The 144,179-nt window shown below is 41.3% G+C and overlaps 2 protein-coding genes and 1 non-coding gene across 29 annotated transcripts in view; 2 read left to right on the top strand and 1 right to left on the bottom strand.

Annotated features, from left to right (window-relative positions):
- Lin54 (lin-54 DREAM MuvB core complex component) overlaps positions 1–54,166 on the top strand; it is a 60,280-nt gene extending 6,114 nt beyond the window's left edge. For 2 of the 10 annotated variants that reach the window (XM_027387618.2, XM_027387619.2), the window contains exons 2-13: positions 12,418–12,470; positions 17,891–18,014; positions 27,121–27,263; positions 35,403–35,619; positions 40,097–40,170; positions 40,507–40,704; positions 42,903–42,994; positions 43,621–43,692; positions 44,956–45,058; positions 45,212–45,349; positions 49,240–49,442; positions 51,488–54,166. In XM_027387618.2, the coding sequence (XP_027243419.1) occupies positions 12,450–12,470; positions 17,891–18,014; positions 27,121–27,263; positions 35,403–35,619; positions 40,097–40,170; positions 40,507–40,704; positions 42,903–42,994; positions 43,621–43,692; positions 44,956–45,058; positions 45,212–45,349; positions 49,240–49,442; positions 51,488–51,689 (1,587 nt within the window). In that variant the 5' untranslated portion in view covers positions 12,418–12,449 and the 3' untranslated portion in view covers positions 51,690–54,166. Of the gene's footprint in view, positions 1–12,417; positions 13,134–17,890; positions 18,015–20,969; positions 21,068–27,120; positions 27,264–35,402; positions 35,620–40,096; positions 40,171–40,506; positions 40,705–42,902; positions 42,995–43,620; positions 43,693–44,955; positions 45,059–45,211; positions 45,350–49,239; positions 49,443–51,487 lie in introns of those variants that run through there. The other 8 variants (XM_027387614.2, XM_027387615.2, XM_035452306.1 and 5 more) reach the window with 7 other exon arrangements.
- Positions 24,530–24,654, bottom strand: LOC113830868. The gene has a single exon (XR_003479591.1). It is a non-coding gene; the product is annotated as a small nucleolar RNA SNORA40 (small nucleolar RNA).
- A 24,672-nt stretch (positions 54,167–78,838) lies between the features above and the next one.
- On the top strand, positions 78,839–138,753 carry Sec31a (SEC31 homolog A, COPII coat complex component). 18 transcript variants are annotated; one of them, XM_035452964.1, is made up of 28 exons: positions 78,839–78,994; positions 91,611–91,693; positions 92,331–92,454; positions 93,449–93,647; positions 95,261–95,356; positions 97,002–97,142; positions 98,866–99,008; positions 102,295–102,394; positions 104,156–104,317; positions 104,514–104,666; positions 104,911–105,147; positions 106,411–106,485; positions 107,998–108,036; positions 108,486–108,563; positions 112,052–112,127; positions 112,908–113,086; positions 114,843–114,969; positions 115,807–115,952; positions 117,453–117,626; positions 118,282–118,455; positions 121,365–121,457; positions 122,115–122,238; positions 123,801–124,139; positions 129,477–129,535; positions 131,437–131,700; positions 133,915–134,034; positions 136,955–137,026; positions 138,193–138,753. In XM_035452964.1, the coding sequence occupies exons 2-28, from the start codon at positions 91,615–91,617 to the stop codon at positions 138,370–138,372; spliced, it is 3,753 nt and encodes a 1,250-aa protein (XP_035308855.1). In that variant the 5' UTR covers positions 78,839–78,994; positions 91,611–91,614; the 3' UTR covers positions 138,373–138,753. The 18 variants fall into 18 exon arrangements, with proteins under 18 accessions (XP_035308855.1, XP_035308856.1, XP_035308852.1 ...); XM_035452965.1 differs by having other exon boundaries at positions 78,843–78,994; positions 91,614–91,693; XM_035452961.1 differs by having other exon boundaries at positions 78,843–79,183; positions 91,614–91,693.
- Positions 138,754–144,179: the final 5,426 nt, after the last annotated feature.

Here is a 144,179-nt window from a genome sequence, read left to right as displayed (position 1 = left end):
GAGAAACGATATACAATGAGTGGCTAAAGAAATGAATATAATTCAAAGGAGATGGTATTTTACTGAGTGTGGTGGCACTCACTTTAAATTCAGCACCTAGGAGATAAAGACAAGTGGATTCCTGTGAGTTTGAGACCAATTTGGTTTATATAATAAGCTGTAGGCCAGCCAGGAGCTACACAGTGAGACCCTATCTAAAATAATAAATTTAAAAAGACATTTGAAGAAAAATTATGTGGAAAATATTGATCAGTGTTATTTTCCTTTTTATTTATTTAGGACACACAGTGATGGCCTTAATGGGTGTCAGGATATGAATATGGGAATCCAAGAGGCTTTGGTTAGCATCTGTCTTAGTTTTGGTTCTGGTTGCTGTGATAGGATATCTGAAGAAACCATGAATTGTAACTCACAGTTCCAGGCTCCAATCTCTCATTGCAGGGAGGTTAAGGTGGTTGGAACCTGAAGCAGCTGCTCTCCTCCTCCAGCATCCTCCATCACAGTCCACTGTGGTGAGAGGAGACAGCAGGAGCAGGGATGAGGCTGCCTCTCACATGGTATCAACAATCTGAAAGCATAGGCAAGTTTTAATGGAATATCAGATGCATAAAAACAGAGCTTAAAGGGAGAAGCTGTTTAGAGAAACAAGAAAGGAATGTGGAGTTACTGTGCACCCTGTCTTCATAGTGACCTTGTGAGTGAGTGTGAGAGTACACGTGTACTGGCTGGTTTTGTGTCAACTTGACAAGAGCTAGAGTCATCAGAGAGGAAGGAGCCTCAGCTGAGGAAAGGCCTCCATGACATCCAACTGTAATGCATTTTCTCAGTTAGTGACCAGTGAGGGAGGACCCAGCCCATGGTGGGTGGTGGTGCCATCCCTGATCTGGTGGTCCTGGATTCCATAAGGAAGCAGGCTGAGCAAGCCAGTAAGCAGCACCCTCTATGGCCTCTGCATCAGCTCCTGCCTCTAGGCTGCTGTCCTGTTTGAGTTCCTGGCCCAACTTCTTCAGTGATGAACAGTGCTGTGGGAGTGTAAGCCAGGTTAACCCTTTCCTCCCCCACTTGCTATTGGTCATGGTGTTTTGTCTCAGCGATAGAAACCCTAAGTAAGACAACATGATAAGCATTGAGTAGAGCTACGATTGGAAAATAGAGCTTCTATGTGAAATCCTAGTAAATAGTTTGCTGTTTGAGATAAGTAAGGTCTTCCCTACATAATCCATGCTGGTGTTGAACTCAGGCTACTCCTGTCTCAGCATTCTGGTGTATTTCTTCTGTAGTAACACTCTATCATAAATTATTTTAAGTTGTAAAAATGGCACCTTTTATTTCCAGCTATATTATTTAAAAATTATAGATACAATTAATAAAGGATAGAGGATATTGTTGAAAAGTTTACTTGAATAGTTTCTCATCTTGTTTAACATGTGGATTTCTTATTTAAAGTGCTACAAAGTCCCAGAGTATTATATAAACCCACCTGACATAGACAGTTATTTGCAAAGCTCACTATAAATATAAATATTTCTTTGGTTTTTTGAGACATAGTTTCTCTGTGGCTTTGGAGGCTGTTCTGAAACTAGCTCCTGTAGACTAGGCTGCTCTGGAACTCACAGAGATCCACCTGCCTCTACCTCCTGAGTGCTGGGATTAAAGGCATGCACCACCACCTCCCTGCCTAATAGTAGAAATTTTTTTATGATATTTCTTCTCCATGGTTAGTTTATTCATTCTTCAAATTTCTACCAATAGGCTATTATTTGCTAGCTCTGTTAGACCCTAGGATGGGAGGGGATTTTGGTTAGGAAGGCCAACAGGTCCCTTTTCCCCCTGGGACTCACATTCCTAACAAATAGGGTAATCAAGTTACAGACAAATAGACAAGAATTTTCTGATGGCAGTAGCTGCTATGACGAAAATGAGGGTATAGGATATAGTGCCTGGTGGAAATGAAGGTTGTATTTAACAAAGGACATTGAGACAGAGTTAGAAATCAGTAGACTTTTTGAATTGAGTGACTCTAATTGAACTTAAATTATTCAGTCATTTTCAACTGTGAGGAAGTAAAAATTGACTGACTTCCAGGTGTGTATTTTGCCTTTAGATGCTTAGAACATTCGTGCTATGAACTGTGAAGCTGCATGGGGATTGCATTTTATGCTCTGGTTTCTTCCCCTCCATACACTGACTGGTAGTTAACTCTTGTACAGGTGAGCAAACCGAAGCTCCTTAACCTCCTTGGCCTGTGAAGATCCTCTTTCCTTGGAATTGACTTCAACAGTGATAAGGACATATGTTAGCACATAGCTTCCATTCCTAAGGGATAAAATTAGGGTGATGACACATAACTAAAGGGCCAAACCCTTTTCTTGCTGTGCTCACAAGTTTTGGGGAATTTGTTTAGTGAAGGTTAGTATGCGCTGAGTGTGCATACTAATTGAAGTATATAAGAAGAGAAGACACTCTATAGCCTTGTGAATGGCTCTAGAACTTTGCACAGTCCACATTACTTACAGCCTGGCCAAATCAGTTGAACTGTTTCTTATTAGGAGTTTGAACTCTCAGTTCAAAAAGGCATACATAGGCTTCTAGTCCTATAACTAAGTATTGCATGTGGGTCCTCTGCTTATCCCACTCTGAAAGCAGTCTTGCTATGTGACTCAGACTGGCTTTGGAATTTGTCTCAAAAATCCTCTTGCCTCCCAAGTATTGGGATTTCTAGCATGCACTACCATCCTGTGCTATTCCAGGTCTCTTAACAGGATGAATGTGGACTTAGGTTTTTTAATAGCAGAGCTTTAAAGGATCGGACTACAATCATATTTAGGAACTTTAATACTTCTCTTAGTGGTTGTTAAAACAATAGAACAGTTGGTTTTGTTTGTTTTTTATTTAATAAGTTGCTTTTCTTTTTTCCTTGATATACATACAAGGGTAGCCTGAGATTCAGCAGGCTCTAGAGTTCTGGGGTTACAGGAGTAAGTGTACCACTACACCTGACTAAGCATGAGTAAGAATATGGACTATGCAAATAATATTCAAAATCAACTTGACCTAACATTTTAGAACACTATCTTCAATGTATAGAACATGTATTCCAGTGCACAAGGTGAAACATTCACCAAGATAGATCATAACAGACTCACAAATCTCGTACTTCAAAGTATGGAAATGCTAGTTTCTGTAGACAATAGAAGAGTTAAGCTAGACATTGATATAAGATACACAGAAAATCTCAAATGTTTAGATAGTAAATGCTATCTACTATCTGTGTGTCAAAGATGAAATCACAAGGACTATTAGAAAATATTTTGAAGTGAATAAATGATAGTAGGAATTGACCTTAATGGAATGCATTTAAAGTAGCATTGGTATTCTTTGGTTTGTTAGTTTGTTTTTTATGTCTTGATGCCTTATTGTAGGTATAAAAGGCTTGAAAATCAAGCATCTTGCTCTTGAGAACTGTAACTCTGGGAGCCAGTGTGGTCTTCAGTATATCTTGGCTGCACTGTCCCTTTGCTTTTTAGTAATGTTTTCTTGCCACTTTGGGGAAGAAATAAAACAAAGCTGTGTCAGTGATCTGAACCACAGCTTGAAAAATTATGTTTTTCTGGAGAAGGACAGATAGCAAACATTTAAAGTTTTGCAGGCATAAAATTGTTCTTGTATGTTCTCTCCCAACCATCTAGAAATGTAACAAAGAATAACAAAAATACCCTTAGGGTGTGAGCAATGTAGAATAACATGTGGGCCTCCAGGCTGGGCTTACTAAGCCCTTACCCTTGTTGCCATTTTAAGATTCTGGAAAATGAAGGTCATATTACGCCTAAAGCACCCAGAAGGAAGAAGGTAAGCATTTAAGATAGAATTTAACTAGGTTAAAAATGACAATTGAAATCTCCAACCAGATTAATCATGAAAAAGGAGAGAGAAAACAAATACCAGTGGGAGGAATGAAAAGAGAACATTTCTACAGATATTGAAAGGAAAGAATATTATATATAACTTTAATTACATATAATTAAGTATAATTATATAGTGCTAATAAATTTCACAACTTAGAGGAAATAGACAAATTCCTTCAAAGACAAACTATCAGATATCAAAGTGACACATGAAGAGTTTATCAAAGATATTAAATTTATAGATTTAACAAAACCCCTTTTTGTAAGCTAGGTGCAATGGTTCCTTTCTATAGATGCTTGACAGATTGAAGCAGGATCACTTGAAGCCAGCCAGTGTGCATGTAAGACCTTGTCTCTAGAACAAAAACAGAAGAAAGCTTCCTATAAGCTAAGTGTCTCCACTGATGAATTCTAAGCAACATGTAAGAATGAAACAGATAATTGTGTGCAAACTTTTCATGAAGCTCCATTTCATTTTGTCAGGCTAGCATTATTCCCAGGCAGATGCTGCAAGAAAACTACAAACTAATATCTATCATGAATATAGAAAAAAATGTTTAGAAAAATATTAACAGGATAGAATTCAGCAGTTTTTACAAAATGTGATACACAATAAAGTAGTGTTTGAGAATGTAAAACTGGATTGGTAGTAAAAGTCAGTTTAGCTTGCAGGCTAAAGTAGAAAACCATCTGATTTTTTGGATAGTTGTAGAAAAAGCATATGTTAGAATTAAATATCTCTCTCCTCTCTCTCTCTCTCTCTCTCTCTCTCTCTCTCTCTCTCTCTCTCTCTCTCTGTGTGTGTGTGTGTGTGTGTGTGTGTGTGTGTGTGTGTGTGTTGCTGGAAATTGAAACATTGGGCCTTATACTTAGCAGGGCAGTGTTCTATCAATAAGTTCTATTTCCATCCCTCATCCTTCTTCTGTGACTGCATCTTGATAAAGATATGAGTGTCCTAGTTACTTTTCTGTGCTGTGATACAATACCACGACCAAAGAGCAACTTTTGAGAGTCAATTGTGACAGGGAAGGTATGACATAGGAGTGGGAAGCTGGTTGAACACATTTCCCCCCCATATACAGGAAGTGCAGAGAGCAAACAGGAAGTAGATGACGCTGTTAACTCCCAGAGTCCTCTCAGTGATGTACTTCCTCCAGCCAGGCTGTACCTATAAAAGTTTCTATAACTTCCCCCAAACAGCCCAACAGCTGGGGATTCATTGTTCATACATGAGCCTATGGGGGACATTGCTCATTCAAGCCAATACCCAGGTTAGCCCTGAACTCAAAGTCTTCCTGCCTCATCCTCCCAAGTCCTTGGATTATACACAAGAACCACCATTCTTGACTTCATTTAAATTTTTTATAGATTTATTACTTTTACTTCATATGTATGGATGTCTTGCCTGTGTGGATGTCCATGTACCACATATGTACAGTGCCCTCAATCCAGAAGAGGGTATTGGATCCCCTGGAACTAGAGTTACAAATGGTTGTGACCTGCCAAATGGGTGCTGGGAGTCCAGCCCCCATCTTCTGCAAGAGCAGCCAGTACTTATAACTGCTGAACCATCTCTATAGGCCGAGGGTTTTTTTTTTTTTTTTTTTTTTTTTTTTTTAAATCTTTCAGGTAGGCAAAGTGGCTTAGCTGATAGTGGTGCTTTTGCCAAGCCTAATAATTTCATCTAGTCCTAGGGGTTCACATAGTGGAAGGAGATAATCAACTCCCCCACTTTGTCCTCTGATCTCCATACTTGCACCATGGTACTTGTGTGCTCACCTCACCGCCACACAAATAATATAATAATACTAAAAAAGATCTTTTGAAAAAGTCAGAAAACAGAATGGAAGCTAACTTTTTCAACTTGATAAAGGAAATCTGAGAAACCTACAGAAAAACAAATGAGATTAGAAAGCAGGCAAGGATGTCTTTTCATTCCCTTAAGTCATTATTTTGTGTGATGTTACAGCAAATGTTTCACTGCAAAAGATATAAAAGGTGTGCAGACTAGAAAGGAAAAATTGCAGTTGTTACTTGAAGACAAGTATTGAACATTTTAAGTAATTACATTAAAAAGCTACTACAGGGAGTAAGTGGTCTTAGGATGCAGGATACATGGACAGCAGAGAGAAAACAATTGTATCTCTGTATTAATGGCAAACATATGGAAAGCAGGGGGAAACCATGTACAGTAACTAAAAAGCACAGAGTATTTAGGGCTAGAGTAAACAGTTATCAGGTACATACACTTGGTTTGTAGAAGGTTGCTGAGATAGATACCCTGTTGAGAGACGACTCTATGGGTCTTGGTTTTTCTGTACAAACTGCAAAGAAGTCATCAGCAACTGCTGTTTTTTTTTTCTTTTAAATTTGTTTTTTGTATTTAAAAAATTTTAGTTTTCATTTTACGTACCAACCCCAGTTCACCTTCCCTCCCCTTTTCCTACAGCCCTTCCCATCCCCCATCCACTCCTCAGAGGGGGTAAGGCCTTCTTTGGGGAGTCAACAAAGTGTGGTGTACCAAGTTTTTGCAGGACCAAGACCCTTCTCCTTGTATCAAGGCTCAGCAAGGTATCCCACCTTTGGGAATGGGCTCCAAAAAGTAGCTCATGCCCTTGGGATAGGTCCTGGTGCCACTGCCAGGCACCCCTGCCCCCAACAGATCAAGTCACATTACTGCCATCCACATTCAGAGGGTCTAGTTCTGTCCCATTCAGGTTTCCCAGCTGTCAGTCCATAGTCTGTGAGCTCCCACTAGCTCTGGTCAGCTGTCTCTGTGGTTTTCCCCATCTTGGTCTTCACCTCACTTGTTTATATGCTCTCTCTTCCCTCTCTTCTGAACTCCAGGAGCTTAGTGCTTGACTGTTACTTGATTTTTTGAGACAAGGTTTCTCTGTGTAATAGTCCTGGCTGTCTTGGAACTGCCTCTGCTTCTTGATGTGCTATCACTGCCAGTGTCAGCTCTTATTTTAAAAGATCTTTTTTATGGTGGTGCATGCCTGTGATCTCAGCTATTGGGTGTCTTAGGTAGAAGGATCCCAACTTTCAGGTTAGCTTGAGCGACTTAATCAAACCCAGTCCAAAATAAAATAGAGCTAGAAATTTAGCTGAGAGGCAGAACATTAGCTTGTCATGCACGTGAATCTGGGTTGTGTCCACCAAAACCAAAAGGGGGTTATATAGCAAATAGCCTTGGATGAGTATCCCTTGCTGTAGTGAAGGTAGTTTTGCTTATTATCCAGCTAAGAAAAACACTAACTGAGCTGTTGGGATGCCAACTTCTTGTATGTTGGGCGGCAGCCTTGACAACCTCTTGGTGTTCTCTGTGGGACTTGGGGTCTAGAGGAAGTGGCCTACATGATTCTCATGCTTTTCCTGTTACTACTAACACAAACAAACAGTCACAGACTCAGAACTTTGTCTTTTCTGCCTCTGAATCAGTAGCTGGTTACTTTGTTTCCTTGCTTGAAAATAGTCTATTAAAAAAAAAAAAATTCTTCCACCTCAGTTTGGACCATGGCTCCTGGAAAGGAAGGGGAAGATGGGTCCTTGTGGGCTAGGCTAAAGGATGTGTCTGGTAGTGAATGATGTCATCTGTGGGAACAGCTTAGACCTCCGGAGAGGGTTTTGCTTGTTAAGTAATAATTAGAGGCTCAGCTGAGGAATGGAAGCCCACTAGATGATCCTTAAGTCACTGTGCACTCAACTCCACGTCCTTAGCTGAGGAATGGAAGGAAGCCCACAGGATAACGCTTTAGTTGTACATACTCAACTCCATGTGAGTTAGGAGCCCTCAAATAATTGTGTAGAGACTTGGGCAGGTTGGCAGTGAGAACATGGAGCCTTTTGTTAACTGAAAATTGCAGGAGTTTGGTTAGACCGAAAGAGTGAATTCTTAGAATTGAAAGAAATGCCAACCTTTGCTTATAAATGTGCTGGCATAAGCTCCATCTGTGTCTTGATCTTAAGGAAAAAGGGGAGTGAAGGTTGGCATGAGGTGTCTCTGTCCCTAAGAAAGACCAAAGTCATGTGTCTATGCCCTGTTTTACACATTGTAAAGAAGGGAGAAAAAAAAATCAGAGTTGAACTGCTGTAAGTCAGGGACCTTCTGTGCTATGCACCTGAGGCATACACAGAATTGAATACCATGCCTTTCCTCACAGCAGGGTTTTGAGATTGATCTCACTGTTGCACTCAATACTAGTTCTCCTCCTTTTGACTGTTAAATAGTACTCTACTGCACAGATCTCCCACTTCATATGTCCATCCAACTTAAGACTGGGCATTTGAACTTTCTCAGTTTGAAACTGTTGTGGATAACCCTGCTGTATACATTAGGTTCAAGGTTTTATGGCCTTGTCTTTCCATTTCTTTTGAATAAAAACTTTTATGGCTCTGCTGGATGCAGGCACTCAGATGACCTCATTCAGTAGTGGTAGAGCAGCCAGAGCATGGGCACGATTTGTAGTGAGATAATGAAGAGCCTGTGTGGCTGCGGGTGGGGCCCTTTGTTGTGTGTGGTAGAGCCTGTGTGACTGCAGGTGGGGCCCTTTGTTGTGCATGGTTAGGATTTTCACTGAAACATGTCATTGGTGTTGGTATTTTGTGAGCCTGTACTGTGAGTGCCTGTAAACCTCAGTATCCATGGAGCTGTGTTCAATACTCAGAGTGTTTATGGCTCTGGCTATATTCAGTACCCAGTTCGTGTGCCATGCCCCACTTCTCTTCTTTCCCCAAAGTCTGCAAACCCTCATAAGTACTTTCAGCTACAAATTACTGTGACTGATGATTTGCCAGCATATGTAAAGAACTCATTCAGTACAATAAGAATCCTAAAAGCTAGGATTCCCCCAAAAAGATCTTAAGCCTGGTGTTGCTGAAATTACAGGCATGTGCCACCATGTCCCAGCTACTAATAAGCACTCAAGTTTGAGTACACACACACACACACACACACACACACTATCATTTATTGTAGTTGTCGGTGTTAGAGTATACACTGAGCAAGCATAGAAAAAAAACCCCTAGATTCCTCATTTGCAAGAAATATCTTTGTTTTTCTGTTTCAATGACTTATTTCATTTAACATGGTGATTTCTAATTACTGAATTTTCACCTATTGAACAGGAAACAGCACTTTAGAAAAATGTGCTTAAGGGATTGGAGATGTAACTCTGTGCTAATAATTTTTGTATAGCATGTGCAAGTTGCTACGTTCAATCCCAGGTTCTATTTTTAAAAAGAAGATAAAACAGTATCAGTATGTTGTTTAAAAATATGTAGGTTAGGGCTGGGTGTGGTGGTGTATGGCTTTAATCCCAGCACTCAGGAGGCAGAAGCAGGTGGATCTCTGAGTTTGAGGCCAGTCTGGTCTATAGAGCAAGTTCCAGGACAGCCAGGACTACACAGAGAAACCGTGTCTTAAAATAAATAAAATATGGAGGTTGGCCTGATGTGCTAGCCCACACCTCAAGCCAGGCACTTGGTAAGCTCGTGGGTATGTAAAGGACATACCCAACTTTCTTGCATAATTATTATACCCCAGGTGCAGGGGAAGTAGCTCAGATGACAGAGTGCTTGCTCTGGATTCAGTCCTTAGAGCCACGTCAATCCAGGCAGAGAGGCAGTGCCTGGAATCCCAGTACTTGGGAGGTAGAGGCCGTTCTTGTCTACAAAGGGAGTTCAAGGCCACCCTTGCCTACATTCGAGCCTTTCTCAAAAACAAACAAAAAAACCCTCTACCTTTTTAAACAATACAGGCTTTTAATATAACTAACATGAGTGCTTTCCTAACTTTACGAAGCCCTGGTGTAAATATAACTAATATGAGTGCTTTCCTAGCTTCATGAAGCCCTGGTTTGATGCCCAGTACTGCACAAACCAACATGGTGGCACAAACCTGTAATCTTAAAATTTAGGAGATGGAGGCAGGAGGATTAGAAGTTCAAGGTTATCCTTGGCTTCAGAATGAAGGTAACCTGAACTGCATTCTCATGTCTCAGAAAACAAGCCCCCCACTCCTGCCTCAGTGTGGCTGGAGAGATGGCTCAATAGTTAAGAGCTACTGCTGCTCTCTCAAAGGAGGTGGATTCAGTTCCCAGCACTTATATGTTGCTCATAACCATCTCCAACATTGTCTTCTGGCCTTCACACAGGCACTGTATGTACATGATGCAATTACATACATATAGGCAAAATACTCATACACATATAGATAAATAATCTTTAAAAAAAAAACCTAGCAATTCTATATCTAGGTATTTATTCAAAAGAAATGGAAAGACATAGCCATAGAATCTTGAACCTAATGTTTATGACAGGGTTGTCTGTAACAATTCCAAACTGAGGAAGTTCAAATGCCCAGTATTAAGTGGATGATGTACGAAGTGGGAGATCTGTGCAGTAGAGTACTATTTAACAGTCAAAAGGAGGAGAACTAGTATTGAGTGCAACAGTGAGATCAATCTCAAAACCCTGCTGTGAGGAAGGCATGGTATTCAATTCTGTGTATGCCTCAGGTGCATAGCACAGAAGGTCCGGACTCAACAGTAAGTAGTCTAACTGTGTTGGGTTTTTTACTTTACAACAGTGTTCTCAACCTTCCTAATGCTGTGTCCCTTTAACACAGTTCCTCATGTTGTGGTGACCCCCCCAAACCATAAAATTATGTTCATTGCTACTTGATAACTATAATTTTGCTTCTGTTATGAATATTAATGTAGATATCTGATATGCAGGATATCTGATATTCAACAACTGTGTCAGGGCCGTTAGACTCACTAAGGCGTTGAGACCCACAGGTTGAGAAGCACTGCTTTACAACATGCTAAGGTAGAGCTGGAAGGAGGCTTAGCCATTAAGGTTAAGAGTACCTATTGTTCTTCCAGAGAACTGGAGTTCATTCCAACACCCATATGGGGTGGCCCACAAGAGCCTGTGTTTTCCTCTGATACTCTGTCATCTAGTTGTTTGGTAGGTGCATTATATATTTGACTTAGGCATTTTATGACTGTTTTCTGGGTCAGTATCTTACAACAAGTAACATCTGTCCATGATTAAACCCTGTACATGAAGTTCTAGTATGAGCAAAAATGCAGAGCTGTTCTGATAGACAGCACTTATGTAGTGTGGGCTTTTAGGACAGGGAGTTGACTGTGAAGGGTTAGGCTTATTTTAGTCTCCACTTAAAAACACCAGTGGAACAATGTTTATGATAGTATAAGTTTGCATTTAAAATGACTAACTTTGAATCCTGTCTCTACCATTCATTAATTGTCTTGGGCAATTATTTAAGCTTTCTACATTTTTTATATGTAAAATAGGGGTGGTAATGCTACACACATCAGAGGTTTGGGGAGGAAAATTATGCCATCTTTGCCATAGTAAGTTCTCTATACTGATGACTTATTTTGGCAGCAGTGATATTTGCCATGGCTACTAAGTACAATTTGCTGTTTATATGTGTTCCTTTTCTTTTGTGTGACACAGGCTTCCTTGGAACCTGCTGTGGTGTGGTCCTTTTCTTAGGGCTGAGAGGGTCATTATCCACGCCAGCTATGTGTGTTTGTGTGTTTTCAATGCTTGTTATATTACAGACAATGGGGTGGGTGTGGTGATGGCACCTGCAATGTTAGCACCCAGGAGGCTGAAGGATTAAGACAGCCTGATCCAAGCGGTGAGCTGACATCACTGCCTCTAAGAGGAGGAAGAAATGCCAATTGGGTTTTAAAGAGTTTTGAAGTTCTCTGAGCAAACACATTGGCTCTGTCTTTAAATACATGCTGATTCACTGGAATTCACTGGTTTATTAGAAGTTCTAAATGACTTTTTAGCTAAAGGCATTACAGCTGATTGTCTGGACCTACTTTTTTTTTCCTTGATGAGGACTAGCTGTATATGTTTTCTATATTATTTATTTTTATTTTATATGTATGTATGGTTTACATGTATATATGTGTACCATGTGCATGCCCAGTGCCTGTCGAAGTCAGAAGAGGGCATGGGATGATCAGGAATTGGAGTTCCAGAATGTTGTGAGCCACCATGTGAGGGCTGGAAACTGAACACTGCCTTCTGCAGTAGCAACAGTTGTTCTTGATTGCTGAGACAGCTTTCTAGACTTGTAAATGGCAGAGGATTTGAAGATCTTTTCAAAGAAAAATTCCCTTAGTATGAATTTAATTGATAAGACTTGGGCCACATAGTCCATTTGATCTCCATTCATGAAGTGGATACATCTAGAAACTCCTTTAACATTTAATGAATGTTTATAAACAGGGTAGTGCCATATGTAGGACCTAGGTAGATTATTGAAGATTTAAAGATATTTCCATATCTTAGATGCTTAAAAGCTACAATTTGTGAAAATGGCAAAATCTAGATAAGTATCTGGAATGTCCTTCATTTATTATTTATCAATTTCAACACTATTGGTTTTGTCATTTATATTTTTCTTGAATGTATTTTTAAAATATGCTTAAAAACCTGGTAACAGGCTTCCCTTTTCTTCCAGCACCTGGGCATCTTCTTAGAAGCAGAGCGATCATGGAGGTGGTGCCGGCTGAGGTGAATAGTTTGCTTCCAGAGGAGATAATGGACACTGCTATAACTTTAGTGGATGAGGATAGTATTGAGGCTGTAATTGTGTCATCCCCAATTCCCATGGAGACAGAACTGGAAGAAATTGTCAACATAAATTCTACTGGTGACTCTGCAGCCACGCCCATCTCCACGGAACCAATCACAGTGTACAGTACCCACACTAACCAAGTTGCAGTGAATACCACAGTTACTAAAGCAGAGTCTAATACCACAGTGAAACCAGCATTTCCAAGTGGCCTTCAAAAGCTTGGTGCTCAGACTCCTGTGACTATATCAGCCAATCAGATTATTTTAAACAAAGTCTCACAGACATCTGATCTTAAACTTGGCAATCAGACCCTTAAACCAGATGGACAGAAGTTAATTTTAACAACTTTGGGCAAGTCTGGCTCACCAATTGTTTTAGCACTACCCCATAGCCAGCTACCCCAGGCTCAGAAAGTTACAGCTCAGGCCCAGCCAGGAGATGCTAAGTTACCACCGCAACAAATTAAAGTAGTTACCATTGGAGGGAGGCCAGAGGTGAAACCTGTCATTGGTGTCTCAGCATTGACCCCAGGAAGTCAACTGATTAATACTACAACTCAGCCCTCTGTGTTACAGACCCAACAGTTAAAAACAGTACAGGTAAAAACAAAAAGGGGGCGTATTACTTAAAGTGCATGTTAAAAAAATTAAACTGACTCAAAGTTATGTTTATAGGGTTGTTAATTGCATAGCTTTTAATGAATTCTTCTGAATGTTTTAAAGTAACTGTGGATTTGGTTTGTTTTTAAATTTGATATGTCTAATGCTCACAAAAATTTTTGCCAGAAAACTTGCAGCAAACTAAATTTTGGTTAAATTGCCCAATTGTTTGTTTATAACCTTTTAAGCATTTTATACATAGTGGTAGTTTGGCTACAAGGGTATTATTTTGCTGGCATAAAGATGCCCAACTTAGTGCAAAGCCATCAAATAATCAGTCTTTCTTTTTTTTTTGGTTCATTACTGAGTAAAGGCTGGGAAAACTTTGCTGTTCTGAGAACCCTTGGGGGCAGCAATAGCTGATCCTCACCTGTGTTTGTCTCTTACTTGGAACTTATTGTTCATCACCATCGTTCATGTTTGCATTATGAGAAAGACAGTGAATATAACGGAGCAGATCATAGGACTGAGTCATCCTCCATGCCATCCTACTGGCTGTAGGTAGCTTGCTCTCTGAAGTTTTTAACCTTAGCTTAAGATGGCTATTTGATCATTTAACAAAACAAAGCAATGTAGCACTGCGCAGTTCTCAAAACAGTGAGGATCCTTCAAAATAGTACTTAATAGTGTGAATAGTGCCCTAAATAGTAGATTACCAAGACATACATTAAACATACATAACATACATGCACAACATGTTTTTCAGGTTTTTTATGGCTAAAAAAGCCTCTTTAGGCTACCAGAATGCTTAGAAATACATGTAGAAAGGCATGTAGAAATACAGTGATTCATGTATAAGAAGGAAACCACAGTACATTCCATGTTTGGAAGAGTTGTCTTTTAAAAGAAGCCAGAAGGCAGTCAGTTGTTTGTTGTGACTCCCACCTTTAATCACAGCACTTGGGAGGCAGAGGCAGGTGGACAGCCTGGTCTTCAGAGCAAGTTCCAGGACAGCCAGAACTACACAGGGAAACCAAAAGGAAAAAAAAAAGAAAGAAAGAAAGAAAGAAAGAAAGAAAGAAAGAAAGAAAGAAAGAAAGAAAGAAAGAAAGAAGAAACTGAGGCAGAGTTCCTCACGAAGCTTTCAAAGGTGATTTATGCTTCTTCATCATGAATATATTCTTGAGTGACATAGCCTAGCCATTGTGAAGTATCCTGTTGTAATGCCTGTTTAATTGGCTTTGGCATTTATGATATATGTCACTATAATGATAGAAATCAAAGTGTCATTCAAAATCAGATTTGCACAAAATTGTTACAGATTAGTTTGAGCTATAACTTTAATTTTTAAGTTTGAAAAAAGATTCTCTTACTCACTTGTTTTATAGCAAATGGTTTTTTATAAAAAAAATTCCATTTGTTTTAAAATAAGCATGTTTGTTTGTTTCAAAAAGAAGCCATTAGAAGTAGGTTTGTGGCGATCCTGTGATCCCCGTGCTTGGGAGGTAGAGGCAGAGGATAAGGAGTTCAGGCAGCCTAGGTGTGAGTCCAAAGCCAGCTTGTGTCAAGACTAACACATGTTACAATAAATCTTTTCACAATTGAATTCTGCCAGCCATTTGGGTGACCAAAATAATACACAGAGACTTATATTAGGTACAAATGCTGCTCTGGCCAATGACTAGGATTTCTCATCTGCTAGCTCAGTCTTAATTATCATAAATCTATGTAAGACTTATCTTATTGGACTCCAGTGGCAAGTGTCCTGCCTTCCCAGGCTCACATGGTGACTCTGGAGGAAGAGAGAAGGCGCCCACTTCCTTCTTGCCCTTGAATATATTAGTCTCCTTGCTATGTCACTTCCCGCCTGGATCACCACAAGTATTACATTCCCAGAATTTTAGAGAGACTAGTCTTGCCTAACTTACTGCCAGGTTCCAAACATACTTTCATTCAATAAGACAAACACATACACAGAAGCACTTCCCCATTACACATTTATAGTTGTCTACATTAGGTTCCATAATAGTGAGGCTATTTCAAGGCATATGGGTATACAAATTTGATTTTCCCCAGATAGTCCACAGCATCTTTTTAACTTTAGTCAGAGTGGTGAGGTTGTTGAAAGTGGACATCAGGCAAGAATGAAGGAGACCCATGTACAGAAGTAATGAAGGTAGCAACTGTAGCACAGTTGATGATAGGTATAATTCCAGAGAAGTAACTGTTGTCCCATATTTGTGGTGTCTAGTGTGTGTGAGAACAATAAGCAGTTAGCAGTGTGGGACAGCATAGCCCCTTAGTGGCTTCTAGATGTGTCCATCATGATGCTGAAAGTTATTTGCATGAGTTATTGATTTACTTTTCTACCTTACTTGTTAATTATTTTTCATTTTTATCTTGGTTTGCTAATTTCATAAATTTATTGAAACTAATTATTTAAAACATTGTAAGGTTTTTAAAAACTTATGTGAATGAATTGCTTGAATGTGTGCATGTATGTGTACGTATGTATGTATGTATATATGTATACTATGTGTGTGCCTAGTTTCTGCAAATTCCAAAAGGCATCAGATCTTTTGAAATTGGAGTTACAGATAGTTGTGAGCCTTCATGAGGGTGCTGGGAATGGAACCTAGGTCCTCTGCAAGAGTAATAAGTTCTCTAAACCACTAATGAGCTTTGTGCATGTCAGTCAAGGACTCTAGCAAATGAACCCAGGCCAGGAACGATCCCTTTTTCACCTTGATTCCTAAACTTCTCTGGAACAAAAGTGTAAGTAAAATAGAGCATAAAGAATCATTTTCAAGAGCATACATGAAGCTCTGCATTCCATATACGAAAGGTAAAGCCAGGTGTGGTGGCTCATGTCTGTGATCCCCGTGCTTGGGAGGTAGAGGCAGAGGATAAGGAGTTCAAGGCCAGCCTAGACAATGTGAGGGCTTGTGTCAAGACTAACCATGGTTCCTTAATGGATCTGGAATTGTTATCTTGAGCAGTGCTCCACTAAAGGAAGACAATCACAAGAGCAAGATGAGATCGTAATGTGCTTTTGGTTCCATTGTTTAGATTTTTTCCTGTTTGGTAAGCATATAGCATATAATGGTGAAAATCAGGAAAGGGGGAAATAATTTGAATAGCTAAGGTTATGTGTTTCTAAGATGGTGTACCTCTGTGGTCACTGATTAATGAGACTCCCTTTTGCATTAAAGCTTAGTAAGCACTTGGGGAGTGGGGGAGTGCTTCCCTTCATGTCTCTGGACAGCATCAACTTTCCAAAGTAGAGTTGATTTACTCAGCTATGTCATGGTTTGCAAGCTGGGTATATTGTTATACACTAATGTATATCCTTTTTTGAAAATATGATTTTTCTCTCCAAAGTATTTGTGTCACTGATATGATCTGAATATAAGAAAGTAAACATTGTGAGTGTAAGATAGCATGCTGTTTGTGATTTGAGCACATAGAACTGATATTTATCTGTGGTCAATACTATTTCTGATATATTGCTATTCATGTTGGTCATGTTTATTCATTTGAGTCACCTCCAGTAATAAATAATACTTTAGGGTCTCAGTATACACATCTGCCAAAAGAAAATATTTAGTGTTCTTCACACACTGAACTTTGAGTTTTATGCCAGGTAAGTTTCTGCTCCTTCCTTTAGCAGCTATGTCTTTGCATTTTATGACAATTTCAACATAAAAACATTGATCTTGGGTATGGTGGCTCACACCTGTAATCTCAACATTTGGGAGTTTGAGGCCAGCCTGGCCCTCTTAGTTAGCTTTACAAGAATGACTCTGTCTCAAAAAATGAACAAAAAATAACTGTACCGTATTGGTGCATCTGTCTTCTTTGACTTGTGGCAAATTTTAGTTCAGGTCAACTTTATATTGGAAATGAATTAAGTAATGTGCAATTAGTCCCTTAAAAGGAGTTTAAAACACAATAAGTATTATTTCAGTAAACATGTTTTAGAGACTTTTACAAATCCTTGTTCTACTAAACAGGTCTCTTTGCAATTGGGTTCAGTTTTTCCTTTACTCCTGGTGTGTGTGTGTGGTGTGTGTGTGTGTGTGTGTGTGTGTGTGTGTGTGTGTGTGTGTGTGTGTGTGTAGCTGAAAGTCTGCTAGGTGTGGTGGCTTATGCCTATAATTCTCAGTACTTGGGAGGGTGAGGCAGGGAGATTGCCATGAGCTCAAGGTCAGCCTGGGTAACAGTGAGTTCCAGGCCAGCCTGAGCGGCTGAATGAGAAACAAGTGAAAAAGAGAAAGTGAAAAGAAAGAAAATGTAGTTGTAAATCTGTAATATGTAATAATTTACATCTTGGATCATAGGCAAATGTGGTCATACATAGTGGGCATCGATGCCTCATTGCATTGTATGTTTTGAACCCCGTCTTTTTGTTACAGAATAGCTTATTTGAAAAACTAACATTGTGCATAGTGTTTCACTATTAAACATTATTATTATGGTTATCATTATTAAACTTTACTATTGTTTTCACCATTTGCATATTTCATAGAGATTAGGGATTATCATGAAATTGGAGGCATTAGGACACATGTGTTTATAGATATGATCATATTAATTTTTGGTGAATGGATTATTTTAAATTTTTTATATATTAATACATAGATAGATTTGCTAAATGACCTAGCTTTATATATACTACTGTTGTATGAATCTTGTCTAACTTCTGTTGCACAGATTTTTATGGAAACTATGTCTTCATAATTATTTATATGTTTCAGATTGCTAAGAAGCCTCGAACACCAACCTCTGGTCCAGTGATCACGAAGCTCATCTTTGCAAAACCAATTAATAGTAAAGCAGTCACCGGACAGACAACTCAAGTGTCACCACCAGTCATCACAGGTTATATTCCTTTATAGTCTATCAAGTTAAATGTATGTCTTTTTTTTTTTGTTTAGATTTAGCAAAGGCTATTCTGCTGCCTTGAAATGTTTTCAGTGCAGCAATCATAGCTTATTTATTAGTATTTTTGCACTCTTTTGTTAAACATAATTTTTTAATATAATGTATTCTGATTACGGTTCCTCTGCCCCAACTCCTCCTGAATCCTTACTTCCCAGAACTCCTCCCAGATCATCCACACTCCCCTCAGGTTATCCCCACTCCTGCCCCTTCCAGTTTTCTTTCTCTCTTTCTTTAGAAAACAAATAGGCTAACAAAAAAGCAAATAAACCAGAATAAAAAACAATACAAAATAACAAAAAGCACAAGAAAACACACAGAGAGATACATACACACAAAAAACAAAATCTATATAAACACAAGATGGGAAATTATAACCCAGTTCTTCTGGCTGAACTATCTCCCACATACAATTCTTTATGAACAGAAAATTGTCATGTTATCAAATAATAGTTGCTTAAATAATAATAGCAGAATTTAAGCTATATTCCATTTACCACTAGTCTCCTTATTGTGTCCCAGTTCCTTTTTATTATATACTTTAAAATGTGTCATCACCAGTAATTGTGTCATTTTGGATATTTAAACTTCAAGTGTTCTGTTAGTAATGTAGTTCAGTTAGTAGAAAGGTTGACTATGCCTGAGACTTGGTATCAATTCACAGTAATACAAAACAGCACCAACAAGATCCCAAACAATACAGCTCTCCCTGGTTAGCATGATTACATCTATGCATGCCATTGTTCAGTCTTTGGGTCATTTATAATATGTTGCAACTTAATCACAGGTTTACCTTGTAATTGCGGACAGAATGCATAGAGGTAGATATCTGTTGTGTCACTAGAATTATTGGTGCTAAGTTTAGTTTGCAGAGATAATTTTGTCTTTTTTGGTGGGTAGAGGTAGGATTTTGCTCTATTGCCCTGTAGCCCAGGCTGGCTTTTGAATTCACAGTAGTCTTCCTCCCTAGCACTGGGATTATGAGTATCCATATTATGCCCATCTTAATTCCTTCTTTTGACTAGTTCTTTATAGTCTTTAAATTTTTGTATATTGCACATCTTAATCTACCAAAGTAGTTGTCCTGTATTATAAGTAGTAGGTTAAATCATTTTTATATTGTATCTAACGCTGTTTCAAAATATGCTAAGATTGTTTTTAAATGGTGGGGGTTCTCATTAAAGATGGATTTACCTATGTACAGCTGGTTTCTCTAAATACAAATTTGATCTTGTCACATCCATGCTTAAAATATTCTTTGCTTTATTCATTTCTTGGCCTTGACATATTCAAATGTCAGTGTTGTTGTAGCTGTTAGGATCTAATGTATAATATAATAGCCTTTCACTTGGCCACCTGTTAGCCCAAACCTATTAAACTTATAAGAGATAGCAACTAGATTGTGCTCTCTCGGCACTAAGGGTCTTAGCAGTATTTCTCTTGCCTGGAGTGACTTTCTTTGTGACTAACTTGCTCATCTCACCTCTTGACCAGTCCTCTTAGAAGTTTCCTGGGGTTTAATCAGGCACCTTCATGTAATTGTTTTCATATGTGTTTACATTGAGTTTGATTATTTCTATCATATATTTACCTTTCTGGTGTAGTTTGTTTTCTAGGTCTCACTATGTAGCCTTGACTGACCTGAACCTCACTCACTATGTAGACCAAGCTGGCCTCTAACTCACCTCCCAAGTGCTGGGATTAAATGCGTGCACCACCCACCTGGCATATCCTTATCTTTAATAATTTTTTTTTAAACTAGCTTATAACTTGCCCCTAGTTATACTCTATTATGGTACCTGGTTCCTTATTTGTCCCCCCTAATGCAGTTAAGATTTTCTTGATAGTAATTTTTTTCTTTTTGTTTTTCGAAACGGGATATCTTTGTGTAGCCTTGGCTGTCCTGGAACTTGCTCTATAGACCAGACTGGCCTCAAACTCACAGAGATCTGCCTGCCTTTGCTCCCAAGTGCTGGGACTAAAGGCAAGTGCCACCACTGCCTGGAGATAGTGATTATTTTGTTTCTTTACCGTTTAGTTTTTAAGAATTACTTTATTTAAAAACATTTCTCATTAAGGTCCCAGTGAGATGGCTTAGCAGGTAAAGGCACTTGCTGCTAAGCCCAGCAACCTGAGATTAATATTGCTGAAGGAGACAACCAATTCTCAAAGTTGTTCTCTGACCTCCAGATGTGCACCATAGCACATACCTGCAGGTTTGTGTACATACCCACAATAAGTAAATATTAAAAATTTCCCACATAAGTGGCTAGCTCAGTGGCATTCAGTATATTCATATTATTGTTCAATGTGCTGTCATCCTTTTTTTTATCTCCAGAACTTTTCAACTTGTGAAACTTTAAACTCATTAAACTCCTATTCCTCATTCCTCCCTGTCATGCATTGTCCTGCTTCATGGGATTCTGAGTATCCTATATGCCTATCCAGGTAAAATCATTAACACTGATCATTTGTCACTGGCTTCTTTCATGTACTGTAACGTCTTCAAATCCATCTGTGTTCCAGCGTGTTTAAATTTATTTCCTTTTAAAAGGCAGAATAGTTTCATTGTGTGTATGTACAAGATTGATGGTGGTTCTTTTATTTTGGCTGTGAAACTGTTTAGGTCAGTGGGTATTATTGAATGAGTATGTGTATCTTAAAGACAGTATAATAATGTAGTGTAAAAGCTGTTGGAAGATTGGTCTTTTATTCATGGCTCTTGAATTGATTTTCTCCATGATCATGGATCAATGTATTATTTGTTCATCTTGTGGGAAAGGGGTGTTCACACATAGTCTTATTTAACCCAGGTGGGGCTCAAAGCTTATTGTGTGGTTGAGGCCAACCTTGAACTCCTGATTCTTATGCCTCCTGTCTTCCAGGTGCTGGGATTACAGGTGTATGATACCACACCCACTTTTGTTTGTCTTCTTTAAAATATGAATACCATCACCTCACATGACTATTGGGATGGTTAAATGAGATTAGAGGTTTGTATTATGAGAGCTTCTAAGATGCAGGGTTACTTCATGGTCCCAAACTTTATTGTTGTGTGAAAATATTTACTAATGAATTGATCTCTCTTAGAATTTAGCCTTAGCTGGGCATGGTGCCATATGCCTATGTTCTCATTTGGAATGCTGAGACAGGAGGATTACTGTGGGTTTGAGACCAGAAGGTTCCAGAACAACCTGGGTTACAGACAGACCTTGTCTCAAAAAATCAAACAAACCAAAAACATACAAAAAAGTCTTATAACTTAATTTCAAGGCAAAATTACATTACTTGTATATTTCCTTAATTTGCAGTTTGAGATGAATAGGATTAAGGGTTAGGTTAGAAAATCATAAATGCCCTGAATATGGTGGCTCATGTCTCTAATCCCAACATTCGGAGGCTGACACCACAGGATGGTTGCTAGGCCAGCCAGAACTCAACAGCATGATCCTGTCTCAAAGGGAAAGAAAATGGCATAAGTGGGCATGATGCCCAGTGGGCAAAGGCTGCTGCCACCAAGTCTCCCTACCTGGGATGGATCTCTACGTGGTGAAGGAGAGAGCTGACACATCCAGGGTGTCCTCTGACTCACCACTAAATGAATTAATTTTTTAAAAGAAGAGGAAAATCATAAATGCTAATTGGAGGAAAATCTAGTAGATTCCTAAAAAAGAATAACTTGAATTTTAAAATATATCATGAAATATTCAAATATTTGCAAGTTATGCGTCAAGCTGAATTTGCTCTTGTGCTGTATCCTACAGGGTTTCAGAGGGGACCTCTCCCCAACCACGGCATTAGCAGCTCATTTGTTTTGTTTATCCTAAGAGGGTGGGAATTCCCCCACCCCCAAGAGAATATAAAGGCTTTATTGGCCAGTTATGTGTCATTCCAAGCAGCCTGTGATCTCTGCTTGAGACCAAGAACCAGAGTCGTTCTTGGGTGTAAGTTTGATGTCCATGGCCCCTGGGAGCCAGTATGAGCACCTGGGGAGTATCTAGGCAAACCTGCATTTTTGTACCAGGTGGAGAAGGATGCGGGGCTCAAGGTCATCCTTGGCTATACTGTGTAATATTCTAGGCCAGCCTGGGCTACCCAAGGGCCTGTCTTGAACTCAAACCCCAAACTGGAAAGTTCCCTTTGTAGCTCAGGGTGTTTTTTATGAGTTGTCCCCATTTAATGTTCGTTCAGAAATTGCACAGGAGTAGGAAGGATAGTATTCCCTCTGTTCCATCCTGCCCCACATAAGGGAAGGTGGTACACCAGGACCCTTGCTATAGCACATGTACTGACCTCACCTTGGATTGCCTGTGAAACCAAGCTCCTGGAAGGCTTGTTGGGAGGGAAGTGTGCTTCCAGGGCCCCCAGAGAGACAAAACACAGATCTTCATGCTCACATTGTGGCATGTGCATAATACAATAATAAATCTTATTTTAAAAACAAAATTATACACTTAAATTGTGTGTGTGTGTGTGTGTGTGTGTGTGTGTGTGTGTGTGTGTGTGTGTACATGCAAGCTGAGTGCAAGCCCTTGTGTACCTTAGCATATGTGTGGAGGTCACAGCACAACTTGAGGCAGTCCCTTCTCTTCCACCATGTGGAGTCAGGGATCATACTCAAGTGCTCCCCCGGGCTCAGTGGCAGGGGCCTTATTCACTGAGCCATCTCACCATCTCACCAGCTATAATAAACTTAAGGGAAAAAGTGAAGGAATTATAGATACTTAGTTGGGGTATCCAAAATCCAGATAGGGCTCTCGGGGACTTACAAAATGGAGTCACTTTCCACCAAGGCAGAAGAGGATTCACCCCTTCCTCAAGCACGTGAGGTCATCACTCATAGCTTACATTAATATTGTAAGTAGTAGCCAATTAATATAGTTTGTAGGTTGGGGTGTATGTAACTTGGTGATAGAACTTGCCTGAAGTGTTAGACCCTAGGTTTGCTCTATAGTAACCCATGCCTCTATCCCAGGGGTGAAATCTGTGAGCAGGAGCATTGAGGGCTACTTGTTCTTAATTGGTACCCTGAGACAAGGTTACAGCTGTTGAGGCAGTCTGGCCATGTGGCTGTCTTGCCCAACCCGAGTTCAGGGAGCTGTTCACATGCCTGCCTGTGCTGCCTTCTGGGTAACTCACTGTACCCAGCTGCTGTCAGGAACTCTGCTCTCACTTCCTAGCCCCCTCCTGCACTTGTTATTTCATCATTGTCTCCCAGTGCCAGGGGATGACCTCCAGTTGGTTGTGAAGAGGCCCTATATTACTCTCAACAGCTTAATTTCTCAGGGGAGCCCTGGCCCCCAGCAAGCCCAGCAGAACACTGGAGTAGATGTCTTAAGGGCCAGGGATCTGTGAATGGCACAGTGGACTGCAGGGGGAAAAAGTAAACTTTTGCTTTTAATTTTCTTCCTTTTCTACAGTTTGCTTTAAATCTTAAATTATTATTGTGTAGGTAGTGTGGGTGAGTGGAAATCAAGAACAACTTTCAGGATATGGTTTTCAGATTCTTTCTTTCCAAAATAAAATGAGGATTGAATTCAGGTCTTCAGGTTTGTGTGGGAAAGGCCTTTACCCACTGAGCCATCTTGCCAGCCCCTTGCAGCATAATTTTTGCCCTTTTTAAAATGAGTTCACTTTAAATGATTTTTCTTTCCCCTAGTATTGTTTATCTTTAAAAATTGGGATTGTCTATAAGAGGGCTGGAGGGGTGGCTCAGGGCATATTGCTCCAGTTTGGCTCTCAGTATCCGCATATAATGTCCACACTTGCTACCCACTCTAGCTCTTCTGGACTCTAGGGGCATTCACTCACATGCACAAACACATACTTACTTAGACACATGCAAGACTGGAGATCTGCCCCCGCCCCCATGCATGTGGTTTTTTGTTTTTTAGAGAAAATAGCTTGGTGAAATTTGATTATACTCTTCAATCAGCTTAAGCAATCATTAGATCTTGACCAATCTTATTTCATAAGCCCACTATTCCTTCTATCCATATATTGCTTTAAAAGCAATTTCAGATAGTAAATTTTTACCTGTAAATATTTCAGCTTTAATCTATAATCTTTATATGTATGTTTATAAAATCAACCATAACAATATCAATACTCATAAAAACTAGTAACCTTAATGGTAGTTTCTAAATATCATAAAATACCACTCTCAACTTCAGTTAACTGAAATCACTTTAATGTTAATATTTTCAAATACATAAAGAAATAGTGTTTTATTTCAATTTTCTTAAGTTTTTTTTTTTTGTTTTTTTTTTTTTTTTTTTTTTCGAGACAGGGTTTCTATGTGGCTTTGGAGGCTGTCCTGGAACTAGCTCTTGTAGACCTGGCTGGTCTCGAATTCACAGAGGTCCGCCTGCCTCTGCCTCCTGAGTGCTGGGATTAAAGGCGTGTGCCACCACCGCCCAGCTCAATTTTCTTAAGTTTTAAAAAGATTTTTTTACCACATTCTTTATCATGCATATCAAAACTCATGCTGAGTAGTGAGTTCTGTGTTACAAAGGAAGATTTGTTTTTGTACCCAACTTTAAGGCTTTGGTAACAAGTTAAACAAAAACTCACACAAACTGGGTGGTGACGGCTGCATATGCCTTTAATCCCAGCACTCAGGAGGCAGAGAAAGGCAAATCTGAGTTCCAGACCAGCCTGGTCTACAGAGTTAGTTCCAGGACAGCCAGGGCTAAATAGGGAAACCACACAAATGCAACAATACATACAATTGTTAAAAAATAATAAAAATAAAATCCTTTTAAAAAATGAATGTTTCCTGAAAGATAATGCCCATTAATATGAAATATAAATACCTGAAGCAATGAGCATTTTAATGAAACTATTACTTATAATAACTTCATAATGATGGTTATTAGAACTTTACACTTGTTTCTCAGGCATTTGCTTTGCAAAGTACATACACATAAAAACCATTTAAAGATTACTGTAATTTTTAAAATTTTAAAATCACATTGATTGGTGGATGGATGGATGGATGGATGGATGGATGGATGGATGTGTGGAGGTTAGAGGACACCTTGTGGGAATTGGTTCTCTTCTCCCCATGTGGGTTCCAGGAGTCAAACTCAGTGTCTTTTCCCACTGAGCCATTTCACAGGTCCTAAAATGTTTTTAAGTTAATAAATTAAGATAAAAGTTGATTCCCTTTTAAAAACTCTTTCTACTTTGGCCTTTTTACCAAAGGAGGCAGGAGACTGCTCAGTGCTGTTGGTTACTCTTGTGTAAAGGAATAGTCCTTATGGCCCCCTTTCTCTGCATCTTCTCTCAGCCCTTGCTAGCTGAGGTTTGACCCTAGCAACTAGTGCCTTAACCATCTCCTGCTTCTTAAATACTTAGACCTTTCTTCCCTCTTTGGCAGTGGGTTTGAGCATCCCGTCCTCAGTGACTACAGCTCATTTGTGTTGAGAGAGTGTTCTTTCTAGGAAACTTTGGTCAGAGTTCTTTCATAGAGTTGGGCTTGATGCTTTCTTTCTTTCTTTCCTGCTTCTGTACATTCAATGTGGCCAGTTGATTTTGATTCTTTAACCTGGCAGCCTGGGTCAATCAGGATAATCTTGGTTTTTCCCTGCCAAAATAATCTCCAAATTGTTGCAAAGAAGAGTTTTTTGTTTATTATTCATACTTCAGAATTATGTGAATGGCCATTCGCAGTTCAGAAGATTCTTTTCATTGCTACCACCCCAGACACAGTAGAGGAAAGGGCTCTAGAAGGGCTTTTGTCAGGCCATTCTGGCCCAGAAATGACATTCATGTCTTAGTTGCCAGTGGTAGTCACATGACCCTAATTAACATCAAGACTGGGAAGGGCATCAGATCAGAGGTACAAGTACAGTGCTACCATGTGCCCCAAACAGGGGTAATCAGAATTCTTGGTGAACAGCAATAAGTTCTATGTACTCCTTTGAGAATTTAGGTCAAGGGCTGGGGCTGACCATAGGTAAAGGTAGGTGAAGGAAAGAGGATCAGACCTGTGGAATTTAGAGGTCTAGAATGACTTTGTATTCTTTTCTCACCCAGGATAAAACTTCCTGATTATTTCACCTATTGAAATATGGTTTCCAGATCCCTAAGTAGTACAGATGCCCTGCATTTCCCCAGGGTTGTTTCAGAGGTGTTATTTAATGTCTAAGGCAGAGTGAAGTGTGGGCTCTGGCCAGGGAGCTAGATGAAGTCTTTCCTTCCTTTTGGGTGCTTTAAAATCAGTGTTCAGGTTTGTCCATTCGGTTACAGCTTTTATTTTTGCTTATGTGTGTGTATGTATGTGTATTGTTATATTTGTGTTGGTGCCTTCAGAGGCCAGGGAAGTTACAGGGAATTGTGAGCCACCTGATGTGGGTATTGGGCTCTGAGTCTGGTTCTCTGGAAGAGTAGCAAGTGCTCTTAACTACTGAGTCATCTCTTTGGCCCCCACTAGCTGTTTTTATAAGTGTATGAACTTTGGTTTTGTTTGTGTGAGTCAAAGCCTGATGTATTCCTGACTAGCTGATTGCTATGTAGCTGAGAATGACTTTGGATTCTCAGGTCTCTACCTTCCCAATGGTGTCCCATCTTAACCAGGTTCTAGGGAGAGATTCATAGCTCCCTGAATACTGGGCAAGCACTCTGCCAACCAAACTGCATCTCAGCAGAACTGTGGGTTTTCATTCTGTCCTGTGTGGTTTAAGTTCAAATAGGAAGACAGCCATAGAGTAGGTAAAGTACAAATAGGAAGATAGCCATAGGACAAGTAAGGAACAAATGGGAAGACAGCCATAGGACAGGTAAGGAACAAATAGGAAGAAAGCTGTAGGACAGGAAAGGAACAGAGGCTGAAGCAAACTCGGGGCAAAAGTCCTGGGGTGTCCCAAGCTCTCTGATAGATATAGCTTAACTGTGTTTGGGACCATATTCTTAGGTAATTCTTAGGTTCACTATAGTGCATTAGGGTCCCACTAATGTCTCTGAAGTCCTTGCATATGTAGGCCATCATCATGTAAGCTTTTTAAAGTGTTACTAAAAACAGTCACCTGCCTCTCATTTGCAGGTAGGGTTCTTTCACAGTCTACTCCTGGAACTCCATCAAAGACCATAACAATATCGGAAAGTGGTGTTATTGGATCAACTTTAAATTCTACAACACAGACACCAAATAAGATAGCCATCTCACCTTTGAAGTCACCAAATAAGGTAAAAAAGAAAATCAGCCACAAATGCCAAATACTGTGGTTGTTGCCTTTATTGTCTTACAAGTAACTTCAAATACTTTAGTTCTCATAATTTCCCAAGCAGATAATAGGCACTCAGTGAATACAGGATTAATTTAGTAATCAAACTGTTTTCTCTCTCTCTCTCTCTCTCTCTCTCTCTCTCTCTCTCTCTCTCTCTCTCTCTCTCTCTCTGCTAGTTTAAGACTTGGTCTATTCTGCAGCCTGGGTGGCTGGCCTAGGGTTCAAAATCCTCCTGCTTCTGCTTCCCAGGTGGGATTTTAGGTGTCCCGATCAAGGATTCATTCTCTTCCCCCTCCCCCCCTCTCTCCTCTTTCGTCTTTCCTCTCCTCTCTCTTTGCTACACCCTCATCCACAAGCAAGAAGTCTTTGCTAGTAAAGATTTTACCTTATACACTTGGTAACAGTAATCACTGGTGATTTTTATGGCCCATATAGATACAAGTCTTTTTTAATGAAGTATATGATGTGGAGCTATTATTCAGCTACTATTTAGCAAAATTTCTCTTGGGTAATAATAGACACATGTGAGTTTGTAGTTATAAGATGCTAAAGTAACCACTGTTTTATGGAAAATAAGTTTTTGCTGGTTAACATTCAGTCCTAGAAAAGGACATTGCTGTTGCTAAGCATATTATCAAACATTTGAAGTGTAACTGCATTTTAGTCGAAGTGTTTGAGAACTTTTCATGGTTTGTTTTCATCCTGAGAAGGCAAGTATCTAGCTTACTCCCTAAGACATACTGGTGTCATTGTACCAATGTGAAGAGACAGACAAGGCAGGTATATTTTAAAAGTCACTTGGGTGGAAAGCATTTTTTTTTTTCCTGTGAGATGCCACCCTATGATTCTGGAATACATTTTCTTTTGTCCCTGACTTCCTCCTTGATTTGTAGCTATTCACAAATTAAGCAACATTGAATGTTTGCTCTATACAGTATGTAAATATGATCTCTCATACAACTAATTATAATAGACACCATAAATAAATTACTATAGTACAATAGACAAAGTTTTCTGTAATAGAATGGAGTCAGCTTATGGTTTCATGCATAATGATAAGCACTGGGCTAAAACATAAATAAGGGTTTTAATTTCAAGGAGTTTAATAAGAACATTAGACGGAAACATTAAAAATTGTCTACAAAGCCTTGTGGTGGTGGCGCATGCCTTTAATCCTAGCACTTGGAAGGCAGAGGCAGGTGGATCTTTGTCTGCACAGTGAATTCCAGGACAGGCTCCAAAGCTACACAGGGAAACCCTGTCTCAAAAAACAAAAACAAAACAAAAGTTGTCACAGAATTTTAATGATTATAGGTAGACTGATGTGTGTGTGTGTGTGTGTGTGTGTGTGTGTGTGTTCTTGACTGAGATTTATACAGAGAAAACTATTCTTGTTTTGTCTTTAGAGTCTTTCTATGTAGCCTAGGCTGGCCTTGAACTCAAGGCAATCCTTCTGCCTCAGCCTTTTGAGTACTGGGATTACTGGCATGCTCCATACACCTGTCTATGAAGGTTATTCTTCAAGATTTTTAAAGTGAAAGGTAAGTGGGACTGAGCTGTGACTGAGAAGAGGTGTTCCTGAATTTGCAGATGTGTGGTATGGTCCAGGAGCTACGTTGTATTGGTAGTAAGATCCTGAGGTACTGTGCTTGCATGGAAGAATTGCTGTCTTCAGGTACTTCCTGTTCTTCGCAGTGCATATACATCAGTGGTTCTCACTCTTGTCACTTGGGTGGAAAGTGACATTAAATTTAGACATTAAATCTAAAGCACATTAGAATTACATGGGGAATTTTAATTACCCATGCCTAATTCTCATTCCAGACTCTCTCGAGTTTGAAGTCAAGATTTTGAAACTGTCCCAAATGGGTGCTTAGACCAAGAGCCACTATTCTGAATAATAAGAGATTTGCATATTGATAAAGGAGACGTGCTGAGTTTTAAGAGGCAGTTTGGGAGAAGATAATGTAGATCCTGAGAGAGATCAGCTAGAGTCAGTTTTGCTGTACTTCAGAAGCACCTGGGCCTCTTTAAAAACAAAGCAAAACAAAACAAATGTCTGACATCTTGCCGTACCCCATTTAAATTACAGTCTGTAGGCAGGTTAGATATTAGGTTTAATATTTTCATTCTACATTGTAGGTAAGAATAGAGAGTCACTAAGTTGGATCATGAAAAGTAGCTAAATAAGTAGCTAACTGGCATTCAGCAGAACAGTCCATTTTGCTACCAGCCCAGGCCAGTGTCACTTGTCAGAATGAGATGAGTTGGGACTCTTTTATTCTTTTCTCTTCCTCCCTCTCCCCTCCCTCCCCCTCTTTCTTCCTCTCTCTCTTTCTTTGAGACAGGTTTTCACCATGTAGCCAAGATCCTGCTGCCTCAGTCTCCTAAGTGTTTAGATTACAAGTATGTGCCCAAATGCCTAGCTATTTTGGCTTTTATTATTATAATCATTTTTATTTTATATGTATGGGGATTTTGCCTGCATGTATATCTGTGCACCCTCAGAATCCAGAAAAAGGTTTTGGATCCTCTGGAACTGCAGTTTCAGGCAGCTGTAAGCTGCTATGTGGGCTCAGGGATCCAAATCTGGACCATCTAGAACAGCATTTGATGCTTTTAGCCAATATGACATCTCCCCAGCATCCTCTCCCCCTTTTCTAAGTAGACAAGAGGTAATTGCTAGGGTGCTGCCTTTTAGAAAGTCTCTTGTGGATTTCACATCTGTGGAGTTGATCAACATGTAGTTCACACCTTGAGCAAGTAACTAACAGTATATTGGGCTGATAGAAAACACTGTGGAAGAAATTGCTGATTTGAGTGAATGAGTATTTAGTTCTTTGTTAATGTTTGTTGTTGATGTCCTCATTAGTTACCTAGAGGCAGATGCCAATTGGGAAGTTTAACAGAGGCATTAACTAAAGCTATAGACCTCTTCTGGAACATTAGGCTGTATAGAGAGTGGGGAAAGCAGGACTGATCCAAAGAGGACTGTTAAAATAACAAGACTCCGTGGAAGAGAGTGAGTAAGAGTTAGCATGAAAACCAGAGTGTGGCGAGAATAATTTCAGTAATAATCCTGGGGAAGTCAATTAAGAAAAAGACTAAGGGGGCTGGAGAGATGGCTTGGAGGTTAAGAGCACTGACTGCTCTTCCAGAGATCCTGAGTTCAATTCCCAGCCACCACATGGTGGCTTACAACTATCTATAATGAGATCTGGTGCCCTCTTTGGGCCTGCAGGCAGAACAATGTATACATAATAATAAAAAATTCTTTAATTAAAAAAAAAAAAACAAAAGAAAAAAAACAAAAGGATTTTAGCTAGGTATGGTAGCATACATATTTATAGCCTTAGCACCCAGAAGGCACCCCAAGTTAAAGGACATCCTGTTCTATACATGACTCTCTCTCCAAAAGCCAACTGAAGAGTAAGAATTTCCCCTGTCCTGTTGTCCCACTGATGGGGTCAGGAAGAAACTCGGGGTGTGTTGCTGTCTTCCCAGCTGTACCACAGCCTGGACACCAATATCCGCCTTGAGTCTTCTGAGACTTGTGTTTGTCCCCATTTATAGTGGGCATCCTTTCCTCGAATCACCTTTCCTCATCCACATCTAATCTCCATAAAGCTCACAGTTTGTTTTGTATGTTCCCTTTCCATCCACCTCTCTTGAAATTCTCTCTTGAAATTCTTCTACTGTGTTCCCTCCGGAAGTAATCCTCTAGAATCTCAACCCTTTCACTGGATGCTTCCTGTGTTCTTGCTCATGATGAATACCTGATGTTTCCTGAGGATATCTACTCTGCACACACTTCAGTGATGAATCTTCTCTCCTTGAGGATTCATCTATCTATCACCAAGTCTGGCATAGGGACGACCTTGTTAACATTTCAGACAGTTCCCACGCTCTTCCTCGTCTCTGAGGCTCTCACTGTAGAGCATGAAGATGCCAGTGCTTTCTCAACTTCCATGAAAACTGCAGTTGTTTCTCACTGTAGGACAGATTTCTGTTGTATAGTCTAAATAATCGTGAAATTTCATAGGTATTTATTAGACATGCAAACATTGAATTAATGAAATGTTCTGTTTTATTTATTTCTCTGTGCTTTAAGTCACTGGATCTCAACCTGTGGGTCTGGACCCCGCCACACACTCACACACGTAGGAGTCCACACATCAGATATCATACATATCAGATATTACATAATGATCCTGTTATGAAATAGCAGTGAAATACTTTTATGGTTGGGGGGTCACCACGACATGAGGAACTGTATTAGAGGGTTGAAGCATTAGAAAGGTTGAGGAACCACTGCTTTTTTAGTTTTGCTAAATTTTTTTCATGTTTCAAGACAGGATTTCTCTGTAACAGCCCTGTCCTGGAACTCACTCTGTAGACCAGACTGCCTTCAAACTCAGAGATCCACCTGCCTTTGCCTCCCAAGTGCTGGGATTAAAGGCGTGTGCCACTACTTCCTGGCACATAACACATATTTATGTATAATGCAAAATAATTGTTTTGGTGCTGGGAATTGAACCAAAGAAATCACACATTCTGAGCCTGTGCTTTATCACTGAACTGTGTGCTTCAGCTCCATTTCACCAGTGCTTTACAGTTTTTACTGTGGAACGAACTCACTTTTCTGGTAAAATATATGCATCAATATTGTGGGGTTTGTTTTGGTGACTATTTTAAATGTCATGGCTTTCCTGATTTCAGACTCAGTTTGCTGCTGTTGGCCTCTAGCAGTACTGGTGGGTTTATCTGTTGATGGCATGTCCTGAAACTGTTGAATTTGTTATTTAGTATTAGTTAGGTTTACAGATTTTCTGGCAAAGCCATTGGGGTTTTCTATGTCTAAGACTGTCATATGACAGTGACAATTTGACTTCCTCTTTTCTGGTGTGAATAGTGTTTCTTTCTCTTACTTGATTGTTCTCTATAGTACTTCTAGCTATATTGAGTAAAAATAGTGAAAGTGAACTTTTTTTTTTTTGTTTGAGGTTTTTAGAGAGAAGGCTCTCAGTTCTTCTTCACTTCCAGAACTAGCTGTTGGACTTTTGGATGTGGCTTCATATGTTTAAGTATGTTCCTTTTGTTCCTTGAAAGCTGTCTCTGAGGGTTGCTAAGTCTAATAAAATTCTTCCTTTGTGTCTGTTGAGATGATCACATGATTGGTTGCATTACATTTATTGATTCATATGCTGCTGTTGCTGCTTCTGTCTTTCTTTGTTGTCCAGGCTGTCCTGGAGCTCTCTGTGTAGCCTAGACTTGGCGTTCCCCAGCTCTGCCTGAGTGCTGTGTGTTGTAGTTACTGTTTCATGGCATTGGGGGCCTAACTTAGGGCTTCACACTTGCTAGGCAAACAATAACCTATACCCCTTGCTCACCTGGCTAGTAGTTTGTTGAGGAATTTTGCATGTTTGTTTGTCAAAGATACTTGCTTATAGTTCTCTTTTTTTGGTTGTATTCTTATTTGCTTTTGGTGGTGGAATAATACTGGCCACATAGAATACCTTTGGAAGACTTTTTTTTTTTTTTTTGTACGAATGTAGCAAAATTGGTATATGCTGTAAATGTTTTAGTGGAATTCAGCAGGGAAGCTATTTGGCCTTGGCCTTATCTTTGGGAGGATAAAAGAAATGATTCAGTACTGATAGGGAAACTGATTTAATCTCCTTGCTTGTTATTGGTCTCTTCAGGTTTTCTGTTTCCTCAGGATCCTCTCACAGTAATGTACCTGTGTTCAGGATTCTGTTTCCTAACAGTGTTGTGTAGTTGTTCTTGGTCATTCCTAATGATTATTGTATTCCTGTGATAGCAGTTGTAACATCTCCCCTTTTTCTGTTATTTTTATTTTCTTTTTAAGATGAGCTCTTACTGAGTAACTAAGGCTGGCCTCAGCTTACTCTAATAGCTAGCTTAACCAGAAGTGGGCAGTCCTCTTACCTCAGCTTCTTAAGTGCTGGGGTATGCAATCCAGAGCTTAATAAGGCACTCCCCACACATCACACTTGCATATGTGAGCAAATCAGGAATTGCTTCTCTCCTGCCACAGGTCCTGGGAATTGAACTCAGGCCATCATGTTTGTGGTAAGCACCCTACGCATTGAGCCATCTCACTCATTGCCTTCTGCTTTTTGCTCATTCTGTAGCCCAGGCTAGCCGGGAACTCTTTCCAAATGTTGGGATTACAAGTATGAGGCACTGTTCCTAGAAGTACCTTTTTTTTTTTTTTTTTGTTATCAGACAGGGTCCCTCTATTATGTAACCCTGTCTGTGTCACAACTTGATATGTAGACCAGACTGGTCTCAGTCATTAGTCACAAGAGCGCAGGACTGGCGATGAGGAACATGTGTACAGCCACTGTGATTCTAGTTGGTAAGGGCTTAAAAGGAATGGAGAGAAAATAAACTGGGTCAGATTATAAATAATCTACAAAACAAAGCAAACTTAGGATTAATTGTATTGCTGATTAAAAGGTGACATGTTCCTGCAGTGAGGTGATAAAGTCAGAGAATGCTAGTCATGTACCGTCTGACAGGCAGTCCCTGGGTAGCTGTAGGCTCATGAAACCACTTCTGAATGTTGTATAAACATCTGGCAAGAAGTGATCTGAGCGGTGATGGTGCAGCAAAGCTGAATATGAACACAGATTTTTAGAAGTGGCCTCAAAGTTGGTTGCTTATGAAGCCTCTATATAAATGAGTGATGGTAATGATTGTAATAAGACTTAAAACACCAACAAAAAACAAAATTAAAATTCAGACAACAGACTCACTGGATCTCACTTCAGTCCACTCTTACTAGTTTTATAGCAGTTAACCTTTGCCATGTGGTCTCTGTGAGGACTTTCTGTAGACTAAGTGGGGGTATATGTAATCTTTTATGAAATATTGTAGAAGAGATTAAGCTTCTTAGTTATGGTTTTAAGTAGGGTTCACTGTGTCACCCACAGCATCCTTGACAAACTCACCATCCGCCTCAGCTTCTGCACTGCTGAGATTGCCAGGTGTCCACCACCCACACCCAGTTGGCCTTAGCTTGTGTTGATAGTGTGTTAACATGAGTCATATATAAAATAGGGACATCTCATGAGACTAGTTGCTTTCTGGGCTGCTTCTGAAGCTTCATTAGCTCCCTTGGAAGTCTCAACTTACTATCTGGTGGAGAAAATTATTGAAATGGTTTTTAAAATGTAACTCAGATTTGTTACACCCAAAATTGGTCAATTTCTCTAGATAACCATTAATTGGAATAATTTTGAATAGTATTTGACATCATGTCCATAGGTTTGTGTAGCAGGGTTGTGGGTGTTACAACCCTTCAAAGAAGGAACAGAATAGTCCTTCTTCAGAACATGTTCAGTAAAAACAATATAGCTTATTTGGTGAAAACATCTGTACTCTTTTTAATTCGGAGAGTCAAAAAATGAATCTTCTCTCATAAATTTTACCTAATAGATGCAAAATTGTGAACATTCTTGCATTTTTCAGTTTTTAAATTTTTTTATTTGAGATTATAGTATAATACAATATTTTTCTCCCTTTCCTTTCCTCCAAGTCCTCCCATATCCCCCTCCCTGCTCTTCAAATTCTCCTGAGTTTTTTTTTTTTTTTTGGGGGGGGGTGTTCAAGACAGGGTTTCTCTGTGACTTTGGAGGCTGTCCTGGAACTAGCTCTGGTAGACCAGGCTGGTCTCAGACTCACAGAGATCTGCCTGCCTCTGCCTCTTGAGTGCTGGGATTAAAGGCGTGCGCCACCACTGCCCGGTAGTGATTTATTTTTTATTTTTAAGTGTGTGTGTGGTTTTGTGCATATGAGTGCAGGTGCCTGTGGAGTCTAGAAGAGTACATTGGGTCCCCCGGAAATTGAATTGCAGATGGTTGTGAGCTGCCTCATATTGATGTTGGGGACCAAATCTGGGTTCTCTGTAGAGTGCTTTCTCCTTGAGCCATCAACTCTCCAGCTCCAGCAGAATTTCGGTTCTCATTTTCTTCTGAACAAGTTGATGAGACTTAAGAGCACACTCTGTTACCTTAGTGACTGTCCTGAGTTAACAGATTAATGGTGGGATGTTGTCTGTATTATTTGACAGGCAGTGAAATCAGCTGTGCAGACCATCACTGTTGGAGGAATGAGCACATCACAGTTTAAGACCATCATTCCTCTGGCAACTGCTCCCAATGTCCAGCAAATCCAAGTGCCTGGAAGCAAGTTTCATTATGTCCGACTTGTTACCGCCACAACAGCCAGTAGCTCAGCCCAGCCAGCTAGTCAGAATCCCAGTGTAAATACTCAGCCTCTTCAGCAAGGTTTGTGACCATATTTCTTTTAACAACAATGAATGCTTTTAACATTGTTGAAGAACATTGCTTCCACTTTTTAAATCTGGCATTTCCTCTGACAGTATGAATGAGCATCGATTACTACAGCAGACAGTGAAGTGAGAGCATAGCTGTATGTCACTACTATTTCATTCTGTGAGAAGTTCATTGTTGGAATGCCAGATATCATGAGTATTAGTTAATTGAGTAGCTATTTATTTTACTGCTAGCTTAAACCCCTACTATTTATGTCAGTGGGATAGTTTTATTTATTTTCTGAACTATGTAGCTCTTTACTATAAAGCTTGGGTCAGTTGAAATGACAAGTGGTCAGTATATAAATAAAAATGTAACAGTTTAATCTTTTTAAAAAAATACTTACTTTATAATTGGCACTGTACCAATCAGTTGGTAGAGTGCTTGCTTTGCATGCACAGAGCCATAGGTCTGCTAAGCACCAAGAATGGGTGTGGTTGTGCACGCCTTGTAAACCCAGCACTTGGGAGGTGGACGCAAAAGGAGCAGAAGTTCAAGGTCCTCATTTATATTGCAGTTTCAGGGCCAGCCTTCAATGAGACTCTGCCAGCAAACAAGCCTTCTTATTACCTGAGACATATGCACAGGCATGGAACTGTTCTCATACTGGCTACTTTTTAAAAATTGCGCAGAATGAAAGCTTATAGCTTAGAGCCTGTTTTTGTGGAGGGGGGCACTGCTTCATGTTCCAACGTGTCAGATTGAAGACATAAGTGTGTGGTTAAGTGGTGGGGTGCTTGCCTGATGTGTGTAAGGAAGGCCTGATGCTTGATCCCCAATACCACAAATCTAAGTGCAGAAACACCTGGAAGAATCAATCACCAGACAGCTATTTTTAGTTCCCTTTGGAGGGTGGGTCAAGTGTCATTTACTCATGTGGAGGTTCTCGTGTGGAAGCTGGTTCTGTCTCCTTCTGTTATGTGGGTCCTGGGGATCAAACTCATGTCTTTAAGTTTGGTAGCAAGTGCTGTGCCCACTGAGCTATCTCCCTGGCCCTATCATAGCATTCCTCTTCATCTATCTGTCTGTCTGTCTGTCTGTCTGTCTATAATGACTATAAGAGTATGAGTACTCTGTCTGCATGTATACCTGCAGGCTAGAAGAGGGCACCAGAATCCATTACAGATGGTTGTGAGCCACCATGTGGTTGCTAGGAATTGAACCCAGGTCCTCTGGAAGAGCAGTCAGTGCTCTTAACCTCTGAGTCATCTCTTCTGCCCCCATCATAACATTCTTAATGAAAGGAAAATGAAACTTACATATCATGAACTAAAAGAGTCAAATTTTGTTTTCTCAGTACTTAAACTTAGTAGGAACTGATCCAATCTACTTGTGATATAAAGCATTTGCTAGCTACTGTCAGGTGTAATTTGTGAGTGTTTGTATGTGTGTAGTATGCCATGACTCCATTCCCAGTGTAACGCTAACACTGTCTTATTCATTGGTAGAGTAAAATCAGTGAACTGAAAATGCAGGAAGGGAGAGGAGTGTACTTGCACATCCCACAATTCAATATATTTATTCTTTCCATCTTACAGTCTCTTTCTGCATTTTTCTATTCCATTTATTTTCCTTTTGTATTCCTACAGTCTCTAGATTGATTCCTGCTTCCTAACTTCTTTGCCTCCCTGTTGCCTCTTCTGTCCCTTTGCATCCTCCACCCTACTCTGCCCTCTTCCAACCCTTTTACATACATACTCTGTGTATGTTGTTTCTCTCACAGGCACCTATATTTTTCCTTTCTGTCCTTTCCATAAAAGATCTACATATTTATATTATGTATTATTTTACAGGAATAGCAAGTTGACATTACAGTTTTAACAGATGAGCTAAGAAGGTGCTCTGACTCAGTAGATAAATTATTGTAAATACGGGTGCCTCAGTTTTCCAGGGGGATGTGTGCAACACATAGTTGTGCATGCATGAGGGGAGGAGATGAAGACAACCCCATATTGATGTGACTGGGCAGGTCACAATCCTTTGGTATTGTGTTTCTGAGCACCAGGGATTTCTCCTGTCCATGCTGCTTGCTCTGTGTGCTTGTAGGGGGTGACCATCCTCTCCTCTCTCCAAAGAGCAGGTGCTAGGGGGTCAAGTGTCCATTTGAATTTTGTTTTTAAATCCAGTGTTGCTAGTGCTAGTCTGTAATGGTGTTTTATAACTTTATTCATCCTTTGGTGTAACAGGAAAATCAAACTCAATGTCACTTCACTGTGTCTTAGTCACTGTTCTATTGCTGTGAAGAGACACCATGACCATGGCAACTCTTGTAAAAGAAAATATTTAATTGGGACTGGCTTACAGTTTCAGTCCATTATCATCATGGTGGTAAGTGTGGCAGCAGGTATGGCAGGCATAGTTCAAAGAGCTCCATACCCTGGTGGCTAAGCATTCAACTGTATGAGCCTGTGGGGGTCATCCTTATTCAAACTACTACATCCTGCTTATGCATTTTTTGTATTATAACTTTATTGAAGTTATAATACTTCAGGTGTTGGTGGTGCATGTCTTTAATACCAGCACTCGGGAGGCAGAGGCAGGCAGATCTCTGTGAGTTCGAGGCCAGCCTGGTCTACAGAGTGAGTGCCAGGATAGGCTCCAAAGCTACACAGAGAAACAAACAATATATATATTATATATATATATATATATAATATATATATATATCCTCAAATTCACTTTAATTTTGTCTGTGTGCATGCACACACATGAATGAGTTTAGGCATACACTGGTCACAGCACATCTGGGGGTCAGAAGACAGCCATGGTGTCATTTCTCACCTTGTGGGGAGCTCCTATTGTCTACTATTTGGTACATCAGGCTAGGCAGCTCCTTGAGCTTCCAGGATTCCCCTGCCTTAGCTCCCATCTCCCTATAGGAATGCTGGATAAGGCACTGTACAGCATCTGACTTTTTGTGGGTCTCCAGTGCTCATGGCTTACGAGGCCAAGTGCTTTCCCCCACTAAGCCAGCCATCTCCAGCCCAGTGAGAGCTGTGCTGCCATCCTCACTGGTAGCACTCCTTGCTTCTACCACTGTGTCCTCCCTAATTAGTACCTTGTTAGCAGCCGGCTTTCCTGGAAAAAAGGGTATCCTCTCTGTAGAGCTGTCATCTAGGGCCATCCATGTTTTCTGCCTTTAACTACTAGCCTGCCAATCTCCATCAAAAGTTGAAGAAGAAAGAAGTCCATTGATATCATGATGGCCTTTTTATACAAAGAAGGCTTTTTCATTTATTGTTTAGAACACATGTTTCCCTAATACTGTCTTTGAGACTAGGCTCCCAGCTTTACTCTTGCATAAATAAAACCCCACGTGATATCTTTCCTGTCTTCTTCCTTCAAGGCTATGGAAATAGCAGTAAACAGTTTTCATAATTACACCTAATTGGCTCTAGACCAAGTTCTTTCATCTGTTGCCAACCTGTTTTCCTGAGTTTGTCCATTGTTTCTCCATATCAGGTCCTCTGTAAGACAATTCACCTGAAGTTTTTAGTTTAACAGCCATCCTTGTTTGGATAGCTCTGCAATGACTGGCGTTTTCTCCCTTATACCTGCTGTTCCTAGCACCAGGGATGGGGTGGGGAACATTTCCTTTCACCTCTGCAAGGTATCTGACACCCACTCCTTCATGTTTGTGCTCTCCTGCTTTGTCTTGTTTCTTGCAACTTGAGTTGGGTTGTTTTGTTTTTACACTGCTACCAAGTAAATTTTCCTTTGTGCTGTTTTAATAATATTTAGGTATCTCAGACTCCCTAGAAACTTCTCATTGTGTGTAGAATTAAAAATACAGAGTAAGAATGGGCATGATGGTACACCTCTGTAATCTCAGCACTGGGGTAGGCAGAGGCAGGCACATTTCTGTGAATTCAAGGCTATCCTGGTCTATATAGCAAGTTCCAGACCAACCAGAGCTACATAGTGAGAAAATTAGTGTCTCAAAAATTAAAAATTAAAGAATACAAGCTGTTTCCAGGTGGTGGTGGTACACGCCTTAATTTCTAGCACTTGGGAAACAGAGACAGGTGGATGGATCTCTGTAAGTTCAATACCAGCCTGCTCTACATAATAGCAAGGTCCAGGACAGCTAGGGCTACATAGAGAGACCCTCTTTCAAAACAAAACCAACAAAAACAGATAAGTATACACATTTCTACCTTAACATTCCAGGTTCCTCAGCAACCTCCCTTGTGTTCTGTTGTCTGTGTCAACCCTAAGGTCCGCCTAGACTGGTGTGTGTTCTGACATGTGAGTGCTTAGCAGCCTTGAGTAAAGATTGCTCAAAATGAGAACCAGGAGGAATGCTTTAAATGTTTCTTGAACATGTCTTAAAGGATGAGTATTTCCAAGAGTTTTGAGTACTGTTTTCTGTAAATAAACTGTTCTTTTTTTTTTTTTTTTTTTTTTTTCCCATTCTCCTTTTAAAAAGCAAAACCAGTGGTCGTTAATACAACCCCCGTACGGATGTCAGTTCCATTTGTCCCAACTCAGGCCGTTAAACAAGTGAGTATTACATAGTTTCTCAGTTTTCCCCAAAGGGTAATTGGTTTTTTAAGCTCAAAGGTAAGATTTAGTTATAAGAAGCCGGACATGGTGGCACATTCTTTTAATCCCAGCATGCAGGAGGCAGAGGCAGGTGGATCTCTGCCTGCTCAAAACCAGCCTGGTCTACAGAGTGAGTTCCAAGGCTACACAGAGAAACCCTGTTTTGAAAAAACAAAAACACAAACAACAAAAAAAAAGGATTTATGTATAAATTTATACTGAACTAAGCAGCTTAATTGATGTTTTTTATTATTTAGTCACAAATGTTTCTTTTTAAAATTTTTTATTTTTTAGGTTGTTCCAAAACCAATCAATTCAACTTCACAAATTGTAACTACTAGCCAGCCACAGCAACGGCTCATCATGCCTGCCACACCACTGCCTCAGATCCAGCCCAACCTCACTAACCTGCCTCCAGGTACTGTGCTGGCCCCAGCTCCAGGAACAGGGAATGTGGGATATGCAGTACTTCCTGCTCAGTATGTCACTCAGGTACGTGGGGGTGAAGGGCTAAAGCTTCGAAACTGCTGTTTGGCATTGCAATGTCTAGCTTTACTGAATTCTAACGCTAATATAAGCATCAGCTTTATATTGAAATAGCTCTTTCTGAAAGCTGAAATAGTAATCAAACATTTGAGTTTATTTCTTTGTTTAGAATTTAGAAATATACATTACAAATAAGATTTAAAAGTTGGGCAATTTGGAATAGATTGGTGATAGGGCAAGACTATACATAAGAGCTTTTAAAAAGTTGACATTAAGCTGGGCGATGGTGGGTGGTGATGCACACCTTGAGTCTCAACACTTGAGAGGCAGAGGCAGGCAGATCTCTGTGAGTTCAAGGCCAGCCTGGTCTATAGGGCAAGTTCTAGTATAGCCAGGGCTGTTAACAGAGAAACCCTGTCTGGAAACCCTCCCTCCCCCCAAAAAGTTGACATTTAAAGTCAGAATTGCAGTGAATGTAGGAAAACCCGTGCCCACACTAATGTTTATCTCTATACACAAATATGACACCATTGGCTTATGCTTGAAAATAAACTGTAAGTTACATTTCTCATTCTAGCCTAGACTGGCCTGGAATTCACCATGCCTCCACCTTCAGAGTGCTGGGAGAATAGGCCTGAACTAACATTTTCAGCCAAGGTGTCATATCTTACAGAGAGAGAGAGCATGCATATGAGCATGCATGAGGGGCACATGTCTGCAGGTGAATATGCACATCACATGTGTCCGCTCACTTGTTCAAGCCAGAGGCTAGTGTCTTCCTCTATTCCTCTCCACTTTATAAATTGAGGCATGGTCTTTGACTTGAACTCAGAAGGAGGCGAATTAGCTAATCTAGCTAGCCAGCTTGCCCTTGTGGTCCCACTTCCACATTCCAAGCACTAGGGTTTTGGTTGGATCACTACAACTACTGAGCATTTACATGGGTGCTGGGGATCTAAACCTGGTTCTCTTTTCTTGTTTGGTTTTTTGTTTTGTTTTGTTTGAGACAGGGTTTGTCTTAGTTAGGGTTTCTATTGCTATGAAGAGACACCATGACCATGGCAACGCTTACAAAGGAAAACATTTAGTTGGGAGGCTTACAGTTTAGTGGTTCAGTCCATTATCATCATAGTGGGACATGGCAGAGTGTAGACAGCCATGATGCTGGAGAAGGAGCCAAGAGTTCTATAACTTGATCCAGAGGCAACAGGAAGTGCACTGAGGGAAGCTTAAGTAAAGGAGACCTCAAAGCCTACCCCCATAGTGACACATTTCCTCCAACAAAGCGATACCTCCTAATAATGTCACCCCCTATGACCTTATGGGGGCCAATTACATTCAAATTACCACAGATTTTCTCTATGTAACTCTGCCTGTCCTGGAACTCTCTCTGTAGAGCAGACTGGTCTAGAACTCACAGAGATCCACCTGCCTCTGCTTCCTGAGTGCTGGGATTAAAGGTGTGCCTGGCTTAACCCTCTCTCTTCTATGGCAAGCACTTTGCCCACTGAGCTATCTCTACCCCCTAAGATGTCATATTTTTAGTGAGTTGTTCCTACTATTTGGCCATCTTTAGAACAGAAGGCACATATTACCTCCTGTCAAGTTGGATTGGGAGTGCTGATAATATGAAGCAGATGAAGATGGAAGTTTCCTTTGTTGTATAAGGGCCAAGCCAGTGAGCACTATGTTCCAAGCTGTTGGATGAGCTCTGATTACAAGAGAACAAAACCCCACATGTGTTCTTTGCTATATACAGTATCTTATATGGCTGTGTATGAGTTTAAAATTTTTACCAGAACATTTCATATGCTTATACAGCAATGCAGAACAGAAGCTATGTGTGGACTGCCCTCTTTTTTATTCTTTGTAATTGTGATAAATAATACAGTGCCTATTTTACAAATGGGCACATTGCATTTATTAGTTAGAGATGTTATTTCAGTACTTGCAGGATGTTCACCTAGAATTTCTTATAATCCTGACAGTTCTTTGTGAAGTATTTTTTTTATATATCTGTAACAGTCAATGCTGTAAAACATTCATGCTGTTTTACTAGTGTCTTTGGAAACATACCATGAGGTTTATGTGAAATTCTCATTGTTTTTCACTTTTTGAATAGACAATACTTCTTACTCATAGTAATGTCTGAGAGTGCTATCCATTTTTGCAAGTATTATATGAATTTATTTCTTTATCAATAGTTACAGCAGTCTTCATATGTGTCTATAGCAAGCAACTCTAATTTTACTGGAACATCCGGTATCCAGACACAGGCAAGGCTTCCATTCAATGGGTGAGTATGTTTTAAAATATGTAAACTAAATTATTAATCAGTTTAAGTGCAACATTAAATAGATTTATTCCAAATTTATTGCATTTGGTTTTCTCTTTAAAGCTGTGCATTTGTCTAAAGTACTCTTGTTTTGAAATATTTCAAATGGACAAGTTTGGAGACCATCAGTGAGACTCCCTCATGTTCTTTGCTAGTTTTGCCATGTTTGCCCACTCATTCTGAACATTGTAAAACGATGTTAACGGTTGTTTGTAACTGTGTTAAGCTTTGTCCTTTTGTCATTATTTAGTTGTTGCTGCCTGTGTTCTACCAGTTTGTGAGCAGTATGGAGTTAGAGGGTGCCAGTCTATCCCCACTGCCCCATCCTTCACACACCAATCTCTCCTTCCTGCTTTCCTTTCATAAGTAATCCCTAGGAGTTTTGAAGCTATTTTCAACTTGTGTTCTTTTAGAGTGAAGAGTGTGTGTTGATGATACTTCTTAAAATGTAAATGGAACAATCTAGTAAAATTTTGCTAGAAATGGATGCATCTATTTTACTTTAGGAGAAATTTATAGATTGAAGTTGTTTCTATTTTTAAGTAATTATTTTTTAATTGAAATTATTTTTTGTATGTGTTGGATAGCATAATTCCATCAGAGTCTGCCAGTCGGCCCAGAAAACCCTGCAATTGTACAAAGTCACTGTGCTTGAAATTGTGAGTAGCTTATTATTCTTTGCTTATTTGATACACCTAGAAACATTCTTAAAATTAAATGAAACTAGTTGGGCATGGTTGTACATGCCACATAATGTAGCATAATCCGTTGACTCAGAAGAAAGTAATCTGGGCATGGTGGCCCATGTCTATGATCCTGGCACTGAGGAGATTGAGACAGGAGGACTGACAGGAGTTCAGGATCATCCTGGACTGTCTATGAAAGTGAGTTTGGGATATCCTACGCCATAGTGTAAGACCCTGTCTGTAAAAACAACAACAAACAAAAACAGAAGAAGAAAATTTTAGAGTCAGTCCTCCATACACCAGTAGAGCCTAGGGACCCAGCAAACTGAGACGTAGGTTATATCTCATTATCAACACGTTTGCTCTTGTTTATGGCCTTATGGAGTCCCCAAGCCTGGAAATACTGGTGGTTTGGGTTTTTCAGTACAGAGTTTCTCTGTGCAGCTTTGGAACCTGTCCTAGAACTCACTCTGTAGACCAGGCTGGCTTTGAACTCACAGATACCCTCCTGCCTCTGCCTCTTGAGTGCTGGTATTAAAGGTGTTTGCTACCACCTCCCAGCCTACTTGTAGTTTTGAAGTCATTGAATGAGGGCTGGAGAGTTGGGTCAGTAGTTAAGAGCACTAGTTGCTCTTGCTCAGGGACAGGGTTCAATTCACAACACCCAATGGTTGTTTACAATCACCTGTAACTTCAATGACAGGGCATTTTTCGCCCTCTTCTGACATCCAGGGCACCAGGCACATACATACATGTGGACAATACACTCATATACACAAAGTAAATAAACTTAAAAAAAAAGTTAATTGGATGGTTAATTTTCTCATTAGAATTAAATTAAAAGATTTGACAGGAAGTGAAAAGTACTGGTCCTATTGGAGATTTGGGATCTCAGGCAGCACTATTCCAGTGTCTGGGAGTCTGTAATAAGAATGAACCAGTCCCTTCTTCTCAGGATTTTGAAATAACACACTTAAGGGCACGTCAAGTCACATAGCTCCTGTGTTGGCATCTGGTAGTTTGACTAAGTTTGAAATTCCAGGAGGTGGTGGCTCAGATTTTGAGCCCTCATGTGTGATTGACAATCTGTTTGTGCTGCTGTTAATTCTGTGTCTTAGGAGCTCTGAGCACATTTATAAAATGCACTACATTTGTAGTATAGTGTAGTGCATTCATAGGTGTAGAAGGTGTATGTATGTGTATAATCAGGTAATTGCTATTTTATTTTATCTTCAGGTACTGTGATTGCTTTGCAAATGGAGAGTTTTGCAACAACTGTAATTGTACCAATTGTTACAACAATTTGGAACATGAAAATGAAAGACAAAAAGCAATAAAGGTGATTCTTTTTTTAAATTTACAAAAATCTCCCTTTTCTTATGTTTAAAGAACTTAGTTGCTTTGCAAAGATAAATACTAATTTTTTTACCTTTGAAGTGTTTAAGTTGAATCTATGATCTAACCTCAGTTGGCATCTGATTTGTTCCAAAAGGCATGCCTTGATAGGAATCCAGAAGCTTTTAAGCCGAAAATAGGGAAAGGAAAGGAGGGGGAGTCGGACCGTCGGCACAGCAAAGGGTGTAATTGCAAACGGTCAGGATGTCTTAAGAACTACTGTGAATGCTATGAGGTAAGATGCTGGCTGTGGAAGATCTCTCCACCTTTGAAAACATCACTTCACAATTGACCCAAGTCACTGTGCTGTTACAGTTGAAAATATGCAGTTAGTTCGGGATCCTTGTTTGAGGCAAGCTGGGGACCCTCCAAGCAGGGCTTGAGAAGAGCGTTCCTCGGGCTCCTCATTCCCCATGGGGTCATTTGCTTTCATTAGCTGAGCTACAAGTCTATGACTTAATGTAAATCAGAACACTAGTCTTCTAATTTGTCACGTAGAATAGTGACAGAGCTACATAGCAACTACAGCAGAGCTTCTGCGCAAGCCACAGTTCTACTCAGCTAGCTCCACGGGCTCTTTAGACTTGGAGGACTGCTTGCAGGAGGGAGCACGTGGACTGCTGAAGTTGAGTTACTGTGGCTTGCTGTGAGCTCACTGAATCCTTTCTTCCTGCTTCCCTGACACTGGGCCTGCTGTTTCCTCTGGAGAATGGACTTGCTGCTCTCTTTACAGATCACGTGTAAAATCATCTGCTTCTTGCTTCAGACAAGGTCTTTTTTTTTTTTTTTAAAAGACATTATTTATTTATTTATTTATTTATTATGTATACAACATTCTGCTTCCATGTATATCTGCACACCAGAAGAGGGCACCAGATCTCATAACGGATGGTTGTGAGCCACCATGTGGTTGCTGGGAATTGAACTCAGGACCTCTGGAAGAGCAGTCAGTGCTCTTAAGCCATCTCTCCAGCCCCAGACAAGGTCTTAAACTTGTTATTTTTTATTTTTTTATTTTGCTTGTTTGTTTTTTGAGACAGGGTTTCTCTGTAGCTTTGGAGCCTGTCCTGGAATTTGCTCTATAGACAAGGTTGGCCTTGAACTCATAGAGATCTGCCTGCCTCTGTCTCCCAAGAGCTGGGATTAAAGGCATGTGCCACCACTGCCTGACATTTTCAAAGCTTAAATGTAACAATCTGCCAGTGCCTGATATTAACCCTTTGGGTTGAGTCATTCCTATAGTCAGGTCTTCTAAAATTTCATTCTTTCAAATGTCATTTTCAGAGGGGAGCCCCCCACCCCCAATTTTGACAGAAAACCTCTCCGTTCACTAAGCAAAGTAACACTGCTAATGGTGTGCTCTTCCTGGAAACTATCTCCTGCATTTCCATTACCTTCTCTGATATGAAACCAGTCACATTAAGGTTTTGTGTGCCATCTTCTTTGTGAATTTACTATTTAAAAAGTCAAGTGCTGGTTGATACAACTCAGAGGTCAAGCACTTGCCCGGAGTGTACAAGCCCAGCTCGTATGTATTTATTGAAAATAGATAATGTAGTTGAAAAATCAGCTTCTCTTAAAGTAGGAACCAATGTGTTAGTTCCATGGCAATAGAAGTGGAAAATACATCAACTTTTTAATTCTGTGACTTCTTGAAATTCGGCAAGCCGGTTTTTCAGTCAATGCTAGAATACTTTTGCTTTTTTGTTGGAATAACTCATAAAACATTTGGCTTGTGTTTGTAGCCCATGTCATAGAAACTTGGGAGTGAACATGTAAGAAAAAGTCTACAGTTTGTATCTGAAAGCCATTGGAGTGCATCTGCAGTAAGGAGAAGACAGGCTTTGCTCTGTCGTAAGCTAAGTCAGAGGGCACAGTCAGTTTGTGTGTGGCACAGAGCAGCTAGGACCTCAGACATATGTAAACCAGATCATTCAGTTGAGCTGTTAATAGTCTATAGGTTAGTAGAAGTAGAAAATATAGTGGGATGGTTAGAAAGTGTTAGATGTTATATCTGAATAGACATACTACCTAACAATTGACTTGTCATTGTAAAACTCACTTACAAAAAGGAAAGAAAAGAAAAATGAAAAGCTAGAGCTATATCAAGCCATGAATTGTGGTGGTTAATTTGATCAGTTGCATTGACAATGATTTCTAACAGTTGGAGGTTTTTGTTGCTACCTTGACATGCAGTTAAATTGGCTTTTGGTCCTGTTGGTGTACCTCTGGACAACACATTCAAGTTTATTTCACCTATCCTCACCTATTATTTGATTATGTATGGCTCTACACACTGTTTAAATGTTTCTGCCCTTTTTTATGTTACCATAACTCTGATTTGACTTCTGGGGAGGGTGAATTAGCAAAGCTAAGTAGATAACATATTGTTTTCCCATCACACAGTGGCTGCACCTGAATCTACTGCTGTTTCAGCCAGTACTGTGGGCACTGCAGTTAATGGCCTGCTTCTCGAGCAGTGACCTGCTGGACCTGCCTCCTGACACTGCCACCAAATGTAGTTTTTAACTAAATCTCTATCGTTCTTTTTTCAGTAAGACTCAGGAGTCTGCGGCTGGGGTGGAAACCTAGCTCAGAGAGGTTGAGGAGCAACTAGCTGACCTTCCCTCTTCAGCAGTATCTCAGAGAGAATCCTAGTGCTCCACCAAACCAGAAAACACTGACACACTCTAAGCCCCTCTCTACTACTTCCTGTGTGTCTCTCTGTTGTCTTACAGACTCCCTCTGACTCTCTGTGATTACTTTTTGTCACCTAGTTGCTAGCTTTCTGTCTTTCCTCATCACATTGGAAGCCCAGCATGGTGGGGCACGTCTTAAGCCCAATACTCGGGAGAGAGAGGCAGGTAGATCTCTGTGGATTCAAGAAAAACTTGGTCTACAGAGTGAGTTCCAGGACACCCAGAACTATGTAGAGAGACCCTGTCTCAAAAATAATAATAATAAAAAAAATTGGGAAAATAGTAAATAGTTATAGTGCCCATGTTGGTGGAAATATAGGCAAGCCGTAAAGTATACATTGTTGGTGAGGTGTGCATTGTTAGGACTGGAAAATCATCCAAACCACATCACTTAAAGTACACATATGCTTTGACCAAGAGTCTGTTCTAAAAAATCTAGTTCAGAAACATAGAAGTTGTATTTGGACACTCCTTCCTCGAAAAAACAAAAAAATAAGAAACCAAAAAACAAAACAAAACAAAACAAAAACCCTATTTATGAATGGCTTTGTTTCCCAAGAACTCTAAAGAAAATCAACACCCATTATTAGGGTAACGAATGACCCAGAAAACATGGCAGGTCATGCCAGGGGCCCAGCTCTGCTGGGTGGCTGGGAGTTGTGAAGCGTAAGGAAAGGAGGTGCTCCACAGGTGTCAGATGATTTTGTAAAACAAGCTCATGCAACATAGGCTGGCCTTGACCCACTAATCTTCCTACTTCCACTTTCCAAGTGCTAGGATTATAGATATGGCTGCCATACCTAGCTTTAGTCTGTGTTTTCATGTAAATATACTTTCTGTTTTTACATAGGAGAACACACTGGCTTATGGATTTGATTATTGGAGGACTCGGTAATCTGATTCAGTGAAGGAGGAGAAAGCAATTCTTGAAATCCCCTTTTTTTCTTTGTCCTTCTGAGATAAGGCTCACACTTTGTATCCTAGGCTGATTTCAAATTCATGACAGTCAGTCTTTCTGCCTCATCTGACCAAGCTCAGGCATGAAATCCCTTTAATGTGAAATTGTGAGTTTTTCTGCATAAGGGTGAGGTCACTGGTGTGTTAGGGGTGATTTGATTGGGGCTGGATTCTTAGTGACTGTTTTAAAATATCTTCATGTTTTATTTATATTCATTCTGAAGTAAATGTTAGTCCTATCTGGGTGAGACTCTGAAGTCAGAGTGGAAGAGAGATGAAAGACCTGAGTGAAGCACGGTTCTCAAGTACTCCTTGCTCTACCCACAGGCACAGCCTCTGTCAGCAGAGTATGCTTCCATCCAAGCTTACCTTGGTTGACAAGATAACACTATTATTTCTGTTGTGGAACCTACTTACAATCATATTTTCTGCTTTTGATTTGGAAACTTCCCTTTTGTCAATCTTACAGGCAAAAATAATGTGTTCCTCCATCTGCAAATGCATTGGCTGTAAGAATTTTGAAGAAAGCCCGGAACGAAAGACCTTGATGCACTTAGCAGATGCAGCTGAAGTGAGGGTCCAGCAACAGACAGCAGCCAAGACCAAGCTGTCCTCTCAGATCTCAGACTTGCTGACGAGGCCAACCCCAGCCCTGAACAGTGGAGGAGGAAAGTGAGTCAGTTCTTCTCAAAGCCTTTTTATCTGTGCCTCAGACGTTCACTTTTAGTAAGGCTTCTTTTTAGGGAGACAATGCTAACTCCAGACTCTCCACTGTTGCCAACCTGAATTTTCCATTTTCCTTCTACCTTACTTACCTTTTAAGTGAGTTGGGAGGGGGGAGAACACTGTCAGATCCTACAATGCACAGAAGTCCTTTAGTTTGCTATGTATATTAACAGGATTTCTGTCTGCTAACTTGGGTAGATGTACTGTGAGAAACTTTTAAGAAAGCCTGGGTTTATTGTGCTTTCAGTGGTGCTCCTCATTTCTTTAGCACTTTTGACTGTGACTAGTCCTGTTCGTGGCCTCCACATTGCACTGTGGTAGTGTAGTCTCCTATTTCCTGCCTCACTAGACTGCAGAGCTCTGGAGTGCAGAAGTTTGACTTAAGTCATGCATTGGTACAGTGGTGGCTGCTGTTAGCTGCTCAGGAGCTGAGGCAGGAATCATTTGGAATTCCAGGCCAGCCTGCACAATAAAGCACTACCCCATCTCAAAACAAAATAAAAAATAAACAACTGAGTATGTTGGTGCACTCCTTTAATCTCAGCACTCAGGAGGCAGAGACAGGTGGATTCAAGGTTGAGTTCGAGACCAGCCTGGTCTACAGAGCAAGTTCCTAGACAGCAAGGGCTACACAGAGAAACCCTGTCTTGAAAAAAGAAATCAGTAAGTAAAAACAAATTAATAAAAATAAGCAAGGGTATTATATCTTAAGAATTATATATAAAATATATAAAGGAATTATATATAAATACATAACTTAATTACCTGAAAAGAATATATGCCTACAAAAGTAGGTAGCCTGTGTTTTCTGTCTGAGTTAATTCCTAGTCTGGAAAAAACACACTCCGTCTCCCGTCTCAGCTTTCTGGGAACTGCATGAAGCATTTCTGTTGCCAGTATTTTTCAAGGTCTGCTGTTAACACAGTAAATTGGACTTGGATTTATTTATATTAGTGTATTATAGATTAATTTGAGAAATTAAGAGACTGAACCTTGTAAATGATCTATTACAGAGGTTCTCAACAAGAAGGTTGTGACCCCTTTGAGGGTCAAATGACCTTTTCACAGGGGTCAAGTTATACCATTCTGCATATCAGATATTTAAATTATAATTCATAACAGTAGCAAGTTACAGTTAACGATGTAGCAACAAAAATAATGTTATGTTCCAGGGTGACCACAGCATGAGGAACTATGTTAAAGTGTCACAGCATTAGGAAAGCTGAGAACAACTGGCTTACAGGGTGTTCTTAGTCCTTCAAGTTGTTAGTTGCCTGAATTAATTAATCTCTCTCAGGCTTTGAAACTACTTGGCTACACTGTAGGACCTTTGTAGAACATGTCTGTTTACTCCTTTGTTATTTATTGTGATGGAATAAGGTGGGGATTTAGTGGGGTTTTTGTTGTTGTTTTGTTTGTTTGAGACAGGGTCTCTATGTAGTCACAGCTGTCCTGAAACTTACTATGTATACCAGGCTGGCCTCAAACTTGAAGAAATCTGTCTGCCTCTGCCTCTCGAGTGCTGGGGTTTAAGGTGTGTGCCACACATCCATCAGGCTTTTGTTCTTTTTAACAATTAATATGAGGGAGTGTGGTAGAACTTTGTTTTCAGTAGTTCTTTTGGTTCCCAGTAGTGTTCATGGAATTCCTCTGTGTGTCAGGAAAGAGGCCCTCAAGCCAGGGCAGCACTCAAAGAGCATTCACACACTGGGAAGATCTGTGTGAAAGAATGCACAGTATAGGTGGAGAGGTACAGATTTTATTGAGCCAGATAGCATTGTCTGGGAAGTAAGTCATGTGTTTTATGTTAAATGTGTTTCCTGATAAATATTTTTAGATGTGCTTACTGAGACCAAACTTGTGTCTTAGAGCTCTTGAGGCTGTGTTTGACTCAAACTGATGTCCCTTTTGCTGGTGCAGCACGAAGGTACCAGTAGAATCCCAGGTCAACTTCATGATCACCTGTGTTTCTCTCTCAAACATCATTTCAGATTGCCATTTACATTTGTAACTAAGGAAGTAGCTGAAGCCACGTGTAACTGCCTCCTTGCCCAGGCAGAGCAGGCAGACAAGAAGGGGAAGTCAAAGGCTGCGGCAGAGCGGATGATACTTGAGGAGTTTGGACGGTGTCTGATGAGCGTCATCAACTCTGCAGGGAAAGCAAAAAGTGACCCTTGTGCCATGCACTGCTAACTCCTGCACAAAAGCTGCACGTGGACTGTACAGAAAACTTAAGGTTCCGGAACACTTGACTTTCTAGAAGATAGTTTAACAATTACTGTATTTTAATTCAGCCCTTGTTTTAAGAGACCTGAAACTATAATATTGAATGAGAAGAATCTTTAAATGAAGAAATTAGTACATTTTAAATCTTAGTTAATTCTGCCTATGTCCCTTCTAAATTTTTTCTTTAAATATTTTTCCTTTATTGTATTACATATTTTTTAATTTGCTTGGGTTTCTTAAGAATTAGATGTTCTGTCCTTCTGATTCCATTGACAAAGTACATTCATAAATTATTGTAATATCATTTATAATGTATGGTGTTGTATGACTTTGTTCAGTAGAAAAAGCCAAAGCAGCTACCCATTCTTTGGCTCCAGACCCAGAGCATTCACAGGTAGAATGTCCACATACCCAGATTCTTAATGAAACATATAACATTTTGTCTAGAAAAACACCATCCTTTTAAAGAAAAATCAGCTTTTTTGGGTGGATTCTGGAATACTATCTGTTGTCTCTGGGAAATCAGAAGGGGAAACAATCCCAATCACACTTTTCAGATATTCAAGTTGTCTTTTCTTTAATGAAAACAAAATATTAAGGGACAGACGGATGGGCAGTGTGTCTCTGTGATGAGGAATGGCTAACATGTTCTGGGATGTCTTTATTTTCTTTGAAGGAGGTGGTATGTTTTACAATAATTGTCAAAGTCATTATGGATAAGTACTTTAAAATGAGAGATGGTGTGAACTGAAGTAAACGTTTTATGGCAAGATAATGTAGGACTCATGAGCATCAAGTACAAAATTTGACTTGGATGGAGAAGCAAGGATACAAAGCTTTGAGATTATGTATGATGAAGTTTTTATCCACACAGTTCTCTGTATCTAGACTTTTGGAACTAAGTTTGAATCAATATGTGTTACCTGATTTATTGAACGGGCCTCCTAGCAGCTTTCACAATTGTCGTGAGCTATCTTCTTATAAAGGCAGTTTAATTCAGCAATGCTAAAGCCAGTGATTTGGTAGGCTGAAGTATGTGTGTTCTCATAATTGCACAAATTAACCTAAATCATTTTCAGTAATTAAAAACTGTATGCTCTTAGGAACCTATTGTAATAGGACTCTTGAGTTTATAACAAGGGAAAACTGTGTTGGAATTGAGGCATTTTGTAAGGTACCTTAATCCTTGCTAACTAATAGCATATGCTTATTACCCTCCTACAAGGATTCTATAGTTGTATGTAGTAAGTGTGTATATATGTTCATATGAACATGAAAGGTATAGGCACTAGAAATTAATGCAAAGAGGATTCCGTTATTTATTAAAGTATCCTCTTTTTAAAATGTGGATTTATAAATTATAGTGCAGTAACTTTAAATGTAGATAGTGCAGACATTCTTAGCACCTCAGTCTAGTGTGTCAAAGTAAACTTTGTATAAATGTAAATTAGTCTAAAAGGACAAAATAATATTCATCAAGTTATTTTTCAAAAGACTGCAATAAGTTTTTGGTCTAAACCTAAACTTTGTTCATTTTGTATATATTATGTGTTAATTCTAATTGCACCATTGTGATGTGTATTTATATACAGTGTGCACAAATGTTTGTGAATTTTTGATTACAATTGTAGATTATGTATGATGGCATTGCTTAAGAATGTTTTGCTTGTAAAAATTTGAAGGTGCAATCAAATGCTACTAGTTTTGATTTTTCAGAAGCTCTCTGAAGCATCAAGCCCTCCTCCCTGTCTGGTACTCACTAAACAACCTTTTGTATTAGGCGTTTGCATCAAATCGCTGAACAAAGTTAATAGCTACATGAGCTCACCAATTTTAAAAGATTATTTGGGGAGGGTTCGGTACATAATTTTTAAGCCCTATTTACATCCCAAAGTAGAAAGATTATATTACTAGAGCTATTCAAAAAGTACACTTTTCTATATTGTAAAAACAGGGCAGAAGAATAAATCATACAGAAAATAAACATTTATACTATTCTGTAAGAAAAAAAAGATTTTGCATTTTTTCTTTAGTTCAATAATACCAGTTTTAACCATTTACCATGCAACAAGACTTTTTAGTTACCTGATTTTCAAGTACATTTGACGTTACTTCTGAAAAAACTTGAAAGCTCTCATCTTTGCACAGCTCATTAGCATGAATTGCATTGAAATGAGATTATGTCTGCTATTTCACTTCTATGGCAGAAATGCTATCTACTCTCTTAGATGCATGATGCTGTTACGACGGCCTTCATTAGTTCTTGTGTCTCTGAAGCAGTAGCCTAGACCTTATCTTTGAGATGGAGGCTTGGTGTCCTAAAGTAAACAGGGCACTGCTTGAGGGAGGAGGATGGGCTGGCTTAGCATCCCCATTCTTTTGATACTTCATAACTGGCAGTTTGCAATCTTGTAAAATGTGAATAAAAATAGCTTCAGAAAGTTTTTCTATTTTTGTTCTGTAATGCTGATTAGAAAAGGAATACTCCTTCAGCTCTACCTGTGGGCAGATCAAATCCCTTAAGCATTCTGGTTTGTTGGTGTATTGTGAACTCTGGGCCTTGGTTAGGCCAAGCAAACACTGTATCACTGGGCTGCACCCATAGCCCTATCTTAAGCACCTTATGTAGTGTTTCTGGAGGATCTATCTACTCAAAGCCTCGAAACCAACAAATGAGAGATTTTACTATTGAAGTCCTTCCTGTTGTTTACTATTGAAGTCCTTCTTATTAATTAGTTTGCTTCTGTTAGGGGGTTGAATTTAGGCCTCATGAATGTTGGTCAAGTGTTCTGCTACTGAACTACATCCCCTAGTTTTGAAGCTATTTTCTATTTATTATGTACATTATTTAAGTTTACCTCCTAGTTCTTTTACACTTTATTTAATACTTCATTTGTAGATCAGATGTGAGGGTCTTTTGTGTTTATTTGGTTTTGGGTTCCCTCCCTCCCACCCTCCCTCCTTCTCCCCTCTTTCCTTCCTTTCTTTTTTTTTTTTTTTTTTTTTTTTTGACATTCTCTCCCTCTTTAGCCTAGGCTGGCCACAAATTCAAGACTGGCTTCCTGCCTCAGCTTTCCAGGACACTGGGAAGAACTACAGATGTGCTTTTCTGTTTGGTTGATTGGTATTTTTGAGGCATTGTCTCATGTAGCTCAGGCAGGCTCCAGTAAGTAAGGGTTATTATGCTGAAGGCCTAGTTGTCGTCTCCTCCACCTCCCATTCTGTGACGTGTGCCACCACACTCATTGTGTTGTGTGGGTTGCTTTTTGTTTGCAAAGGTTTATTTTTAATTGTGTATATATGGCTGGGGATTTGGGGTGAAATATGTGGATGAGTACGGGTGCCCCCCAAAACAAGAGTTGTCAGGTCCCCTGAATCTGGAGTTAGAGGTGCTTGTCATCTGCCCTGATCTGGGTGCTGGGACCAGAATTCAAGTTCTCTGCAAGAGTGGTATGAGCTCCCAACCAATGAATGAGTCTCTCTGCCCATAGCTGTGTGTGGTTTTGTTTTTCCTCTGTGTTTTTAGAGCCTTGATTGAATCCAGGGCCTTCCACATGCAAAGCAAGCATTCTACCATCTGAGGTAGACTCCAAGATCTAGCCATGTGATTTTCTTTTTTGAGAAATGGTTTCACTATGTATACCTTGTCACCTGCAGGCAGCTCAGCTATGTAGCCCAGGCTGGCCTTGAACTCACAGACCTCTGCCTGCTTCTGCCCCTGCAATTTTAAGGATTAAAAATGTGTACCACCATGCTGGCCAAAGCTTTTTAAAAAGATTAAATATTTCTTAAATGATAAATTTTTGTGGCAACATTTAAGACATTGTTAACTGCTAAGTAGTAAGTATTCATGGTATTGTTATAACATCATTTCGGTTTTTGAAATTCTGTAATAAGCAAATAAAAACTGACAGTATATAAAAAGAAAACATCATACCAGGAATAAAAGGGTAAGTCAGTATTTTTTTAACCAATGCAACTGGATATATATATATATAATATATATATATATATATATATATATATATATTATATATAAAAATATCCATCCATCTATCCATCCATCCATCCATCCATCCATCCATCCATCCATCCATCCATATCCATAGCATCCTAAAAGTTGCAGGAAGTGATGGTGAATATAGAAGGATTCTCCCGGGCATTGGTGGTGCACACCTTTAATCCCAGCACTCAGGAGGCAGAGGTAGGAGGATCTCTGTAAGTTCCAGGCCAACCTGGTCTATAGAGCAAGTTCCAGGACAGCCTTCAAAGCTACAGAGAAACCCTGTCTTGAAAAACAAACAAAAAAATGAGTGTTATGGCATATGAATTATATTTCATAAAAATTTGACATAAATGCAGAAAAAAGAAAATTCAGCACCCATTTATAATAAAAAAAAAACCTCCTAAGAAAACTAAGAATAACCAGATAAAGAGGGTTGACAGAATGCCACAGTCATGGTGAAGTCAAGGTGTTTTCTCTGTGTGACTGGGAATAAGGCATTACTATTCATTACTTTGTAAAGGACCTTTATAAATAAGGTAATGGGAGAAACAGACCCACAGACTAGAAATGTTTGCCTGCATAGAAAAAACATCAAAGAATTTAATGAAAGCTATTACTGAGTTTGGCAAGTAAGCAAGAGACAATTGCATTTCTACATACTAGAAATAAGCATTTAGAAGTGGAAGTTTTAGCCAGGTGGTGGGTGGTGCATGCCCTTAATCTCAGCACTTGGGAGGCAGAAGCAGGCAGATCTCTTTGAGTTCAAAGCCAGCCTGGTCTACAGATTGAGTTCTAGGACAACCAGAGCTATGCAGAAACCCTGTCTTGAAAAAAGAAAGAAAGAATTTTAAAATTACCCACTTATAATAGCACAAAAATATGTATGTTTGTGCAATAGTCTATATGCTAAAAATTAGAAAACATTTATTTTTTAAAAAAGAAGAAAAATATGCCATGCCTTATAAAGTTTAGTGTTATGCCAGTTCTTCTCAAATTTATCTATAGATTGAGTGGAACTCTGATCAAATTCCCTGCAGGATTCATGTAGATATTAGCAAGTAGCTGGAAAACAAAACAACAGAATCCAAAACAGATGTCTAAACAGTCAGTAGGAGGACTCACATCTGATTTCAAAACTGATATATAGCTGCAGTGCTCAGGGCAGGCTTTGGTGATACACAGCTGCAGTGCTCAGGGCTGGCTTTGGTGAAATGACACACTAGTAGATGGGTAGAACATAGTGGACATGTTTATGTTGTTTGACAGAGCACAGTAAGTTTCATGTGGAAAACAGTCTAAAATGATTAGTGCTAGGATATATGCTCTTTAAAACAACCATGTCAACCCACTGTTCACATCTAAGTTACCCAAAAGTGGATTGTAACTGTGTGAGTTTTTGCTTTCTATTGCCATAAAACACGGACCAAAACCAACTTTTGGAGGAAGGGCTTTATTTCAATTTACATTTCCAGGCAACAGCAGTCTGCCACTGAGCGGGAACTGAAACAGGCCAAGGAGGAAAGCTGGCTTACTCGCTACACTCTTGGGTTAGCCATCTTTCTTTTACCTCTCAGGACTACCTGTCCAGGAGTCCTTCCACCCAGAGGAGGCTGGGCCCTCCCACGTCAATCATCAATCAAGAAAATGCTCCCAGATACTTGTCTATAGGTCAATCTGATGGATGTGTTTTCTCATTTGAGGTTCCCTCTTCCCAGATGACTCTAGCTGTGTCAAACTGACAAAAACAAATGAAACACAGTAGCTTAAATGCAAAACCTGAAGTACTAAATAATAAGAAAAATCCCTGGTCCCCTGACATGAGAAAGTATTCTTAGTTTGAAAATAGTAGAATAATCAAAAAAATTTTTTTTTGTTTTTTTGAGACAGAATCTAATGTTGGCCATGCTGGCCTGGAGCACACTATGTAGCCAAGCATGACTGTGAACTTGAGTGTGTGTGTGAACATGTAGAGGTCAGAGGACCATGTCGGGGAAGCTGGCTTTCTCCTTCCACAGTGTAGGCCCCAGGGATTGAACTCAGGTTGTCAGTTTGAGGGCAAATGCCCTTGAATCATCTCACCAACTCATGCCTTGAATTTCTTGCCCCCACCTCCCAAGTGCTGAGATTAGACGTATATATCACCATGACCATTTATTCACATAAAAATTATTTGTTTATTTATTATGTGTATATATATGGAGGTCACAGGACTTGGTTCTCTCCTTTTATCATGTGTGTCCCAGGAATTGAGCTCAGGTATCAAACTTGGCAGCAAATGAATTTAACTGCTCTTGCGGAAAGGCTTGCCCCTCTTACATGGTGCTGGAGATCAGACCTAGGGCGCTGTGCACTCAGCAAGCACTGCACAAACTCAGCTACATCCCCAGGCCTCACAAAAAATTTTATATGCTTTCAAATGACATTTTCATGAAAATAGAAAGCCAAAATCTTAGATTATAAAACACATGAAATTTCATGTATATCTAGAATATATAATGTTCAGTAAGAAAGCAGCCTTCCAAAAGAGTGAGCAGATACTGCACCCAAAGAGCTGGATGTTAAGCACAGGAGAAAAGCTGTCAGCATTATTAACCATTAGGAAAATGAAAATGAATGGCCACAGACAGATTGCTGTAGGGCCCAGCCCATAATCCCAGCATTTGCAAGTTGGAACATGAGTTGATGGCCGTGAACTTTGGGCCACCTCATTTACATATCTATTTCTGTGAAGCCAGTTCTGCATAACAAGACTATGCCTTAAAAGAGGGGAGGAGTGGGGTGGGGTAGTGCCATCACTGCAGCTGAAACCTATAATCTCAGAATTTGGTATATAGAAACAGGAAGATCAGGAGTTAAGGTTAGCCTGGGCTACCTGAGTCCCTGTTTCAAAATAAAAGAGAATTAAAAAGTAAAGAATAAGAATCTAGGGCAGGTGGTGGTAGTGGCAGCCCACGTCTTTAATCCCAGCACTCCGGAGGCAGAGGCAGGTGGATCTCTGTGAGTCCAAACAGACAAACAAAAATATGACTAGAATTATGAGCTTTATTTTGGGTGGTATTTTGCTTGTCATTGTTTACTTTTTAAAAACTATAAAATTTTGAATCATTTGTGAGGTAATCACTATAGAATTTGTGTTAGGCTACATATTAAACTAACATTAAATCTTATTGGTCACTGCACACCCAATAAATACTTCAGCCAGAATAAAGGCTAACTAACAGAAATAGAATAGTAGAAACTTCGTACGTTGCTGGTTCAAATGCAGAGTAAGTATGGTCATCACAAAAACATGTTGACAGTTACAAATCCAGTGTGGCCTGACCCATCACATTGGCACAGTGCATTTTCATCCTTCCATGATTAGTTTTGCTTTCCTAATTTCTGGTTGTTAACTTTTGTCATTGAGTTTGGTTTTTCAAGACAGGGTTTCTCTGTGTAGCTTTGGTGCCTATACTGACACTCGCTCTGTAGACCAGGCTGGCCTCAAACTCACAGAGATCCACCTACCTCTGCCTCTCGAGTGTGCTTTTGTTTTTAAATGAAGTTTGTGAATAATCTTTTTGTTTGTGTTTTCACTTCTCAATTTTATGCCTAGGAAAATGGCCAGGTGGGAAGTAATTGTTTAACCTTTGGAAGAACTGCTAACCTGTTTGCCAAAGCACATGTGTCATCTCTACCATTTCCTGTTTTGAACAGTGAGGGAGGCTCCCAATTCACATTCAGGATTCACATGTGTGTGAGTCCATGTGGAGACCAAAGGTTGATGCTGGTGTCTTCCTCTAGCACTCTCCACTTAAAAGATATATATATATATATATCTTTTGAGGCAGGGTCTCTTACTGAATCACGACTCACTGTCTAGCCAGAAGACCCCAGAGATACTCTCCTGTCTACTTCCTTGGGGTTGGGACTGAAGATTGTGGATAAATTTTAAAAGAGAATGTTTGGGGCTGGAAATATGGCTCAGGCAGTAAAGTGTCTGCCATTGCATCAGGACCCGAGTTTTGGTCCCCTGTGTCCACAAAAGCTAGGTGAGCATGGGCACACACCTGTTACTCCCTGGGTCACCGGTGAGGTGGGGACAGACAGGTCCCTAGAGTCACTCATTAGCTCGTCTAGGCTATGGAGAGAGCCTATTTTAACACATAAGATTTAGAATAACTAGAAAGACACTTGATACTGATCTCTGACCTCCACATGCACATGCATTTACACTGACATTCACAAGGACATGCAAGCTATGTGTACATACACCACATGAACATTTATGTACACCACACACACACACACACAATGCACATACACATGCAGCTTATTTGAAAGGGAAAGAATAAGATGCAGAATAGAAATTATAACCAATTCCTCTAACCAAATCTGAATGTTTATATCACTGTGAGTCATATTAACTAAATATGATACGGCTCTGAAGCCATTCAGATTTGCAAGAGTTAACAGGGCTAAAAGCAAAAATGGCAATATTCTCATCTCTAGCCTTTGTCTACACAGTTCATCCAGTGTTTAAAGGAATAATGTAAAACACCTTTTCAAATACAGAATATGTAAGTATGTAGTCAAATGTTCCAGAGCAATAAACATAGATGTGAACCTTGCTTTTAAACAGCATGCACAAAACTTGGATTTATCTAGGCAATAAATTAAAGGTATCATATAGAAATCCAGTAAACCCCACAGGTTTAAACTTTGGCAGTATGTCACATCTAAAATGGAACATGACACTGATTTCATCTTTCAAAGCATAAACCCTAGTGGGGTGGAATAAATAAATAACGAACATATATTTTAAGGGGAATTTCAATTAAAATAGTCAGCTTTTACATAATTTATTTGCATTTTAAACTTTTCATATTGGGATTTGCTGTACTCTACTAATTAATATCCATCCAGTGACAGGGACCTTTCATACAATACACACTGTATTGTATGTTTCTTCCTTATCCCTTAGCACACTCCCCTTTGAGAAAGTGTGCGTATGTGTGCCCTTCTCTATCCCTTCAAATGTGAGTGTGAGAGAACAGAGTACAGCCCACCTTCAGATTTAAACTTTCAAACTCCTGGTGGGCTGGGGGGGGGGGTTCTAATCCATTCTCACTATCTTTTTCTAGTTTATTAAACACCTGGTATGGCTTTATATGGATATATAATCTATTTACCAAATGTTTCTCCATCTTAACCTACAACACGAGTAGACCTCAGATGTGGCAGAACTTGCTCTGTAGACCAGGCTGGCCTTGAACTCACTTAGATCCACCTACCTCTGCCTCCAGAGTGCTGAGATCAAAGGCATGTGCCACCATTACCTGGCATAATTAAAATTCTTAACTATTTAAAAGAAAAGTGAACTTTAAGAACAGTTGATGGGGTACTCTGAGAAATCTTAAACCAGTCTTCGAGAACACTTCTGTTGTTACTGACTTAGCAAATGCCCAAATTACTTGGTATTACCAAACTTGAACTTTGTAGTTCGAGAAAGAAAACTAGTGTTTTCCTGTCAAAAGCTTTTAATTCTGAATGATTTTCCGCCCATTTTAAGACAGGGTTTCATGAAGTCCCCACTGATCTCAAATTCACTGTGCAGTTAAAGACGACTTTGAACAGGCTGGGCGTTGGTGGCGCACGCCTTTAATCCCAGCACTCAGGAGACAGAGGCAGGTGGATCTCTGTGAGTTCGAGGCCAGCCTGGTCTCCAGAGCGAGTGCCAGGATAGGCTCCAAAGCTACACAGAGAAACCTGTCTCAAAAAACCAAAAAAAAAAAAAATGACTTTGAACTTCCAATTCTGCTTCTGCCTCCTGAGAGCTGGTATTACAGGTGTGTGCCACATGCTGTACTCTGAATGATGTTTTAAGGGATTAGCAAACTAGTTTTAGCTCTGATATTTAGGAAACTGATTTCCAGATACATTAGCAACTTTACAGTGATCGATGGCACACATTTCTCTACCACAGATGTCCATTTCAATCTATGAAAGATAAATGTGCCAAAGCTCATGGGATATTTATAACATTATGTGTGGTGTGTGTGTTACCTGGCACGTGTAGTTAGTTGGTCAGATGGTAATACCTAAGAGTCAGCTTTTTTCTTGGTCAAACTCAGATCATCGGTCATGTGTATGAGGTTGGCATGCATGTCTGTTTGCACTTGTGTGGGTGAGTGCTCCTGTGTGGAGAACCAGAATTGATAGGGGCTATCTTCCTTGATTGCTCTCCACTTCTTGAGGCAGAGTCTTGGTGTACACAGAGTTTGCTAATGTAGTAGCTAGCCAATTAGCTCTGGGGATCCCCTGGCCCTCTCTGTGCTCAGATTACAGGTGACTGCCACTCTGTCCAGTTCTTAGGTAAGTTCTGGGGACCTGAACTCCAGGCCTTATTCTTTGTAGGGTCACTGAGCCATCTCCCAGTTGATTCCTCATTTCTTTGCTGTCACCAAAACTCCACAATCTTTATGCTCGGTAGCTGGTCAGAAATTCACAGGCGTGGAGGTCACAATTAGTAACATGTAAAACCATGGATTGAAATTGCAGGGCTCTAGTGACTGTCAATACTGCTGTGAGGAAACACCATGACTGAAGAAAGTTAGAAGGAAATGGTTTATTTGTCTTACACTTCCACATGGTGGTCCATCAGTGGAGGAAGTCAGGACAGGAATTCAAACAAAGCAGGAACCTGAAGGCAGGGACTAATGCAGAGGCCATGGAGGAGGATGCCTCCTGGCTTGCTCTCCATGGCTTGTTCAGCCTGCTTTTTTTTTTTTTTTTTTTTTATAGAAACCAGGATCACCAGTACAGTGATAGCTCACCTACAATGGACTGAGCCCTCTCCTGTCAATCACTAATTAAGATTCTAGAGGCATTTTCTCAGTTGAGGCTCCCTCCTCTCTGATGATTCTAGTTTGTGTCAAGTGGACATAAAATTAGCCAGCACACAGGGTCTGTCTACATAGCCCTGGCTATCTTGGAACTCACTGGGTAGACCAAGCTGGTCTTGAATTTATTTGAAGATCCACCTGCCTCTGCCTCCTGAGTCTGGGACTAAAGGCATGCACCACCATGCCTTGTGTTGTCATTGTCCCCACCCTTTTAAAAGTTACTCCAAGTGGGCTTGTCAATCACCTGAGCAGGAACAAAAATAACCTATCTGCTGTAAGGATTTTTGTGTTTTAATGTGTTCCTAAAAGTGTAGGCACAATAATCAAAGTGGGTATGAGGATATGACATAATTTATAACTCTCCTGGGCTATTTTGGATATTGATAAGTTGAAGCTTGTATTGATTTTACACAAAAGCCAGGAGTTTATTGCACATAAAGGAAAGGAATAAATGCAGTTTGTCAAGAAAATACAGGATAATTAGAAATGCTGCAATCAGCTAGGTATAATGGTACAAGCATATAATTCCAGCACTCAGGAGGCTGAAACATGTGGATCCAGAGTTCTAGGTGACCAACACTTGGGAGGCAAAAGACAGGCAGACCTCTGTAAGTTCAACCTTGAACAGTTTCAGGGCAGCCAAGGCTACACAGAGAAATTCTGTGTTGAAGATGAACACACAAAAGGCCAGCTTGAGATACAAGAGACCTTGTGTCAACAATAACAGCAACAAACATCAAAATCAAACAAACTGAAGTCCACAGGGGGAAAAACAGCCCCACCTGTCTTAGAGATTCCACAAGGCTGACTGAATTTCCATGATTGCAGATAGATGGAATGTTATAGGTCCCGAGCCAAATTAACTTGTGCTATCTTAAGAGCCAAGGAAACTACTTCCCAAAGCACAGATCTGGTCTAATGCACACGTCCCAGGAGTAGCTTTAGCTTGGAGAAGCTTGAGATCTTCGCGGGTGAGGGGGGGAGGAGAAGCAGAGTCAAGAGGGAAATGCTCAGGAAAAAAAGCTTACATTTCGTACTTGATGGTCAGTTGTGTTTGTTGTCATTTGACAAAATTAGAATCAACTAGAGGATGGGCCTGAGTATGTCTGTGAGAGATTACAGTGACTGGCAAGATGCACCTGCTGTGGGAATGGAATCCTGAACAGTATAAACACGGAGACAATGAGCTGAGCACATTAAAAACTTGGTGATGTGTGTAATCCCAGTGCTGGGAGGCAGGAAAGGTGGAACTTGAGGGCTTTCTTGTCTGCCCACTTAGCCTAGTTGGTTGGTCATCATTAAGATTTAAAAAAAAAAAAAAAAAAAAAAAAAGGGAAGGTAGTTTTGCTCCTGGGGAGTGACAGCTGAGGCTATTAAACCCTGGCCTCCGCAGGGAGCTGACACACACCTGTGCTCACACATACCTACACATACACATGCACACACGAAGACTGAAGTCAAAGCAGCCTTGATTGTCAGTAACAGGCTTCCAATTATCTACTTGGAAAACCACGCCCAATGAAACGAGCATCGCATGAGAATTTACTGTTATTCAACCAGTTTTAACATCGTAGTGAGACAAAATGCGTCCACGTTTCGGAGATAGTTTCGCTCTACAAAGGATGATGCAGGAAGGTTTGAGGCCGGCTTGGGCTACCTGTATGATCTCGGGTCAGTCTGATGTACATAGGGAGACGCTACCCAGAAACTCAAAAGGTTCTCCTTGAAGTTTGTGTTTGTAAGGATTTAGTTTACCTACTTTTCTCCTCGGTATGCCCTCAACATGGCATGAAAGACTTTAGAAACTGGGATTCACCATAATGCTCACCAACTCGGGAATTTCCTACCACGCCTCTGAAAGGCTGGGATTGTTGGCGTCCACCACCTCGTCAGTCGCCTACTGCATCACTTTACATTAAAAACTAGCAATAGAAAGTCTTTGCAGTAACCTCACTCAGTCCTGAAAGTCGGCGCAGAGCTCCGGACAGGTCGCTCCCCGCCCACTTCTGGTTGCACGCTTCCGGTGGCGCTACGCGTTGTGCCGCCCCGGCACCCTTTCGGTCCCGCAGCATCGCTGAGGTTCGGCGGCTACGGTCGCTCAAGCGGCCGCAGGACCGGTCGCGATGCTCCACGGGACTCCAGGGGACAGCGGGCCTCTTCAGAGCAACTTCCGGACATCCTGCTCCGTGGAGCTCCCGCGAAACTCGGTTCCGCCTGCGTACTGGGTGACGTGACCGGAAGGGCGGGCTTTGGCTACGGAGCCTCCAACTCGGCCTTCCGTAGGCGCGCTCTCGACTTGCTGAGCCAATCGAAAGCCACGTTTTGTCGTAACAGCCAATCTGAGAGGCCCGGAGCCTTTAAGGCCCTCCGTGGGCTGCACTTCGGCCTCTGTCTTGCTCGGAAGTTCTTTTGTTCGCCGTCTCTGGTGTTTCTACCGTGTGTACCTGCTCGCGTGCAATCCGCCGCCATCGCGCTTTGGGCGAGCATTGTAATGGGTAGTAGAGAGGCGGCAGCCGAGCGGAGGCCGACCTGGCTTTGGCGATGGTGGCGCGCGCTCTGGAGGACCGATCGGAGACCAGCGCCCGGAGGCGGGTAGGGACTGGACGCGATGTCCGATGAGTGTTGCCGACCACCCAGGGACAAAAGAGTGATTTCAGCTCTTGCCTCGTGCCTTTTTTTGTAGCTCACTGATGTGGAGGTGACGGAGGAGCTTTTGGTGTGACCTGGCGCCATGTGTGTGATACCACACGAGCTTGACCGAGCGTGCCACGCAATCATAATTCAGCGAACCTTTTGCTTCGATGAGGTAAGGTCTCTCGGGCCCTTGCAAGTGGACTCTCCTCAGGAGCGGAAGCATGGAGAAAGGGCAAGTGGACATTGTTAGGGGTTGGGAGTCGGCCATCGTGGACAGCTTTCGTTACAGAGAAGATTTTAGAGCAAAAGATTTTTACATACCTTAACAATTTATGCTTTTACCTCATTTGGATGAAATGGACAGCTTTTGCAGTGTTTTTTTTTTCCCCCCCGATACAGGGTTTCTCTGGGTAGCCTTGGCTGCCCTGGAACTCGCAAAATGTAGACCAGGCTGGACTCGAACTCCCAGAGATCCGCTTGCCTCTACATTCCATTGCTAGGATTAAAGACGTGCACCACCACTGTTCTGGCTCTCTTACTACTTTTTAAAAGAGCCCATGAACCGGGTGTTGGCGGCAGACATGGTGCATACATTTGCTTGTCCGGTTATTATGTATCAGGTTGTTATTTTTTAAGTGAGTTGTTTCCCTCACGGTTAACAGTCTGTGCAATCTCACAGAAGCAGTTTTCAGCACATCTGTTCCAATATGGCAGTGCGGGGATTCAAGCCCAGGTATTTTATGGACACTATCACCAATCTGCACTTGTTCTAAGAACATTTAACAGTTTTATTATCTTTCTGAATGGGTCTCCCAAAAGGCTGGGAGTAAAGGTACATCACCGTAAAGAGACACCGTTCTTTTTTTCTTTAAAGATAGTGTCTCGTAGCCCTAGCTACCATTAGACTTGCTTTGTTGCTTAGGACGACTGCCCACCCCCCAGTGAAGTGCCTTGATTAAACACAGTTAATGTGGTTGGTTCTGTAGATTGAATTCAGGACTTCATGCACACTAAGACTACCAACTCTAGCCCAAAGGAACTCCATTCTTGTCAACTGTCCCTTTGTCCTTTGAAGCAACTCTGTCTATACAGATTACATGTTCTGTATGTTCCAGAAATATGGTACATGGGATTTTTTGGCTAGCTTTTCCTGTAATGTTGAGTTCACCCTTCTTATTTATTTACTAATTTGTTTCTTTTGGGGGGGTGGTTTCCAGACAGGGTTTCTCTGTGTAGCTTTGGACCCTATTCTGGCACTCGCGCTGGAGACCAGGCTGGCCTTGAACTCACAAGAGATCCTCCTGCCTCTGCCTCCCGAGTACTGGGATTAAAGGCATGCGCCACCAACTCCCGGCTTCACCCTTTTTATTGCGGAAGTGTAACCTTGTTTGCTTCTCAAGTCCCTGTCCCTATTTTCCACCAACCGAGGGTAAAAGGTCCATTTTTGTCACATGTTTATAGGTGTGAAGTGGTGCGTCCACCTCTTGCCCCTACAGAAACTTGCAAGAAAGAAGCCTATGGGAAGCAACTTGAGGCAGAGGCAGGTAAATGCAAGTTCCAGGCCAACCTGCATTACACAGCCAGACCCTGTCTAACAAACAACCAAAAATGAATTTCTTGGCACGTGCTATAATGTATGTTTCAGAAAAAAAAACCTTTATATAGCCAGTGGGAAAGCATTTGACCATCTGTTGTTGCACAAAGCATTGGGTTTAGTTTGTAACACAGTGAACAAACAAAAGCCATTCTCAGTAAACAAGGGCTAGAGAGATGGCTCTGGTGTAAACACTGGCACAGGCGTGACATCATGAATCAGTCTCAACCCATCCACATAAAGGAGAACTGTAGCTGGACCCCCAGCTTACAAGTAATGGCACTTATTAGTTATGAAAGCTTGGCCAATACCTTAGGCTTGTTTCTAATTTGTGGGTTCATTACCTTTAGTCTGTGCTGCCTCTGTTGCTTCCTCTGATTCCTGGCGTTGCCTAGAGACTGCACCCTTCCCAGCATTCTCTGTCCTGAAAATCCTTCCTAGGTTTTGGCTATTCTGGAGTTACAATTCCCAGTGTACAAAAGGATTATTTGACCATGGAGAACTGATTCAACATATGAATCGTGGGACATATTCTCCCCCTCCCTGCCTCCAAGATAATAGAGTAATTTTTAAAGCCATAGTGATAACAAAATCCTCATTTCAGGAAGATGAAGCATTTGCCCAAGGATTTATGGAGGGTGGTGAGGTTGGAGTGGACTTTAGAACATGTAGAGTTCCAAACTAGTCTGGGCTACATAATTAAACTTTGTCTCAAAAATAATGCCTACTGGTTGTGTTACTGGTCTTGCAAAGGTTTTGTTTCCAGCATCTATATGGCAGTTCACAATCAACCTGTAACTTTAGTTCCGGGGGATCCAACACCTAGCCCAGACCTCTGGTCATTGGGCATGCAGGTGGTACAGACACACGCAGATAAAAGAGCTATACATGAAAACAAAAAAGGTTTTAGTGTACAGGTTACAATTGAAAATTTTGTGAAATCAGTACTTGAATGCCTTTGTTGATTGTACTGAGACCATGAGGTACTGGTGAGAGCTGTGACAGTACCATAGAAGTGGGATTCCAGGCTGTCTAATGAAAGAAACCGTTTAATTGGGGCTTGCTTACAGACAGGGTTGGTCTATTTTGTCGGGCAGCCAGGCAGGTGTGGAACAGTTGCTGAGAGCTGTACATCCTGATGTGCCAACAGACAGCAGGAGGATACTGCCAGGGCTGCCAACAAGGGTATGGCTCAATCCTGACAGTTCATCTTCGGACAAAGCATGCAAGTAGATAGACCTGTGGGGGCCAATCTCATTCAAACCTCAGAGGCTATAGGGTTGCAGAAGTATAACATAGGATACTAAATGAAAGAAGGGGATTCAGCTGAGCAGAAAGCCAAGTTAGCATCTGCAGGGCTTAATTCAGCGTGTGCTGCTTTGGGTCTCCTAGGATAGGTCTGACACTGCTAAATGTTTCTGGTTTCATCTCAGTATTTTGATTACATTCCGGTTATTGATTACAAGCGGGGAACTGCAAAACACATTTACTTCCATGTCATAGACATGGAAGGTCTATGTCATACGTGTCTGCCCCAGATGCTTGATTACTTGCAGCTTTACATCAAGTGAGTTTGGTCTCTCCCTTTTCCTCTAATAGCTTCATATCCAATGATTAAACCTTTCACTGCTGTTCACATCATGAGACGCTGTGATTACTGAGGAATTAATGAGGATATGTAAGCTCTGTTAAATGCTGTTGCAACAGGCATTATCCCTTGCATGGTGAGTTGAAAAAGAAATCTCTTTTTTAGGCATCGTGTTGGTGATGACTAGAAGACATACGTGGCTTGGAAGATGACGTGAAATACACAGGAAAGGTATAGTCATCTGTTTTGTGTATATTAAACACAACTGATACAACTGACCTGAAATTGTGCAAGTAAAACTAGAATTCTAAAGGCGTGGTGAAATCTTACCAATTTTTGAAGGGGTGACAATTTTTATTGTGTACATGCTGGTGTGTGGAGGTTAAAATGACTTAGTGTTTTCTTCTGTGACCTTGGCTTTTAGTGACTGGTGTCTTTGCCTTCGTGTATGTCTGCACCATGTATAAGCATGGTACCTGCAGAGGCTGTAAGGGCACCAGATGCCTTGCAACTACAGTTGCAAACAGTTGTGGTCCTCTTAATGGTTGAGCCATCTACAGCAGATCCCTCTGTGTGCTCGTGTCAGGCATTTGCTAGTTTGCGCTTTTATCTTTGCACGATTTCTCACAATGGCCCTATGGGATACTGCTTGCTTTCTTGGAGTGTTAATGCTGTGCTGTGCCTGTTTAGTGTCTGCTCTGTGGTCAGATTACTGGCTAGTTCTGCTAGCACCTTCCATGTGTCCTGCTGTAACTCAAATAGTCACAAGCTTTCCTGCTTCTATTCTTTGCTCTAGAAAGTGTTGGAGTTCTGGGGTTTCTGGTACCAAACTTGTCCTAATCTAAAGATTGTCCTAATCTAAAGTTTTACATTTCCTCTTTGGATATGAGGATGAATTGAGTCAGTGTTTCCAAGTGACAAACATTACTTTCTCTCTGTGTCAGCGACTCAGGGATAGATCTAGGCATTCTCTTGGGCTTGTTGATTATCTCAAGTCCTGACTTGAGAAGAGAGAGCATCAGCTTCTAAACTCACTTGCTGACTTAGCTGGAGTGTCCACTTCCTGTTCCCATGAACCTCTTTATGGCTGTAGCTGCTGGCTTCCCCTGCGGAAAAGGCCAAGGTAGAAGACTGTCTTTTAAAATGTGGTTTAGAAAGTCTGCTGTACCTGATTATTACAGAGAGGCTGTAAGAATGGGGGTTTAGCGGTCAGGGCAGTATATTGCTTCTTTAAAGTCATACAGTTAAGCATTTGTTTGTAGTATTTGAATCTAGTAAATGAATATAAGAGCAAGTAACTGGTTCCTTTCTTTTTTAATATTTCTTTTATTATGTATACAACATTCTGCTTCCATGTATATCTGTACACCAGAAGGGGGTACCAGGTCTCATAACAGATGGTTGTGAGCCACCATGTGGTTGCTGGGAATTGAACTCAGGAGCTCTGAAAGGGCAGCTAGTGCTCTTAACCTCTGAGCCATCTCTCCAGCCCGATTCCTTTTTTTTTTTACCTAAAAAATTTTTTTTCTGTGTGTACCAAATTCATGTGTGGTGCCTGAGGCTGAAAGGGGCCATTAGATAACCTGGAACTGGAGTTAGAGGTTGTGGGTCGTGTGGCTGCTGAGGGCAGCTGTCACTGAGTCAGCTCTCCTGCCCAGTGGTCCCGCACCCCACACCCTTCTCTGCCCTGGCTGTCCCAGAACTCGATATGTAGACCAGGCTGGCCTCAAGTTCATAGACCTTAAGGTCCATGCTTTTTTTTTTTTTTTTTTTTTTTTTTTTTTTTTTTTTTTTGCCTACATTTACACACAATTCATATACCTTGGTTGACCGCCCCTACCCTCATTTACTCCTAATTCTGGGGGTAGCTGGTAGGAACTAGACTATAATAAAAAATGAGCTGTCCTCATGCTTAGTGTATTTTGGGGTGGGATATTAACATTACTGAAGTGTGTTGACATTTTCCTTAAGGCTTAATGTATGTACAGTGTGGTACTTGTCTTCCCTTGCTGCTCATTTGCCCCTTAGTGGGCACTGGCTTCTCTTCATGAGCAAGATGGACTAATGGGGACTCAGGTTATCCCTGCTCTGTAGAATACTCTATTAGTTGGGGTTCTTTAAAGGAACAGAACTGATGGGATAGATAGATGGCACAGTGGGGTTTTTAGGGGGACTCTAGGACTAGTCATGTACCTTGTATGCATGTGTACAGGCAAACCACTTACATATAATGTAAGATAATAAATATGTCTTAAGTAAATACATTACACTTAAGCACAATAGGTAGTTTTATTCCGTGGTAAGGTAGGTTTTTCCATGTCAGGCTTGCTTGGTGATGAGAAGACAAGCCTGTGAATGTGAGGGTGTTTTGCAAAATCGTGATATTAAAATATACAGCGTGGTTTCTGTATTTATTTGTCTATTTTAATTTTTTTGTAGGAAAGAAGTAAAAGGATGTTTTGCTTAAGAGTATGCCATTTGCAAATTCATTCAATAATTTGGAGATTTATATAAGGTAAGGGATTTTAAATTATTAGTTAGACTCAGGAACTTCTAAGTTTCTAGGCTGCCTTCAGCTCTAAAGCTGCCTCAGCCTTTCAGGTACCTGTGATTTTGATGATTGCAGGCTCGGTTTTTCCTTTGATGCATACAAAAAAACTTTGAGAGGATACAGTCAGTAGGTAGAACATTACTAGTAATCAGTGTAACCAAACCTTTGGCTGTGTAAGGGCTAGTAAGTTCTGCTCTGATGTCATCCATGTTGTAATTTAAGAAAAGTAGAAAGACCCCGTGCAGAGGGTTTCTTTGGGGGGGGGGATGATGATAAAATGGAGGAGTTGAGAGGAGGATGGAGGTAGGCGGAGCTCTTTTAAAAGGGAAAGTAGTGAATATGCGCAGGTGGTTCTCTTAGTGGCTGCAGCTGGGGGCGTATTCTGTCAGGACCCCGAGTTCAGGCCAGTATAGATGCCTGAATACTAACAACCCATACCTGGGCATCTTTTCCTCCAATAAGAACAGACCTCTGGTGATTAGATTAGGAAACGTTGCTGGAATGGGTATGGGTGTAGAGCCAGAGCCTCTTCAGCCTCTTAGCGTTAGTTTGCTAATGGCTATGCAGGACCAAATGAACTGGTTGTTTTACAAAATGGGGGATGAGGAAGAGGTTGCTAGACCTGCTGACTGCTGAAGGGGGACTCTGTCTTTCTAAATGAAGAATGTCATTTCTGTGTAAACCAGGAATAATCAGAGATGGCCTAGGAGTTCAGAGGGGAGACAGGAGCAAACTATTTGGAGTTTGGTGCTCTTGCTTCTTCTAAAACCCCTTTCCTGATGCCACTCCTGTTTGCCTGCATCCTTAGCATGCCATCCTGATTTGTCCCTTCTCACCTAGAAGCCATAAAACTCCAGGTCCTTCTCAAATGATCAGTGAATATGTAAGAAAATGATGCCTTAGAAGAGTTAAGAGGGCACACGGGGGTTGGTAAGAAAGAACACTAGAGTCAATTGGGAAGCAAAACCATAAAATCTATTAAACAACTTTTGTTTCTACCAGTGATAGAAAAGTAAACAAGACTGCAGCCCAGACTCTTGGAGATGCTTTCGAGAGGCAGTGTCAGTGCAAGTAAATACTTCTTCATTCACTCTGCAGGGCCTGTTCAGACAGTGGTGTTTCTGATTCCTGCTAAGGAAAGTGCTCCACACAAGCCTGATGACCTGAGCTAATTCCTGAGGCCCACAGGGTGGAAGATGAGAGTTGACTCCTGAAAGTATCTTCAAACCACACATACACAATAAGAAAAAACAATATAGTAAAGCTGAAACATTAGAGTGTTGCTGTTTTATTGAAATGTAAAATGGTACAAGTAATTATGGAACAAATGTATTCCATACCTTGTGACAGTTTTGTGTAAAACCTTACCCTCTTCTAAATGAGAAAGGGATTAAAGTTGTCAAAAGAATTTAACTTTTAAGTCTTTCATTTTCTTTTATAAAGGTTTATTTCTGATGGTATGTTGTATGTTTGTGTGCCCTCATACAGCTGGAGTTACAGACAGTTGTGAGCTGCCTGAGGTGGGTACTGTGAGCAACATGCTCTCACAAGTACCAAGTCATCTCTCCAGCCCAACTTTTTGTGAATGAATTTGAAAGTTTTTGCATTTTGGAGAAAAAGCAAAAGGGAGGTGTGCTGTTGTAATGTGGCAGTTGCCAATCAAAATGAACTGTAACTTCTTGTCAGTTGCTGCCTGGTAAGAGGGCTAGCCCAGACACAACCTACTAGAAGTGTCCTTATTACATTTCAGGAACCATGCCAAATAGGGTGGCTGCCCAATACAACCAGGTAGTTTGTCTTCAGATCCAATTGTACTGCTGTCTGTCCGGTTCATTTGTAGTATACTTAATAAACATAGTTTTCTACTATTCTGACTTGGGTGAGTTCTTTTACTGTCTGCTACTCCAAACCACAGCATTTGGTGGCTCAAGGGGAGTGGAGAACGCAAAACTCTTAGGACTCTCCTTCAATTAAGGAAATAACGTCAGAGCAACATTGGCTTTGAAAGTTGTCCAGATGTTCAGTTACATTCACTCTTAAGAGTAGAGGGCCAGCAGGGTGTTGGTGGCACACTCCTTTAATCCCAGCACACAGGAGGCAGAGGCAGGCAGATCTCTAAGTTTGAGGCCAGCCTGGTCTCCAGATCCAGTGCCAGGATAGGCTCCAAAGCTACACAGAGAAACCCTGTCTCAAGAAAACTAAAAAGAAAAAAAAAGTTGAGGGCCAATGCCCCTGGTTTTAGTAGGAGAATGAATGTTCCTGGTAAAATCTGTGGTTATGTCCAAGGGTTAAACTGCCTTGCCTTGTCTGATAGAAGACCTTAATTGTCAGGCAGCTTATCCAGAGAAAATCTGCACATTGGCCCATCTTTATCTACTTTTTCAGGCTTATCAGGAGTTGGCAGCCACTGAGAAGCAGTAGTATATCTGGTTACCCGACTGAGGCCATACCTTAGAAACCTCAGTTTTTGTTATTCCTTTTATGTCTTCCCTTCTGGCCTTCATTCTGACACTAATGTCATCTGAGGATTTCATGACATCTGATCTGAGAACTGGGAAACCTTAGGTTTCTTGCCATTTAGCTGTCTGCCCTTGTCAGTAGTTTTCAGTAAGATAAAACTAGCTGACCTGTTGGACCTGCCTGAAAAGGCACGAGAACTGAGAAAGACAAAAGGTAGTAGAGTCCAGAGGTTTGGACCCTTATTATCTTGGAGACACCTTATTAGTAATTAGGGTCGCTGATCCCCTTTTATCAGGTGTCAGGCCTCTATTATTGTAGACTCATCATTGAGATGTTAGTTTCTGGAGCTTCCTTAAAACACCACCATGTCACCACTGGGAGATGGTGCACACAGGCCTTTAATACCAGCACTGCAGAGGCAGGTGGGTCTCCAAGTTCCAGGCCAGCCTGGTCTACATAGCAAATTCTAAGACCCTGTCTCAAAAAAACAAAAATAAAGTAAAACAAAAGCTATCAGCTGGGCGTTGGTGGCACACGCCTTTAATCCTAGCACTCAGGAGGCAGAGGCAGGCGGATCTCTGAGTTCGAGGACAGTGATTGCCTGGCTCCAAAGCTACACAGAGAAACCCAGTCTCCAGAAAAAAAAAGCTATCATGTCTTTCCCCACAGGACAAACTTAGGTTCTTGGTCTGGTTATTTTCCTATTAACTGTAGGCTTATGTTCCTTAGCTCATTGAAGGGTACTATAAAGACTTTCTTGAAAGAATCTCAGCCCAGGCTGGCCTCAAACTCACCATCTAGCAGCTGAAAATGATTTCAAACTGGTCTTTGTGCCCTACCTCCTAGGTACTGGCATAGGCCTGTGCCACCATGCCCATCTCTTAAAAATTTTAAGACTCCTGTTTTGCCCTTTTTTTTTTTTGGTTTTTCAAGACAGGGTTTCTCTGTGGCTTTGAAGGCTGTCCTGGAACTAGCTCTTGTAGACCACGCTGGTCTTGAACTCACAGAGATCCACCTGCGTCTGCCTCCTGAGTGCTGGAATTAAAGACGTGTGCTACCACCGCCCAGCCTGTTTAGCCTCTTTACTCATCGTTACTTAACAAAAAATCAGCGAAACCTTAGGGTTCAACAAAACAACCAGCTGTAGAATTTGTGCTTCCTAAGGTGTCATCTTTTTTGTCACACTTGGCCCCTGAAGTCAAGTTGCATAATGAACCAACAGTGTCAATCTGAGGGAATTTAACTATTGACGTCCAATCAAACCTCTGGGAAGAGTAGTTCTCACTAGTAGTCAAACACTCTAACTGTACATCATATACTTGGACTTACACTCTGATATCTGTGCTATAGACATGATGTCTGGCCCAGTGAAAATCTCCAAACCTGAAAACTGGGCACCCCAGCTTGCCCAAACCCAAACAGGCTCGGTCCTTTAGCATGTATGTTCATTGGGGATCTAGGTTAGGACCCCCCCATTCAACCTCCACTGGGCTCTATCTTTGGCCCCTAGGAGCTGTCATGCACTCCTTTCCAGACATTCCTGGAAATGTTTCTCATACAATCTATCTGTTTAAATCCTGAGTACCCTGTGTTCTTCCTTTGCCAGACTTGCGCCTATCTTTACTCCTAACCCACAGGACACAAATGGTCTGGCACCTGTCCTTCCCAGAATTCAAGACAGGAAAATGTTCCCTTATTCCTATGTACCCCTGTCTGAGTGGAAGGTGATCCTGTTTTATTGTTGGGACCTCAACCTTACCATAGGCACAGAAGTGGGCTTCTGGACGGAACTATTACTGCCCCCAATCTCCCTGGGACTTAGAAATAGTCATTCTACTCCAAGAACTTTTAGCAATATAGCAAATCCAATTGAAAGCAACATTTACAGCAGAAGGACATTCCCCATCATAGCTGTGGTTTCCTAAGGTCTGCTCAAGATCAAGCCAGCCAACATTCTAGCATGATTTGGGGGGGAAGTCTTAACAAGCCTCCAGCCTAGCTGAGTAACTGTGGACAATTGAGGACTTGCTGAGGGAGTCAGTTTTAAGAGTTTGGCCCTTGGTAGGTTGACCACTCCCCAGTGAATGGCCCCACACCTGTTCCTGCCTTGCCTTACCATGATAATGAATTGTGACCTGTGAACCAAATAAATCCTTTCCTCATCCAAAAAAAAAAAAAAAAAAAAAAAAAAAGGAACAGTTTCATTGCACAGCTTAACTGCAGTGATCCTACTCTGTTACAGGAAGAATATTGCTCATGTATCAGCAAATCTTAAATACAACTGAAACATCAAATGCACAAGTTCAGTGGAAATGGACATGTTCAGAGACAGGACAAGTGGGTTTTGAAGTGTCTGGTCACAGCCATCCTAGGTACCTTTCTGTCAAGGACCACTTATGGCTGTTTGCATCTTCTATTCTTTTTTTTTTGGGGGGGGGGTTTCGAGACAGGGTTTCTCTGTGGCTTTGGAGGAGGCTGTCCTGGAACTTGCTCTTGTAGACTAGGCCGGTCTCCAACTCACAGAGATCCACTTGCCTCTGCCTTCCAAGTGCTGGGGTTAAAGGCATGCACCACCAATGCCCGGCTGCATCTTATATTTGATCTTTATTATTATTTTAAGTTAGCACACAAAGTAATAGGTTCCATTTTGGTGTTTTCAGGTTCTTATATTTTTTAACCTATTTGTCATGTTCATCTCTAGGATTCAGCAGTTTTAGGCCCAGGTGATTTTCAGCATGGATTCCAGCCAGTACCCTTAAAGAATGGATTACCAGGAGGCCCTTTAAAATGGGGCACCAGGATTTTCCTGACAGTCATTCTCAGCTGTCCCTTCATGACTGCTGTCATCCCTTGACAAGTCAACAGGAAATTAGGGCAGCATTAAAATTTCATTCAGGGGCTGGAGGCATGGCCTGTGAGTTAAGACCTAATGTTCATTCAGAAGAACCAATTTCTGTTCCCAGCACCCACAAGGATGAACTGACACCTGGCCTCTGCAAATGCCTATATTCTATGTCCACTCCCCTCCCCAAAATGCATCTTTTGAAAAGAAAAAAAAAAGAATTTGTGCTGCCCAAAACTCCAGAAGAGACCTCCTAAACTGCCCCATTTGGCCTAGACCAGGTCTCTAGGTGTGTAGGACAAGTGGCAGCAATGGCAGGGAGACCAGCCTTTGTTCGGAGAATGTGAACCAGTCAGACTTGCTCTATTTACACCACAGGATCCAAAAAGAGCCGTGTGCACTAGGCATTTCTGCTACTGCTCCTGCTCCCAGAGAATTTTACTACCTGTGACTCCACATGCCATATGGGGGTGGGCTACTATTTCCTCAGGCGGTAAACTTGCTTTTTTTGTTGTTGTTGTTTGAGATAGGGTTTCTCTGTATTGTTTTGGAGGCTGTCCTGGAACTCACTCTGTAGACCACACTGGCCTCGAACTCACAGAGATCTGCTTGCCTCTGTCTCCTGAGTGCTGGGATCAAAGGCACTTCTTTATTGAACACAAACTATAAGTGAGCCGGAATTGGAGGCGGAAGCAGGAAGATTGTGTGAAGTCAGCCTGAACTACATGGTGATACCTGTCTCTACAGGCTGAGGATATGCTTATAATGAGAGCTTCTTCGTAGCATACACAAGGTTCTGTTTTCCCTGTCTTGGAAAAACAAAAACAAAAAAAAACAAAGAATAAAAAAACCCATTATTTTAAGGAAGCCAAGAAAAGAGTTGGTGTGGTTAATACGTATAATATAGTTAGGGGCCCTCAATCTAGTCTAGTCCAGGTTCTGTGTTATAGGAAGTGGTTTTCCTGTTACTTGATTTCACTGATAAAATAATTCCTCCTTAATTAAAAAGCAGAGCGAGACAACACATCTATAAAGATTGCAAGGTCTAAGGAAGATAGTAACATCCCTTTATTTGAAGTGTTTGGGACCACATGAACCCAGCCTTGTTTGTTAAAACTTACAGAAATATACTAGAGCTAGCTTAAGCTGAGAGATAGGGTTCATTAATTATTTAGTTAATAGGGAATTTCAGCACCCATTTTCTGTCTCACTCATTTTATGTGTTGAGTTCCCATATGTATATAGGTGCCCTATAACATTGCTGGAGGCCAGAAGAGAGTGTAGGATCCTCAGGAACTGAAGTTACAAATGGTTGTGCATCGCCATGCGGGTGCTGGAAAATAAACTCACATCATCTGCAAAAGCAGCAAGTGCTCTTAAAGGCTAAGCCATGTCTCCGGCCTTTGCTGTCATTATATTTTGCTTTGCTTTTTGAGCAGGCTCTCTTGCAGTGTAGGGTGATCTGCCAGAACTATGTAGCCTTGAATTCCTCCTCTACCTCCTGAGTGTGGCCTTATATCCAATGAAGCCCAGCTCAACGTCCACTTCTTTCTTCTCTTTTGCTTCATAGACCGGCTTCTGTTACACTTTTCAGCTACTAGTTTATACTCGATTGAAAATATCAAATGCTCGAGCGTCTCTCTTTCTCTCTCTCTCTACACACACACACACACACACACACACACACACACACACACGGCAGCTTCACTTTCCAGTTACTAGTTTATACCCTTAACTGAATCTCATTGCTCGAGCGTCTCTCTCTCTCTCTCTCTCTCTCTCTCTCTCTCTCTCTCTCTCTCTCTCTCTCTCTCTCTCGCACGCGGAGTTTCAAATTAGGGTGCTCACTTTGTCGCAGTGGCCTAGGGCGAATGCTAATAGGTCTGAATGCCACGGACAGATACTGAAATTTTAAGGCTACCGACTGCATTTTATATAACTCACAGGATCTAAGACTCTGGAGTACAAGTAATAGCCTTTGGGTGTGTGCGACAAATTCACATACATTCTCAAAAGAACGCAGGCCGCACGCCTTTAATTCCAGCACTCGGGAGGTAGAGGCAGGAGGATCTGTGTGTACGAGGCCAGCCTGGTTCACAAACGAGTTCCAGGGCAGCCGCGCTACACGAAGAAACCCTGTCTCTAAAATCAAAAATCAACGATAAGAACAAGAAAAAGGCCAACGCAGAACCAATAGACAGCCGAGCCACAGACTGAACCAGCTTGCCCAGCTTTCGCGCTGTCGGTCGGGCGTGGCGAGCGAGTGTGGCCAGCGGCTGCTGACGCCTCTCACAGGAAAGCTACGTGGCGCCCCGCGGTCACCGCTGCTCTTCCCTGATGGAGACGCCCAGCGGAACTTGCCCTTGATCCACCGCCAAGCGGACGCATCCCTACACAACACGCCTCCTCCAGAAGCACGTCCAAATCCCAGCCTCCAGCTCGACGGCCCTTCAGAGGCACATTGCTCCCGGAAGTGCCGTCCCGCCGGGTGGGAGGAGCGAAACGCGGCTCCCGGAAGTTACGGTCGGCAGGGTGGGCGTGGCGACTCGCCGCACCCGGAAGTGGCGGCCCGCAGGCGGGGCTGCGGCTGCCACGTTGGAGCGGAGCGTGGAGGTGGCCCTCGGCCGCGGAGGAGGGGCTGCAGCGGCGGATGCGGGGAGAGTCCGACGGTCGCTGGCTAACGCAGGACAGACAGGTCGCCGAGGTCCGCCAGGTGTGTCTGCCGTTTGTTTCCTGCCCCTCGCCAGGTTCGGAGTCCGCTGCCGAGGCCCGAGGCCCGCTCTCCGCTGACGGCGCGCCCCTGTCTCGTTTTGGCCCCGCCGGGACAACGCCTGGAGTCGCCACAGCCGGGTGATCGCGCCCGTCATCCTCCGCCAACGTTTCCAGGCTGCCCTGCTCCCGAGTGAGTTTGAGGTTAGGACCCTTCAGAGCCTGTGCACAAAGAGGTGCGATCCCCAAGGGCGAGGAAGGGAAACAGACCTCAGGATTGTTTCTATGACTTCAGTTAGGTAGAGATTTATTTAAAAAAAATTGTGTTTGAACTGTTGCCAAATTTGAGGGTTTACCGATTGTAAACGAAGACTACTGTCATTTAACTACGATTGTATTATTTAGGTAGGGTCAGCAGTCGCCAATCACAGCCTATACCTTCAAAAGTGTATGATTTTGCTGCTGTTGTTACACTGAATTAAATTGTGAGGCACTTGTAAAATAATTGCCTGGACTTGTGGGCGTATAAACTTTTTCTGTGAGCTCGTAGAACTAATTCTGCAGGGTTTTGTCGTTTTGTCTTTTGGAAGTTGCAAGAGGTTTTTTTTGGTTTTCTTGGTTTTTTGTTTTTTTGGTAGTTTCTCCAAATTGTTAAACTATAGAAAGCTGGCACTTGCTGCTTTTGTTTACAATTGTAACTGTTAAATAGATGATTAGAAGCTTGCTCTTTTCCCTTAAATCCTGATTATCCAGAAGGTAGCTAAATTTACTGCCCTTTTGAGTAGTTCTGTCCTTGTTTCTCTATTAATTATATCTCCTAGAAAGATTTGTAGGGAATGAAAACCTTTGGATAATTGCTGTCTAATTGTGAATAAGTTACACGTTTATGGAGTTTGCAAATGTAAGATTTGAGATGAGTTTTGGATTTTACTGATTAATTTATGTAAACAGGTTCTTTCCTGGAACATGTTAAGAGTAGAAAGACATTTGTAAACTGCAAAAAGCAGTGACTGTCAATCTTTTGGCGTTTTTATTCCTCTTTGAAAGCATTGGGCTATCTTCCTAGAAAAAAACGTGTTTACACTGTAAGCTCATGCCTGGATAGAATTTTCTATGTAATTTCATGGGGTTCGAAAATTCCATATTAAAAACTTGTAAAGTGATACTGTTAAATTAATTTCTTTGTCTTTCTTCCTCTCTTCTTCCCTCCATCCTACATTCTTTGAGATAGGGTCTCATGTGACCCAGCATGGCCTCAGACTCACAGAATAGCCAAGGATGACCTTGAATTCTGACGGTCCTACTCTTAGCTCCCAAATTCTGGGATTTCATGCATGCACCACCACACTAGACGTGTTTCCTTTTTTGTAGGTTAATTTTACCTCCTAAGGTTTAATCTTGTATATTAATTAGTGTGATATCATTTAGTTCAGCAACCAAGATATGGTTGATTTTTGCAGTTGGTTGAATGAGGTGAGCCTGGAACAGTTGATAGTGCTAACTCACTCCTGAAGCATAGACATTCCTACACTTAGTGAGATATGTTGATAGTGCTAAGTGCCCTGAAGAACAGATATCCCTGTCCTTAGTGAGATGTGTTGTTGCTCACATGCACTTTTACTGAAAATAGTGCCAGTAAAGGATTTGCATTCCTCATTAAGAGTCAAAGGTGTGGAGGCCATTACCTCTGACTTCTCACTTTCCTATGTGTGGGGTGGCTCTATAGTGTTGCAGTGTTGCTACTTTTGACAGAATAGTACTGTTGGGTTTTCATATTGCTTCATAAAACTTGCAATTTGAAAATCAGTTTAGGCCTACCCTTCCTAGTACCCACATCTAGTGGCTCACAGTCACCTCCAGTTCCAGGGCCATGGCATCTGCAGGTATCTGTAGGTACACAGACACAAACACACATGAGTATAATTTTAAAAATAAGAATACCAGTGGAAAGAAAAAAGCTTTCACTTAAAATAAGTTCTTGTCTAGAACATCATGTTCCTCAGATGTTAGGTTTTGGTCTTTTTTGTTGAGGGAAGTAAAGAAACACAGGGCTTTGATTATTCTAGGTATGTATTGTGGGCTGTAGCCCTAACTCTTGGGTTTTGGTTTTTTGGTTTTTTTTGTTTGTTTGTTTGTTTTTTAGTTTTTTTTTGAGACAGGGTTTCTTTGTGTAGCTTTGGAGCCTGTCCTGGAACTAGCGCTTGTAGACCAGGCTGGTCTTGAACTCATAGAGATCCACCTGCCTTTGCTTTCAGAGTGCTGGGATTAAAGGTGTTCGCTACCACTGTCCGGCTCTTGGTTTTGTTTTTTTTGTTTTTTTTTTGTTTTGGAACAGACTCTTATCATTGTAGCTCAGTCTGGCCTAAAGCTACTGCTCTCCTGCCTCTTAGTCTCCAAGGATTACATACCTCTGGGTGCCACCTTGCCTAGCACTAGATGTATTCTTGAAGACGTGTTGGGAAAGAACTTTTAAGTTTCGAATTGAGAGCAAGAGGCATTCTCAATAGGTGTGCCTTTTCTCCAGGCCCTTCAAATTGTGGTTTTGAAATAGCTGTTGTCAGTGAGTTTTTATTTACTATGGGCTAAGCAAAGTTCTAAATACTCTAAAACCTTTTTTAATTCTCCCAACATGTGATGTGACTAGCTTTGTGGGAGAGGAACAAAAACACATATATGCAGTGACATGAGACGTAGAGCTGAGACTTAGGCTGAAGTTGAAGCATAAGGTGTGTGTTCCAGGCCTCAGTCTACCTGCTGTGCTGTAGGTACTGTCTGGTGGGTGATAGATACGAACAAACCGCTGTCCTCATAGTGCTCATTTCCTATTTTTGTTATGTTCTGGGTAAAGTGGTCTTGAATGAAACAGTGATGTACAATGAGAATACAGTCACAATATCAAAAAGCTACACAAACTATTGTAATTGGGAAGCATCGACAACTTCATTTAATCCCTCATATTCTAAGGAAGTCATTTGTAATTAAATAAACATGTCTGAGAGGGAAATACTGTATTTTTGTAGCATTCTTATACAGATTATGGTAGTCTTGTTTAATTTGATTCAGAACTTATTGCAAACATGTTGTATTGTAACACAGGGTTTTCTTTTCATAGCTGGCACTGAAACTGTATTCACAGTTTAACTGGCACAGGTTAATAAGAGGAACTACTTTTGACCAGAACCTTGAGTCAGACACGAGTAGGAATGCTTTGCGTTCCTACTTAGCTGTCTTATGCCCCTGTGGTTATCTCTGTGTTACACATTAACTAAACACTTTGGAATTAGGTAGCCCTTGTACTTTTGCTGTCAGAGATAGTATAATTCTAACCAGGATTTTTTTTGGGTGGGGTGGGAGGTTGTTTGAGACAGGGTTTCTCTGTATAGCTTTAGCTGTCCTGGAACTCACTCTGTAAAACTCACGGAGATCCACCTCCCCCTGCCTCTGTGTGCTGGGATTAAAGACTCCCACCACCTGACCTAAACTCCACCTTTAAAAAAAAGTACATATATGCATACATATATACATATATATATATATATATATGTTTATATGTATGTGTGTGTATATATATGTGTATATATATTATTTGTTTTTCTTTTTAGAAATCACTCTGAAATTAACCACTCCCTACCTTGAATTTTTTTTAAGAAATCACTCTGAAATACTTGCTAGTATTTTTATTCCTATTTTTAAGCATAAAGAGATCCTCTACGTAGTTTAAAATTTTAAAAAAAGTTTTATCCAACTCTAGTCGTTTTAGCTTATCTTACCAAGTACATTAGTTTTCTTTGACTGTAAATATTAAAAATTGAAACAAAACTTTTGTATATTTTATACATACCTCAGGCCACCCTAAGCAAATTTGGATTGTTTATTTGTTTTTATGGGTATGTGCATATGCTTTTGTAAGTTTATTTATATCACATGCATATAGGAAACCCTTGGAGGCCAGAAGAAGGCATCACATCTTCTGGACTTGAAGTTACAGACAGTTGTGAGCTGCTATGTGGGTGCTGGGAATTGAACCTGGGTCTTCTGCATGAGCAGTAAGCACTTTGAATCACTGAGCCATCTCTCTGGACCCACCCTAAGCAGTTGTGAATCCCAAAAGAATAAGACTTAATACATGATTGAAAACTGATGATACATAAAGAAGTTTGTAAAAAGGCAGATTGGAATATGTACTAACAGGATATAATGAGGTATCTAGATAAAATAGGATGATAGTGTATTATAAAATGCCTAAAGTGTGACCCTGCTGGATGTGAACAGACATGAGCTTATTGAGATCCCTGTGAATTGGATTTTCATAAATGAATTGGAACTTGAATCTTCTATTAAAGATTAAGTCGTTGGCTTAGAGGAGAAGAGGACTCATAAAAAGAAAATAGGTCCTGTTTTTGTTTTTTTCCTACAAAACCAGAATCTTTTTTTCACCTTGAGTGATCTTATGTATGGTATTTTCTCAGTCTTAGATAATGGTAATCTTATTTTAAGACCTGCTCTCTGGGGTTCAATTCTCCGCACCCACATGGCAGCTTACATCTGTCTGTAACTCCTGTTCCAGGGGATCTGACAGCCTCACAACAGACATAAATGCAGGGAAAACACCAATGTACATAAAATACAAATAAATGAATAATTAAAAAAAATACTGGGTTTCATTATATATCCCTGCCTGGCCTGCAATTTACTGTGTAGTCCAAACTGGCCTCAGACTAGCAGAGTTCCGTCTGCCTCTGCCATCAGTACTAGACTTAAAGGTATGAGTCACCATGTCCAGGACACGGACACACACACACACCTGCTTTGATTTGGAGGCATGAATCCAGGGCCTTGCATAGGCTAACCACTGGTACTCTACCAGTGAACTGATTCCCTCTGCCTACCTTTGTGTGTATGTGTGTGGGTACATATGTGTGGGCTGGCTGATGAGTGCTCCTGTCTCCTGTGTGTGTGTGTACAAGTGTGTACAAGTGGAGGCTAGAGGTCAGTGTTGGGTTTCTCTCTCTTTCCCTCCCTCTCTCTCTTTCTCTTGGTTTTTCGAGACAGGGTTTCATAGCTTTGGAGGCTGTCCTGGAACTTGCTTTGTAGATCAGTTTGGCCTCGAACTCTCAGATAACCACCTGCCTTTACCTCCCAAGTGCTGGGATTAAAGGTGTGCGCCACCACTGCTGGGTTTCTTTCTCTATTGCTCTTCATATTGATTCCTTTGTTTTTTGTTTTTTTGTTTTGTTTTGTTTTGTTTTTGTTTTTCGAGACAGGGTTTCTCTGTGTAGCTTTGGACCCTATCCTGGCACTCTCTCTGGAGACCAGGCTGGCCTCGAACTCACAGAGATCCGAGTGCCTCTGCCTCCCGAGTGCCGGGATTAAAGGCGGGGGCCACCAACGCTTGGCTCCATGTGTGAATCTTATACTATCCCAAGAGGTCACTTTCAGTTTTTTTATTTATTTACTTACTTACTTTCGGATTTTGAGACAGAGTTTCTCTGTGTAGCCCTGGCTGTCCTAGAACATGCTCAGTAGACCAAGCTGACCTTGAAATCAGAGATCCGCCTGCCTCTGCCTGCCCAATGCTGTGATTAAAGGTGTGCACCACCACCTCCTAGCTGAGGTACTCACTTTTCACAAGTGTAGAAGCCAGAGCTCAGGAAAGCTGAACAATATCTAACATATCATGTCTAGTAGTGGCAGAGCCAGTGTCCAAGCACAGGGATGACTGTTAGTCACAGTTCTAACTATGTAGTACAAGCATAGAGCCCTGATTTACCTACCATACATGTGTTTTGTTTTTTTGAGAGAGGGTCTCACTAGGTAGCTCTGGCTGTCCTAGAACTCACTATGTAGACCAGGGTAAACCTCCAGCTTTTTTTTTTTTTTTTTTTTTTAAGGCAGGGCCTCTTGTAGTAGCTAGACTGGCCTGGAACTCCTGATCCTTCTGCTTCTAGCCACCAAGTGCAGAGATTGCAGGCATGTGCCACTGTGCCCAGCTTACCTAGTACACTTTCTAAAGTGAATTTCATTCCTCTTTTGGTTCTTATGAGAGGGTCTCATATATAGCTAAGTTGGCCTCACACTTGCTGTGTAGTGGAAGACGACTTTGAACTTGTCATCTTCTTGCTTCGACCTCTGTTGTGCCGATCTTACAGGTGTGTGCCATCATGCCTATCTTCTAAAATGAATTTCTTCTCCACTTAACTTCATTATGCATGATAGGTGCATTGTCATTGTTTCTTCTAAATATTAATACTTTTAAGTTAAAAGTTATGTGTATGCGTGTGAGTGCACGTGTGCAGATAGAGTCAGAGGACAACGGGGGTGGGGGGTGGGGGGGTGGGAGAGTCAGTTCTACCATGTGTGTCACAAGATCAAACTCAGGTTGTCGGGTTTGGCATTAGGCACCTTTATCCACTGAGCTGTCTTGCCAACCCTTCCTTAGTATTTCTTTTTTAATCTAAAACTTTTTTGTTGTTGTTGATTTGAAACAGGGTCCCATATGCCTAGTCTCAGCAGGAAGTAGCTGAAAGAGACTGTCCATGTGCTCTTGATTGTCCCACTTCCTCTGGAGTGCTAAGGCTATAGGACAGTGTGTGCTACCACCCACATCATGTGTATAGGTTGATCCCAGGGCCTCTGGCGTGCTAGCTTGGCACTCTACCCACTCAGCTATATCCCATTAATGATGATAGAAAAATTGAATATCCGACTTACAGGCAGTTACAAACAAGCTTGGATTTTGGAGTTCAACTTCTGAGGTCAGTCTTGGCTGTGTCTTTGGAGTTTGTACAAATTATCCAACTTCTTGCACCTCAATTTTGTCATTTGTAAAATCATCTTGTGGACACAGTTTGAATGTATAAAATTCAAATCTGAAGCCTTTCTCTGGAGACTAATAAAAGGAACTTGATCCTCAGCTGACAGACATGGTGTAGAGCATTGGTAAACCTGACAGTGAAGCAGAAGTGGGGGTGGTCCTAAGGAGACAGTGTGAGTGTAAAAGTCCAGTATTGTAGGGATTTAGTTACTCAAGCATGAGCGAAGACGTGCAAAGTAGGAGATGGGAAAGTTTGTGGATTTCTGCATCTGTAATGACTCGGAGTCAAATCAGTCAGTAGAAGTCTCAGCACATTTAGTGGCTTAAAGGTGAAAACTAGAGCTAATGCTGTTGACTTTAACTAGGGGTGCAAGAGCAGTGAGATTATGTGAGCGGGACTGGAGAGCACTTGCTGCTTTCGCAGAGTTCCTCACTACCACCTCCTCCTGCAGTTCCAGTGGATCTGACACAGCCTTCTGGCCCCTAAGGACACTGTGCTCACATGGCACACAGACATATGTGCAGGCAAAACACTGTACACATAAAAGTAAATTTAGAAAAGATTATATGAGCTAACTTCATTTGTGCAGCTCACAGTTGATGGATAAAGAAATGGGGATTAATGTCACTAAATAAAATTATTTAAAATTACAAAGGTAGAACCAGAAATGTGTTGAAATGAAAATAAAAAAAAAGATCTCAATTACAAGAGAAATAATCACTATACAAAAGATAAAGAAACAATAGCAGAATACAAGTTACAAAACCAAATAACAAAGTGGTCACAATGGCCTGCACTTAATACCCTGGTGCTGGGGAGGTGGAGACGTCCTTGGGCTCACCAGCCACACAGCTGAGCTGTATGGACAAGGTCTAGGTGATTGAGACACCCTGTCTTAAAAAAGAAGGTAGATAGCTTCTGGGGTGGATTGCTGGCATGCACACACACACACACACACACATACACACATATATGCACACATAAATATATAATACACTTATATACACAATATTATAGATATTTGTATTTTATAGACATGCACAAACAATATATAATATACACAATATATATTTTTATACACATGCACAGACAATATGTACATATATTATGTGTGCATGTGTATATGAAATCTCAAAATATGATAGACTAAGCCAACCACATCTTTGGTATCTATAACTTTTAAATGATTTAAGTTAGCCAAACAAAACAACTTCAGATCCATTCACCATGCACAATCTAAGTTTTCTACTGTTTCCAGAATGGTTAATGAAATCACAGTGATTTAAAAGTGCACTTGTAATTGTACATGTAAAGGAAATTTTTATTTTTTGTTTTTGATACAGGATCTCTCTATGTAGCCCTGGCTGTCCTAGACCTCTGTGTGGGCCAGGCTGGCCTCGAACTCAGATCTCCATCAGCCTCTGCTCCCCTGAGTACTGGGGTTAAAGGCAGAGCACTGCTGGCATCTGTAAAGGATTTTTTTGTTTTGTGTTTCAAGACAGGGTTTCTCTGTGTAGTTTTGGAGCCTGTCCTGGAACTAGCTCTTGTAGACCAGGCTGGTCTTGAACTCAACAGAGATCCTCCTGCCTCTGCCTCCTGAGTGCTGGGATTAAAGGCGTGCGCCACCACTACCCAGCTTGTAAATGAATTTTTTTAAAGGTAGAAAACTTGGTGTGATACTACATCCCTATAGTTCCAGCATGTGGGAGGCTGAGACAAGAGGATTACTTGAGCTTGGGAGTTTAAAACTAGTCTGGGCAGCATAGGGAGTCCCACTCTCAAATATCAACAACGCAATAAAGATACTGATCTCAGTGTAAGACATATATGCATCCATGCTAGAAGGTATTAAGGCTAGACTCCTTATAAAGCCAAAGGATGTATTGACATAGACTACTGTAACTATATGCTAAGTAGCTGTGTGATAAGAAGGTGACTTCCATGAAGCTGAGGAGATACCAGGAGGAACAAACAAACACATGAATCCCTTCCTGGTAGGAGGCTGGAGAATCTTTGTTGTGGTCCAGGATACACAAGAAGACAAAAATAGGGACACAAAAGACACTGAGATACAGTCGTGAAAGAGTGTAACAGTTTAGACAAGAAAGTGTTGATTAAGGTGTTACTCTGAACCCTGAAAAACAGATCATGTCTTCTTTAGGACCATGTACAGTTCAGAAAAAGCCATTGTGTAAGTTCCATGTATATTGGGCAGAATACGGATTTAGGTTAGGGAAGCTACTTTGAAGAATACTATAGTGATACACCTAATTGTACACTTGACAGAGCTATGAAGTATACCCTTGAGTGTGACCCCTAATGTAAACTGTGAACTGGGTGATGATGGTAAGTCAGTGTTGGCTCATGGATTGAAATGAGTGTACTAGATGTTAGGGGAAGCAGGCAGCTGTGGTAATGGTACTTACTAATGCAGTTTTTTTTTTTTTTTTTTTTTTTTTTTGAGACAGGGTTTCTCTGTGGCTTTGGAGGCTGTCCTGGAACTAGCTCTTGTAGACCAGACTGGTCTCGAACTCACAGAGATCCGCCTGCCTCTGCCTCCCAAGTGCTGGGATTAAAGGCATGCACCACCACCGCCCAGCTCCAAGTTTTTTTTTTTTTTTAAATGAACCTAAAACTGTTCTAAAGTATAAAGCCTATTTCTTTCTTTCTTTTTTAAAGATTTTATTTATTTATTTATTTATTATGTATACAACATTCTGCTTCCATGTATATCTGCATACCAGAAGAGGGTACCAGATCTCATAACGGATGGTTTTGAGCCACCATGTGGTTGCTGGGAATTGAACTCAGGACCTCTGGAAGAGCAGCCGGTGATCTTAACCTCTGAGCTATCTCTCCAGCCCAAGCCTGTTTCTTAAACAAATATTATTACTAGGTTTTATTTGTTTTTGCTGTTGTTTTTTTTGTGAGACACTGTCTCGCTATATAGCCTTGGCTTGCTTGGAGCTGGATATATAGACCAAGCTGGCCTCAAACTCACAGAGGGCATATCCTCCCCCCCCCCGCAAGTGATGGAATTAAAAGCATGTAACACCACACCCAGCTATTATATTTTAGTTTATAGGTGTATGTATGTCTAAATGTATATGCACTATGTGCATATGGAGGTCAGAAGAATAAGTTGGAGCCCCTGGAACTAGACTTAGAGGTGATTTGTAACCACTGTATAGATGCTAGATGCTGGGAACTGAACTTGGAGCCTCTGCAAGAGCAGCAAGTGGTCTTAACCACTGAGCCGTCTCTTCAGCTTAGTCAGAAGATTAAATTTACAGCCTAACTTTTATCATTGGTGTTGTGCTAATGGAAGGCCTTGGTTCAGTCTCTACCCCAAAAGGAAAGTAAAATCAGAAAAGAAAGGAAAATGGGTAAGTATGTATGACCCACAACTATATTGTGAGATAGCAGGCATCATTTATACATAGAGAAAAGTATACAGAGCTAACTTTTTTTTTTCCTATTAAATGGACAAAAATCTAAAATTGTGGCATTTCACTCCAGTCAGGCTTAAGAGCAGGGGTTGGCCATGGTACTTAGAATGTAAAAAGATTCATTTGTTATAGAAGGCAACTAGTGATATTTATAAAAATTAAAATGGAACATATCTTTTTTTTTTTATTTTTGATGTGTATAGGTGAGGTGTGTGTTTATCTGTGTGTAGGTTCGGGTAGCCAGAGGAGGGCATTGGATGCCCCAGGGCTGGAGTTACACTGTAGGTGGCTGTGTGCTGCCTGATATGGCTGGGAACCAAACTCGCCTCTGAACTGCTAAACCATCTCTCCAGTCCTGGCATTTATCTTTTATCCTAGCAGTTTAACTTCCAGACATTTATGACCATTCTTGTCCATAAATAGCATGTGTGTATGACTGTTTGAGTTTTGTGACGATAGTGAACTACATAGTTAAATCTACATAATTAAATCATGGTTACCTTACAATAAGACAACATTCCCTGAAAATTTACTTATGGAAAGGTAACAGACATGAAAAAATATGACTTTAATGAGAATATGTAAACAAGTGGCATATGGCTTTAAATCTTGAAGTGGCAAATTTTCTAAAAATTTCTGCTTTAATCTTAAATCTATAGTACACCTGTGTCATTTTAAAATTAGTATTATCTTATTTTTCTTTACCTATTTATTATTCTGTGTATGGATATTGTGCCTGCATCTACATCTGTGTGCCCATTGTGCGCCTAGTGTCCGTGTAAGGCAGAAGAGGGTGTTGGATTCTCTGGAACTTGTTTCAGATGATCATGAGCTGCTTTGTCGGGGCTGAGAATTGAACCTGTGCCCTCTAGGAGCACAGTCAGTGCTCTTAACCACTGAGCTAGATCTCCAGCCCTGTTATTACTGTAGACAGGATCTTATATGATCCATGTTTAACTTAAAGTTCCAGTCCTCCTGCTTTGGTCTCTGTAGTTGTCCCGACCCCCAGGACAGCAACCTAGAGCTAGAAGTCCAGGGAGGGGAATGGGGACAAGAGACACGAGAGAATGACCACAAGACAGGATTCTGATCAAGTGGCGAATTTTATTTTTTCCAGGCTAGTTTATATAGTCAGTAGTATGGGGTATAGGGGAGGGGGAGAAAAGGCCAAGAGCCAGGTGTTAGTTTAAGCAGGATGTTAGAAAACTATTGAAAGAGGATATTGGCAGGGTAAAAAGTTCATGGGTGGTGGGGAGAGGGAGGGTTACCTAGGTAAGTGGGCCTGTGGTTGGAACAAAGGATTGACGTCTGGGTCATGTTGTTCCTTATGGGTGCTCATGCTTCTAGAAACCATTTATAATCAGAAGACAGTTCTATAACCCTGTGGCTTACCAAATTTGGCCTAAAGGTTCATGCCAAGCTGTATGGCTCCCAACAGGTCTCCCATGTGTGGAAATTGCAGGTGTGTGTTATTTCACCTGGTCTGAAGTTACTGAATTTGTTTGTTTTTTTGGGGGTCTCACTCTGTAACACAGGCTGTACTGGAACTCACTATGTGGCCCGTGCTGGCATTGAACGCTGTATGATTCTCCTTCAGCTGCCTGAGTGCTGGGGTTATAGGCATACAATACCATATCTGACTGTGAGAAGTTTTTAAAACCATTTTTTATCATTGAGTAGTCCTACCCCAGAGAGATCCACCTCGTTTATTCCCTACTGATAGTCTGTATCCTGTCATTTTGAAAGGGGCACATACAACCTTGGTTAATTGCTTGTATTTTTATTTTTTTAAGTTTTGAGACAGGGTTTGTTTGTGTAATAGTCCTGGTTTTCCTAGAATTCGATTTATTGACTGGGCTGGCCTCGAACTCTCAGAGATCTGCCTGCCTGTGCCTCCCCAGTGCTGGGATTAAAGGCATGCACCACCATGTCCGTCACTTATATTTTCTTGCAGGGTATTTCACAGGCTGACTTTTTAGCTAAAGGACTGTACACTGAGCATCCCTCATTGAAGCATCTGAAGAGTTTCATATTTTGAAGCATCTTAGATTTTATACTTAGGCATGCTCTGCCGTAAGATCTAGAAAATATTCCAGTATCAGAAAAACTCTGAAATCTGAAGCGTGTCTGGTCCCTGTCATTTCAGATAATGGACACTCAGCTGTATGATCTGTAAAGAATTAGAACAACACAATATTTGTCCCAAAATAGTCTCACAGTTTATGTCTAATATTGAACATTTCCAACAAACAATACATTTGTGTTATTAGTACTGGGGTATTAACTAATGTTTTAGTGATTTTTAATATTCTGTGTTATATGCTCAATATATCTCTCTGTAAAATGTTCATTTTAGCAGAATGAAGTTAAAGGAAATAGATCGTACAGCTATGCAGGCATGGAGCCCTGCCCAGAGCCATCCCATTTACTTAGCCACAGGTAAGTTCAAAAAAGAAGACAGTATGGTTGGCCTACCTGTATGTCTGCCTTCTTCATACTTGTATCTTACATTTTAGTTCAAGCTTCATCTTCTCTGAAAAGCTTCTCATTCTCCAGTAAGATACCTCCATCCTCCTTATCACTTAATTTGATGACCTTCCTGTGTACAATGCAGAACTTCATAGCATTGGTCAAGTATGACATATGTAGTATCTTTTCCAGTGCACAGGAATCTAGTTTATCTTTACCCCACCGGAAGTTGAATAGCAAATGACATAACAGAGTTTCAGTGAATTATGAACAAACTCAGCAGAAATACTCTTTAAATAAAGAGAGCTTTGTGCAGGGCTTAAAGCAGATACAGTATATCGTGAGGCTGTTTCTCCAGAGAGATTGTAAGCTATCTGCAGCCTTTAAAAATTTACCTGTAACTCCCCACTCTCAGAGATGTCATCTCCCAGCCCTGTGCCAGAATCTTACTGCTGTAGTAACATGCTCAGTGGCATACATACTGTGGATTCAGCTGCAGATGTGTTCATAACAAGACAATTAAAAGCATGCTTCTTCTTTCTCTTTCATGCCACTTTCCGAGTCTTTTATTGTGCACATGTAGTTACCATACTTGTATTTTCTGTAGGAACATCTGCTCAGCAGTTGGATGCCACGTTTAGTACCAGTGCTTCCCTGGAGATATTTGAACTAGACCTTTCAGACCCATCCTTGGACATGAAGTCTTGTGCTACTTTCTCCTCCTCTCACAGGTATGGCATTCATTTTATTTTTTGAGGCAGGGTTCCTGTAGCCCAGGCTGACCTGGAAGTCACTAGTAGCCAAGAATGCCCTGAACCTCTGTTCTGTACTGTGTGTGTTAGGATTATGGGCAAGTGCCACCACTGCTCGCTTGTGCAGTGCCTGTGACTGAACCCAGGGCTTTGTGCAGGCTGGGTGAGCACTCTACCAAATGAGCTACACCCCGGTCCTGTGCTCTACCTCTGTCTGTAATTATGTTTATTAGAAACTTCAAGGAATAATGGCGGTGACATGAAGCACGTGTGAAAAATTGTATCAGTGCATTTTTATGAAGTAAAGTACTTATATGTCCTATTGAACGTTCCATTGTTGTTCTGTGTAGTATGGCTGTAAGGCTCCTAACTCCTTTCTTTCTCACTGCAGTAGTTTTGTCTGTCTCTTTTTATCTTATAAAATATAGGTATGAGTAAAGAAGGGAGTATATGTACATTTTTATACACACACATAATTTGTTTTGTTTTTAAGACAGGATCTCTCTCTATGTAGTCTTGGCTGTCCTGTGTAGATTGGGATGGCCTTGAGCTCACAGAGATCCTCTTGCCTCTGCCTCCTGAGTGTTCGGATTAAAGGCATGCACCACCACCATCTGGCCCAATGTTTTGTTTTCTAAGAAAGCAGTTGATTAGCTCTGTTTTGCAGGTGAACAAAATAAATTTTGGGAATATTAAGTAACTTGTTCAGGATTGCACAGATAAACTAATTTTTAAGTTCAAGTAAACTTTCTATACTGTATTACTCTGCCGAGTCTTAACTGTTTAGAGGTCGGGAAATCAAATATAAATACATAAGTAAATATTAAGATTCTGTTTTACTGAGGATACAGTCAGTGGGAGTTAAAGAGAAACTACAGCTTGTATTACATGGAAAGATCAGATAAAAATATAATTTAAAAGTATTTGGCCACTTGCTTAATTCTAAGAATGAGCTATTTATTTTCTCCTTAAGGTACCACAAGTTGATCTGGGGACCTCATAAGATGGATTCCAAAGGAAATATTTCTGGAGTTCTGATTGCAGGTGGAGAAAATGGAAACATTATTCTTTATGATCCTTCTAAAATCATAGCTGGAGACGAGGAAGTCGTGATTGCACAGAAGGACAAGCATACTGGGCCTGTGAGAGCCTTGGATGTAAACATTTTCCAGGTTTGCTTTTATTTGACATTCATTCATGGTTCTTCTTTTGAAATAACTACTAGCTGGGCGGTGGTGGCACACACCTTTAATCCCAGCACTTGGGAGGCAGAGGCAGGTGTATCTCTCAGTTCGAGGTCAGCCTGGACTACAGTGCGAGTTCCAGGACAGCCAGGGCTACACAGAGAAACCCTGTCTAGAAAAACAAACAAACAAACAAAAACCAAAAAACAAAAAAAAAAAAAAGAAGAAGAAAGAACTACTAGGCTTCATCATTAGGAATGAAAGGTACCGACTTACTCCTGTACAGTTTAGAGTACAGATTAGGAGCTGGGCATAGACATGGAGGCACATGCCTGTAACCTCAGCACTTGGGGGATGCAGGCAGAAGGATCAGGAGTTTGAGGCTAGCCCCAGCTACATGGTAAGTTCAAGGCTATCCTAACCACATGAGACCCTGTCTCAAACAACAGCAACAACAAAAGCGCAGGGGGCTGAGGAGATAGCTCAGTTGGTGAAGTGCTTGCATTCAGTCCCCAGGACCCTGTGGAAGTGCTGGGGGTGGCAGCATGCACCTGTGATCTCAGTCCTGGGGAGGTGGAGACAGGAGGACCCCTGGGGCTTGCTGGCCAGCTAGTCTAGTCCATTTGGTGAGTTCCATGCCAGTGAGAGGTGGACAGTGTTTTTGAGGGTGACATCTGAGTTGTTCTCTGACCTCTGTATGCACATGGACACAGATGCATGAACATGCACGTTTCACATGCTGGCTCACTTACCCAACCAAACACGCATAAACAAGTAAAATCTGCCTGAGCAAAACTAAGGCAAAGACATTCAGCAATAGGCTTGCTTGTATTAGACATCTAAAATGTCATGCCATCTGCCTGGACACCTTTAGACGTTAGGAGACCCAGAGTTTGGAAACTAAAGCTTATGCTAGTCCAGCTCATAGAACCCGTTGGTAGAAGTTTATGAGCATGAAAAGTAACCAGTGAGGTCAGTTTGTGAAGCCTGTTAGTTATTCTTGTTCTTCTTACCAGTTTTAGCATTGTTTTAGCCCAATGGGCTTGACGTAGAAATCAACCAGAAATACTGATCCCTCCAACAAAACCATGTGCCCATGAGCTAGGCATATGTGAAAACAGTGGCAGGCTTTAGCTCATGAACTAGATGTGTGTGTATGAACAGCGGCAGGCTTTACTAGCTCTGGGTGCGGGCTGTGAGGTTCCCTGAGAAAGACGCAACAGCTATAGGAAGTAACTGTAGGTGTATCTGAGAGCAGTAATTGGCGACTGCTTTTGTTCCATAGTCATATTTTCTCCCAGAGATGCAGAACCACGAACACTAGTCCCTATGTGGTCAACGTGCTTGTCTTTAACATTTTAACGACAGACTGCTCTTTTTTGTGACGTATTGCTTTAAAATAGTTTCATTGTCAGTAGACATACTTCATTTGGAAAGTTATACTGTTTCTGTAAAAAAGTTAACTTTGATGAAGAATTAATTAGGAAAACACACACATGATTGTTTTGAATCAATGGAAAAGCTATGTATTAAAGTCAACATTTCAGTTTTTAGTTATTCTGAGTTTTCAGTTATTATTTGATTATTGTTTCTATTTGCAGACCAATTTGGTGGCCTCTGGTGCTAATGAATCTGAAATCTACATTTGGGATCTAAACAATTTTGCAACTCCAATGACACCAGGAGCCAAAACACAGGTATATTAATTGTTGATCAGTGTAATCAAAGGAACCAAAAGCTGATCTTTTAAATGTATTCATGTTGGCTTTAAGTTTTTTTAAGAGCAAATCAGTAATTCAATATCATTAATTTCCTGTGGCATAGTAAAGTATTAATAAATAGGTTTCTCTTGTAAGGCGGTGCCAGGAGGATTACCTTCAGTATGAAGGTAGCTTGGAATATAGAGTGAGACTTTATCTAAAATAAAATGTTGCTGGGTGTGGTGACACAGGCCTTTAACCCTACCACTCAGCAGGCAGAGGCAGGCAGGTCTTTATGAGTTCAAGGCCAACCAGGTCTATACAGTGAGTTCCAGACCAACTAGAGCTATATAGTGAGATCCTGTCTCAAAAAATCAAATATAGCCTTTCTACAAGGTATCTCATTGTGTGGATTCCCAGTTTTATTGGCTGTTGTAACTGCTTCTACCATTTTGAAGTCTTGAAAAGTGGCTTAATAATAGCGTATTGTCTACTACTTATAAAGGCATTTTTTTCCTGGAAGTCCAGCCTGCCATTTTTGTTCTGCCTAATTATAGGTCACATTCACCAGCCATCATTTTTGTAGTTTATGGTCTATCTTGCAACATCTGCAAATAAAGAAACGGCTTGGTTTATAGCAAGAACTCAACAAATGCCTGTTTGATGGGACAATATTAGACAATATAAAGTATTTGAAGCTATGTAGATCTGTGTTTTAAACAATATGGTACATATTATGATTGTATGAATAGAAAGGAAATTTGTGGAATAGATGGATCTAATTTTAAGTAATAGATTTTTTTAAAAAGCTAAAGGAGAGGCAGGCATGATGGTATACACCTTTAACCCCAACACTGGGGGAGCAGAGACTCTGTTTGTCTTAAAAAAAGAAATGAAAGAAGGAAATAAAGAAGCTGGATTTATGATTAAATTTAATTTTTAGTTCTTTTGAGAACTCAGTGTATAGACTCAGGCTGGCCTCGAACTAAGAAATTAGCCTGGCTCCAGAGTACTGGAATTAAAGGTGTGTGCCACCACACCTGGCTTTATAATTAAATTTGAAAATAGTAATGTTGGGGCCTTGGAGAGATGGCTCAGTGGTGAAGAGCACTGACTGCTCTTCCAGAGGACCCAGGTTCAATTCCCAGCAACCACATGGCAGCTCACAACTGTCTGTAACTACAAGTCTGACACCCTCACACAAACATACATGCCCAAAAAACACCAATGCAAATAAAATAAAAATAAATTATAAAAAAAAGGAAAGAAAAAATAGTAATGTCCTAGTTGCTTTCTGTTGCTGTGATCAAACTGCCCAAAACCAACTTGGGGAAGGAAGGGCTTGTGGCGCTTGCATGTCTGATCACAGTCTGTCGTCTAGGAAGGTTGAGTGGATGGCTTCTCCTGGCTTGATCACTTACTTTCCTCCTATAACCATGACCCACCTGCCCAGGTATGTTACCTCCCACAGTGGGCTGGGCACCCCCATATCAGCCAGCAATCAGAAAGTATCCAGACACGCCCTCAGAGCCAGCTGATGCAGGCAGCTCCTCGGTTGAGGCTCTCTCTAGGTACTCCAGTATGTCCACTTGACAAGACTAACCAGCATGGAAATGGTTTCTAATGGCTTGTTCCTCAATAGCCACCCGAAGACATCAGCTGCATTGCGTGGAACAGACAAGTTCAGCATATTTTAGCATCAGCCAGTCCTAGTGGCCGGGCAACTGTGTGGGATCTTAGAAAAAACGAGCCGATCATCAAAGTCAGTGACCACAGTAACAGGGTAAGTGTTGGGTTGACTTGTGATGAACATGGGCACTTTTGCTGTAAGTGCCCTGGGGCTTCCTTCAATAAATCAGATTTTTGTAAAATTAAAACCCTGTTTTTTGTTTTTTTTTTATCATCAGTTGGTCAATGGTCAATAGTGGGAAGAATGCTCCCTCCCCCTTATGATAATAATTAAATACCCAATAAACCCTGTTGGATATGTTTTGTTTTGTTTAATTTTTAAAAATTTTTTTGAGGGGAGTTTTTAGACAGGGTTTCTCTGTAGCTTTGGAGGCTGTCCTGGAACCAGCTCTTATAGACCAGGCTGGTCTCAAACTCACAGAGATCCTCCTGCCTCTGCCTCCCGAGTGCTGGGATTAAAGGCGTGCGCCACCAATGCCCTGCATGCTTTTTCTTTTGTTTCTTTTTTTTTTTTAATATATTTTTTAAAGATTTTATTTATTTATTATGCATACAACATTCTGCTTCCATGTTACATGTGCACACCAGAAGAGGGCACCAGATCTCATAACGGATGGTTGTGAGCCACCATGTGGTTGCTGGGAATTGAACTCAGGACCCCTGGAAGAACAGTCGGTGCTCTTAACCGCTGAGCCATCTCTCCAGCCCGCTTTTTATTTTCTAATCACTTTATTTAGTAATTTGTGTGTGTGTGTGGGGGGGTGCATGTGTGCCATGAAGCACATGTTGAATTCAGAGGACAACTTTCCATCAGGTGGGTCCCACAGATCAAACTCAGGTTGAGGCAGACTTAGTGGCAGGCACCTTTGTCCTGTGAGACATCTTGGTGGCCTGATTTCCTTCCTTGTTTCTTCCCTCCCTCCCTCCCTTTCTCCCTTCCCTATTAAAACTTTAAAGATACTTTTTATTACATTTATAGGTTTTTTTTTTTTTTTTTTTTTGTGAGTGTATGAGCATTTACTCTCCATTGTGCACTTTTGTGCTGATTCACAGACAACTTGCAGAATTTGGCTCTAGCCTTCTACCATGTGGGTTTCTCCCAGAGATTAAAGTTAGTTCTGTCAGGTTTGGCAGCAAGTGCCTTTATGTGCTCAGCCATTTTTCCCACCTTGGTTAAAGACTGTCTAAAACAAGAGTGCCTAAGTCAGAATGTGTAGATCATTTTAAACATCACAGAACTGTTGAAAAGAGCCTTCCTCCAGATTACTATCGTTTTAAGTGGACCGGAAATTTTAAAATACAAGTTTTAGTGGAAGAAAGCATGCAAAAATAATTTTAGTCACTATGTAGAATATTTGTTAGAAACTAAAACTTCTGGATCATTCCCAATACATGTCCCATGAAACGTTGGATGGTAGTTGTTGCTTAAGATATTAGGTTTGATTTTCTTTGTTTTTTTGAGGAAAGATAGAAGGCTTTTTAGTTTTTAATTGAGAATTTTTATTTTCATTTTTGAAAGTGTTATATTTTAAGTTAGTATAAAACTCTTCTCTGAGTTACAGTATTAACAATGAAATTCATTTTAGGTAATAGAATTATTTTGACCTGAATTGCTTTATATGCATCAAGTAGATGAATAGAAACCACCCAAAGGCTATACTTGCTTAAGACTTGTCTCATAATATTCAAAAGGTTTGGAAGTAGTCTGAGTGGATACTTTTTCCTGTTCATTTCAGTAGTGACATAGACCTCAAACTTTAATTCTGCTCTTCTTAGAGTAACCTGGTTACTAAGATGTGGGCCTTACCTGTCTGCAGATGCACTGCTCTGGGCTGGCGTGGCACCCTGATGTGGCTACGCAGATGGTCCTGGCCTCTGAGGATGACCGGTTACCAGTGATCCAGATGTGGGATCTCCGATTTGCCTCCTCTCCTCTTCGAGTTCTGGAAAACCATGCTAGGTATCATGCTGCTCTTTCAAAGAACTATATTGCTTCATATTTTAGTTAATTAGACAGGTAATTAGATAATTATATTGATCATATCATGCAAACATGAATCCTTTGTTAAAACATTTTCCACCACTTATTTCAAATAATTAAGCCAGGCATAGAGATGTGTATCTGTAATCCCAGCATGTGGCACTTAGAGGCAAGGAGGGTCAGGAATTCAAGGCTATCCTCAACTACATAGTGCATTCAAGAAACTAAAATCACCTAAAATAGTTGGTAAAAATTTGAGTATGTCAGTTCTTGACATTGATTATACATTTAGATCCGTATTAATCATTAGACTTAAGAAAATTTAATGCCATATAGCAACAGTTTAGTAACTGGTTCATTCTGTTTTCATTTTTTACTTTCAAAGCAAACGGTTTTGAGAAAGGTGATCTGCTTCCAGTTTCCATTAATATGTTGAGTAGATATTCTGAAAAATGGGAATTTTCTCATGTTTTAGTGTCTTTGTATTTCATTAATTTGGCAAATTTCCCACCATTGATACTTAGGTAGTAGCAAATTTATGTAAATGTGTTTAAATAAGAAAATATTGTACTAGTTTCTAGCCTGGTGCTGGTGGCACACGCCTTTAATCTCAGCACTCGGGAGGCAGAGGCAGAGGCAGAGGCAGAGGCAGAGGCAGAGGCAGAGGCAGAGGCAGATGGATCTCTGTGAGTTTCAGGCCAGCCTGGTCTACAGAGCAAGTTCTAGGACAGTCAGGACTGTTACACAGATTAACTATGTCTCAGGGGGAAAAAAAAATACTAGCTTCTAAGTACTCTAGGGACTTCTTTTCATTCCTGTCTAGTGACATGTGACTGAAGTTCTAAGTCCTTCTCCCCTTCTCCTACATAAGAGTTTCTGAAGGAGAAAGTCTTGAAGTTTGTGATCTGTCTGTAAATAAGGGAGAAGAACCTGGTCAGGATGTATTCCTCATTAAGTATTATATTTTGGTCTAATTTATAGTTAAAACAAAAAAAGATGCTTCTGAGAACCCTACTATTTTTCTTATTTTATTTAAGATTGAGTGTTTTTAATGTATTCAGTAAAATAGAAAAAATTCCCACCTGTTTTAGTTGCTTTCTTATTGCTGGGAAGAGACACTACAACCAAGGCAATCTGTAAAAGAAAGCATTTAACTGGGGCCTTGTTTGTAGTTTCAGAGGGTTATTAGTCCATGACCATCATGATGAGGAGCATGGCAACAGGTATGGTGGGTGCTGGAGCAGTAGCTGATAGCTCACATCTGGTCTATACGCAAGACACTGGGCCTGTCATGAACTTTTGAAACCTCAGCCTATCCTGGTGTTATACCTTCTCCAACAAGGCCACACCTCCTAATCTTTCCCAAATGATTCCAACCATTGGGTTCAAACACATGGACCTATGAAGGCCTTTTTCATTCAAGCCACCACACTAACTTCAGGGAAACTGCGTTGTAGCTCTTCCATAACACAGACCATGTGCAAGCATAGGCAGCTAGCTCTTCCATAACACAGACCATGTGCAAGCATAGACAGCTAGCTCTTCCATAACACAGACCATGTACAAGCATTGTACATGGTACCATATCAATCCTCATAACAAAAATAACTGGAGAAACTGCTGTTGCATGTTTCACAGGCCAGAAATTGAAGCTCAGCAAGGGTAAACTTGTCCAAGGTCATATATAACAAGTCAAGTGCTGGCTTCAACACAAACAGTGGCCTCAGAGTGCTATGACACCACACTCTGCCACAGAGCTTAGGAATGGGCCATCAGAATTTAGCAAAGCCCAGTGCTGGATGACAGTCTCTGGTTGGCAGTTTTCGCATGCTAATAAATGGTAGAATACTTGATCTCTTGGTCTCGTCCAGCCATGGCTCTCTGTTTATTTAATATATATATTATATATAATAATACATATTGTTATTATATATTAATAATAGTATAATATATAATGTATTGGGCTGGAGAGATGACCCAGTATTCGAGAGCGCTTGTTGCTCTTGCAGAGGACCTGGGTTTAGTTCCCAGCACCCACATTGGCAGCTCACAACCACCTGTAACTCTACCTCCAAGGGGTCTGACGGCTCTGGCTTACTTGGGCACCTGCACTCTTTTTTTTCTTTTCTTTTTTTCTTTTGGTCTTTTTGAGACAGGGTTTCACTGTTTAGCCCTGGCTGGCCTGGAACTCACTTTGTAGACCAGGCTAGCCTGGAACTCACAGAGATCCTTCTGCCTCTGCCTCTGCCTCTGCCTCTGCCTCTGCCTCCCAGTGCTGGGATTAAAGGCATGGCATTTGCACTCTGTGTGCATGTGTTCATGTGTACACACACACACACACACACACACACCACACACACACACACACACACACTTAAAAAAAAAAAAACTTTGAACATACTTTGGCTGCTTATTATTGTGTTGTTTCTGTATCAGAGGTCAAACCCAGGGCCTTGTATATACTAAGCAAGTGCTTAACCACTGAGCAAAATACTCAGACCTCCAATTGTGTGCTATTTCCCCCCCCCTTTTAAAATTTAAATTAGAAACAAGCTTGTTTTACATGTCAGTCCCAGTTCCCTCTCCATCCGCTCCTCTGCCCCCCACTAACCCCCATCTCATTCCCTTGTGTGCTCTTAAGAAGTAACCAAACATAATTCTGGTTTCTCGTAGAATCTGAGGTATGCATATAGAAAAGAGAAAATAACTAATGCTGAGTTTCTCTAAATAAAAGAGTACAGAGATTTTGTGGGGCAGTATGTGTGCATGTGTGTGTGTGTGTTGGGGGGTGGCGTGTACTTATGTTTGTGCAGTCGGAAGTCAATGCCTGATGCCTTTCCCAGCATTCCTCAACCATTGAGTTTTGAGACACTGTCTTTTCCTGAACCTGGAGTCACCATTGAATATACATGTAGTTGGCAGGTTAGCTCTGTGGATCTCACCCCCTTCTCCGACCACTAGCTGGGATTACAAGTGTATGCCACCATACCTGGCTTTGTGTGTGTGTGTGTGTGTGTGTGTGTGTGTGTGTGTGTGTGTGTGTGTGTGTGTGTGCTCGCGCACGCACACACACACACACACACACACACACACACACACACGCACATGCACATGTACACCACTCCACATGCTGTGGAAGTCAGAGTAGCCTGTGGTACTCAGTGTCTCTCACAGGACCCAGGGATTGAACTTACGTCATAGGGCCTATATGTGACTATGCTTTGTTCTCATTTGTTCCTCTCTCCTGCCCGTGTTTTTTTAATAGGGGAATTTTGGCAATTGCTTGGAGCATGGCAGATCCTGAATTGTTGCTGAGTTGTGGAAAAGATGCTAAGATTCTGTGCTCTAACCCTAACACAGGAGAGGTAGGAGGAGAAGTGCTCCAACCTTTCAACACTCTTAATACTTTATTCTACCTAAGTAAGACATTTCTGTATGGTTTTAAGCCCTTGATTATAATCAAGACCATTGGAGGAGGATCGGAGGTGCTAATCCATCAGATTTCTGATGGGAACATTGCCTAGGCTTATTTCCTTCTATCTTTAAAAGTAGTTTTTCTTTATTGGAACATAGATTTACCTACTATCTTTAAAAAATGATGTATTTTATGTGCATTGGTGTTTTTGCTTGTATGTGTGCCTGTGTGGGGGTGTTGGGTCCTGGTGTTACAGACAGTTGTGAGCTGCCATGTGGGTGCTGGGAATTGGACCCGGGTCCTCTGGAAGAGCAGCCAGCCAGTGCTCTTAACTGCAGCGCCATCTCCCCAGACCCTACTTACAGCCTTATGCCTTTACCTTGTCTCTACTGCAGTGCATCATTGCAGGTTCTTTTGTACTTATTTTGATGGAAACTAATGAGTAGCTGAGGCTGGGAGCGTGGCTCAGAAGTCAAGCACTTGTTCGGCACATAAGAGTCCTATGCTTGATTTCTAGCACCATTAAAAAGAGTCTTCCAACTGGCAAGATGGCTCAGCAGTTAAGTTTGGAAACCTGGATTTGCAAGATGAGGTGGCTACATGTGTAACCTTAGCACTCCTACAGTGAGATAGGAAGCAGGACCACCTGGATGCTCATGAGACAGCCAACTTGGATGGATATACAACATGGCAGAAACAACAATATGCCTCAACAAGATGGAAGGGGAGAACTGACTTCTGAAAGTTGTCCTCTGTATGTGCAATGTAACATGCCCCTCATAGTTAGCCATAACACACACACACACACACACACACACACACACACACACACACACACACACACACACACACAGGAATAAATGGATAAACAAAAAAATGTTTTAATACCTGTTTGTTGAGCATTGAACTTAGGGCCTCAAGTGCAACAATTCTGATAACTTTTTATTTATTTTTAATTTCCTCTGTGTGTGTGTGTGTGTATGTTCATGTATGTACAAGTACATGGGCAGTTATGTGTGTATGCACCTGGCTGCCAGAATTAATATCGTGTCTTTGTCAGTTGCATATCTATCTATTTTTTGAGACAGGAATCTTCCTGTCTCTGCCTCCCCTTCTGTGTGACCTGGCTTTTTCTGTGAGTGTAGGGACTTGAGCTGCAGTCCTCGTGCTTGCATGGCAAGTATTTACACATGGAGCAATCTCCCTGGCCCTGTCAAAGTGTTTTTAAAGTTTTCCCATGTCCTTTCCCTTCTATAGAAAACTTAAGAGGCAAGTTTTATTTTTAGGATTCTTCAGCAATAAGAATGAGATAGATGTGTTTTCTCTTTTGGCTAAAAGCCAGATTTGTCAGTGCGATATTTCTAAGAGTAGTTTAAAGTTTGGTTTTCAAATGACCTCACTATGGTTCTTGGGATCTTGCTAGGCAGAAACAGTTGAAACTAATAGCACTAGAATTTAATAAAATGTTCTGACCTTTCCAGCTTGTCTACTACTGCCATTTTAGGAAAAGGAATATTAAGTAGCATCCCTGTTAATGGACCATTCCAGAGCCACTGTACTGTAGGAAGAACTTACAATTACCATTGGTTTTTCTTGGCTAAAGACTCTTAAAGTAAATGTTCAACTGTACTTATTACCAACATTCCTTATTTTGATTATGATCTGGCTTTCTTTTTTCTAACTTTTGCTTATTTTATTTATGTTGGGCTAGGTATTATATGAACTTCCCACCAACACACAGTGGTGCTTTGATATCCAGTGGTGTCCTCGAAATCCTGCTGTTCTATCAGCTGCTTCCTTTGATGGACGGATCAATGTTTATTCTATCATGGGAGGGAGCATAGACGGTTTAAGGCAGAAACAAGTTGACAAGGTAATAGACAGTGTTAAGGCTTTTGATAATTACAACTGAGAAAAATCACCATGTTGTGTAAATTTTTACAGTGATTTTTACCAACCAGGAATTCATTTTACTGGATCATTGTTATTAGACATTTTTTGTATATGATTTGAAAAATTGTAACATAGTTTATATAAGTTACTGACTCATACTTTTTTTTAAAAAATAGCTTTCATCATCTTTTGGGAATCTTGATCCCTTTGGCACAGGACAGCCCCTTCCTCCACTACAAATTCCACAGCAGACTGCTCAGCACAGCATAGTGCTACCCCTGAAGAAGCCACCCAAGTGGATCCGAAGGCCTGTTGGTGCTTCCTTCTCAGTAGGTGGATTTTATTTTTATATTTCAGTGTAACATTTTAATGGAGAAATTATGGGACAGCACAAGGTACATTTCATCCAGGGTGACTTGTGGAAACTGAAAAGGACAGCTGGAGGCTAGGGTAAAATTTGGAAGCCTGGTAGGGTGTGTGTATCTACATACAGTTCTTTATTTTCACAGGCTTACAGTTTGTTCACTTTGGGACACAGCTTAGTGGCTAACAAGTTCATTTATTCTTTCACAGTTTGGAGGGAAACTGGTGACTTTTGAGAATGTTAAAGTGCAGCCTCAGCATGCCGCTGAGCAGCAGCAACAGCGGCAGCATGTGTTCATCAGTCAGGTGGTGACAGAAAAGGACTTTCTCAGCCGCTCGGAGCAGCTGCAGCAGGTTGTGCAGTCCCAGGGCTTTGTCAGTTACTGCCAGAGAAAGATTGATGCTTCTCAGACTGAGTTTGAGAAAAACGTCTGGTCCTTTTTGAAGGTAAAGTTGGGTTTATTTCATTATCGATAATTGTTTCTATTGTAATCAAAGTCTGTCTTCCTTTCGAAGAAACATTTGGCATAGTATGATTTCAGGAAGGCATGACGAAATTGAAGAAACCCAAGCTTGGCACAGTAACACACATCTGTAATGCCAGCACTCAGGGAGCTGAGACAGCAAGACCTCAAGTTCAAGGCCAGAAACAATCTTGAGTATGATTAGGTTAAATTCTACAATTGTAGAAATTGTGGTTGGTTAGTTAGGGGTAAAATTTTGTTTCCATTTGAGAAAGGGCCTCTCACTTTGTAGTTCTGGCTCACCTGAAATGCACTCTGTTGATCAGGCAGGCCCAGAGGTCCACCTGTCTGCCTCCCTAGTACTGCAGTTGAAGGTGTGTGCCACCCCACCCAGCTTAGGTGGGAAATATTTTTAAAATTGTGGGGTATTGAATACTGCATACACTATTTACTTTTTCATAGATCCTTTGAACATGAATTCCTTTGTATTTAACAAAATTATAGTTAGAAACAAGCCTCACTTATCCGGAACGATGAGTTACTCAACATCCACACATTTAGAAAACAGCCAGTTTAATCCATGGATGCTTGTGCATACCTGTGATCCGAAGGTGAGCAGCAGAGGGACTTCAGAGTTCATCATCTGCTACAGAGAGTCTGGATTTGAGGCCTGGGCTGGGGGAGACCTAGTCTCAAACAAACACAAGAGTAGTTTTTTAAAACTATCGTTTCAAAAGCCAAGCAATGCTAACACATGCCTCTAATCCCAGCACTTGGGAGGCAGAGGCAGAGGCAGAGGCAGTTGAATCTTTGAGTTGGAGGCCAGCCTGGTCTATAGAGCAAGTTCCAGGCCAACCAAAGTTCTATAGTGAAACCCAGTCTCAATTAAACCAGCAGTACAGGAGAGCTGGCTCCCTGGTTAAGGGCATGGACTGCTTTTTCAGCCCTAAGTGGGGTCCCCAGTACCGATTTTGGGGAGCTCACAACCATCTGTAATGCCAACTGTAGGAACTGGACACCCCCTCTATCCTGCCAGTACTCTACTCAATGGGCATAAACTAGCTCTCAGGCATATGCATACTTATATACTTAAATAGTTTCTAAGGTTATTTAAATTCTTTTTGAACAGTGAAATTTCAGGATTTTATAGACTTGATTTTTTAGTAATTTGAGTTGGAATTTGGTCAATTCTTAGAACAACCAGGTTTTAAACGTAGGTCTTTGAAGATTATGTCTCTTTTCAAAGGTCAACTTTGAGGAGGATTCTCGAGGGAAATACCTGGAGCTTCTCGGATACAGAAGAGAAGACCTGGGGAAAAAGGTAAAGTGTTGAGAAGATCAAATGACTGCCTTACACAGATGCTCGTGTGCTGTGCAGACTGTGTGCTTTATAAAGTCTCTACAGACTTCCTCAGAACAGTCAACAAACAGTTAATAACAGCTGGTGTGTGTTACCAAAGTTTGCAAATGTGAAACTCCACTTTCTGCCTGGATTTAGAAGCTGCCAGAATAAGTCACACACATTGAGGTGTTTATTGAAGTGCATTCCAGTGGCCTGGAAAGGAGGACAGCAGCCGTAAGGTGTCTTCCTGCTGCACAGCTTGTGGGACATAGAGAGCACTGGGGGGCAGCTGTGGTTTCCCACCCTAGTTAGACCAGTGGCTTAGTATGAAATTCTTTTTTTTTTCCGAGGTAGGGTTTCTCTGTGTAGCCCTGCCTGTCCTGGAAATCATTCTGTAGTCAATGGACTCAAACTTAGAGATCTGCCTGCCTCTGCCTCCTGAGTGCCGGAATTAAAGGCATGTGCCACCACCGCCCAGCTAGCACAAAATTTTTAAATGGCTTATTGTTGAACAGGTAGCTAACATGCAGCTGGTACAGGATGGAATTTTCATGAGCCTAAGTAAACAAAGTCCCAAGTAGTTTGCTTTGTAGTTTAACTTTTGAAAAAATTCCCTTTTTGAAAGAGAAAAACACATAGTTTTGTAGTCTTCTCAGAAAGGCTCTTAATTATGCTGGTGTTGACATCAGTAGCAGTAAAAATTATGGGAACCTTGAAAACTGTTTTGTTCTAACCCTTCACCTCTGTTGGTGGTAACTGAAGTTTTCTGTAGAATTACATAGCTGCCTAAGTGGTGTGGCTGCATTTGGTGCTGTCCAGGTGTGGGCTTCTCTGAGGGCAGCCACACTTCTAGTGTCTTTGCTTACTCCTTTAAAGTGTTAGTATTTATTTGATTTCCTTGCTAGCTGTAGCTCTTTGATGTTCTGATTTTTCTAAGTTTTCAGGAGATTAAAGTTTTACTTGTATGCCTGAAAGCAAAATATTAGGAAATGCAATCACTATCAAAATACTTGTAAGGCAATTCGTTCTTTATTGAGTACCTGAAGATATCTTTTAAAAAACTATTTGTAAGCCAGGTGTGGTGGTGCAGCCCTTAAACCTCAGCACTCAGGAGGCAGAGGCAGTAGATCTCTATGAGTTCCAGGCTAGCCAGGGCTACATGGAGAGACCCAGTCTTAAAAAAACAAAATAAAACAATAAGAAAGAAAAGACTTAACAAAACAGTGATTTATAGTTATTTTACAACAACAAAGGTCAAGGAAGCATGTTTCTTCAAGGTTGATTTTGTGGTTAGACAGCAGAGCTGAAAATCATCTGAACCAAGAACTCTGTGTAAATGAAAGTAGAACCAGTAGGAACCAGTTGTATACAGATGTTCAAATGAAACTAGAACCAGTAGGAACAGTGTGGCTGAGAATGGAGTACAGCTAACTTTGCTGTACACACGGATTAGAATTGTAGGTAGTAGGTGAGTTGTTGTTTTCATTTCAGATTGCTCTGGCCTTGGACAGAGTGGATGGATCCGACGTGGTAAGAAAGCCTCTAAAAGCAGCTGCTGTCTCCCAAGAGTTTGGTTAGATCATGACGAGAAGTGTAACTTGGGAAGTTGATCTGTTTTGTGTTTCCTGGTTTAGAAAATACCAATTCTAAGTGTTTTTGTAAGTTCATGATCCTCACCTTAAGTTTGGCTGGTAAAGCATGTGCTTTGGTATATTTGAACTTCATAAAAGGAAAAACTGAACCAATGTCTGCTTAGATAAGGTAAACCACTTGAATGCCACATGACATTTGGTAACCAAAAGGGGAGATGGTGGTAGTGATCATTCCTGCTATCCTTTTAATGTTGTTTCTGGAATGAATTTGCCCAGTTGCTTCTCATGATCAAGCTCTGGGTGCGGTTGGTTGGGTCTTTTGTCTCTTGTTACTAATACCTTTAATGCTGCGCTCTTCATCCCCTCTGATTGTTTTCTGTACCAAAGGCTCTTAAAGACCCTGACCAAGTAGCACAGAGTGATGGGGAGGAGAGCCCTGCTGCTGAGGAGCAGCTCTTGGGAGAGGTACTTATTTTTATATTATGTCGGACAATTGTGTGATAATTGTGTATCTCACTTGAAAACACAGACTTTTTTTTTTTTTTGACTACTTGTTGCCAATTATGTTTGATGTACTGTTTCCTCAGGTGTGCTAAGGGTAAGCATCTATTTACCTCATCTAAGAAGTATCTTTGCATGCTAGTTCATTGGCCAAGCTTCTTGATTGTATGATTTAAAATTAGCAGTAGATGTGAGATTTCCTTAATTGGCTCAGATGGCTGCCTGTATGCTAAACTGACAGTTTTATTCACAAATGCAATTGCCTTGCATGTCAAGTTCATGCTTTTTTCTTGGCACATTAATTTGTATAGCCCAATGTCAGTGATAGAAGCTTCTAAATTGGTCCTGAACTGGAACACAGCAAAGAGTATTTTATAAAGCTAAACTAATTTTGATGACTTACTACTAGTATGTCCTTAGCTATGCTTAGTAATTTCTGTAACTAACTGAAGAGAGACCTTGAATACAGAGTTGTGTCATTAATTTATTTCCTTGTGACTCTTTTTCCCCTCAACTAACAACGAATTCTATAGCTTACTTTTCTTTCTGATTTTATTTCATCAAGTTCTTATTAATCAAGTTCTTATTTCTTATCTAATCTTTGACTTTTTCATTACCTTTTATGGTAGGGGTATATCTTAACTATGGAATGCTTATAAATATAATTCATGAGTATCTTGGGCTGCTATAAAGTGATTATGAAATATATTTTCTATTAAAATCAATCACCTAGAATTTAAGAAAGAAGTAGGGGACATTACACAATCTTATTAAAAATTTGAACTTGTTTTGGGGATATCTAGGGAAAATTATAGATACCTACAAGTATATTCATTTGTGTATAAATAGTTAATTGTATTATCAAATGCAAGTCTGTTTGGTCATGCACTCATGAATAGTAGCTGATAAAAATACTTCACCAGATAGTAGTCATCATTGACTTTGAAGGCTTGAAACAAATTATCCATAAGGGGGTAAGATCTTCCCTTTTGTCTTTTTTGATACTATTTGCTTTTCAGATATAGTACCTTGTACATTCAAGGTTTTCAGTACATAAGAAATTAATCATTTGGAAGCCGGGGGATGGTGGCGCACGCCTTTAATCCCAACATTTGGGAGGCAGAGTTTGAGACCAGCCTGGTCTACAAGAGCTAGTTCCAGGACAGCCTCCAAAACTACACAGAGAAGCCCTGTTTCAAAAAAAAAAAAAAAAAAAAAAAAAAAAAAAAAGACAAAGGGAAGAAAGAGGAAAAAAAAGAAATTAAGCATAAGGTTTGTTAGTTGTTTCTAGAAAGCATGTTTGAAAACTGGTGAGTTAGAAAATGGGAAGATTGTGCTGTTTGTATAGTCCTGGGGATTGAGCCCAGGTCTTATGTATTTGTACCACTGATGTGCATCTCAGCTCTCAGAGTATTGTTCTGTAAATTTGTGTATATTTTCTGTAAATGCAGTTAGGATTGCTGTAATTTTAAAAGCTGCTCCAGAGAGGAAGATACAGTGGGACAGAGCTCATGTGGAGGGTTTTTTGTTTTTGTTTTATTAGGGGAAAGGGAGGGGAGACCAGCCTCTTGGATAGGAGCAGCAGAAGAGAAGGGGGAGAGGGAGAGAGAGAGAGAGAGAGAGTGCGAAACAGAAAGATGGGGGTGGCAGGGCCCTTTTAAAGGGTAATGTAGTGAATGTTCACAGGTGGTGCTCTTAGTGACTGCAGCTGAGGGTGTGTCCTGTCAGGACCCCAAGGACAGGCCAGTGCAGATGCCTGAATACTAACAAGGGTGGGTATTGGATTAATGTAAACTCAGTGGGATTAATGTAAACTGCCAGCACTACTCTAAACTTTTAGATGCTAAGGAGAGAAGGAAGAAGGTCTGGCCTCCTTCTGTAAGGATCAGTTAATTAAGTTCTTTAGATGGGCTGGTGCTGTCTTCTGCAGAAAAATGACTCCACTCTAAAGTGGGAGGCAGTCACAATCAGATGTGCAGGCTGCACAGATGTCTGTGTGAACATTTGATTTCATGTAGGATAATGTTCTTTTCATTTCAGAAGAAAATCTTGGGACGTCTGTGGGTCTTTACAAGTTCATTGTCTCTAATCTGAAAATCTAAGCTCTGAATTTCAGATCATATTGTGTACCAGGCTTTTTCCATTAGGCCAACAACCTGCTCCTAAATCACGACACAGAAACTTAATAGTTATGAATGCTCAGCCTACCTTAGGCTTCTTTCTGGCTACCTCTTCTACATTAGATTAACCTGTTTCTCTTTATCTACCTTTTGCCTTGGGACTTTTTTTACTGCAAAGCAAAAACAATATAACCCATCTGCCAGCAGGCCAGAAAATGGTGCCAGATCTCATTATGCATGGTTGTGAGCTGGGAATTGAACTCAGGACCTCTAGAAGAGCAGTCACTGCTCTTAACCTCTGAGCCATCTCTCCAGCCCCTACTTTTTTTCCTTCTGTATGTCTTACTTTCACTGCTTCTCATGTCTGGTTGGCTTCTTGCCCTGGGTGTCCCTCATTCTCTTTTTTTTCCTTGAAACTAGATTTCTCCTATTTATTGTTTTTCCCAGCTAGCTCTGCCTATCCTTTCTCTACTTAGCTATTGGCTATTCAGCTCTTTATTAGACCAATCAGGTGCCTTAGGCATGCAAGGTGAAACAAATGCAACACATCTTTTCATAATTAAACAAATGCAGCAAAAACAAGTGTAACACATCTTCACATTGTTACAGTAATATTCAGCAGCATAAACAAGTGTAACATACCATTACACAATTAAAGTAATATTCCATAGCAATTTTGTATTTAGATTTTTAATTGAGTCACCCAGTTTGTGTGTGTGTGTGTGTCTATTATCAGACTGTGTGCTGTTCCATATATAACTAATTTATAGAAAATTAAATGTATGATTTAGTTTGTTTTATTCAGAAACACTCAAATGCTTAAAACAGTATTCATACTTCTTTGTTGTTGTTTGTGACATTGGAGACCAAACCTACTTTCGAGGCATGTACTCTGTAACTGAGTCATGGCTCCAGGCCCTGCTTTACTTTGGTACTGATGAAACCAAGTGATTTGTTTTGTGATTCAACTTTGACAACAAGACTTTATAGCCAAACCTAGACACTATAATTAAAAACACACATATTTTGCGTCTTTGAAGCCACTCAGAGTTGGTATCTGAGGAAACGTTCCTTACTTTTGACAGCACCTTTTCAGGTCTCTGGGACGAGTGTGAACACTTGATTTGGTGTTTCAGATGACTGGGTTTCATTTATGTCTCATGGGAATTAATGCCTAGTAAGTCCAAGCTTCTGGTCTACACATGGATTGGGAACATTTTGAAACAGCTTGGTGTATCATCTTCTCAGTAGATGAATAATCATATATAATTTTTGGCAGTAAGTTATTTCAGTTTCTTCTTGGCTAAGTTGCTGCCTTTTTCATGTCTTTAGCGAATTAAAGAGGAAAAACAGGAGTCCGACTTTGCGCCCTCAGCTGGAGGGACATTCAACATCTCCGTCAGTGGGGGTAAGTGCTGTTAGCTTTGATTGAAGTCTCTCTTAGCCATAACAAGTCATTTGTCTTCTTGCTTAATCAGAGAGTGAGAGATCTTTGTGTAGATGGGTGGATCTGAACTCACAATCCTCTTGTCTGGGTCTCCCAAGACCCGGGACTTCAGTTATGTAGGTATAACTAGAAATGTGTTGTCACAGTGGGTAGGGTTAAGAAAGAACTTGGTCATAATTGTTATATATAATCAGTGTCTTGGGAAGAGTGATGAGTTCCGACACATGTAAGTGATCTTTACTAACACACAAAACAGTTACTATATGGATTAGTATTTTTCCCTGGTGTAAGAAGGGACTTTGAGAGCCCATCCCACGTGAAGGGATGCACTCTTGCCCTGGACACATGGGGAAGGGCCCAGGCCCAGCCCAGGATGATGTGGTGGACTTTTCGGAGCCCCTGTTGAGGCCCTACCCTGTCTGGGGAGTGGAGGGTGGATGGGGTGGGGGAGTAGGGGTGAGGGTAAGGGGAGGGAGAGGGAGAAGGCATTGACATGTGAAACAAGCTTGTTCCTAATTTGAAGTAATAAAAAAAATTATAAAATGTTAAAAAAAAAAGTTACTATATATACATCCCGGACTACTTCCATAAATAATGACATTTATTTTACAGACTTACTCTGCTTGTAATAAAAAATTAGCTTTGTGTTCTCCAATTGTGTATAAAAACTGGTGTGCATAGTTTTGTAATTGTTTTTAATAACAAGCTATTTAACTTGGATGTTGTTTTTCCTTATTACAGATATTGATGGATTAATTACTCGGGCTTTGCTGACGGGCAATTTTGAGAGTGCAGTTGACCTTTGCTTACATGATAACCGAATGGCTGATGCTATTATATTAGCCATAGCAGGTGGACAAGAACTTTTGGCTCAAACACAGAAAAAGTACTTTGCAAAATCTCAAAGCAAAATTACCAGGGTATGTTATTTTTCAAAGTAAATAGTAGCACAGAAACACATACACTCCTATACATATATACTTTAAAATATTTATGTTAGCCAGGTGTGGTGACGTACACCTTTAATCCGAGTACCTGGGAGGCAGAGGCAGGTGGATCTCTGAGTTTGAGGACAGCCAGAGCTACACAAAGAAACCCTGCCTTCAAACCCCCCACACACCAAAAAATTATTTTTCAGATGGGGGTCTTGCTATATACCCTAGGCTTCCCTGAATCTTCAATCCTTCTGCTTTAGTCTCCTGAGTATTACAGACTTTTTATTATTCTGATTATGGAGGTAGTATCCTATTGCTGTTATGGATAATTGAGATACAGAAGGCAGGAAAGAATTAAGTTCTTTGATGCAGAAATGGCTGTTTATGCTTTGATGTGCTAAAATTCCAGTGTTTTGATTCCCCTCCAGGGGTTTAGTATAGGCAATCTCAAGATAAAAACTTGAGTTGTCTCCAGCCTTGTTAAGAAGCTAGTGCCCATCTTTCCATACCTTACTATAGACAGTCAAGAGCACACATAGATGTGTGTGTGTGTGTGTGTGTGTGTGTGTGTGTGTGTGTCATTCTTCTTGTAGACACTGTCAGTGTAAGCTTCTCCTGAATTGGTAAGAACTGTTAGAAATATTTTTAATTATTCTACAATATTATGATTAGAATGTATTATGTCACCATGTAGGATTGTTTTAATGTTTTCCTCATAGAGGCAAACAACATCGTTTTATGTAGTAATTAAAACCTTTGCCCTAAAGATTTGAACAGAGTTTTGATTATTCAGTTACTATAATTTCTGGTAGAGAGGGTCTGAACATTTTCAAGCTTGATGTTAGTTTGGATAATTTTTGTTTTTGTTTTCTTCGGAGACAGGGTTTCTCTGTGTTAACAGCCTTAGCTGTCGTAGAATATGTTATGTAGGCCAGACTGGCCTTGGATGCAGAGATCCTCCTGCCTCTGCCTCCCAAGTGCTGGAACTAAAGGCATAGGCCACCATGCCCAGCTTGGAAATTATTTTTCATGAAATTATCTCAATATTGAATCCCAGGGGTGGTTGTCTTCAGTTTCCAAGCTTTACCTTGTGTGCCACTGGCTGCCTTTCAGTTCTGTGTTCCAGGCTGTTCTCCCTAAGCCTTGAGTGCTTTTTATTTTTTAAAGTGTTGACACATGCATGCACATGTGCCATGGAGTACTTGTTGAGGTCAAACCAATAATGAATTGGTTCTCTTCTACCAAGTAGGTCCTGGGAATTGAACATAGGCCGTCAGCCTTGATCCTCAGACTTGGCAGCAAGCACTCTTAACCTACTTAGCCATCTCACTGGCCCTAGAATGCTTTTTAACTTCTTTATAAAGTTCCTTCCTGCTTGTCCTTCAGATAAAGTCCGTCAAGACTCCATGTTCAGGCAACTTCTCCTGAACCCTTGGACCCAGGAACAACCTCCTGTTACAGTGTTTTGCTAGTGTCCTATACTTTTCTCCTGAAGCCCTTTGTAAAATACATGGATGCAATTTAGCGTCTGTTATTTGATTCAAGAATGTTTTTCACTTTGCTGCTGTTTGATTTGTCATGAAAACTGTAAATACTTGTTTTAAAAACAAGACTGTTGAGTATTGGGCTCAGAGCCACGATTGCTCTGTGTGCAGTCACTTCACTGCAGACATGTGAAGACTAGACAGTTCAGTCTCCTGTGTCTAGTGAAGACTTCATTTCCTGTTGTTTCCTTTTCAAGCTCATCACCGCTGTGGTGATGAAGAACTGGAAGGAGATTGTGGAGTCCTGTGATCTTAAAAACTGGAGAGAGGCCTTAGCTGCAGTGTTGACTTATGCTAAGCCAGATGAATTCTCAGCCCTGTGTGGTAAGAAATAAGCCCCTCATGTAGCCTATTGCACAGGCGGCAGGGTGTGCTGCACAATTAAGGAGTTTTAGTAGGAATCTTGGTGTGTCCAATGTCAATTAAGAATTATAAAATACAAAGGTGGACTGTGCCCAGCGCTAGCTGCTCACTTCCTTAGCATATTCAAGGCTGTGAATTTGATTCTCAGTAAGAAGAGAGACACAGACAGACGAAAGAAGGAAAAGCAATATAAAATATGTCATTTAAAAATAATCTGTTCAGCGATAGTGGTTTTGGATAGACCTGAATGTAAATTTTACCTCTGCTACTTACAAGCTGTGTGTCCCAGAAAAGATGGTGTCTAAGCTCATTTTACTCCCCTTTAATTGGCACATATGCAGTTCTCAATGTTAGTTGGGATTAGTTAATAATAGTAACAGGTAAAGTTTATCATCACAGGTCAGGGCTACCTTTGTGGCTTAGGAAACGCAGAAACTTGCCTGCTGCCATAGATACTCACTATGTCTTTCTGGATGTTTGTACCTGTAGTACATTTGTAGTATCCTTAGCTAACTGACAATGTTTTCTGAATGTGCCATTCATTTCATGTTCAAATTTTCCCACTTACTGTTCTTTTCTAATATACTTGATGGAGAGCAGTTGGAGATAGGATCTTATATAGTATATGATATGCTGCCCACCTCCATTCACTTAACACTAAATATTCACTGAGCATTTGGAGTGATTGTGTTTCTTTCTGGTTCTCATTGGTTGCTCTGAAAATGCCAGCGAGTTGCTGGCAGCTTCATACACAGTGAGGTGAGTGTCATCTTACCATGTTCTCCTCTCCATTCACAGATCTCCTGGGAGCCAGGCTTGAGAGTGAAGGAGATAGCCTCCTGCAGACACAAGCGTGCCTCTGCTATATTTGTGCAGGGAATGTAGAAAAACTGGTTGCCTGTTGGACAAAAGCTCAAGATGGTAGCAATCCCTTGTCTCTTCAGGTTAGTATCTCTGAAACAAAGGGTGCCTACATTTTAGTGTTTTCTCAACGTATTTAGGGTTCCGTTAGGAATGCCTCTATCTATGAAGCTTATTGCTTTCATTATCTTTGGCTGGATCCTCATGTGTGTTTTTTATTGTCTTTAAAGAAGCAGGTGTGAGGTGGTGGCTAGTCAGATGTGGCTGAGGTCCCGTGGTGGTCCGCAGTCATTGGGGCTAGTAGGAAACAGCACTGAAAGTAGCCCAGGGTTTAGCTGCTTCCTCTCAAGCTCCTTCTACCTCTGTCAGAGAGCAGCAGTGTGGGCTGGAGAATAAGAGACATTGCAGTCGGAGGAGAATATTTATAATTATGGACCATGAAGTACAAGACACAGGAACTCAGGTTAGCACCTCTAAACAAACTAGGAAATCACTGTGGTGACCAGGTAGCTTCAGATTCCCAAAGCAGTTAGTGGCAGAGTCTTCAGGTACTTCAGTCTAGTAGTTTTCTCTTTTCTCTCTGGAAAAACATTTTATCCATAGAGTCATTATTTTAAAGATCATTCTTTAAGACTAAAAGACAGATTAAGAAAAAACAAACAAACAAACAAACAAAAAACCCCAAGCCTTCCCTTTCAAGTGCTTCTGAGAGGAAAACATTTCCCATTCATGGATTGACGGCTTCTGAGGGGCAGCAGGCAGGGTCTCCTGCACATTTCCTCCTGCTCCCCAAGAACAGCTCTCAGCCTTTGCCACGTTGTGTATTAGTCAGTTCTGCATTATTGTGATTAATTGGCTGGATGAGTTAATTTTTACAGAAAAGGGTTTTGTTTGGGCTCATGGTTTGGAGAGTAAAAGGGTGGGTGGCCCGGGGCTGTGGACCTCCTGCAAGGGGCAGATTTTGGTAGGAGCACATGGCTGAGCCACAAAGATCAGAAGAGCAACAGAGGCAACCTAGGCACACGGCCCCCTCAAGGGATGCCCCTACTGACCTAAGGCCCCACTTCTTAAAGGTTCTACCACCCCTCAGTGGTGCCAGCCTTTGAGGGAGCCCCTGTGGAGGCCATGTGCCTGTGTCATGAGTCTGTGTGGTAGTGTGTTGTTGCAGTAACCATGGCATGCTGCATTTGCACATAGCTCTTCTTTGCTTACGGGTAACTGCCCATCACTCTCAGTTTGGATATTTGTCTGTGTGAGATCAGTGGACAAATGTCTGGCAGGCTGAGGATTCATGCATCCTCTATGAGGAGCAGGCTCCAACCTCCTCCCCTTCCTCCTCAGTATACTATGTCCATGGGGGGCAGACTTCCTCCTCTTCTTCTTCCTCCTTTTCCTCCTTCACCTCCTCACTGGCCATCACCCAGATGACACTTAGCTCTCCCACACTTTTCAAGTAGGGATGAGGACCGACGCTGTACTTTGGTGGGTTTGTAAATCTTAATGATTCTGTTTCTTTGCTGCCTCTTGCATACATGTGTTTGGGATCTCTGATTGTCTTCTTGTCCCTCATTTTTATCATTTAGGATCTGATTGAGAAAGTTGTCATCCTCCGAAAAGCTGTGCAGCTCACCCAAGCCATGGACATGAATACAGTAGGAGCTCTCTTGGCTGAGAAGATGAGTCAGTATGCCAGTTTGTTGGCAGCTCAAGGGAGCATTGCCGCAGCCTTGGCGTTTCTGCCTGACAACACTAACCAGGTAATTAAGCTGACAGTTCATCTTGGTTTGGTTTAGTTTTTCAAGATGGGGCCCTGGCTATCCTATAGCTCACTTTAAACCAGCTTGCACTCAAGCTTAGTGATCCTATGCCTCCCTACTTCTGGGATTATGCCGCCACACCCAGCTCATTTTTTTTTTTTTTAAAGACTCATGTACACAGTCAATATATATGCTTAATTTCTACAAATCTGCATTGTGAATCTGAATGAGGTCCAGGTTTGAGTTTAATGCCTTTCTCTTAGTTATTTTAAGAGTGTCTCTTAATGAATCTGCTGGAGACTTCCCATCACTATCTGCAGCAGTTGATACTCTTTGGAGAGCTTTCTTTCAGTTTGTTTTTTAAAGTAGTCCTGTGACTTGGGAACACTGTTACAATGCCATAAAACAGCCAGAGAGTAGTGATAGTATGGCATTGAACTGGCGGCCTAACCAAGCCCTGCCTCACTGAAGTTGCAAGTTGCACTAAGCAGTGCCACCCGCAGGTGCCAGTCTCCATGTCAGAAACCAGGAGGTTGACTCTGGAGTAGAATGTGACTCTTGTAGAATACCCAACATAAAAATTTTGGAAGGGGTCTGCAAGCTATCATACAGCTGGGTGATTAACAGTTTTGTTTTCTTCCGTTGCTTCCTACAGCCAAATATTGTGCAGCTGCGTGACAGACTCTGCAGAGCACAAGGGAAGCCTGTGCCAGGACAGGAATCATCTAAAAGCCCTTATGAGAGGCAGCCGCTGTCCAAGGGCAGACCTGGACCAAGTGCTGGCCACCCGCAGATGCCCAGAGTTCAGACACAGCAATATTATCCCCATGTGAGTGATTGGGTCCAGATGACGTGGGAACATGTGTGCGCATCTGTCCAAATGGATGATTTTAATGTGCTCGATAAAAGACATAGTGAAACTGGACTGGGCATCTTGTGTCGTAGTTAGACTTTCTGTGCACTTGAGACTGGTGTTCATGACCTGCTTCTCAAAATCACCTCTTTTATGCAATTGTTTTAGTTCTAATTGCCCTAGGAAGAGTGGTCAGACCTCTCTCATACTTGTCCATCCAATTTCTCCTGGATTCATTTAACAAAGTAGATAGGTAAAGGAGTGAGAGTGAATAACTCTTTCAGTGATTTGGTTAATTTTTAGACAGTCTTTTTTGATCATTCTTTTTCCTGTCACCAGTGTGAGGTTACTGTGTCCTCTGTATCCACATAGTCAAGAGTATCCTGAAGACAAACATTTCAATGGAGCAACTTACACATTGCAGAGAACTGGTTGAGGGCTGTGCCCAACATGCATAGGATTACTGATTTTATCTAACCTTGTGTTTGTGACATAAAATGTGATTATCTTGTTTTTTACAGTTTCATACAGAAACTGTATATACAGACCAACAGATATTTCTTCCCCCTCCCCTTTTTTTTCTTTCTTTGATTGGGTCTCGCTATGTAGCCCTGGCTGGCCTGTAACTTACTATGTGAATCAAGCTGGCCTTGAACTTACATAGATCTGCCTGCCTCTGCCTTCAGAATGCTGGGGTTAAAAGTGTGTGCCACCACACCCTGCCCTATGTACATATTCTTAAATGGAAAATAGCTTTTTAATGTATATAGATTACAAATAGTCTTGGGTCTAGCGAAGTTGACATTTCAGATAGGACAAATTGGTGATAGGACCAATCAATTTTCATTATAGGAAAAGTAAATCTAAAATCTGGAGACACCTAGGTCCAGTTCATGCTGTTTATTTTTGGACTTTGGATCAATCCTTAATCAGAACTGATTAAGAATAGAACTTAATCAGATTATATTTGAATATAGCTTTACTATCTAGAACACTGCATTTTCTTTCTTTCTTTCTTTCTTTCTTTCTTTCTTTCTTTCTTTCTTTCTTTCTTTCTTTCGTTCATTTGGCAAATAATTATTGCAGCTCTTTTGTGAGTGCCTGGCATATTCTTGCTCTGGGGATTACCCTGGTAAACACAATACACAATTTCTCTGCCCTTGTGGACATTGTACTTACAAAGCCTGTGGTATAAGTGGGAATTAAATGTGGGCCAAGAAAGTGGAGAGGTGGGATGACAAGTGACCTAGCAGAGGTCAAAACACAGAAATGTCATTTCTCAGCATTGCATGGCTGCTTGAGGGCTAAACAGGGATTAGAATTTTCAGTCACCTGGTGTTTAGACTAAGCAGTTTCTTAAGATACTAAATAAATCAACACTTACTCTACACTCAGAGAAAAGAACAGTTACTCTTCCTGTCTTTGTGTTTATCTTTCTAAGAAATGGTAAAGTCATTTAAAGACTGCTGAACTTTTTTGGGTATGCTGATTCACTCGCTTGGGAAGCAGATGCAAGTGGATCTCTGAGTTGGAGGCCAGCCTGGTGTCCATAGCAAATCCCAGGCCGACCAGAGCTACATATCGAGATCCAGTCTCAAAAATAAGACAACACAGCCCCCAACAAAAATCACAAAATAATCTGCTTCACTTTTACCAATCTTTTTTTTTTTTTTTTTTGGTTTTTCGAGACAGGGTTTCTCTGTGTAGCTTTGGAGCCTATCCCGGCACCTGCTCTGGAGACCAGGCTGGCCTCGAACTCACAGAGATCCACCTGCCTCTGCCTCCCGAGTGCTGGGATTAAAGGCGTGTGCCACCAACGCCCCGCCTTTTTTTGTACTTTTACCAATCTTATATTTTAAGAAAAACAAGGCAATTCAGTCAAATAAAACAGGGATTTTCTTGCTGAATGGGTGAGGGCAGTGGTGAGTTTTAAAGTAGTTTTGCAAGTGGGAAAAGGGAAGGAAAGGAAGCTGAATTAGTAGCAGTTGCAGTATCATTTTAACCAGCTCAGCTTTGCTTTGCTTGATTTTATATGTGTATGTGTGTGTGCTGGAGCTTCTTAAAGATTTGCACACCAAAAAGGATTTGCTGGCTTAAAAAGTTTTTAGAAAACCTTTAGATATGACCCAAGAGTGAGCAGTCTGGCATAATAGGGGATACACTGCCCGGAACCTGGAAGGCCAGGTCAGTTTTACCTCCATCACCAGTGAGCTGTATGGATCGTAACAGTTGCCTTTAACTAAAGACTGGGGTTAGATGAACAATCTTTAATACCCAGCTTGAGTGTGCTCTGACTATAAGATTTTGAATATTCAGACAGAAGGAAGTATACAATTTCTTGTGAGGTGGCTGATAGAGCATGTTGCAGATCACTAGTAGCATGGAGATGGTTTACGCATTATCCCAGAGTTTTCTTTCTCTACCTAAAGGACCTTTCTTGCCTACTTACTCTTTTTATTATTTACTTATTTCTTTATTTTTATGTGTTATGGGTGTTTTGCCTGCATGCTCGCCAGATCCTCTGGGACTGGAATTACAGACAGTTGTGATCTGTCCTGTGGGTGTTGGGAATCGAACCTGGTTTTCTTTGAAGAACAACCAGAAAAACTCTTAACAACTGAGCCTCTCCTCATATATCGCTGAATGGGCTTGTTCTTGTGCTTTGATTGAAGTCTTCGCCTGAGCCCTTCCTGCCTCTGCCTGCTGTTTTATTGGTTTCCTTTGGAACCTGCTGGTCCTGGACGCAGTTGCTGTACTACATGAACTCTTGCTGCTTTTATTTCTTACTTTGTGTCTTGCTATTAAAGCCTTTTGAGTTATTTGTTTCTTCTTTTAACGTTTTTACTTTTTATTTTCTGTGATTGGTATTTCTTTGTTCAATTCAGGTTAGAGTTGCCCCTACTGTCACTACCTGGAGTAACAAAACTCCTACTGCCCTTCCCAGCCATCCACCTGCAGCCTCTCCCTCTGACACACAGGTATAGCCTTCATTATTCCTCCTCGAGCATGATCTGCTCACTTCAATATATATATAACAATTTCCTAATTATATATATGATTGTGTATTCTCTGCCCTCCTCCTCCTTCCTCTCCGGTCCTTACTCTGCGTCCGTCTGCTGCTCATTGCATTTTATCGCCTGTGGGATGCAAGTGGCAAATTTTAGGACAATTAATTTATTTTCTTATCCTTTCTCTTCTTTTGCAGTTCTAAATTTATTTGAGCTAGAAAAATCTCAACCAAGGTTCAAATAATGGTTTAAATTGATTTTTTGTTCTTCTTTTGTAAGCATTTCAGAAAATAAAGACAGAGAGTCTCTTTATGACACTTCTTTGTAGAGTCTGCAGTAGTAAATGGAAGTTAGCAGAGATGCACAGTGTCAGCACAGTGTCCCTGACCATGTTGTGGGACTGTTAGGTTGCCGTTCACTGCCGTTACTTGGAACCTTTCAATCATTCAGAACGTGTCACCTAGAAAATGGGGTGTTCTTTGGAAGATAGTATATACAAAATGCAATTTTCTCACCCAGTAGCTTAAAAAAATAAACATGAATTCCATTTCAGAGATTGCAAGGCCATTTGGTGATGTTCTTGGTCCCAAATATAATCTTCCTTTCTACTCTATTCTCATTTTCTAGGGAGAAAACCCTCCGCCTCCAGGTTTCATAATGCATGGCAATGTTAATCCAAACACCGCTGCTCCGCCGCCTCCATCTCCTGGACATATGCACAACCAGCTACCACCTTACCCACAGCCGCAGCGTAAGTAGTGGGCCCTTGGAGTCTTCACGGTGGCCTGCCCTCCCTCAGCTACTTAGCAGCAACAAAGCCACGGTCACATCAGCTTTGACAGATAAACTAAGGGGGGTAAGATGTAGCTCAGTGCTAGGATTCTTGCAGTGTTCGGGCTCCAGCGCCAGGGTGGGTGGCCATGGTGGGGAGCAGATACAGTGAGACAGAGAAGAGTCCTGCTAGGAAGCAGATTTGTGCTCCATTTCTGCATCGGGTAAAAGACCTGCTAAAGAGAAGGGTGTGTCTTGTGGTTTTGGAATAGAGAAACAGCTGTAGAAATTATCAGTATATTTTCTTTTTCTTCAGACAACATGACACAAAACATAGTTTAGGAAGTTAGTTCATGGACATTTGTTGATCCCCCCCCCCCCATTTCATTATTGTTGGCTTTATTTCGTGTAGACTTTTAAAAAGTAAATTTAGGTTCACAGCAAAATTGAGCAGAAGGTACAGAGTTCTTACATGTGGTCACTTACACACACTCTTTACATCCTCCTCCATACTGCTGTATGTTTTGCAGCAATGACAAACGGTGCTGTTCTTGCATGCCAGATCCTATAGTTTGTGTGTGTATATTTTGTGGACCTTGACAAAGAGAGCAGTTACACCTGAAAAAAATTAAAACTACCACCAGGTGTGGTGGGATGTGCATGTAATCCCAGCACTCATGTGGCAGAGCACTCATGAGTTCAAGGCCATCCTGGTCTACATAGTTGCAGGACAGCCTAGGGTATGTAGAGAAAACTTATCTCAAAAGAAAAAGAAAAAGAAGAAAATCCCAAGCAGCTACTGTTTTATAACTAAGAATAAAGAACCTAAATAAAAACTTTAAGGTTAAAATTATTAGACAACTATTAGAAATTAAGAACAAAGGACGTAAATAAAGATCTCAGGGGACAATCATAACATTAAACAACTATAAAAACCCAGATGCCCCCCCACATGAGAACTGATCCTTTTCAGAGTTTGACCCCCTTTCCATGCAGTGCTCAGTGGTGCTGTTGTCTCGTGGATCTCCTTCCTGTCCTGCTCATGCAGAGTGTGGTGGCTCTGAGATCTCCCAGGATGAGTTCAGGTTGAAGGTTGAAGTCTTGAAATTATAGGCTTTCAAGAAAAGGGCATGCTCTGGGTGCTAAGTCTTACATGGCTCCATCTTGTGGTTATCAGCTGTCTCTGCAGTCTTCACAGGAAAGGGAAGTCACAGGTGGTTTTTAGCAGCTCTTAGATCCGGTGGTCCAAAATGTTTATCGCCAGCAGCATTCTAGGGATGGTGTTTTTTCTTGTTTTTTTGTTTTTTTTTTTCTTTTTCTTATTGAGGTACTGGAGATGGAAGCCAGGGCTTTGCCCACACTAGGCAAGTGCTCTGTCACTGAGCCACGTCTCCAGTCCTAAGTATTAGGTTTTAGTCTTAATTGTTTTGACAGTAATGATTAATATCATCTCTCTAGGATGCAATTACTTTTTTTTTTCCCTACCTCTGTCCGAATAAGCATGTAACTAATTAAAATCTCTGTTTCTTCCCCTTGATGTAGCTTACCAGCCAGCCCAGCAGTATTCCTTCGGAACAGGGGGGTCAGCAGCTTACCGACCTCAGCAGCCTGTTGCTCCTCCTGCCTCTAACGCTTACCCTAACCCCCAGTACATATCCCCTGCCACTTCCTACTCCGGGCAGCCCCAGATGTACACAGCCCAGCAAGCCTCCTCACCTACCTCCAACTCTGCTGCTTCTTTCCCTCCTCCCCCTTCCTCTGGAGCGTCCTTCCAGCATGGCGGACCAGGAGCTCCACCATCATCTTCAGCTTATGCACTGCCCCCTGGAACAACAGGTACAACGCCTGCTGCCAGTGAGCTGCCTGCGTCCCAAAGAACAGGTCTGCGCTGGGAAGGGATTTGCTTGGCCCCCTGTTTCATGAGTACAGGGTGGGCGGAGGGGCTGTGGTTCCAAGTGTTGGTGAGCTGAGTGATGTGAGGAAATTCTAAAACTTGCTGTGAGTGTGAGCCTCCCATGACGAACATCAGCTGCTAAATGAGGACAACCTTAGTCTAGAGCTTCAAAATGCTCAGGGTGTATAACCTGCTGCTAACTTACTTTGAAAGGTAGAAAACTAGTGAGCAAGATGAGCAGTAGTTGAAATGAGATTTAGTTGATACTGTTACATGGAATGCAGAACTTGAGTTTTTGTGGGGGACAGGGACATCCTGGATTGAACTTAGGCCTCACATGTGCTAGCAAAATGCTCTACCTCCAAGCTGTGTCTTGAGCCCTTCATTCCTTTACTTGAGCTGAAGTGAGCTTAGTGTTTTTAAATGTTCTTGATTTTGAAAATGACCTGCCGGGCATTGGTGGCGCACGCCTTTAATCCCAGCAGAGGCAGAGGCAGGTGGATCTCTGTGAGTTCAAGGCCAGTCTGGTCTCCAGAGCGAGTGCCAGGATAGGCGATAGGCTCCAAAGCTACACAGAGGAAACCCTGTCTCGAAAAACCAAAAAAAAAAAAAAAGACCTGTGGGCTTGCAGGCTGGTTCTGTGGGTGAAGTGGGTGGTTCACTTGCTGCAAGCCTGACTATCTGAGTTTGATCCAACAGGAGGAGAAAAGTAACTCCCAGAGTTTGTCCTCTGCCCTCCTCATACATACACAAATAAATACAGAAAACTCAAAATTAGGCCTCTTTGCCTATCAGTGTTGGGGAGTGGTTTCCTTTTCAGATTACAATGGATGCTCACACTAGCAGGGCAAAGCTCGAAGTGAGACTTGTTTATGCCCCTAATCCTGAAGCTGTTCTGGGAGAATCTGCTCTATGGTTTGCTGGTTTTAATGCTAATCAGGAACTCAAATGGATAAAGTTTATCGCAAGTCTGTGGTAGAGGCATTCTTTTCAAATAAATACAATAAATGTGGGTATAAGATATTTTAAAAATATTACTGCTTCTAAAGTCTTACGATAATGGATCCCAGAATTATGAATACACCTCTTTTCCCCTTCTCCAATATGTAATATTAACATTGAAAAGAACAAAAATTATACACTATATAAGAGTTTAGACACTTCAGTTGTCTTGCCTTTATCTGTGGAAGCTCCATGGGTACTTAATAGCACCTACCGCCAACCCCATATGTGATAAAACAGTTTATTGGTTAAGAAAAACAAGAGATGAACAGTAATAAAAAAGTAAACAGCAAACTCAGATAACTTGCAGCATCAGTGCTTTTTGCACTTTGGGCCACTGTTAAGTGAGGTAAGGGATGTGTAAACACAAGCACTGTAGGTGCTCTGCGACTGCAAGGGCCTCGGGGTGACCAGGAAGTGGACATGCTGGACAAAGGGACAGCTTGCACTCCTCTGTGTTGAAGTGAGGCAAGACAGCTGAACAGCGTCAGGTGGACATGCCAGACAACTCAGTGATGCATAACTTCAAAGCTTTCATTGTTAATGTTACAACTATTGCTTACGGGTTCTTAATACTCCATTTAATAACTTTAGACCCAAGTTGACCATGAAAAACAAAACTACAAATAAAAGGAACTGACCATACACATCTCAGCAATACACTGCCGATACAGTAGTAGTTTGATGGTTTAGAAATGAGTGCTAGCCCATAGAGTTCCAGAAAACCCTCTAAACCTAGATAAGCAACCATTTGGGGTCACTGGCTACTATTCTTTAGTAAAAGGTAGTGAGGGCTTAAGTGCATCCCTCTTAAAAGTAGTGCAGGACATAGAAGGGACCCACACTGATTAATGTCTTAGACATGATGTAGAATTTGCTGTGTTTTGTATTCAGGTCCTCACAACCCTAAGAAGCAGAAATTCTTAGTCTTAGTAAAATTGTAGATGAGGAGACTGGAGCTTCCTAGGAGTTATGAACAATCTCAGGAATGTGCGTGTTGGTGTCTGTTAGCCTGTATCGTCACAGCCTGTTTTGGAATTCTGGTGTTAGTGTTAGATGCTTCCCGGTGGAAGTATAGAAATTCCCCACATCACTTTGGGAGGGATTTGTCACTTTATTATTTATTTATTTATTTATTTATTTATTTATTTATTTATTTATTTATTGTTTTTTGAGATAGGGTTTCTCTGTGTAGCTTTGGAGCCTATCCTGGCACTCGCTCTGGAGACCAGGCTGGTCTCGAACTCACAGAGGTCCGCCTGCTCTGCCTCCCGAGTGCTGGGATTAAAGGCGTGTGCCACCAATGCCCAGCAATTTGTCACTTTATAACAGGAAATAAATATTTGCATAGCATTGCTTTCCTTCTTGAGCAAAAGTGAATTTTGCCACGAGGTTATGGGCGCTGTACAATTGTTCTAACCTGGCTGAGAGACAGAATGGCTAATGGGAAAAACAGAGAAACTAATGTTCCCTCAGCATGCACTGTGTATGCCCTGCTGCCTCTTAACTTCCTACATATTAACCTTCCTTTACATCTTAGTTACAGTTACTTCACCATATTGGCATTTTTGATTTCCTAAAGTTTTTGTTGAAGTTATATAATTGTGACTGGAAATTTTGTTATATTGTAATATGTGTCTTGGATCGTGGGTTTGTTTGGGATTTAGAAATTCCAGTTGGCCAGTGGATAATTCCTCTTAGATCCTGTAGTCTTCCCAGCTTTCTGTTAGTATGAGAGTGTGTGCCAAAGGCTCAGAGAAATGGATGCTGCATTTAGCAGAACATTTTTATTCAGCCAGTTCTTAATGAGAGCCTGTTTATTCTGTGATTGGAATTATTGCCAAAGGAGACAGGCAGAAAAGGACAGTATATTTCTAGAGAATAGCAAGTAATTCCTGTTATATGCTAGAAAATAAGACTTCTTTTTGTGTCACATTTTTAAGAGCCTTATGAACTAGGATAGGAGTTTGTAGTTCACACCATAAGAAAATCAGAGTCTAGTGAGAGATTTTGAACTGCTGAATGGTGTAGCCTAAGTGGTACTTTAGGGACAGCAACCTGGAGATGTCCCTCACAGGAGAGATTGTGGACAGTTCGGTAGAGGTAGGGCAAATGCTGCCCCAGCTCTGGAGTGACAACAGCACAGGTCTGGGAATGAATGCAGCTTCCCTTGTGGCAGGCAGCATGGAGTAGCAGAAAGTCTTCCCTGTTTCACTGTCTAGGGTAAGTGGGATGCTGTTTAACCCAGTCCTTGGCCCTGAGTACTTGACAGGTGGACAGGGAGTGTGGTCTGTTTGCCTCTTCTCCACTGCTGGAGGCCTGACAACAATACTACCGTCACCTAGGAACTCTCTGGAAAGGTAACCTTAGGCCCTGCCTTAACCTCACCAGTTAGAACCTATAGTTATACAAGTTTCTCGGTCAGTTAGGTTCATAGCTCTGAATGAGGCCAACATGAAAACACTTGGTGCCATATGTCATAAGTAGGTATCATTTTGGGAAATGCTGTGGTCTAAGGATATACTGAGCTTCATTTGTCAAATAGAGAAACTGTCAAGACAAAAACTAGAGGACAATGGTTTCTAAATGAAGGGTAAACCTCTCTTAGAAGAAATAGCATAGTCAGAGGGGAAAATGCTATTTAAGAGTTCACTGTATTTGATGCAACTTAAAGGAATTTACCCAAAGAAACTTTCTTAACTGCACAGAAGACATTTCACATAACTTGATTTGGAAGTAAGTTCTAGGGCAAATGTAGTAGTTGCATATCTGTAATTCCAGCACTTAGGAGGCTAAGGCAGGAGGATCACGAGTTGAAGTCATCCTAGGTTACATAGTAAGCAGCCTGGGCTACATGGTGAGTAGTGTAGGCTACATTGTGAGCACTCCAGGCTATCTAGTTAGAGACCTAGTAATAAGTACATTTTAAAAATTGTAAAGTAAGTTTTGTTCCTGTGAGGGTTATTGGCTTTTTCTAGGTGCTGCTAAGCAGGGAAGAAAAACTATAATGTGATAATTTGAGCTTAGGATGTCTTCCATAATACCATCTAAGTGACTTTTACATTTTATCTACAGAAAATCAGTTTTTCCAAGACCAGGCATCTGTATTGGAAGGTGAATTGGTTGTAAAACATACCTTGAAATACTTCAATCGTTAAATACAGCTAATGAATGAATGATAACAATAATGCATGTGAACTTACCCTAATTCTGATTGGTATCATTTTATTTGGCTTCTTAATTGAATCAAATTTTAGAAGTGATTGAATGGGCGTGATGATTCACAGCTCTAAACCATAGAAGCCATGTGTGTCATATGAACACGCTGACAGGGTTGCTATATGCAGGTAAGAATGAGGTGTCGGGGAGATTCGAATGATTCTGCTGTGTGGTGGTGTTAGTCATGGCTCAGTAGTTGTGACCAACTCGCAAGTGTTCAGAGGCCTACTCAGCCTACTGTCTCAGGTGAATTTGTAGGAAGGGAGTTCTGTGAACCAGCTTCTTTGGTTTGCTAAGCAGTTTTATTGTGATTTAATATGCGTATCAGCTTAGCAAGCAAAGGGGAAATACTGAAGAGAACACACTGGAAGGGGCGGGCACTTTCCCTCTTCACGTGTTCACTTACACACCTGCGCCTTAGCAGCTGTCTGCTTCCAAAGTAACCTCATCGTGATTGGGAAATTGTCAGATTTCAGCACGCTTTTGTAAGGTACTGATACTAAAACATGGAGCAATACCGATGGCCATTTTTACTTTGAGATGCCAGGGTGCTAGGTTTCCAGTTTCTGATGAAACTTACTGTAGTTGTCTGAAACTGAGAATTACCGCTTTTATGGAGTGGAGGTTTTGGCTTTTTGTCTTTCGGTACTGGGCAAACATTCCACCGTTGAGCCTGTTGCCTGACCTTGCTTTTAGTCTTTTTTTAATAGAACTGTATTTAGCATCTACAATGTGCTTGCTGGGTGGCATTTCCCTTTATCCTTCTTCGTGTGTTGAGAATGACAGACAGAACCCTTTGCAGAAGTACACTTACCAATCTATGCCCTTTCTTTATCTGGAGAGAGGAGTGAACTAGCTTTGGGGGCTGCCTGTCAGTTTAGACATTAGGACTCCAGCCTCAACCAGCACAGTCCCTTTACTTTAAGTAGCATTGCTGTCAGACATGCTGCCTACCAAGGCAAGCCCTGTGTGACCCCTGCTGATTGCTAGAGTCCATATGGCAGTTACCTCACAGTTGAGGAGAATTTCTAAGTGTGAGATGAGTCATTTTCTTCCTTTCAGGGTCTGAAAGAAACTGACTTCTGGTGTCTGTTCTGTTCCAGGTCCTCAGAATGGTTGGAATGACCCCCCAGCTTTGAACAGAGTACCGAAGAAGAAGAAGGTAATGGAGAAAATAGTTCCTGACCGGTGGATGTTTTTGTTGTTGTCAATCATGTAGTGTGCACCACACTTAATTGATCCCTATCTGTCTATCTGTCTGTCTATCTGTCTGTCTGTCTATGAGACAGGGTTTCTCTGTGTGGCTTTGGAGCCTATCTTGGAACTCACTCTGTTAGACCAGGCTGGCCTCAAACTCACAGAGATCTGCCTGCCTTTGCCTCCCGAGTGCTGGGATTAAAAGTGTGAGCCACCACCACCTGGATAACCGACCCTTTTAAAGGCAGAGCTTGCAGGTTAATGCATGTTTTGTCAGTCAAAAGAGAACAAAAACTACACTTCTTAGTAGCTAGCCAGCCCCTCCTGTCTTTAGACTCCAAAACAAGAAACCTCAAGCAACAATAGCAACAAACCAGGACCATTGAGCAACCTCATTCATGTGTTCTGATAACAGTCTTAACAGTGTGTTTCTAATTCAAACTTTTTTTTTTTTTTTTTTTTTTTTGCTTTGAATAAAGTTACCTTTACTGCTTTTGCAAATCTATGCCAGCCCTTATTTCAATCCTGAGTAAGAGGCTAAGAACCTGGAAACACAGCCCAGATCCCAACTACTGGTCACAGTCTGAAGCCAGTCTTGGCTTGACCCTAAAGTAAGATTCTGTGTCAACAACTGACCTCTCCTACTTGTGCCTACCCCCAGTAAAACCTTGTTCTGATGACAGGGATATAAAGGAAAGCCTCTCTAAAAGGCAGGGTGTCACATTCCTGCAGGCAGGGAACAGAATTTCACACTTTGTTCTCGACTATTTCGAGTCTAGCAATAATCATGATTATATTTTGTAATCAATGTAATTTATAATTACATTTTAGATTTTCTTTTGCAATATTTTCTTATGATTGTGTTTTGTCTGCATGTATGTCTGTGTGAGGGAGTCAGATCCCCTGCAACTGGAGTTACAGAGAGTTGTGAGCTGCCATGTGGGTCCTGGGAATTGAATCTGGGTCCTTTGAAAGAACAGCCAGTGCTCCTAACCCAAGCCATCTCTCCAGCCCCTCACAATATTTTTTTAAATAAGTGTCTGCTTTTTTTTCCATGTGTGCATGTGTGACACACTCATGAGTTTGCCTCAATGTGTGTGTGTAAGTCAGAAGACACCTTTTGGAGGGTTGATTCTTTCCTTCCACCATGTGTATGGCAAAGAGTGAACTCAGATCCTTGGGCTAGGTGACAGGTGCCTTTACCCACCCAGTCAGTTTGCTCTCCCTGGCACAATAGTAAATGAGGAAATGCCCTGTTCATATGTCAGTAATTGTTAGACACTGTCAATAATTTGAACACAAATGGTGATTTTTCCTTTCTTTGAAGCTGTGTGTATGTGTGTATATATATAAATTCTTAGTGATTTCTTTCCCCTGAGTATGAGACTGAGAGGCTAGAACATAAAATTGGGAGACATTTAGTAGGGAGCTTCAAAAAAAGGTTAATAATAACCAGAAACTTACTCAACTATATTTTTTAGTGCCAAGTAATAGCTACTTAGTGATCTATGAAATGGGAGTGACATCCTGCTGTCATTTAATATGTGCACATGCACACACGCACATATATGACACATTGGTCCCTGTACCTCTAGATGAAAATGCTGTGTCTTTGTGAGACTGTAAGATGACAGAGGGATGACTCTATAAAGTGTATTCCTCACCCATGTTAGCCACAGTAAGTCTACGTTGATCCTTTGCTCTGCGATTCTGTATAAAGTTTGATTTGGAAAGTGTTCTTCTACAAAGAAAATTTAACTGAGGTGCGCTAAGTCCTTTAGTTTTATGCGCTAAGGAAGCGTTTTCCTTTTTATTCTTAGTTTCAATGTTTTAATTCTCACCTCTCCCTTCCTCACCTTTTAAAAGATGCCTGAGAACTTCATGCCTCCTGTTCCCATTACATCACCAATCATGAACCCTGCTGGTGACCCCCAGTCACAGATGCTGCAGCAGCAACCGTCAGCTCCAGGGCCGTTGTCAAGCCAGGCCTCCTTCCCACAGCCACACCTTGTGGGTGGCCAGCCCTTCCATGGTGTACAGCAACCTCTTGGTCAAACAGGCATGCCACCATCTTTCTCAAAGCCCAACATCGAGGGAGCCCCGGGAGCTCCTATTGGAAACACCATCCAGGTATCATAAATCTGTAGGCGTGGTTGGGAAGACGGCTCCTTTCAGTATGTTTCTTTGATAAGTTAGCTCACATGATTCTAGCAGTGTTAGTTTCAAAATAGCTACTCCATTTTAGTAGATCAGTCGTGCATATGTGTATTTTTTTTTCCATTACATGTTATATGTAAGCTTTTGAGATAAGAATTACACATTTTGGGAATGTATGTTTACTATGTCTCAGTAATTATAGTATTTTACTTAATGTAGTCAGTACACAATTTAAGGTTGAGTCTTCTCTGCATCTGATGTTGCTAAGTAACAGCAGTTTTTATAGGTTTCTTTCTTTTTTTTTTTTTTATACAATGTTAAATGTTATGAGTTACATCATTTAATGTGTTTGCTTAAAACCTACTAAGCTAAGCTAGGCAAAGTGACAGACACACTTTTAGTCCTAGCACTGAGGCAGAGGCAGGCAGATCTCTTGAGTTCAGGGACAGCCAGGGCTACACAGAGAAACTCTTTCTTGGGGGAAAAAAAAAATCAAATAATAGCAAAACTACTAAGCTCACTGTGCCTCTAGATGGTGAGACAGTTATACTTTAGTTGGCAGCATCTCAGAAGTTAAAAACTCTGAACACATTTCCAAGTGAGACTTAGGAGGACAAAGATGTTTTGACCTATGCAGAAGAATGAAGAGCTGGGTCAGTATTCACTATGAGGAAATGGAAGGACGTCCTGCCTGAGCCTAGAGTGTGTGGATGGTTGTTGAGAGATCGTCTGCCTAAAGAGGTTTTCAGTACTGCGGGTTGCATCATCTGAGGTGGTTCCTACCTCCTCTTTGACTAGAACATTACAGCTTCCTGTTGTTAATGGATAAGGAAAAATAATCATCCAGAAAGCTGAGCTCATATTCCTTGCTCTTACTGTATTGACCTCTATTTGGTTTCCTTGTATCCTTATGGCCCTTCCTTTCTATATATTATTCCCTCTCTCTGGAATGCTTTTCTTTCCCTCCTTAAGTGGTTAGTCCTGTTTATCTTATGTAATTTTCTGAAGTGCATTTCCCTCCCTTCAGTCAGATTTGAGTTATAGTTTAGTTCCCCTGAACATCAGTTTACTGTAGTTACGATGTTACCTATCGTTACATGTTTAAGCTTTGCTTCTCTCCCAGTGGCCTGTGAATTTCCTTAGAACTGAGACGGCTCACTGGTGCATAGCAAGTCCTGGCACATAAATGCCTGATATTTTCTGTGTGAATGAAAGAATTAACTGATGAATAAAAGTATAGAAAACTAGAGTCCCTGTTTGCCCTTTCATCTTTGTACTTAGCAATATTGTGATCTATTCTGTCTACCCTTTGACTTAATCTGGCAGTTTTTTGTAACCAGTTATCCCACTTTAAGAATAGTAAAAGAATAGATGTGTTATACACTTGTAATTGAGGCACTTTGGAGGCTTATGTTAGAATCACCATGAGTTCAAGATAGCCTGGCTTGTACAGCAAAACCCTGTCTCAAAAAACAAAATGAAAGACTGGGTGGTGATGGCATACATCTTTAATCCCAGTATTTGGAAGCAGAGGCAGGTGGATCTCTGTGAGTTTGAGGCCAGCCTGGTCTACAAAGTGAGTTCCAGGACAGTCAGGACTGTTAGAAAAACCCTGTCTCAACCAAAAATAGAAAAGAAGTAAAAAAAAAGAGAGAGAGAGAGAGAGTAAAAGGATGGATGAATGCTAGGATAAACAAAAATCAAGGACTATGTATGTAGTCAGTTACTTCAGAGAGTATGTGTGTGTTGGGGGGGGGGGTGTCTCACATTCATTGAAAAGCATCCTACCACTTAGCTAGAGCCCCAGTCCTTTTACAAATCCAAGCTGCCCAAGGCATGCTAGCACTTCTACTAGTATCTTATCCTGGGTAATTTCACACATTAAATCTTCATTGTAATTTTTGTTTTGTTTTGTTTCTCCAGACAGGGTTTCTCTGTGTAACAGTCCCGGCTGTTCTGGAACTCACTCTGTAGATCGACCAGGCTGGCCTAGAACTCACAGTGATCCGCCTGCCTCTGCCTCCTGAGTGCTGGGATTAAAGGTGTGAGCTACCACTACCTGGCCTTTTAAAACATCTGTCTATAAGGCGATTGGTCCTCTTTCACATAGAATCGGGACTTGGTATATATGTATATAAAGTACTTTCTGTTCATTGCTGATTGTTTTTATAACACAAATTCTTACAGCACGTGCAGGCTATGCCAACAGAAAAGATTACCAAGAAACCTATTCCAGATGAGCACCTCATTCTAAAGACCACGTTTGAGGATCTTATCCAGCGCTGCCTCTCTTCAGCCACAGACCCCGTATGTATTTCCCCTCATAGGTGACTTAATTATAAATATAACCTGGAGTTGGGTCAGCAGTAGAGACCACTGTTGCTTTTGCAGAGGACCTGGGTGTCATTCCCAGCACGCACATGGTAGTGAGCCACTGTCTGTAACTCCACTCCCAAGGGATCCTACACCCTCTTCTGACCCCCGAAGGCACAGCACACATGTGGTTCACACACATGCAGCCAAAACCAGTAGACACATAAAATAGTAAAATGAGAATCTGTTAATCTTTTTCTTATAGTCTTTTGTAGTGCTCCTTCAGTATTGTTCCATGTCCTACTAGTTGTGTGTCTTAGACAGTAATAAGGCTAGCACTTAGTTAACTCCATGAGATTAGTGAACATTTAACCTTCATAACGACCCTATGATAGGTAGAGTCTTCATTCCTTCACAAATGAGAGAGTTAAGGTGAAGAACCACATGAGTAGCATTTATTAGCCCTACCAACCTGCTCCAGGTTCTCAGCTCCAAGCTGTGCTGCCTGTCATCTGCTAACTATCCTGGTGCAGATGTAGGGCACAGCAGTGACAGGCAAGGGGGCTGCTGCTCTGGAGCGCTCCAATGTAGAGATGTGGCCATGGTTAAGGTAATTGTATGGAGGATGCATTTGGTTTGGCATCAGAGCCCATAAAGCCAGCTCTGTTGGAAATGATGTTTCATTTTGTACTAGCAAATAGTGAAAATGTCTATTAAGACATTAGCCTATTGTCTATTGGCAGGGATACAATAGCTTTTGGGATGCGTTGTTTCTTCATACACAGGTGTTCATTTGTGCAGCCTTTTGCCAGCCTCGTGGAAATTGTTCTGTATTGAAAACGGCAGCAGACCAGAGAGTAACAGAGACCTTGTATTCTGGGAGTGATCAGAAGACCAAGTAGAAACTAGAGAGCAAGTGAAGCTGATGGCCAAATGGACACTGTGTCCTGTGCACAGCGCTAGGTAGACATGCACAGTCTCCCCCAAATGAAGGAATTCAGTGATGTCAGGGCAGAATTCCTGTACCTCTTGAGGCATGAGCAGTGTAGAGAGGGGAAGAGGACACAGTATATGGCTCATCTCATCCACTGGTGTTGACTTTAACCTACTCTGTCTTCACACTGCCTTCCTCCTGCGCTCCTAGGAGCCCTGGGTGAAGAGAACAGGAAGAGAAACACTGTTTCTGCAGCAGGTCCTCTTTCCCTGTCCAGCTGTCCTGTCTAAGAAGAGGGAGTAGCTTTGAGCAGGGACCATGGGGTTCCTGTCTACAAAGTTCCCTGCATTTAGCAGTGAGAGGAGTTTTTATAATGTGGATTTATTCTCCATTTTATTATACACACTAGTTGTGTAGCACATTTAGTATATGGTGCTACCCTTAATGGCTCCCATCTGCTCTGCTGAGATACAGGCTAGGCACTCCTGCCTACAACACCCCAGCACTCACACTTGCTCCGATCTGCCCTCACCCAACTCCAACAGGCCTCATTTGCTCCAGCCAATCTTATTCAGGCCTCTGCCCACACATCACTGCATCAGGCCTTTGTCTACTCCCCCAACACTGCCAGTCAGTTCCCTGTCCTAACATAAAAACACTGCGATTACTTATTATTCTTCCCATTTTTTAGAATTTTTGATTGTAAGACTTTGTCTCCAGCATAGAACATGGTAGATATTCAGTAACGGTGTGGTTTTTCTAAGTATAGGACATGTTAGATATTCAATAACAGTGATGTAGTCTTTCTAAGGCTCGTTGCTGTGTATAGAGATCACTTATCATATTTTATTTTTAAAATCTTTAATGTTTGAAAAGTTTTCCGATATACACTTAAGAGTGTATGGCTTGAAGCAAGGGCGTTGACCCCTTAATTTAAGGGTCAATTTTACTGCTTAGGTCTTGGTCACCCTTTTTGGAGGGACCCACCCCCCAAGGAGTGGTACAGGCCAGGCAAGTGCTCTTGCTGGTGACCTTAATGCCAGAAATACTTCCTTTTTTCCTGTGCCTTAGAGGCCTGGATAGAGGCAGGACTAAACACAGATGTTGGGAAGTGTATAAATAGGAGTTTTGAAAGGTGAAAGCTAGATTCCACAGCTCTGTTAGTATTCAGGCATCTGCACTGGCCTGTCCTTGGGGTTCTGACAGGATACGCCCTCAGCTGCAGCCACTAAGAGCACCACCTGTGCACATTCACTATGTTCCCTTTTAAAAGGGCCCTGCCCACCTCCCATCCTCCTCTCTTTTTCTCTCCCTCTGTCTCTCCCCTTCCCTCTCTCCCTCTCCCTCTGTCACCCTCCCTCTCTCCTCTCTCCTCTCCCACTGCTCTTGGTTTCCCTCCTCCCCTTTCCTTTTATTTTTTTTTTAATTTATTTATCTTTATTTTATATGCATTGGTGTTTTGCCATGGGTGGCCAGTCCTCTGAAACTGGAATTACAAACAGTTGTGAGCTGCCATGTCTGTGTGCTGGGAATTGAACCCGGGTCCTCTATAAGAGCAGTCAGTGCTCTTAACCACTCAGCTATCTCTCCAATCCCCCTTTCTCCTTTTTATAATCCCTCTCCCTAATAAAAAACCCTCCACTTGAACTGTCACATGGCATCTTTCTTGCACTGCTTTTTTTTATTACAACACCCCCTCTATGTTTCCTTCTTATACACATAATCTCCAATCAGTGCCCTTTTCTGTGGCACTGACCCACTACTGCTGCCCAAGGCCTTTGAAATGTCACACACTCTATGACACTCCTTGTCAAGTGAGTTTATAATCCACATGAAGCCTACTTAAAACCCCATTGTGTGTTCTCAAAGAGAGTGTCATCTCCTCCCTGCCCTCAGTCGATTACTAATGTCCATTCCAGCAACATGTTCCAGCTTGTGGTCCTGTTGCCAAGTGTAACGTCTGTTCTTCCTCTCCTGTAGCAAACCAAGAGGAAGCTCGATGATGCCAGCAAACGCCTGGAGTTTCTGTACGACAAACTTAGGGAACAGACAGTAAGTTTTTTTAAGGGGAAAGATAGACTGTGACAGTCAGTTATTCCTTGTTGCTAATAAAATGTCTCATTAGCACTGTCCTTCCATGTACGGAGGGCAAGATGGCCAGGAAAGCTAGAGTGGGCTTCCCAAATCTCATTTGTGTGGGGTGGGAGACACAACATGAGCAGGGAATTAACCCTTTTGTAGCAAACATCAGAAATACAAACTGGACTGCGTTGGGCCCAGGGTAGCTGGCCTGCTGCTCATTTTCATGGCCATGTATCAGAAACTAGACACAGGGCAGGAACTCTGTTGTCTAGAGAGGAAACCTGCCATCTCTCTGGAGTCTGAGACTCTAGATCCTTTTCTCCCAAACAGCTGATACAGAAAGCAAAACCAGGTGTGGGTCGGGAGTGTTCTGTGACTGTGAAGGGAACCCGCCTGCTGCTCTGTTTGAGAGTGTACCAGTGAGAGTGCTAAGATCGGAGAGGACAAAAGCTGTGCTTGACAGTCTTGCAGTAACCCTGTTCACCACACATCCCATCTGATAAGAACAGCATTTCTCTTGAGAACCAAAGCAAAGAAAGCTGGTCCAATAGGAAGACGAGTGGTCTATGACTGATCCAAAAGATAGTATTATTCTTCTAAAGTATGGGGTGTACTGAGTGATGCCATGGCAGAGAGCTAGACTTTGATTTTAAGAGGTGATGGATTGAGACAGTGTGATGGATGAAGGAGAGTCAGGAGTACATCCTCAGCTGCATAGTTCATGGCTAGCTCAGGATACACGAGACCCTGTCTCAAAAAGACAGAGAGGGAGAGGACACAGCCAGGTATATTGGAGACTGTCGGGAAGATCACTTGAGCCCAGGAGTGTGAGACCAGCCTGCACAATGTAGCAAGATCTGGTTACAAAGGAAAAAAAAGCAAAACAAAATTTTTTTTTAATGCCAGAAGAGACGGACTTCACACCAATCATCTTTCCATGGCTCTATTTTACAATGTAACTCTTACCTGGTCTAAAATGTTTGCTTGGTTTAAAATATTCCAGAAATGCTAACTAGCTAAACATTTTTAGACAGTGTATTTCAGGCTCTGTGTAAATCTCTGGGTTTAATGCTTTCAGGGGTCTCATGGGACACCCCCCTAATGTATTCCATGTCCTGCCTCCACCTTTACTTCAGCTTTCCCCAACCATCATCAATGGCCTACACAGCATTGCGAGGAGCATTGAGACCAGGAACTACTCTGAAGGGTTAACCGTCCACACCCACATCGTCAGCAACAGCAACTTCAGTGAGACGTCCGCATTCATGCCGGTCCTCAAGGTTGTTCTCAGTCAGGCCAGTAAGCTGGGCGTCTGAGAACAGCTGCACTGTCAGCTAACATTGCCACTTCTCCAAAGAAAGCTATGCTAAGACTGGACCAACCCCTCATTAGCACGTTTCCATGGCAGCCACCCAGGAGCTTTGACATCATTTCTGCAGGTACCCTCACCCTAGAACTGCTTGAACCCTGGTGCTTTCTTTTGTTTTAATCTTCTGTTGCCCATTATGATTTTCTGCAAATAGTGTCTTTCCTGGATTACACGTAGTGTGGTTTCCCGAGGGACTCTGACAAAAAGTGGCTTTTAAAACTTTTTAGAGAAATTGCATCTGGCTGTGTATGAAATGGACTTAAAACTAAATTTCTTTGATGTCTTCCCTACTTTCTCCACGTCAATCAGATTAAAGTGTGTAATCCTATCCTTCGTGTTTGTAGTCTTTATTTTTTTTACATTTTTATTATATTTTATTTACTTATATATGAATGGGTGTGGGCACGGCACTGTGTAGGTGTGGAAGTCAGAGGACAGCCTGTAGGGACCATTGTCTTCCTCCCTGTGGCTCCCAGGGATGGAACTTGGGTTGTCAGGTTTGGCAGAAGATACCTTTGCTAACTGGGGCTGCAGCTCTGTGGTGGAGCACTTCTTGGCATATGTAAGTTCCCGGGTTCCATTCCTATCACCACAGAGCAGAGGTTCTCAACCTTCCTGATGCTGCGACCCTTTAATACAGTTCCTCATGTTGTGGTGATCCCAACCACAACATTATTTCTGTTGCTGCTTCATAACTGTGATTTTGATAGCAATGCAGAGTGGATCATTAGCTTTCAGTGTATACAGGAAGGCACTGGGCATTTGGGTAGCTGCAGTGCACTTTAATGAGTTCCCTGTTTTTAAGTATTGTCAGTGTTCTGCTTGGGTTCAAGATTGCATTGTCTCATTTCATAGTTAGAGATTTGCTTCCTTGGATAGGCAGTAAACTACCTATAGTTGTAAAGTTCAGAAAGAAAACATTATTACAATCAGGCTACTAAACAAAAGCCATATATTCTCCAGCCAAGTTTTCTGTCAGGTGGCTTATTATCTGTCTTTGTGTAGAACAGCGTGACAAGCAAAAAATAATGATCCCCATAGAGTGTGGAGGAGGACTGGATACTATTAGCTTTCATTATGCCATATTTTCTAAGCAGGTTGGAAAACCAGAAAGAAGATGCACAGGGAGACTACTGTGTGGGTAGACTACTGTTTGAGGGAGTTGGAGCATTTGTCCAGTGGGCTCTCTCACAGCCTGCATGAAGCAGCTTGCAAGAACCTCTTAGTTTCGTTTGTAGGTACCCCTCCTCCCAGACACACACTTAAAAAATAAGTCAGCTTTGAGTTAAGAACAGTTTCTAACAAGAAGCAGAAGATTATCAGTATAGTGTCTCAACGTCACAACTGCACCGCTGGCTGAGTCTTCTTGAAACGTCCGCAGACAGTCTCAGCTCCAGCAACTGGGGTGGCCACTTGGCAGCGTGAGTTCAAGACCGCAACTGAAAATGAAGGAATTATTTTCACTCGTGGCCTACAGTTAGGCTTTGTTTTCCTTGGCATAAGAATTCTATAGTTTGGTAGGTAGCAGTGTGGCCGTGTCCCAGTGCCAACAGCTCCATGTGTGTGGGTAGAAAGCCCTGGTGGCCCCCACTGGTGTCAGAGGAGCTAGACTCTTCAGTACAACATTGGCTTTTCTCCCCTCTGTGGAGACTTGGAGACATTTCATATCTACAAATGGAGGTAAGCTGAGCTGAAACCCCCACAGCTTTTTCTTTTTTTCTCAGAAGTATAAAGATTATGGAAAGAGCAGTTTGTTACCTAAGGATAAACTTTGAAATTCTCCTTTTAAAAAGAAAACAAAAGACAATTGATTTTGTAAATGGTTCTGTTTGTTTTAATGTGTGACTACAGCTCAGGAACTTTGGATTAAGGCTAACCTTGCTTAAAGATCAGCTATAATCAAGCTGTATGGGGATAACACCTGTGATCCCAGCACTCGGAAAGCAGAGGCAGGAGGATGATAAGATCACAGTAAATCTGCACTACATAGAGAGGTACTGTCTTAAACCCAGGTATGCTACGGAGTTAGACCTTATCTCAGATTTTTTTTTTAATTCAAAATTAAGGTTATTAAAGGGCAAGATATTGCTGGCAGGAGAGGTAGGTTTGAGTGGTTCACACTTCAGTAGACTCTCCTTCCTATCTGTCCTTTGAATTAGGAAGAGCCTTCGATTGCCACTGCCTTTAGAGCTTCACTCTTGGTACCAAATCACAGGAGGTCTGTCCAGAGTAACCAGGAAATGTGACGACGGGCTCTGTGAAAGGAAAGTCCCTGGCTTTTCACCCAAAGCAATGCAAGTCTTGGTTTGAGAGGACCAGGCCTCCCTCATCTACAGCCCTGTACCAACCATCCTGTAGCCGAGCAAGTAGAAGAGACTGAAGTGTGGAGTGTTAACGAACCTCCCAGCAGTCTTGGAGTCTGACTTCACTCTTCTCCCTGAATCACTTTGGTGTAAGTCTGAGGACTGCTCCATACCCTGGAGCAGACTGCTCTTTTTGCAGAAGTTGTCAATGCCCCTCACCCAAGCTGTCAATGACAACCCCCCCCCCCCCACACACACACACACACAAACCTCAAGAGCTGCAGACAGATGCCATCTGTAAAAAGAGCTGCCTTTCCCAGTTACAGATGACAGAAAGCTGCATGGGTGAATGGATGTTGCAGCTCTCCTCACAGCACAGCTGCCCTATGGCTCCTGGAAACCATGTCTAGAGCTGACATTGTAGCCCACTCCGTTACACTTTTCTGTATAGCCTGGAGCCCAAGCAGCAGGACGCAAAGTAACTACACTCGTCAGTCCTTGAACACTGCACAAAGCCTTGCCATCTCGTGTTGCACATAAATACACTGATTTTTGAGATTGATTAGTAATTTCACAGAGATCCACAGCATTGCCGTCTCGATTCCCGTATTATACAGGATGACACTGACCATTTGAGAAGCTGTGTCTCCCCTACCCAAGTCACAGAATTCCCAGGTTTGTTAATTCAAAGTGGGTAGGACTAAAAATCCAGGTCTGTGGCAAAGCTTGGTCATTTTCCTAAGACTAACACCTGTGGTCAAACTGCATTTCCTTAGCAGGTGAGACTCATCCAAGTGAGACTCAAGTCTTTCAACTAAAGAATGAGTCTTGTTCTTCTTTCTCCTCTCTAAAGCCTGGCTTTTCTCCCTAAAATATTTTTGTCATGGTTTTAAAATATCTTGGCATTCTTTTACACGTATGCACGTCTGTATGCATGCTTATGTGTCAGCGGAGTGCATCTGTGTGCTGGGTATGTGCATGTACACGTCTAAGTGTTCTCATAACTAAGGCTGGAGGGCAACATTTGGTGTACCCACCTTCCTCAGGCACTGCCTACCTTTTTTTTTGCCTTTGTTTTTTCCTGGGGTTGGTTCTTGCTGACCTGGAGCTCACTGCAGTGAGCATCAGGGATCCCCAGCACCCCAGCTTTGTTAGATGAGTTCTGGGGTCAACTCAAGTCCTCATGCTTATAAAGCAAGCACTTTGCCCACTAAGCAGTATCTCTGGCCTTCCAAACATCTTGGCACACGGGTTATGGAGATGGCTAAGTGGGCAAGGTGCTTGCTGTGCAAGCATCAGCACCTATTTTAAGATCCCTGGAACTACAGGACGGTATGTGTCAAGAAAGGTAAGCAGTGAGCTCTAACAGCTTATATTGCTCTCTGTGGACCTCCTGTATGTGATTGGCCAATAATGCATGTGCCCCGCACTCCGTGCATGCACATGGCACCTGAGCTTGTAGCCTGGTGGCAGAGCACTTCTGTAGCATGGAAAGCCTTGGATTCACCCTGGGCTGGGGAGCCTGATAAAGGGTCGGAACTTACTGTCTTAGTCATACAGGTGGCCAGTCTTGGTTCCAAGATGGGGAATGGGAGACTGTTATTTTATCTTTGGCACAATGGCTGCACCTTAATCTATCACTATTTCAGCCAGCAATTGTGACTCTGAAATTACCAGCCTGCTTCTCTGGCATCGGGTTGGCCACTCGGGCCGCAGCCTGGCAGGAATTCTGTTCCTGCAGGCACTGGCTCTGCCGCTACAGCTAAAGATAGCTTTAACTACATCTCTGTGGTTCTATTTGTAAATAAACCTTGAGATTAAAAGGCTCGGGTGAAAACCTCATAGCTCAGAGAGGTTGAGGAGCACCTAGCTAACCTTCTCTCCTTGCTGGTGTCTCTCAAAAAGCCCAGGGGAAAAAAACAAAACAAAAAAAAAACAAAAAAAAACCATCCATACCTCTCCCAGTGCATGTCTGTGTCTCTTCCAGATGCCCTCAGATGACCTATGATTGCTATCAACTAGCTGCCAACTGAGCTTCCTGACCCCAGGTTAATTTTATTTAGTTGATGCAAATGCAAACTCAGGATCCACAGTGATCAAATATCCCCCAACAAGAGAGCATACCTTCCTCATCCTCATACCCACTGGATCTGGTACAAAAAAACAGTTGTTCAATACACGCCAAATAACTGAATGGTAAAAGCGAGAACAGGGGAGTCCCTCACATTAATCTCAAGGGAGGCCTTGTGCCAACTGAGTGGTCCACTTAGAGAGAAAAGACGGTCTGAAGTAGACAGCCACAGGGCTTGTGAGGGTCTGGTGGGAGCCATGGTCAGCAGAGAGAACAGAAGAGTGGTTCATAGAAAGTCCAATTTGAGCCCCAGATGCATCCATACTGTAGCGTGGCATGTCCCACTGTCTCACTGGTTGTTATGTGGTGCAACATTAATCTGTTTCCAGACAATTTCTCCCTCATTCTGTAATGTCAGCTCCAGCAGAAGCACCAGTAGTCAGGACTCTGCCAGCTTCATATCTGGCCTTGGTTCTAAGTTAGGCATCATTTTATCTGGCTGGTGGGACCCACGAAGATCTGTTGTCATTAAGAGACTGGTGTGTAGTCCTTCAGGTACTTAGTCCTTTAGGTGCTTAGTCCTTAGTGGATTTTTTGTTGTTTGGTTTTTTTTGTGTTTTTTTTTTCTTGCCCCCTTAAGGGGTCTTGGATACTCAATAATGAGTCATCAAAACATCAGCTTTAAACCAAAACAAAACAGCTGGGCACACGCCTGTAATCCCAGCATTTGGTAGGCAGATCTCTGAGTTCCAGGACAGCCTGGTCTACAGAGTGAGTTCCAGGACAACCAAGGGTACACACAGAGAGACCCCCGTCTCCAAGACAAAACAAACGACACCCATTCAAACTCAGATGCTAAGAATTCACAGGCCGGAAAGAAGAATAGTTCCGATTCTCTGAAAAGGAAATTGATGCTGAGATGAGTTTAAAACCAACCAACCAACCAGAGAGATGGCTCAGGGGTTAAGAGCACTGCCTGCTCTTCCAAAGGTTCTGAGTTCAATTCCCAGTAACCACACAGGGATATGATAAATAAATCTTAAAAAACAAACCCAACAACAACCAAAGTAGAGCACAGAGCCTCCCTTTCTCCATCTGTCCCCTTGCTGGGGTACCAGCTCACCCACCCTCTGTACTTCTGCTGCTGCCACCCTCTGGGCAGCTAGAGATCTGCTTGGGAGGGGGAGAAACTCCAAGTGAGGTGCCACAGAAAACAGGAGCAACCACTCAGTAAACCCCTCATGGGGTATGTTAGCTGTGTACTATTCGTGGGTGGCAGTCGATGTCATCAAGTATAACTTCCTTCATGGCAGGAATCCTCACCTCTCAACATGAAGAAAAACTTCATTTCTCTCAGAGCAGGGCAAGTTGTTTCCATTT

Source organism: Cricetulus griseus (genome assembly GCF_003668045.3).
Source record: "Cricetulus griseus strain 17A/GY chromosome 1 unlocalized genomic scaffold, alternate assembly CriGri-PICRH-1.0 chr1_1, whole genome shotgun sequence".
NCBI classification, from domain to species: Eukaryota; Metazoa; Chordata; class Mammalia; order Rodentia; family Cricetidae; genus Cricetulus; species Cricetulus griseus.
This window is presented reverse-complemented; position numbering and strand designations above follow the sequence as displayed.

Bases quoted from the DNA above. Each gene is read 5' to 3' on its own strand.
- Sec31a (XM_035452964.1), top strand. From the start codon at position 91,615: ATGAAGTTAAAGGAAATAGATCGTACAGCTATGCAGGCATGGAGCCCT. The intron at 91,694-92,330 runs GTAAGTTCAAAA...TATTTTCTGTAG, and splicing joins TCCCATTTACTTAGCCACAG to GAACATCTGCTCAGCAGTTG. The intron at 104,318-104,513 runs GTAATAGACAGT...TTTAAAAAATAG, and splicing joins GGCAGAAACAAGTTGACAAG to CTTTCATCATCTTTTGGGAA.